Source organism: Talpa occidentalis, unplaced genomic scaffold (assembly GCF_014898055.3).
Source record: "Talpa occidentalis isolate TD23 unplaced genomic scaffold, MPIMG_talOcc4v2.1 talOcc4.10, whole genome shotgun sequence".
In the NCBI taxonomy this organism is placed as follows: Eukaryota; Metazoa; Chordata; class Mammalia; order Eulipotyphla; family Talpidae; genus Talpa; species Talpa occidentalis.
The window spans coordinates 82,418,475-82,562,653 of NW_023600993.1; the positions used below are offsets into that span (position 1 = coordinate 82,418,475).

Here is a 144,179-nt window from a genome sequence, read left to right on the forward strand (position 1 = left end):
TGGGTATTTCCACTTAATATTCTAGTAAGAACAGATACAGTCAAATGTTTTTTGAAAAGGGTTCTGATGTACCTATTTTTTCATGTTTGGTTGAACACACTCAACACTGTAGGGTGATTACTGTGTGCCAAGGGAAGTACTGGGTCCTTACCCATCTGGCTAGAGAAATGTAAAGACACACCTCTGGAGTGCCTTGGCAGACAGTGGCTTTTCTATTTTAGGGTGAGGGAGGACACCCAGAATGGCACAGGCAGCCCCAGTGTTGGTGAGTGGCCTCCATCCCCTTCCTTCCCCACTTAGTTCCTTGTACAATAAATTGTAACAAAGCCCCTGAACTCCAAGTTCCCCCTCATCACATACCCTCTCTGAGCACTTAAGCCCCAAATGTCATCTGGAACTCTGAGCCCCAAATTCTCTTGGGTCTCATTTGCTTTCCTGCTACAGGCGCTAAAGAGGCTAAGCACAAAGTTTCCATTGTTTTCAAAGGAGACTTAACACTAACTGAGCTCTTGAGGCAGTTAAAAAAATATGACTTTGAGCCACAAAAGTTAAGATGGGGGAGCATTTTTTACTGGAGATAAAGCAATACATTTTTAAGAGTGTTGTTTTTCTCTCAAGTCCAATTATTGCACAAACATCTTTATAACAATGTAAAGGAAAGAAAACATTCATTGCTCTGGTACCACCTGTTTCCATTTCTAGTGCCTTCCAGTAAAAACAGTATGTTTAAAACAGCAATTCCATTTCCTTCTTGTGCAGGACAAATTCTCTGCTAGTGTTAAGCACTTCTGTTACAGCACTCATAAGTTCATTTCGCAATCTCTTGCTGGCTATTAAGCCTCTCCATTTAATCCACGTATAGTGCCAAGTCACTGGAGATCTAAGGCAGAGAGGTATTGAACATCCTATTTTCACCAATCACATTTTTTTCTTTAAAGATTTATTTATTTATTTATACAAGCACTGGATACAGTCAGAAGCGCGGGAGGATGAGAGAATTCACCAGAGCCAGAGCGGTGAGCAGAGCAGGCAGACTGATGAAATACACTGCTGAGGGGAGCAGCGGGCGAGACAGGAGAAGTCTGTTGCGCCATGTGGCTGGTGGGTGGGGATTGAACCGGTGCTGCAAAGGCTGTGGGTGGCTTCACAACCCAGCGCTCAACTGCTGCGCCACCGGGGAGGCCCACCAATCACATTTTTAACCGTGCTCTTTTGAAACTCTCTTTCCATCTCTTAGTAATGTCTATAGCAATTGCTACTGGTGCCTTGACCATTTGGCCCTCACCAGTGATTCACAAGTGCTTGATGCAACTGATTGGACTTTCCATCGGATCTCAAGGAGGGGAGGGAATTAACACCTTGGGAGTGGTCTTCAATGATGACTGTTGGAAGTTGGTGGATAAATACCACACTTATCTCACCCTCAGATAGCACAACTCTGCGATGTGCTTCTCATACCCTCTTCAGTGTGCCCATTGAGGCCCAGTTGCCTAGTCTTTTCTGACATACCCATGACTTCCTTCCCTTCCCTGTTGCTTCCCCACTGCCCTACAATGCTTCCTGGGGTCATCTTTGAATCAACAACTTGTGTGCAGAGCCTAGTCTCCTGGTCTGCTCCTGGGACAAGCCTGCAGCAATGCTCGTCTAACCCATTCCCAACATCTGGCTATAATTGCTTGGTCCCCTGAGTGTGTCTGACACATTCCTCTCCCTGCAATGTCATATTGGAATGGAGAGAACGCTGATTGTTGTCCACAGTCTGCAAGGGTCCTCACATGTGCCCTTGGGAGTTCTGTGGCGTCATAGTGTGCCAATGGATTTGCGAGCACAGAAAGCCAGTGTGTAGAGAGAAGAGAGAGGGTGCAAGAGAGGGGAGGAGAGAGGGCAGGAGAAAGGGTGATGAGCAAAATGAGCAAAAGATTGAGGAAAAGAGGTAGCTTCCTTTTGCAAGTTCTCTCCCTTCCTGAAGCCCTCCAGCCTCTGGCTTCTGGTCTGTGAGTTATGCCCAGATGGATACAATATCTACCCCTTCCTCTCAAACTAGCTTAAATAGGGCCTCCCTGGTGGCAGACGGGGTTAAGCACCGCACTATGAAGCAATCCGCAGCCTCTGCAGCATGAGTTCAATCCCCGGGCTGGCCAGGGAGCAACCCACATGGAGCAGCAGACCTCTCCTGTCTCACCCACTGCTCAGCAGTGTATTTCAGTCAATCTACCTATTCTGTTCCCTGCTCTGTCTCTGGTGAATCCTCTCACCCCTCGCATCTCTGGCCTATACATACCCCAGTTCTTGTAGGCATAAATAAATAACTCTTTAAAAAAAAAAAAAACTAGCTTAAATAGCTTGTTGGATACCAGCAAACAATGAGTTAACACAGAATATCATCAAATCATTAGACTTCCTCTCAGAGAGCTGGAAATCTGTTCTTCTCCTCCTCTCCTGCTTCCCTTCCTAGCCTAGTTCTCTGCTATTGGGACTCAGGAAGAGAGGAGACTCTGCCCTCCATCCTCCTCCTGGGAGGACTCCCTTCACTGACTCTGCACCAGGTAACCCCCATGTGATATATAGAGTACATTTTGATACATAAAATCACTTCTTGCTACTGAAAAACCCCCTCAGGCAGGCCAGTCATGTCTCCCCTCAGCCTCTCCCAGCCAGGCCCTCTCTGGGGGACGCATCTTGCTGGACACAACTTGTGCAGCCCCATGGTGCCAGCCTCTACTTGGCTCCCTCATGAAGGAGGCTGGGGACCTTTTAAGGTCCCCTTTCATGCCTTATGGGGTATGCTATGGTATGGTCACTGCTCAGCTCATAAGTACTTCTAAATTCCAAGGGACATATGTCAATTCTTCTGAGAATCACAAATGTCCAAACTCACCCTCTGATGTCCTCCCTCAACTGGCTCCTCTACAGTCTCTTCCCATTTCGAATAACGGCAATTCCATCCTTCCAGTTAGTGGGCCAAAGCCCTTCTTAATGCCTCTCTTTTTCCCCATGTCCCATATCCAATCTGAGAAATCCCATCTGTTATACTTTCTAGATATATTCAGAATTCAACCATTTTGCATCTCCATCACCCCTTGCCTATAGCATATTACTGTAATATCTTCCTAATATACAGGCAACAAAAGCAAAATTAGATAAAGTGAACTATAGCAAATAAAAAAAATTCTGCATTTCAAAGGATACTATGGACAAAGTAGAAAGGCAACCTATGGAATGGGCAGTAATATTTACAAATCATGTATCTAGTAAGGAATATAAAAAGAATCCCTACAGCTCAATGGCAAAAAAAAAAAATCAAACAACTTTAAAGTGGGGCAAAAGAATCGAATAGATTTTTCTCCAAAGAAGATATACAGGGCCGCCCCAGTGGCACAACGGTTGAGCGCTGGGTTGCGAAGCTGCCTGCAGCCTATGCAGCGCCAGTTCGATCCCCGGCTGCTCCCCTGCCGTTGGAGGAGGGTCCCACATGGCGCGCAGACCTCTCCTGCCACCCGCTGCTCCCCTCAGCAGTGTACTTCGGTCCTTCTGCCTGCTCTGCTCCCTGCTCTGGCTCTGGTGAATTCTCTCACCCTCCCGCGCTTCTGACTGTACCCAGTGCTTGTATAAATAAATAAATAAATAAATAAATAAATAAATAAATAAATAAATAAATAAATCTAAAAAAAAAAAGAAGATATACAAATGACTGAGAAGCACATGAAAGATGCTCAACATCAGTAATCATTAGGGAATTGCAAATCAAACCACAGGAGACCGCCTCACACCCATTACGCTGGCTGCCAAAAACAAAAACAAAACAGAAAATAGCAAGTGTTGGCAAGGATGTGGAAAGTTGTGCATTGCTGATAGGAATATAAAATGGTGTAGCTACCATGGAAAAGATTGAAAATCTCTTTAAAAAATAACCATAGATTTACCATGTGACCCAACAATTCCACATACCCAGAAAAATTGAAAGCAGGGTCTCAAAGATATATTTGTACAACTGTGTTCATAGCAGTATTATTCATAATAGCAAAAAGGTAAAAAAAGCAACCCAAAAGTCTATTGACATAGGATTAGATAAACAAAACATAGCAGATACAGCTAAGGGGCTAGCATTCTGCCTTAAAAAGGCATGCTGTGACATGGGTAAACCGTAAGGCAGTGTACTAAGTGAAATAAACCAGTCACAAAAAGTACTTTTCTGATTCCATTTATAGTAGACACCTATTAAGGCAGAAAGTAGAAGGGATGTTGCCCAGAGGCTGTGAGCACAAGGACTATAGAGTGGCTGTTTAGTGGGAACACAATTTCAGTTTTGCAGAAAGATTGCTGGAGACTGTAGCACAACAATGTGAAAGTACTTAACACTGATAAATACACTTAAAAATGGTTAAGGTTGGAAATGTTATGGCTATTTTACCACACTGCAAAAAATCCTTCCTGGGACACCCCAGAGTCCTTCCTTAGCATCCCTATACCATGGACACACTCTTCTCCCCCAACTCTGCTCCAGCCACACCTTCCCCTCCCTGTTCCTGGACTGTGTCAAGAGGCTACATGTAGACTTGACTGCCGCCTACACCTGTACTTCCCCACCCCCACCTGGAATGCACTTGATCTCAAGGCAGCCAATCACCTGTTGTCTCCTCGAAGTCTTCTCCCCACACCAGGAGTCCTGCCTGAGCCTCTTTATCTGAAGTGTCAGCCCTCCCCTACCCACCATAGCCTGCTTTAGTGGTTTCTCCTTGACCTTTGTCTCTAAATTCCATATATTTTACTTATTTGTTGTGTGTGTGTGTGTGTGTACGTGTGGTGTGTTTTCTGTTTTCCCCAGGAAAAAGTAAATTCCATGAGGGTAGGAGTTGCTGTCTGTTTTGTTAACTGCTAAATCTGCAGAGTTTAGAACAGTGTATGATGCATAGTAGGTATGTGTATTGTCAGGTACCCACTGACTCGAGGAAGAAGAGGATCAATGGGATGTATCTCTCTCTCTCTCTCTCTCTCTCTCTCTCTATCACACACACACACACACACACACACACATCCATTCCATCTCCTATAATTCATTACCATTGACTGGATGGCTTGGTGACTTATAAACAACAGAAATTTATTTCTCACAATTCTGGAAGATGGGAAGTCTAAGATCAACGCATGGGCAGAGTCAGTATCTACTAAGAGTGCAACTTCAGGTTCCTGCACAGCTGCATTCTCACTTCTGGTTCCAAGAAGCTCTCTTTTACTTTCAGGCAGTCTCCACGCACTTCACTCTGCTTGCAAGACTTAGCCACTCTATACCGCACATCTCACCCCCTCAGTTTTAGTTTGAGTCTACTAGCTCTTCTCATCCTTGAGTGGGTATAAAGGGCTCATCTCCCAGAAAACCTCAGATTCCCCCATGAGGGGTGGTTATGTGCCTTCTATGTTAACCACTGTCCATGGTGGAAAAAAATACAGTATCTTGAACCCCACACACCCATCACTCCTTCATTTGAGGGTAGAATATCATCAAATAGTCCATCCGTGTTCAAATTCCCTATGTCATCTCATAATTTTTTTTTTATTTTTTAAAGATTTATTTATTTAGGCATACAAGAGCTGGGACACAGGCCAGAGGTGTGGGGGGTGAAAGGATTCACCAGAGACAGAGTGGAACAGAACAGGTAGATTGACTGAAATACACTGCTGAGGGGAGCAGCAGGTGAGTCAGAAGAGGTCTGCTATGCCGTGTGGGTAGCTCCCTCGCCGGGGATTGAACTCGCACTGCAATGGCTGCAGATAGCTTCATGGGTTGCATCTAAAGCCCTTGTACAACCGGGGAGGCCCTCATAAATAATTTTAATAGTTTCTCTGCTAGAATCAAGATCTGGAGTCCCCATTTGCAAAATAGTACTTAAAAATTTTCACTGAATTATCATACATGATATCTATCCATTGTTCACCCCTGACCACATTGGTCAGATCACAAAATGTTGTCTTTCCCCCATCTGCCCCAAGCCACAACCCTGAGATGCAAACTCACAGTCCACACTCAATTTCACAAAAGTGACCCCTAACCACAAGCTACTGCTGACTCTGTCCCTGCCCAGCTAATTTACTCATGCCTATTAACATACTGGACAGCCCCCGGAGGTCACTTTCAGCCCAAATGACCCCACTGAAGGGCTCTTCAAGACCTAGAAAACTGACAATGTGCTTCAAAGGAAAAGAAAGGAAAGGAGATGTGGTTTCCAGTTGGCAGCTCCAAGCTCACCCAGCACAACATTTGAGGCCATTTCAGGAAGTTTAGAACAAGCCCAGTGTAATGTTTGTACAGGGCAACTTAGGTCCCTGTGAGACACACTGTCCCAAAGGCTAGATCTAAGTTTAGGCAAATTCCAAGGTTGTCCCTCTTCTGAGATCTTATAAAAATAGGTTCTCTGTTACTTAGGAGCTCTCTGTTGCCCCTGAGCACAAATATGCTTTTATTTGATTTCAACAGAAAAAGGCACTACTGCCTAAAAGTATCACAGAGCTCTTAGTGAGAGAAGGGATGGGTAAGGAGCTGCCTGAAATGACTTTCCTTGTCTTTTAGAAGGTTGGTAATGTCCCTCCTCCATTTTCTGTGTCCTATGCTGCAAACACAGTGGAGAGGGGCCTTGCCTTTGAAATTTGGAGAGTGTAGGAGGGAGAGACAGGCAGTCTTCCAAATTCTGTATTTGTAATACAGAACATGTCAGAGGGAGAAATTCTGGAAAACAGAGAGACTAGGGGAGGATTTATATTTCCATGTTGGCACTTGATCACATTCAATTTTATTCAGTGAAGCAGCTTCAGTGGTTGTTGCCTTGGGAACCAGACAGGATTAAGCAGTTTATTGGATGCTGTGTCCATGAACAACCTTATAAAGTGGGATCAGGGTTTTGCCTCACCTCAGGTGTTTTAAAGCTGCCGGGGTGTTTTCTTTCAAAAGGTGTTTTTAATTTCACTACTCATGAACATACAAAACAGCTGAGAAAAAATGATTAAAAGCATGAAACTATTATTTGTAGAATTTTGATTATATGGTGAGGAACGAAATAATTTGGCTGTCACTGTAAATTGTATGTGTGTGCATGCTAAATTTTGGATTACAAGGTTAAAGAGAGATTTTTCAAGACCACCAAGGCCATCCCTTATTCTCAGTCTTTTCTCTTGCCTGACTGTGCAGGTTCCAAAACACCTACATCAGGGGACCTCCCTGGTGGCACAGGGGTGAAAGTCTCAGTGCTATCAAGCTATAGCCAGCCACTGCACCATGAGTTCGAGCCCCAGCCAGAGAGCAACCCACATGGCGCAGCAGACCTCTCCTGTCTCGCCCACTGTTCCCCTTAGCAGTGTATTTCAGTAGATCTGTTTGTTCTGCTCTCCCACTCTGTCTTTGGTGAATCCTCTCACTGCCCCTCCTCCCCAACTCTGGCCTACCCCCAGTTCTCTTATGCATAAATTAAAAATAAATCTTTAAGAAAAAAAAACAACCTTCAGCACCGTAGTGACCTTGTCGTAACCTTTCCAAATCCTTCACTTTTCTTATTTGTTCAAAATGAATAGTTTTCTGGTGAGAGCCTGGCCAGACGTCTTATCTCCTTAACCACAGGGTGAGGTATAGCATCACTGGTTTCCTCCTCACATTCAACTCACATGGATGTGCAGATCCTGTATCTGGGATTGTTTCCAGAAATGCTCTACCATGGGCAGCATGTAGAATCAGCACACTCTGGACAGTAAGCAAGGTTGATATATGCTATATATGCTAGATATATAGCATCAAGTTTGAGGCTTGATCTAGAACTGAGATTTTCTTTTTAAAATTTTTGCATAGAAGAACTTGGGTGTAGGCCAGAGGCATGGGGGGTGAGAGGATTCACCAGAGACAGAGTGGGGAGCGAACAGGCAGATTTACTGAAATGTACAGCTAAGGAGAGCAGTGAGTGAGACAGGAGAGGTCTGATGACCTCTGGGTTAGCTTCCTGGCTGGGGATCAAACTCAAGCCTTAGTGGTGATAATGCTGAGACTTAACCCCTAAGCCAACAGGGAGGTTCTAGAACGGAGATTTTTAAACGTTTAAACTATGGTATTTTCAGAAACTGAAATCTCAGGTGGAAATACACACACACATATATATATATATAAATTTTTTTTAAATTATAAGGTACTTGGTATGTGTCCCATGCCAGGGCTTAGTACCTTATTTAGAAGCTATATGTGTGTGTTGTGTTCTGTATGAATTTATTGAAACCTCCCAGCAACTCAGTGAATTAAGCACTATTATTATCCCTGTCGTAGTTCTTGGGAAATCTTTCCAATGCATTCACAAGAGTACAGAGGATCCCGTGTGAAATTTGATGACTAACTCTTTATTTACTCTGAATAATGGAGTCTGTGAATGCAGCTTTGGGTCACAAGACTTTTTTTAAAGCAGGAAATGGAATATATCTAGCACAAACAACCTAAAGTCATAACAGCACACACATACACACAAATATATTCATTTCAGAGTTTAAGTGGGTCTTTGTATAGCCAAGAGCAGTCTTGTTGAGGAATGCAGCAACTCAGTCACAGGCTTCCTTCATTTTCCGAACAGGCCTGAGAAAACAAGTTGAAAGGGATATGAAGGTCAGATAATGGAAAGGAATGAAAACTGCCTTACATACAAATGTGAAATTTTAAGATTCCTGGAAAGAGATAGCTGTGCAAATGATAGGGTATGTGGAGGAAATGTTTGGAATTCTTCCTTGTGGGTTTAGACTGTACTGTCTAAGAATTAATGCCTGGAAGGGCCTCGCCTGGTGGCGCAGGCAGTTGAGTGCTGCACTGTGAAGCTGTCTGCAGCCTCTGCAGCACCAGTTCAATCCCAGCCGGCCAGTGAAGGTCCCACATGGCGTAGCAGACCTCTCCTGTTGTGCTCGCTGCTCCCCTCAGCAGTGTATTTCGTCAGTCTGCCTGTTCTGTTCCCCACTCTGTCTCTGGTGAATCCTCTCATCCTCCCGCGCATCTGGCCTGTACCCTGGATCTTGTATAAATAAATAAACAAACAAACAAATAAATCTTTTTTTAAAAAAAAAAAAGCTTTAATAAAAAAAATTTAAAAAAAAGAATTAATGCCTGGGAGATTACATGCCTGTTTGTATGTGTGTGAGCCTTCAGTTCCCTAATGGGTGACTAGGAAATTTAGAGTTAGATCTGCAACTACACTGGTCAGGAGATTTGGAGTTCAGAGTTCAAAGGGACTGGGAATGCCAAGGTGTTTGAGGGCTCTCTTGACCCCCTTGTTCCCAAAGTGTAGGTCAAGGCCAAATAAATCAGCTTTGGGTCTCTGTATGGCACACGGTAGGGATGATGAATATCTAAGGCCAAGTACTGTGGGAAGGGTCTGGGATCTGAATGGGAAGAAGAGCTACACATAGTAGCAAAAGAGAAGGTTTTACAGAGAGTGAAAGATGAATTAATGAGGGGTAGATTTAAAAAGTGGGGTGTATCAACAAGAAACCCTAATGAAGAATTAAGCCTTGTGGAAAGTTGGTCCTTGAACCAAAAGAAAATTCATACATAGGCTTATTTTATATTGCTTTTTTCTTATGTGTGGTCTTAGTTTTCATCAACAATATAATGAAATCTAATACCTGCCTTATGACATGTAGCAATGTGGGGAAGAAAACATGGATTTGGGGAACAAACTGAAAAAGGGTGTGGTGGTACAAGGCAGGGAAAGAAGGGTATGTCCCTAGAACCTAGGGGCCTGGTAGATCCATGATGTGGATGTCTGGAATCCCTGGAGTGTCCCATTTACAAAAGTCCTAGCTCTTAAAGGGTACAGAAAACTGACACTTGAGTTACAAGTGGGAAAGAATAAACTTTTTTCTTTAGCAAAGATTAATCAAAAGTTCATTACAAACATTTCCCTACAGAATTGAAAATACTTGTTTCAGTTTTCCTGTGGTGGGAATGCTAAAGGATGTTGATTATAGAAGTCATGGGAATTGAGTAATCTTAAAGAGAGAAATTCACTATGAATGGATCTGACATCTGTAGGAGCAGAAAATTTGGTTCTTTGTCTGGTCTAATCATTAAATTGACATAAAAGCCTAAACAGAGAAAAAGAAATTTCTTATGTACAGGAATTCCAAAAACATGAGACTCCAAGACAGGCAGTTGAGACTTACATGCCATCCTAAGTTAACAAGAAGTAGGTGGGTATGTACAGGAAAATGAAAAGAACAAGTGATTGGGCTATATACCAAATGCATACCATGCTGTGCAGCTAAGCATTGCTTACCTAAAAAATTATCTCTGGTCATGACTTTCTTGCTGCTGCAGCCCCGTCTAAATCCTTCCCAGGCAGTTCAGGGCAAGGTAGGAAGCTTTTCCTGGGCCTCCCTGGTGGTGCAAGGGATTAAGACGCAACCTATACAGCTATCCACGCCACTGCAGTACAAGTTCAATCCCTGGCCAGGGAGCTACCCACATGGCGCAGCAGACCTCTCCTGACTCGCCTGCTGCTCCCCTCAGCAGTGTACTTGGGTCAGTCTGCCTGTTCTGTTCCCCACTATGTCTCTGGTGAGTCCTCTCACCCACCACTACGCACCCCCACCCCTCCACGCCTCTGGCCTGTGCCTCAGTTCTTGAATGCATGGATAAATAAATCTTTTAAAAGAAATTCACAAACTCCTGAGCAACTGTCAGAAACCACTATCGCGCATTTATGCTAATGACTTTGCTCAAGAACAGACTTTGATGAAGGAAAAGAGAAGCCTGGGAGGGCCCAGTAAGATGGAGAAAGAATAGGAAGGGAAGGACAGACTTGACAACACACACTTTTGATTAGATGTAATCAGCTAAAAGGGAAAAAAAGAGTTTGCGTAGTGTTGCCATGTAAGGTAAAACAGAAGTAGAACACAAACACTTCTTACCACAGTAAGATTTGAGTTTTACCAAATATTGATTATCAGTAGTTGATAGCAGTGCTGTCAAAAGCCCAGAGAACAAAATCATCATTAGTTTCTTCTGGGATTAGAGTGTGATTGCCAGGTATTCTTCATAGTGGGAAAACTAATTCCTTTCTTTCGGACTTCCCCTCTAAAATGTATGTCTGTGATAATTTTCTAGTTAAGTCATTTGTTGAGAATGTAGAAATTCTATTCTGTTTTATCAACTCCAAAACAAAAGATTGGTCACTGATTGAAATAAAAGACTACAAGCAGAGGTGATCCCTGAGGTGCCTTCTGGCTCTGAAATATTTCAGTCGTGGGTCCTGCCTTAGTCCCTAAGAGTGGAGGTGTTTGGGGACCCAGACCCACAAGACTGTGCTCAGCCAATATGGCTGTCTCATGAAGAACAGAAACATGCCCTTTCTGCATCTGTTGAGCAATAAAAGGAGAGCTGTATCTTGCAGTTCGAGGCATGTCATAATTTCTTCCAGAAGTTCAGCAGGCACTATGAATTCAATATGAAATGTATGTCATTTTCTACATAGAGATTAGGCTAGGCAACTCAATACAGGGCTTGTATAATAAACAATTCCCTTGAGAAATAACCAAGAAAATGATATTAACAGATACTGCATGGTTTCAGTTAATCTTTTAGCCTACTCATCTGATCTTTATAGTCCAAAAAAACAAAAACAAAAATAAAAGGAAAAAGGAGGGAACTCAATGGACTTCAGTGCAAGATTGGGGGGTGCTTTGGTGGTGGACCTGGTGTCATAACATATATTTGAAGAGGTAGGAACCTATACACCCAAATCACATACAATGCTGCAAACCATTGTAACCTCAGCACAAATAATAGAACTAAACAAACAGAAATGTTTCTCTTGATATCATTTAAAATTTTTAATTGGGTCTAGACAGGGACTGGACTAAAGTGGCAGGAGAAATATTAAAGGCATTATAATAAGTTCTCAAGGACATTTTTTTTTTCCTAATAGAAACAAATATGAACAACTGGGCACATTTCCTCCTCGGTTTTCTCAGGGACACGTGAGCCTTGGATATTTGACCCCTGCAGTATCTGGTGACTTGCTCTCATATGCAAAAGTCATTTTAGTTGCATGAAGATCTGCCAATGCAAACTAGATTTCTTCCCAGAGAATTTTATTAGTCCCCCTGCTGTTTGATGATTTAGCTTGAAGAATTTGAAATATCATTGGTTCCTTGGGGGATGATATGAATTCACTTAACAACTCCTTTATGAGCTAGAATTTCAGAATCTGTTACTTCTTAATAACAGTGGGTTAAATTCCTCTGAAAAGTTGCTGATGATTTGTAGCCAACACTTAGTGATTTATTAACAAAGAAAAAAAATAAAATTTTCCCCCCAAAGATTTTATTTATTTATGCATACAAGAGCTTGGGTACAGGCCAAAGGTGTGGGGGGTGAGAGGATTCACCAGAGACAGAGTGGGGAACAGAACAGGCAAACTGACCAAAGTACACTGCTGAGGGGGAGCAGCAAGCAAGACAGGAGAGGTCTGCTGCATCATGTGGGTTAGCTCCCTGGCCAGGAATCGGAATTCATCCTGCAGTGACTGGTGACAGTTTGATAGCACTGTGTCTTTAACCCCTGCAGCACCAGGGAGGCCAGAGAAGTTGTACTTTAAAGGATATATTTTCCTAACTCTGATATTTTCCAAGAAGGTAAGAATTTTAAATCTGCAGTTTCGTTCATGCACTGAGACAGAAGAATTTGAGTTCAAACTTTCTTCTCTGACTCCATCAAGACAATGTCCATCTCGTGGGATCGTTGTCTTAGAGAAGGAAAAGAGAAAACAATAAACTGCACTGAGAAACAGGAAATGAGATGTGTCATGAGAAAATTCTTCCAGGCTCTGCATGTTAAGTCAAATGCAGCTCTGTCATTGAGGTCCATGACCGCAGCAAAACAGGAACAGTGAACAAAACACTCCACCAAAGAGGTCTCAAGACTGTCCTTACTTTTGGTTTCAGGTAGGGATTCACCTTATCAAGCTTTCAATCTGAATGCTAGTGGGGATGATTGGTCATATCCAGCAGGATCCCCAGTTAAGAGAAAAATAGTTTATTGTTTATGGTGCCTTTTATTTGTCGAATGTAATAAGTTCCTTAAAGGTCTCCCTGTGTCTTCGTTTGTGGAAAAATTGGGCTGGCATTCTCATCATAGAACAAGTATAAAGACAAAAGAAAAAAGGAGCAAATAAGGGGAACAAAGAGGCTAACATCAGGTAGGATGGTCTGGAAAAGACTCCCTGAATGGGTATAATTAAGATAAGATTCAAAGGAAGAGAAATAGTCAGTATAAAAAGAATATGTGAAGGGGCCTCCCTGGTGGTGCAAGGGGTTGCACGTACCCTAGGGGACTGTCTGCAGCCACTGCAGCACTGGTTTGATCCCCAGCCAGGGAGATGCCCACATGGTGCAGCAGACCCCTCCTGACTCGCCCACTGTTCCCCTCAGCAGTGTATTTCAGTCGGTCTGCCTGTTCTGTTCCCTATTCTCTCTCTGGTGGGTCCTCTCAACCCCCGCACCTCTGGCCTGTGTTCCAGGTCTTGTATGCATAAATAAACAAATCTTAAAAAATAAAAAGAATGTGTGAAGAGCTTCTAGGACTGAAAAAATGCAAAGTGTTCTCAAGACTGTCCTTGCTATTGGTTTCAGATGGGAATTCAGAAGGGGAGCATATGCAAAGGCCCTGAGGCTGGACAGGGCCAGGATTGTGAACCAATGACACAGTGGTATGTAATGAGCTTGAGAAGGTGAATAGGTCCTGTAGTGGCTCATAGGGCACTGCAAGTTTATTTATTTTTTTAAGGATTTATTTATTTATGCATACAATAACTGGGGTACAGGCCAGAGGTGCGGGAGTGAGAGGATTCACCAGAGACAGTGAGGAGCAGAACAGGCAGATCTACTGCAATACACTGCTGAGGGGAGCAGGGAATGAGACAGGAAGGTCTGCTGCACCATGTGGGTTAGCTCCCTAGCCAGCAGGGGATCGAAATCCTGCGGCAGAGGCTGGGGATAGCTTCATAGTGCTGTGTGTAACCCCTTGCGCCACCAGGGAGGCCCCGCAAGTTTGTATTTAATTCTAGATATATTAGAAATCCATTGAAGAATGTGGCATGATCTTTTTTAATTTTAATATCAACCTATTATTTGTGTTGAAAATGGGTTGGATAATGAATGAGACAAGGAGATTGTGTGAACATGTATGAAAAGGATTTTGGAGATAGAATCAGCAGCACTTCTGATGAAATTGATACAGCAGGTGAGGGAAAGGATGAATCAAGATGTACTGAAGTTTCTTGGCAAGAACATTAAATGAGCGGTGATACTTTTCACAAGATAGGGCTTAGGGTGAGGTAACAGGTTTGGAAAGGTAGGGAACCAAGAACATTAGGAGACACCCTGTGATGTCAGTGAAATCCCCTAGTGGGAGTATCAAGGAAGCAGCTGGATAGAGTTCCATGAAGTGATGTCCACACTGTTAGCACCTAGATGGTATCAAAGTTGAGATTGGATAAGATCATGAAGAAAGAACACAGAAAGACAAGATACAAGATGATCTGGATCCCCAACATTTAGACACTGGAGAGTGGGAAAAGAACTTACAGAGTTGACAAATAAGGAGAAAATGGCATCCCAGAAAGCAAGAGGAGAGTATTTCCAGAAACAGTAGGGTGGTCAACTGCATCAGAGTTACTTAGAGATCAGTAAATACAAACATAGAAAAATACAGGCAATAAGGAGGTCATTGATAACCACGAAAAAAACATTCCATGAAATGGTAGGGGTAAAAATCAAGCCAGAAGGGGTGGGGGAGGTGAATTAGAGGCTGTGCGTAGAGGGCATTCTTCTAAGAAATTTGATTCTGATGAAAGTAATTAAAAAAAAAAAACCCTTGCTTCCCTACCTGTTGTGAAAAGAACAAAGCCCTAAGGTTCTTATTATATTACAGTCTTGTTTCCCTTCCTGTTTTTGATTACAAAATTTTCTTTGCTTCAGTTTTCAATTAGCACTAACTGAAAAATCACCTCTTTCATCCCAGCATGAACCTTGGACATTATTGTCCTATAAAATAACCACATTGGCAAAAGTAAATTTCCCGAAAGACTATGTTCTTGCTGAATCATTCAAGCAACACTGATTTCTTGTTAGAAGCTGAAAATATCTTTCCATCTTCATAGAACCAATAAATTATTTAGGAGAAATGCTCCCCTTATTGTTCAGTCAAGAAATTGAAAATGACTTTTTAAGGTTGGGCAGCTGGTCTCCTGTTGTTAGTGCAGACATAATTTTGAAATAGGAGAAATTGGTTTGTCATTCTTCTCACTTCTGTTTCACCTCTTATTTTTGGCAAGATGTGTCAGGGACTACCAGTACTCAGTATTCTCTACTCCATCCCCAGTTCCAGGACCCAAACTAGTGCTTGAGCTTTCTGTAATATACTCCTGGCTCCAATATTATATGCCACATTTGTCCCTTCTTTTATACTCTCAACAATATTTTTCCCTCCGCTTACTTTAACTCAGTTTCCAAATGGCCTCCAGTGAACTCCCATCTCCTAGTATTCATGACCTTGTGTAGTCCCCTCACTGAATGGGGTTGAGCTCTGTGATCAACAGGATATTACAGAACTGACAGGGGATGACTTTGAGACTAGGCCACAAAAAACATTGTGCTCCCAACTTGCTCTCTTGGTTTGCTTATTCTGGGAGATGACAGTCACTGTACCATGAGTAAAACAGTTCATGGAGAGGTCTTCAGGGCGCAGTTGGAAAGTTTCTGCCTGGAACTGGAACTATGTGAGTCCACCATCTTGGAATGGATCTTCCAGCTCCAGCCTAGCCTTCAAGTGACTACAGTCCCAGCCATCACCTTGCTAAGTCTCCTGAACCACTCAGGAGCCAGGACCATTCATCTAAGTGACTTCTAAATTTCCAACCCGCAGAAACGATGACAGTAAGTATTGCTTCATGACACTAAATTCTGGGGCTATATAGCAATAAATAACCAATGTGTCACCAAAATTAAACTGCTAGGAGCAGTTCCATAACCTCCCAGAAGAGCTTACCTGTTTTAAAGATGATTGCTTTAAATTCAAATCTGTAATTGATAAATGTCAGAAAACAGAAAAAGTGGAGTGAAGGAACCCAGGAAGTTGGTAAGAAGGGAGATGATGTTTCCATGCACCTGTGTGTTTGGGGAAGAAGGAGGGCACAGAAGAAAACAACAGATTGTTAAGTAGGTCTTGAGAGCCTGATTCAGATCAAACCCCTCCAAGAAGCCTGTATTTCTTGTCAGAGCTTCTTTCTGCCCTTCCCCCCACCAAAAAAATTTCATTGAAGTATATTATTGTAGTAGATTAAAAATCTCCACTCTGAGGGGAACCAGTACCATGTAAGATGTCTAGTCTTAGATAACAATGCTGAGAGGAAGGTCAGGCTAGTCATACTTGGAACAGCATGCGACCAGCTGGATCTCTCTCTCTCTTTCTAAGTATGAGTCTATGATTAGAGAGGGGGGGATGCCCCATGCTGTTCCAGCCATCCTGCTGAGGTAGCACACTTACAAATACAGAAGCCGTCTCGAACATCTGGTCTAGTCAACTCTCAGTCAACTCCAGACCCAGCTGCCACATGCCTGCAACTGCATTGGAAATCCTGAGCAAAAACCTCCCAACTGAGCCCAGTCAGCCAGGAGAACTGAGAGAGATGATAAAATGGTTGTTTCAAGTCACTAAGTTTTGGAATGGATTGTTCTGTGGCAAAAATAATTGAAACAATGAAGGAAAAAATAATCAGAGAACATTAGGAATCCTTGTTAAGCCTGGTGATTATAACTTGTCATGGAGTTATTTGTCCAGTTATGTGACTTTCTCCCACCCAGCCTCTCAGAAGCAGAGGGAATGAATAATAGGGCATACACAAGAATATTATTTTTCCATAAATCATGAAAGGACATCAAACACCCAAGGGGTATAATGGCATTATGGTTTGGATTATGCCAATGGATGGATGGGTAGATAGGCATTTTTTTGAGAATATGTTTGATTAAAAAGGAAAAAAACAATCCAGAAAATGGTGTCCTTCCCAAAGTTTGTTGTCTAGGATCAGTGTTGTCAAAGAAGCTTTTAGCCACCGTTTCATCCACAATGTTGTCTTTTATTATAATTACTTAGGTACTTTAGTTATTCCCAGCCATGAGATAGTGCTATCTAATAGGGCAAGGGCCATCTTAATGTCTTCTTAGAATCCTTATAGCCCCTTCCACTATGCTTCCAACAAGTCTTCAAGAAAAGTTTGTAGTGCTGCTAGCTACTTAGTGTTTAATAAGCTTCAATACCCTCAAATTAACCTTTTTCGTGATAATGAAGCAGAAAAATGTTAGGGCTTTCAATACCACTGGAAATATGCTTCCCTGCCCTATCTTTGGTCACTTTGCTGTGTCTCCTTTGTTCAATCAGCCTCATTCTTCAGAAGGCTCTTGACTTTGGTGAAGTCTTCCAATAGCAAATATTTCAGACTCAGATGCTAAATATACTATATGATAATGAAAATACTTTTTCTTTGGGGAGGTAGGAAAGACAGAATGATTTTGTTCAATATGAACCTTCTGTCTGCATGGTAGGGACAGCTTTTGAGAGATTAGAGAAAGGGCGTTGGAGCTGAATATACCTGGTCTTTTCAAGTGGTTGGTTTCTACTAAAGAGTGAAGAATTGGGAATTTATTTTCAGAAAGTGTAGGGACATGCTACAAAGAGTCAATAAGATACAACTTTACTCTCTCAACTTGTACCACCCACTGTTTTGAGGCTGATCACCATGGGAACAAAGTGTGACAATTATTGTCTGGAGTTTTCTTGAAAGCAATCTCAATGTTTGTCCATAAGCTACAAACGCTAATAAAACCACTCCCAAGTTATTAAAATGGGCCTGAACTAATCTGTCTGACAAGTAGCTGCTATTCTCAAAACAGAAGGGAGAGAAATAAATGCAGACAGAACCCAATATTTCATCCCAACATCATATTGCCTGGGCATAACATATGGAATATGCAAATGTCCACGGAGCTGGCCTTTTAATCTCACCATATAGCTAGAAACTCTCAAAAGAGTTAGAGGAGTGGCAATCAAATGTAAATGCCCACAATCACCAAAGAAACCCCAAAGACTTAGGGATAGAAAATACTAGTTTTCATTTCCTTAAAAAGGTAAAGAATAAAGGTTGTTTTCTACATATCTTGAAAAAAATTAGATGATTTAATGTCTTGAAGGCCAAGGCAACTGTAATTTGCAATCTCATTAATATTATTTACATGTATAGAATAATTTGTAACTATTATTCCACTTGGAAAAACATTCTTTTTTGTCATTTAGAGAACACTTTGAAGAGGCACCAATATCTCTTCCATATATATTTTGCTAATGCCTTTTAATCCTTCTGTTATTTAAAAAAGTGATAGTGTAAAGTTAAAATGGGTAGATTTTTTAAGGGAATAAGCATAGTGCAAAGAAGTATCTTTGGAAGGTAAAATCCTTAATAGTAAAATGAATTATAGACATTGTGAACTAAATATTCAAATATGTTTCCAACTGATTATTTTATTTGACCATTTATCTGATAACATTTTAAAAATATCAGATTATACACATTTAATACCAATAACTATCCCTTTAGCAACTGAGACTGGAAATAGGAGGACATTTTTCCCTTAATCAAGTCTGTAGGATCTTCAAACTTAAAGGAAAGTTTGTGTATGTGAAAGCCACATGATAAAATTTAGTTCAGTCTAACTCCTACTTGACTTGGGTAATTTGTAGATTTTCTCTATGTTTTAGTAACTACTGCATTCAGCTTTGACCAAATTATTTTTTGAAGAGAGTTTACTTAACCCACTTTTTCCACAACATATTTAATGGTTTGTAAATATTTTCTCTGCTTAAGAGCTATAGAACTAGCATACGAGGTTAGATGATTTATGTAAGGTCTCCACAAATGTGACATGGGAAAAGGTAAGTGAAAAGTCTACAGTTTGATGTATGATATTTACCTTCTGTGCAAATATTTTCCCAATTTTTGTTTGCTTTCTGGAGTGATCTTATAAAAGCAATGACACAACTGCAGGATGTGGATTATTCAATGACTTTTGGCAGCAAGGGAGGCATATAACCACAGGACTGCACGAAAGCTAAATAGACATTTCTCCAAAGAAGACATACAGATGACCAACAGGCACATCAAAAAATGTTCAGCATCATTTATCACAAGAGAAATGCAAATCAAAACCCTAACAAGATAACTGCCTCAATCCAGTGAGAATGACTCATTTTAAAAAAAGACATCAGAAGCAACAAATGTTGACAAGAATGCAGAGAAAAAGAAACCTTTGCACCATGTCAGTGGGATGGTAGACTGGTCCAGCCCCTATGGAAAACAGTGTGGAGTTTCCTTAAAATATTAAAACTATCGTATGGCTCAGCAATTCCATCCTTAGGTATCTGTGAGCCAAATAAATTGTAATGATTAAAACATCTACTAAGTTTTGAGGTGATTTGTTATAGACAAACAGACAGTTTGTCTATAACAAATCACCAGGGAATATAAATCACCAGCTTGAAGGGAATATATATACCCTCCTGTGTTCACTATAGCACTATTTACAATAGCCAAGTGATGGAAACAACTTCAATGCCCTATAACAGAACAGTGGATTAAGGAGATCAGGTATATATACACAATGGAATACTACTCAACTATTTAAAAAAAAATGAAATCTTACCATTTTTGACAACATGGTTGGAAATGGAGGGGATTACACTAAGTGAAATAAGTCAGAAAGAGAAAGACAAATAAACAAAGGAACTGACAAAACTAAATCCAAATAATCCCTAGAAATATGATTGCAAAATTAAGGCTGCTAGAGGGGGAAGGAAAGCAGGGGTGTGACTAAAGAGTGGAGGAGGCCCAGTGGTCTAGGGTAAAGGACTATGGATGCTTTGATATGGGGGTGATGTGGTGACATACATCTGAGGAAGTGTGAACCTATTTCCCCAAAATCATACATAGTACTGTAAACCCGTGTTACCTCAATAAACAAAAAACAAAAACAAAAAAAACCTGGGATTGCAGTACGAGGTCACATGTAGTAACTAGTGCTTAAGAAGTGACCTTGTAATTATAGGTTTCCATGTAACTGTCAATGACTTGTATTGGCACCCCCTTGAAGTTTGAATAGTGTGCCACCATCAAGAGCCCCTGAAATATATAATCTAACCCAAGAACATCAGGTGACAGATGCATGACAGATGCTCAAGGTCTAGAAAATGATGTATTCTTGGAGTATTGCTCCACTGAGGCAGGACTGTGGAGAGTCTTGCTACTCAAAGAGGTCCACTAGTTATCGGTATCCCCTGGGAGCTTGTTAAAAATTCAGAATCTCAGGCCTCCCTAGTGGTGCAAGGTGTTAGGCACAGCACTATGAAGCTGTCCACAGCCTCTGCAGCACGAGTTCGATCCCCAGCCAGGGAGGTGACACACATGGCGCAGCAGACCTCTCCTGACTCACCCATTGCTCCCCTCAGCAGTGTATTTCAGTAGATCCACCTGTTCTGCTCCCCACTCTGTCTCTGGTGAATCCTCTCACCCCCTACACCTCTGGCCTATACCCCAGCTCTTTAAAAAAAAAAAAACAATAGATAACTCAACCCATGAGGAACATAAAAAAATGTGTAGAGAAACCGACTGGGTCATGGAAAGGGGGTAGAGAAGTGGGGTTACAGTTCTCTTTGCTGAGTTTGAGTTCTCCTCTTCAGTGCAGCAGACTGAGGTAGGGGTGGCAGGCAGAGGTGGAAAGGTGTGGGTGCACCTCCTCCCCTTGCCTGAGGTGGGTCACAGAGGTGGTATCACTTACTGACGCCACCGAGGAGGGCAAAAGACATCATGACTTTACCCTTTCTTTTATTACCATTTTATTTTGAGATAGTGTTTAACTTGAAGAAAATTGCAAAAATAATGCAAAGAACCCCTGCATATCATTTATTCAAGTTCACCATTTTTAAGTTTGCAATGTTTATACTCTCTCTTATTTTACACACACACATGCACATAGATACACAAATTACTATCTGTACCATTTATGAGTAGTTTGTACCCCTTATGCCTCTTACCCCCTTTTATTTCTGTGGGGTTGGAGAGGATCATACAACATTTTCTCAGATGTGAAACTTGAGTTTACAGTTCTGAAGATTATGCTGACTACTTAATAAGAAAAACATTCATCATTTGCAGTATTAAAGAGTTTGTATTGTCCATGAATTCCACTCTTAAGTAGAGTTATGTTTGTTTTTCCTCTCTACCTGCTTAAGTACTTGAACATTTTTGGAAATAATTGGCCATATTTTAGTTCTCTTTCTAGTGACTTTTATATGTAATTTTTTGTGCTATGATTGTAGGGAGAATTAACAAGAGTTAACTACCTTTGGGTCTGAAGATGCTTTTCCTCCCAGTTTCTTGAGCTGTAACTGACATATAGCATTGTGGAAATTGAAGTCCTATAATATGTTAGTTTGATACATTTATATAATGCAGAATTATTTCACCATAGCTGTTACCTAACACCCTTGTCCCATCACATAATTACCACTTCATCTGGGTAGTAAGAAAATTAAAGATCTGCTGTCTTAGCAACTTATACATATACAATACAGTATTATCTGGAGATCATTTGTGCAATTTCCTGATGTTCATGTCTTCCTGCACCTTCTCTCTTGCCACCTTCTTAAGTGGGGCAAGCCAGCAGGTGTGCAAAGTTCATGCCCCCAGAAGCAGCCTTCAAAGAATAAGAGATGGAGTTGATGGATAAATGCCTCAGCTTCCTCTCCCCTCTGTGACAAGTATTGGCTCCTACACAGCCCCTTGAGGGGGGGGGGTCACCGGGGGACTGAGCCCAGTGGCCCATAGCAGCACTTTCTCTGAGTGGTGTGCAGGAGTCACCACAGACAGGTTCAAAGGAGCCAATTGTTAATTTTTCAGAAATTTTGCAAGTCTAATGCCATTATTAAGATAAATTATATCTAAAACAAAGGTAAGTAGAATGCTTATTTCCTGATTACTTTTGAGGTTATTTTCATTGATTATATCTGCAAATATTACGTAATGGGGTGCAATTGTGCAGCTCACTCCAACTCAGCATTCAGTGATGTGACATCAGTAGCTGAAAAATGGCCACTGTGGGAGTACCTTTATCGCAGAAACTGGCAAACATTGTAAATCGGAATGTTTCTTCCGGAAAAACCAGTTAAAACCTTTACCATCACGTCACCAAACTCCCCCTTTTTTATTGGCTTTTCTCCCTTTCCCTTTCTTATCCCTCTCTATTCCTTCACAGTACTTTCTGAGAGGACCTCATAAATAAACCATGTGCACATAAATTTTCAGCTTAGAGTTTGCTTTTGGAGGAAAGCAGACTAAAGCAATAGGAGAGAAACAAGATTGCTTCATGCTGACACTGCTGCTCACGTCTGAATTAGCAAGAGTCAGCACGCGTGGCACAGGGCTGGGCACCCAGAAGCCACCGCGTGGGCAGAGCAGCTTCCACGTAGTGAAGCTGTGTTGTGAGCCCCATACTGCCAGGGAGGCCTGGAGGAACTCGGCCTGGTGAGAATCCATATAAAGAAGCCGGTGTTGAACTGAGTCTTCTACTCGGCAATGCCTGTGGGTATCACGGGTGTGAAACTCACAGACTTCTGTGCACTTTAGCGGTTTCCAGACTTGCACAAATTTTGATCCAACAGTCAGTTTTTTGCAACTGGTCCAGACATATGACTGCCAGGTTTTAATATGGCCAAGTAGAACACTATAAGTAAAACAAACTCCTGTTCTTTCAGTGATTTTTTTTTTGAATTTTTTGTTTTTATGAAGCAAAAAAATTCCCTCATTTTAAAAATTTAGCTGTCTGCTTTAACAGCCTTTAACAGTTTCAGGATGCTTTGCTGCTCAATAACGAAAGTTGCCTTGATCCTATAATGGATACATTTAGCACATGGAGATGCCACAGGTCCTGCTGACATGGTTTTACATTTTTCATGCCTCATAAGAACTTTGGATCTGACAGCATGAACTCCTTGAACTTGGCCTGGGCACACACCACATGCAGATTCTGGTGCTTTCCCAAGCTTCTTGCTTTAAAGGTAAACAATTCTGTTACCAGGAGCTCAGCACAGCTTGTTTGATAGAGGTTATTTGTAGGATAGTCTACCAATGTATGTAAAACATTGGATGATTCTGAATACCTCCAGACACCACCCCTGAAAGGACCTGTTATTTCAATTGGCATGATATTTTAAACTTTAAAAAATAGAGACACAATGATGCACACTTGAGACTTACACAATGTTGTACTTTAATGTTACGTTAATTAAAAAATAAAAAGAAGTAGAACTAAATACTTTTTGTGGGTTAATGTGACTTTATGGAGATTTTATGACATCCCCTTTGTGTTGCCCATGTGTCTTCTGGTTGGTTCCCATCTTCAGGAATCATCACCTGTTCCACATTGACTTTGGGGAAATCACTCTTGTGGTCAGGGTTCTAACAGTTTTATAATAAGGAGAAATTCTCTCAGGTGAAGAAATAAAAGGAAATGAGTGAATGAATGGAAGGCATGCAGCGAAACCTACTCTCCATCTTCCCGGGACTGTTCTCTCTGCTTCCTTGGGTACAGCTGTTCTGTCATCTGTTCTTCCCATTATGTTCCCCTAGTGATGTGTCTTGGACTTGGCCTAATTATTTATATACTTTAGTCTAGTCATAGAGCATTTACTGAAGACTTCCTTTCTCAGTATCAGTTATAGAATGACAGGTGTCCTGGAAAAGAACAAGTTCAACCCCTTATCTCTGAAGATGACCTTATTTGGAGATAGGGTCTTTGCAGATATAATAAAGTTAAGATAAGATCATTAGGGTGGAAATTAATTCACTATGACTGGTATCCTTAGAAGCAGAAAAGAAACGTGGAGACAGAAATGCACAGAGGAAGACCATGGCAAAGCAGAAATACAGAGAGAATACATACGTAGGTGAGGCCAGAGTCAGAGATTGAAATGATGCATCCATAAGTCACTAACTGCCGGCAATATCAGAAGTTACATGAAAAGCATGGAAAAGGTGCACTCTTTGAGGCTTCAGAGAGAGCCTAGTCCTGTGGATACCTTGATTTTGGACCTATGCACCCCACCCCCCCAACCTGTGACAGAATAAATTCCTGTTGTCTTAAGCTACTAAATTCGTGGTTCTTTGTTACAAAAGTCCTAGGCAACTAGTACAGTAATCTAGCTGAAGTTGCTGAGAGAAGCTGATAAGCTTCCCTGTGATCAGGTGTCTTACCTGGTGCAGTCAGAGGCCAGTCTAGCCTTGCTCCCAATCTGGAGGGCACAAGGAACCCCAAGGGAAATTTTCCCATTTCTTTAGATGTAATAAGCATGTCTTGATATTTTACCATGGAGGGAAGGGAAGCTTTCCTGAGTCAACCACTGAAATAATGTTGATCAATCTTGCCTTATTTTGATAAAATAGTTCTCCATGCCAGGCATTCTTGTGAGATATGGTTCCACGAAAGAAGAAATGACTGGTTAATGAATTAGCTATTCTAAGGCCAACAAAATGGACTATTCATAAAATTGTTAATCTGGGTGCTTATGGTAGCAACAGACAGAACAGAGATCTTAAAAAACAAAAACAAAACAAAAAGCCCACATCAACATACCGAGGGCATGGTATGTTGTGTGGCATATTTTATTTCCTTCATCTTATTGAAACAACTGAAATAGGAAAAAAATTTTCTGGGGTTTTCCTCCCCCCCACCCCAATTCTTGGAATTCCTTCACACTGCAGCTGGGAAAATAGGCCTCATGACATGCTGAGCCAAGTTATGAATCATTCCCCCTAAATAAATAATGAAACTGAACTTGAGCCAGGCCAATAAATCTATTATCTTTCAATCTAGAAGTTGTGGTGTGCTGATAAACATCCAAAAAAACAACTCTCCAGGGAGAGAAACCCTGATTTGCAGTGTGCTGGTTTCTGACTCCTATTAAAGCTAATTTCCAGCTACCAACCCATATACCGTGAACTTGAAGTTGGGAGAAGATATGTACCACCAACGCATGAGCTAGTTCCTGCACAAAATTACTTAGGGGTCTGTGGTAATAGTTGTACTTGACATCTGTAAAGAACTTCAGAAAAGTTGTTTTCTTTATACAAGGTGTTTCACATAAGAACTCTTTCACAGTTAGCATTCTTTTTTCTTTTCTTTTCTTTTTTTTTTTTTGTTGATATCAGGTAAGGGATCAGTTTATTCAGTGGCAGGATGCACAATGATAATGGAGTTGACTGAAAGGATCACACCACCATGCTAGCATTCTTTTTTCATCCTTACACTTGATGAGATAGATACTATCTTAGTTTTACAGGCCATAAAGTTGTGCACCTTACAGAATGAGTGGTTTATATCAAACCAGAGAGGTGAGCTGAACTAGACGTGAGTTAACCTTGAAGGACTGTGTTTCATATTCTGTATTTGTAAAGTGGGTTAATAATGAAAGCTAGCTGGGAGGATTCAGTAAGATAGCGTGTGTAGAATTATTTACACATTGCCTGATAGGTAGTTATTTCAGATATAATAAATATTCATTGTAGTACATTAGAGAGTACCAACATGCAAAATGAAATTTTAATTTTTTTTAATAATTTTTGAATTTATATATTTTAACATCATTGTTCCTTTTTTTTCTGTTCAAGAACTTTACCCATTTTTTATTTTTTTTTAAATAATAAATTTTATTTTTATATTCCCCATACCATTGTTCATTTTTAAAGAATGTTTGCTTCCCCCCTCCCCAGGTGTAGTCCCCATAGAGTTTCCTTCACCAATGCACCTGTGCGCCATCACCTCAGTCCCCTGTGCTCCTCCCTCCCTCCCTCTGATCCCTCTCCCTCCTCCTCCCCTGCAGGATGTCTCTAGTTTTTAATTTTTGTTTTTGTTTTATTTTGTTGCATTTTGTATTGTTATTATTTTTGCCCCTGATGTCTTTATTGATTCTCCTATATTCCTCCTATAAGTGAAACCATCCAATAGTTTCATTTTTCCTTCTAACTTATTTCACTAAACATAATTCCTTCTAGCTCCATCCATGTTGCTGCGAATTGCATGAGTTTATCTTGCAAAAAGAAAATTTTAAATACTTCTAATTGCTAACTATCTTGTTGCATAATTCTAGATTGGATTTAATATGACTTAATGAAGGGCAGTCTGAGTAAATGAAGTACTTTTTCAGTGATGAAGCATTTGAACAATTATTGAATGCAATTCTGTTTGGATTGTGAGAGAAGCTTAGGTTACATACCAATGGATGCAAATTATTTTTAAAAATAAATTACAGCAGGGCTAGCAATGTTATTGTCACTCAGGCCAGGGTATTTAATAACCATGACTGGGACACCCACGGGGACACGTGGCATCTGTAAATTATACCCTCATGAATGCTGCCAGAAAGACAGGAAAGAGAATTGAGTTGACAAATTAACAGTTAGGGAGAGCTAATGTGTTTCCTTCCAGCCCAGGCCAATGGTAAATGCTCCCAGAACAGTGTGATGAAAAGAACAGGCGGGCCTTTCCCCTGGGGGGTACACAGCAGGACTCTGTGTGGATCACAACCCCCATGGACAGAGGAGGGGGGGCAGTGGTTTGCAAGACAAGTATATGCTATTGCAGAGGCCTGATGGCCACAGGGCAGGATCTCTAAGACTGGGCAGACGAGTGATGGGTGAAGGAGCCCTTGGTGGCTTTTGCAAGCTTTATTGGGATTTTACCCGGTACACCGCAGGCAGGGGGTGTGGGGGCGCTGGGAGGCCAGCCAGCCAGCCTCACAGCCCCTACCTCCCACCCCCCAGCCAGCCAGCCTCCCAGCCCCCAGCAAGTCTTCACTCTTTCTGGACTCTTCGACATTCTCTTGTGGTCTTGCTTCTCAGCTGTTCCGTTCTTTTCTCTTTTGCTCTGCTGTTCTGCTGGCATCCCTCCCTGTGACGCCGTCCTTAGAAGCCCCGTCTCTCAGCCCAAGTGAATCCCATCTACATATGTCCACACCCCACCCCTGGTGTCCCCATCAGGCATGCATTCAGGATCACAGGGATCCATCATCAATCCTAATGGGAGGGCAGAAAAGCCTGATACTTTTACTTACCCTACAGCTGTGTTTGGTAGATGGCAGTTCTCTCCCTGATTTGAGTGAGGATTTTCAGTGGAAACAAAAAGTGATACTTTTCTTTCATTCCCAAATTTTCAACTACTCTTGTTTTCCTTTATTTAGAAGTGGGCTTATCGGGCCTCCCCTGGTGGCGCAGGTGGTTGAGCACAGTACTGTGAAGCTGTCTGCAGCCCCTGCAGCACCGGTTTGATCCCGGCCGGCCAGAGAGTGTCCCACATGGCGCAGCAGACCCCTCCGGTCTCAGTGTATTTTGTCAGTCTGCCTGTTCTATTCCCTGCTCTGTCTCTGGTGAATCCTCTCACCCTCCTGTGCATCTGGCCTGTGCCCCAGTTCTCGTATAAATAAATAAATAAATCTTTAAAAAAAAAAAGTGGGTTTATCATTCAACTTGCCTGAATATGAAAAATTTTTTCTATCGTACTCAGGCATGATTACAAATATATTCACATAGAATATTTGAAATTTTGAGAAAAATGCAGAAAAATAAGTTTTGTAACAGGGTGGTACCCAGGAAAGGGGGAGGTTCCAGGTTCCCTGCCCCACCCAAAGAAGGGTGGAGCTGAGCAGGGAGGAGAAGAAGCTGGAGACAGGACTAGAGAAGGAAGCCAAATGGATGGAGAACAGTGAGGAGACCTCAACGGGGCACGTGGAGCTGGGAGACATGTACAGAAGCTGCTCTTGCTTCTTGGTCCTGGACTGGTTGACACAGATGTGGGTGAGAGACCCGTGGGGAGGTTAACAATGGCAGCTTTTATCTTGATTTTGACTTTGCTTTTTTCCTCCCAGACTTGTCTGGCTGTTTCTGCCACTTTTCTATGGGTCCCCGCCGGAAGGTGCTTTAGACTTGTGGCAGGTTTTGGGCCTTGCTCTGGGCCAATCTCATTTGGGTGGATCTTTACCCACAAAGGGATGCGTAACCTTGGGTGCTTGATTTAGAAACTATATTCTTTGTCTTTTCTGTATTGCACACTAATTGTATTAAAGTTCCTTTCCATTAAAGGTCTTATATGTTTTGTCTTGATGCGGCTGATGGCAGAACCTATTTAGAGCAGGCATGTTTGGGGGTTCTGGGGAGCCCTCTTCCTGTCCTATAACAGTTTCACATGTTCTTACTTTCTGAGCATTTTTGAAGCCTTTAAAAAAATGCTATACCAACATATGTAGCTATAAACACACACATATATCAACATGTACTTTTTGGGTTTTTTTTTTTTTTCATTTTTTAAAAAGATTTATTTATGCATACAAGAGCTGGGGTACAGACCAGAGATGCAGAGGGTAAGAGGATTCACCAGAGATAGAGTGGGGAGCAGAACAGGCAGACTGACTGAAATACACTGCTGAGGGGAGCAGCGGGTGAGACAGGAGAGTCTGCTGCGTCATGTGGGTCAGCTCCCTGGCCAACCAGGGATTGAACCTATGCTGCAGAGGCTGCAGAGAGCCTCATAGTGCCATGCCCAACCCCTTGTGCCACCAGGGAGACCCCTCCAAGATTCTTTTTGAAGCTGCCTGAACCGATGATGAACCTATCTGACTTGAGATGGTTGCAAAACACATCCTCAGACCTAAGGCCCAAAGGTACACATAGTGTACACCTGTGGCAGCAGTAGAATGACAGAGAGATCAGACCCTTCCAACTTGTATCAGGGCAATATCCTACATACTTGGTAGGTAGAAGTTGCATCTCTAAGTGCATTTTAGCACTTCACCCCTGTGCCAAAGATAATCACGTAAGACTGAGGAATTGTGATTCTAAAATTCCTTCTAGCTCTACTAAAAATTAGAAAATCCTTAAGATGCCTGCGTCTAAAGAAAGGGTGGGCTTTAGAAGTCACTCCTTTATTTCACCAGGCAACAGAATTTATCAAAATCACTTCATAGGAATCAATTATTCATTGGGACTTCAAAAAAAAGATCGGTACTTCTAGGTGTTCACAATCATCTTGGGAAGGGTGGGGAAGTGGAAAACGAGTACTATCCAGCTGTGGTGGACAATTACCAATGCAAATTTACCCACACAAATTTTTCTCACACCCACAAAGTAAGAACTAAGGAGAAGGGAGTTGAGTATTTGTAAGGAAATGCTCCTAAGATGATTTGCAATTCAATTGATAGCTCCTTGGAGCTAATTTTGCAGTGGTTCAGTTGGGAGGGGTAGGAGAGAAGGGTCTTTTAGAGCAGATTTTCTCAAACTGTAAGTTCCTAAGACTTCCCTAGAGATGTTGTTAAAGGCTAGATTCTGATCCACCAGGTCTGAGTTGAGGCTGGAGATCTGCATTTCTAACAAGCTTGCTGGAAAGGTCATTGGTGCCCGCTCAAGGGCTATACTTTGAACAGTAAAGTGCTAGACTCAGGAGGCCTTAAATCTTTTAGTATGGCTGAGAAGGACACAGGTGCCCTGGGTCAGAGAGAAAGTGTAAGAGATAGGTGGGAGTTAGCTAAACAATAACTATCTAATTATCGAGAGGCACTGGGATGCTAAAACCCGCAGTGATTAATCAGGGGAGGTGGTGGAATCCAATGCAGAGGCAGACTGTGGAGAATAAATCTTCCCACTTCCTCCTCCCTCTTCTCTCCACCTCCTTTCCTTTCTTATCAGCAGCAGCAGTGTTCTGTATCTAGACCATAAAAGTAGAGAATTACTTCAAGCAAGCAAAAGGGAAAGTTTTTGAGGCTATAGATTCATAATTTCTATAAATTCACAGACCATAGATTCATAACTTCTCTCACAAATCCAGTAAAAGAAACATGTCTAAAACCAATTAATTATTTAAATGTATCAATACTCATTTCTATAGATGACTGGGTAATAAAATAGCTTGGAAGAAAATTTCCATTTCTGATGTGCTTTACTTGACTATACATACTGCATGCATAGTCATATATACATTATGTGTATATATACAACATATACTGATAATATTTAAAGAGAGATATTCTTTCATTTTTAAAGATTTATTTATTTATGCATACAAGAGCTGGGGTACAGGCCAGAGATGTGGGGGGGAGAAGATCCACCAGAGACAGAGTGGGGAACAAAACAGGCACACTGACTGAAATACACTGCTGAGGAGAGAAGTGGGCGAGATAGGAGAGGTCTGCTGCGCCATGTGGGTTTCTCCCTGGCCGGCCGGGGATCGAACTCGTGCTGCAGAGGCTGTGGATTGCTTCATAGTGTGGTGCTTAATCCCTTGCGCCACCAGGGAGGCCTAAAGAGAGATATTCTTGAGGGAATCTTGGTTTGACAGAGTTTGGCATACAGTAGAAATAGCATTAACTTGAAGACAAAAAGATTTCAGGCTAGCATAGTCTCTGAATTCCTTAAAATTTCCAAGGTGATTTTTTGATGTCCTACAAAAAGAATTTGGCTGCTTGCCTTACATAATGGGTCCCCCTCTGGTCATAGTTCTATTATTTGAATCACAAATTATTGACTTGACAGTGGCTTCCTCTGTATTTCAATCTGGGCCCTGAGTTTAAGGACAAGTTTTATCAGACAGCGATGTCATTTTCCTATAGGACTTCTCTGCAGTAAGTTCCTTTCCTGGAACTTCTCTCCAAAATCCAGTAAAATAAATATCTCTGAAACCAATTAATTATTTAAATGTGTCAATTCTCATTTCTACAGGTTACTGGGTAATAAAACAGCTTGGGAGAAAATTTCCATTTCTGATGGGCTTTGCTTGACTACCCATATTATAATTTAGTCTTTTAACCATGAGTCATAGATACATACGTTGTGTTAAATAAAGGAAAACCTTTTATTCAGATTTTTTTTAAGATTTATTTATTTGTTTGTTTGTTTATTTATTTATATAAGCACTGGGTACAGTCAGAAGCACGGGAGGGTAAGAAAATTCACCAGAGCCAGAGCGGGGACCAGAACAGGCAGAAGGACCGAGGTACATTGCTGAGGGGAGCAGCGGGCGCCAGGAGAGGTCTGCGCGCCATGTGGGACCCTCGCCCAGGGGCCAGGAATCAAACCAGGGCTGCAGAGGCTGCGGGCAGCTTCGCAACCCAGCGCTCAACCGCTGCGCCAACGGGGAGGCCCCTTATTCAGATTTTTTTAATGTCTAGTAGTTAATTAAATCTGGTATCACTTTTCTAGGTTGCTGGAGTTTTCTTCTTTTCCTCTAGGAAAATAATTGTATTACTTTCATTTTTGATGTCTTAGCATTTTATGTATAGTTACATTAATTTATTACTGATGACTCCTAAGTGGTTTGGGTGATTCCCATCCTTTCCACATACCCCCTGGGTTGGAACTTACATTTGCTCTTTAACTGGAAAATTCAATAAGGAAGTAGTTGAGGTGTCCATCTATTTTCATGAAAGGAAGATAAGTTTCCCTTTAATCCAGCAGGATTAACATCAGGAAGAGTCTGTTCTTTTGTCCTGGAATCCAAACACAAAGGCCTGTCTGGGCCAGGCAGGACATTTGAAATGTGGGTGAGTAAGAGGGCAGTGGGTGAGTTAAGAGGGAGTGGTACAGTCTGTAATGGGTTCAGGTGTGCATTCAAAATTAAATTCCTTAAAAAAAAATCAGGAACTCTCAGGCTCAAGGGGTTAAGACGCAACCTATGAAGCTGTCTTCAGCCTCTGTAGCACGAGTTCGTTCCCGGTTGGCCAGGGAGCAACCCACATGGCTCAGCAGACCTCTCCTGACTCACCAGCTGCTCCCCTCAGCAGTGTACTTCAGTCAATCTGCCTGTTCTGTGGCCCACTCTGTCTCTGGTGAATCCTCTCACAGCCCCCGACCCCGCCCCCACACACACACCACACCTCTGGCCCGTACCCCAGCTCTTGTATGCATAAATAAATAAATCTTTAAAAAAAAAAATCACCGTGTGGGTCATGTGATCATGACTGTGGGTCAGATAGATATCTGCCCATTGTCACTATTTATAACCAGAGAAGTACTCATATAGGACAAGGTGATGTGGGTGCAAGGGAGACAACATCAGTGAAACCCATAGCAGCTGAATCCTGCTTCTCCAGTGGGGGGGCATGTAGCATTATTTATTATTAAATACTGACATCTGAACCTTTCAGTGATTTCTATATGTATGTTTTACCAGTTAGGTGCCACATGCTATGCTGGGATGCAAAGTCCTAGGATGCATAGTCCTTGCCTGATTACAGAAGGGCAAAATAAAGATATAGTAGATAAAAGCAATAAAGTGTTCATTTCCACTCTCATTTTCATTTACAGATATAATAACAAAGATATGATGTAAGACATCAAGTTTCAAGTACAGCAGTGAGCAGAATCATTGCCTCAAGTCCCCCATCTAAATCATTCACATTATCAATGCACACCACTGCCCAGAACCTAACTCCAGCTCCAGCTCTTCTCTGGCTTGCTGCCAGCCTGGAGTGAGCAGCTGGGGCTTTGCCATGGGGTAGCAGGGCTATTAGAGTTCCTTTGTTCAGAGTTAAGACATAACCTGCAAGCAGTGGCATTTTCTGCAGCTAGCAATATTTTCACTTAAATGATAAAAAGATAGCCAATCCATTGCTGAACGCTTTGAGCAGCAATGGGAATCTATTTTAATGCAGAATGTACAAGATGAGAAGTGTTTGGAAAGACCAAATAATAATAATAAAAAAATAATAATAGTAATTGGAACATGCTGAAAACAAAAAAGAAAATCAGCGTTTCACAAAGTCTGTACTCCTAAAGAAACAAAGAACAGATACCTCCCAGAATTAGCATTCTGTTACACATGGTTGTAATTTTTCTTTAGGCATAGCTCGATGGTATCCACTTTCATCAATATACTAGTCATAAAAATATTTTATCACTACTCAGGAGGTATCTAAAGAATGCTACACTATGCAAAAAAAATTTGAACTAACACTTATACGGGCTAATGGACATTGCAAAAGCAACAGGGTTGAACTGTAAATGTTTCATTTCGAGGCTGATAAAAGATTCTCACAGTAGATTTCTGGACCTACTAAACATAGAGCTTCCATATGATCCAGCAATTCCACTCCTAGGTATTTACCCAAAGGACACAGAAACATCAATTCCAAAGAACACCTGCACCCCTATGTTTATAGCAGCACTATTTACAATAGCTAAGCTTTGGAAACAGCCCAAATGCCCAAAAATAGATGACTGGATTAAGAAGATGTGGTACATATATACCATGGAATATTACTCAGCATTCAAAAAAGATAAACACATGCAATTTGCAGTAACATGGATGGCGCTGGAAGGGATCATGCTCAGCGAAATAAGCCAAAAAGAAAAAGAAAAATACCGGATGGTCTCACTCATAGCAGGAATCTAGAAAACTTAAATAAGGGACCAGAAAAATGAATAACTATAAGAAAGCGAAAATCAAAATCAACAAAAAACTATGAACCAGAGACACTTTTTGGGGGGTGAGGGGCGGGAGGGGAGGGATTGGGGTCAGAATGGGGGGGTTGCAATTGTATGGGGAATATAAAAATAAAATTTATTATTTAAAAAAAAAAAGATTCTCACAGTAGATCAATTGTGTAAAGCATCTCAGGAGAATATATTTTCACGAACTGATCAAGAGATAAGTGCAAATGATCAATCTTTTTTATGTTTTTTTAAATATTTTATTTTATGTAATTCTTACATCATTTTTCATTTTTGCACAATGTATGCATTTTCATTTTGGTTATATTCCCCATACAATTGCACCCCCCCTTATTTTGACCCTAGTCCTTCCTCTCCCCGCCCATGCCCCCCCACCCCAGTGTGTCTCTGGTTTATAGTTGCTTGTTGATTTTGTATTAATTAGTCTTTTTCCTGGTCCCTTATTTAGGTTTTCTAAATTCCTGCTTGATCAATCTTTTATACAAGTCATAAAGAATACTTCTGGGGAAAGAATCAGCACATACCAAAAAAAAAAAATTGATAATTGGTAAAACTGCCAAGGTAAACTCTGCTGTTATCTAAACATTGTCAGAAGAATCAACACTTTGTGACAACATATAGCTATGCAAAATTAGAGTTGGTAAAATAATGGCCACAAAAGAAAACACAGGCTGCAACTGGTTAAAAAAAAATTGACATTAACATAAAGCAACATTTTTTGGTGTAGTAAAATGCATATGAAAAAAATCCAGTAAAATAATTTCAGTGACATAAAAATGGATCAAATTAGCATTAACTCTATCTTCAGAAAAAATAAAAAATTAAATCAACTCAACAGCTTTTTCCAGAAATAGTCTCAATATTCATCAAGAACTGTAAAATATTTACCAATGATTGATACTCAAAATGTCACAGACGTTGAGGGGTAGGATTCAGATCTGGTTGTTAAGGCTAGTGCTTTTCCATCGATGCTTTAAAAAAAAAAAAAAATGGATGAAGGTATACAGTAAGATCACAATTTCAGACAAGATAAACTATTTCATTATTTAATCAAACAAGACGTTAAATATTTTGTAAAACTCTATATACATGAAGTCCTTCTGGAAACAATGATGTTGAGATCTATATTAGTCTCATTAATTATGGTTTATGAAAAATTACAATACCCCACAGAAGTAGGAGGAATGTATTGTTTATATTCTAGTTTAATATCTCAATCAGAACAGGATGCATGTGATGTACACTAAAATATGTTGCATTATTAAACAAGGCTGTGTAAAATGTCATCTCCAGGAATTTCTTCATCCTCTATGTGGGAGAACAGCTTTCTCTGTTCTCATTATTTTTCCAATCATCTCATGTTGCTGGTTTGTTTTATATCTTCCAGAAATTCTTCAATTTCTGGCCCACTGATAGTATCTTTGGAATATGTTTAATGCTTCTGTCATTTTAATGGATTAGGGAAGGAGCATGGATTAGGTCCATCAGCTTGAACTATAAACACTAGGCAAGTAACAGTTTGACTAAATGGTGATTACAGGAAAATAAAGATCAATTATAAACATTTAAAGGCACCAAACTCATATGAGAGAAATCCATCACTGACGTATGATTAACAGTAGAGGAATGAAATAAATTCCAAACTTTAAGCAGACTTTAGCAGATAACGGTACATACTTAGGAAGAAATTTTTGTTTTTAAAAAAATTTGGGAGTAAAACCAGTGCCATCAAAAAACCATTGCATCCTATGCCAAGCACAAAGCAGGCACTTAATTATTATTAGCTGAATGGACGACATTGTCAGAAATGCCATGGGATCTAACCCAAGTTCAAATATCAAAAGTGCTCATGAACAAGTGGAATTAAACTAGAAGCTCCCTCTAAAGTTATGTTATAGGACAGGGAGAGGGGTTGGGCTGCCCCTCTCCCTGTCCTATAACAGTTAGAGCTCATCTAATCCAAATGCCTTTTTGGTAGGCACATTCCAACTTGGGCTGTTATTGTAAGGGTCCTTCATTAGTCCCTAAGAAGTAGTTCTTTATCTCAACTGATTTAAAGAAAATCTGATAACATAATTTTATATTAGAGGTTAACCAAAGGTTAACCTTGATTTTAGAAAACTAATGGTTTTAAGCAGGAAGACAGCAAATGCTGATTCATTTTTCTTGGACCATCAAAGGAAAGGGAAAAAAATCCTTATATTTTGGTGGGGCCCACTGTACCCCCCGCACCCCGAAAATAAACAACCACATCTTTTGCAGAGAAGCTCTCCCTTGCTTTTAGAAAAGTTCTCTCAAGCTTTAATTTGATACAAGTGCCCTGGGGATTTTGATCAGACTAGTCTGGGATGATCCCTGAACTGAGAGTGCAACTGACAGCTCCCAGGGCTGCCGCTGGCCAGTACAAAGGTAGAACTTCCAACCCTCGGAGGTCACTAATCTCGTTCTCAATTTGAAGGGTCTGATCCGAGTGTGCTCGTAGTTTTGTACGGAAGGAAAGTTTCCAGAAATAGGCCTCAATTTCCAATGGGGAAAAAAAAAAAAAAACAAATCAAAACGAGCAGCTCCAGGCTCCATATTTGATTGTCCTAAGGCGACTCAGAGGACCAAGGACGCATCTATTAGCGCGTCAAGTCCCGGGCGCCGTCGCCCGCGGAGACTCCGGGTCAGCGGCACAGGCGGACCGCGGGGAACGCAGGGCTGCCCCACGGCGCGCGCCGCCGACGCGGACCCTCTCCAGGAACGTGCGGGCCCGCCTCCCGCGCGCGGCCGCCGATTGGCCGGAAGGGCGCCGGGCGTGACGTCAGACCCCGCCCCGCCGCCTCTCGGTCCCCGCCCCGCGGGGTGGCCTGGCGGTTTGGTCTGGAGCAGCTGAAACCGGTTTGAGCGGTGCGGCTTCCTGCCTCTCGGCTCCGCTGCGGGCCGCCTCGGGGAGCGCTGGCGAGGCGCGGACGACGGGCGCCCGGCATCTCGGCCCGCGGCCCTCGCTCTCGGGCGCACCGGCGGCGGCGCGGACCTGCGGACGCGGCAGGTGAGGCGGACGGACCCGGCGGGCCCGGCGCGCTGTGCGGGGGCCGAGGCGGCCGCTCACGTGGCGGCTGAGCTGTCAGAACAGCCCGGCGGGGATGCGGCGGGGCTGGGGGCGCGGGGTCCGGGCGCAGGGCTGGGCGGGGTCCCCCGAGCCGGGCCGGGCGCTGCCCTCCGGGAAAGCAGCGGCCTGGACGTTCGCTCGCCGGGTGGGTGGGTGGGGGGTCGCGCGTATTTCTGGGACTTCTGTTGTTTCCTGTCAGGTTCTGCTGGGCTGCCTGGGGCTTAGTTTCTCTGCGAAGATCTTGGCAAGTGTTTTCGAGGTACTGGACCGCGGGAGCTTAGGACCACCCCGAGGGGGTGAGGTGCCCAGTGAAGGGGCGAAGAGGCAGAAATGCAGCCCAAGTCCTCAGTGTGCCCCTTCCCCTCGCCCGCCGCTCTTGGTCTGCCCAGAAGTAGTTCAGTGTTTTGACAACTGCTTTTTTTTTTTTTTTCTTTTCCCCCCTGAAATTGCCTAACCCCGTAGTCTAGGACATGCTTGTATAATTCATTTATCCCAAGAATCCGAGGTGTTTTACTACCCTAGAAAAACCTCCCTGGAATAGACATCGATGCCCTCGATGACGATTTTAAAACATCAGCCCTTTTTCTCCAAAGCGCTACTTTTTTAACCACCCTCCCCCCCCACACCCCGAGATTGCCTTGATGGCTTTGGGGGGAAAAGCCTCAATCCCTTTGCTTCATCAGCCCCTCTTACTCCTCTGCCCGGTTGTAAAGGAGATCAGGCATGAATTTAGTCCTGAATTGTAGAGAATTCTTTAACCTTGAGGCAGTTTCTGGAGCCTGATGCAGTAGCCCCGTCGCCGAGGAACCGATCGAACCAAGCAGGCAGGATGTTTGGACCTGGTGATGTTTTTCTTCGTCCTCTTGCGGATTTCTGCCCGCTACTTTACCCTTTCCCTTTTCTCCGCGCTGCTACCTTTGTGACAGTTGTGGCTTAGTTTAAGAAGCGAATACAAGCTAGCAGTTCTTTTTCTGACTCAGTGTTCTGGATGCAAAGAATACAGGTAAAAGTGCTTATGGTCCGTTCCTCTTAATCTAAGAACTAGGGAGACCCAATATGCTAGACAAAATTTAAAGCAGCAAAGTAAGACTTAGGAGAGTTGCATTAGAGAAATAATGACGGCGAAGGAAATTTAGCAGTGGCAGAATGAGTTAAATTTGATATACAAAAAGTAGGTTGGTAAACCAAATCTTTGTGTATAACAACCAGGGAAATTGTAAGAAATATATATATATATATGTGATTATGGATATGACATAGAAAACAGACATTTGAGAAAAATTTACTTCTTATTTAGAAAGTTGCTCAATAAACTTAATGAAATCTCTAGAAATTCCTTATTAAAAATTCTTGCATGTTTGCATACATCTGATGAAAATATTGGCCCAAAGTATACTGGGTTCCTCTACCAGGATGAACAGAAATTAACCCAGGAAAATGTAGACTTTTCTTATTTTCCTTCCTTACAGCTAATTTGAGGAGAATTGGGAACAGCTTTTTTCTTTCTAAAAAGTTGAGGGAAAATAGTGAGAGATGTTCTTTTTGGCCAGAAAAACACATTTTTGCTAAAAAAAAAAAAAGTGACTTCAATTTAGCTCTAAACTAAATGTTCCTTTGGTTTGCTTAAACCTCCCTTTTGTTACCCAAGCTGCAAACGAATTAGGGCTTTTTTGACAAAACTAGAGTAAAATGAATTTTTCCAAGTAGTGTAAATGCTGAAATATTTAAAAAATGTAAATTACACTCATTTTGTTGGTTGCTTTGTTAGTTGCTTTTAAAATGTTAGAATAGCTTTCAGTGCTACTCAAAATCTCAGGTGAGAATGGTTTTTAATGTTTATCTCCCAGAAGCATAAAATGGAAGTTATATTTAAAAACAAAAACCTGTCTCAGGAAGTGTGTGTACATAAGGTTGTCAACTCCTGTATGTAAAATGACTAGCATTTTCCATTTGATTGTTTCATGTGTATCTGGAAGAGCTTTCCCTTCCAAGTTGGGTTTTTTTTTTTTCTTGTTTAGAAGACAAGGAAGTGTTGGTAGCTGTTTACAATTTTTTTCCATAACACAGCAGCATTTTACTTTATCACTACTGGTTTGGTGGTAACTGGATGCCAAAATCATATGCTTCACTCCTGCACCAGAATATTGGCATTTGTCCATGATCAAGTAAACTGCTATAGGAGCGGTTTCCAGGCTTTTAAAATTTGGTATGGGATGGTATTAAATTTAGGAGGTGGGAGTGGAAGTTAGACCATCTTATATGACTTTTGGCAATCCAATTGGAAGATGATGCTTTGTTGCCATCTGGTGAGGTGGGGGGAGGGCTGTGTTTGTTTATATAGCTTTGTATAATATATTTACTGCAACTATTTACAGCCAAGTTATGATAACCACTCTACAAGCAACTAAGAGTAAAAGGCATAATAAACTTATGTAGTTTTTCTTATTTAACGCACTAAAAATTTAGAGGTAATTTTGTACCTGCTGTTGGTTTTAATACCCAGGAATAATTACACTTCATTTCCCTAAAATTGTTTAAAATTTTTTTTAAATTGATGAACAGTTGCGTACCAGCTATGTAATTAGGTCGGTGAGATTGTCTTTAGTTGACAACTGTGACTGTAAACACTGGTAAAAGTAAAAGTTGCAGGTTGAGATTGATGTTGGTTGTTCAGCAGTTTTGCTTAATGTGGCTTTTTCGTTGTGTCTCAAAATTAATTTAATAACTAATTTTTTTGCTAGCCTTAAAGTTTCTTTTTGATATAATTTCAGATAAATGTAAGATTGCAGTACTTCAATTATTCATTTTACATATCAAAAAATGAAATATTCAGGTTCATATAAAATGTCATGTTGGAAGAGAATAAGAAGATATTTGGTTAATGATAGGTTAATAAGGAGTGACAATCTAGAGCTAATTTTAGATTTAGAACATTCTTTGTCAGTGCTAGAACTGGATGTATGTGCTTTAAATAGATCATGTTTACTCTTAGAGACAGAAAATAGATTAAGGTAGCTTAGAAATTACTTTGATCAAGGACAAGTTTTTCTCTAATGTGGGCTTTTGGGTTTTCTAACTGAAATGGTAAGTGCTCCCAAATAGGGAATTCTTTATCCAGGTGACATGAAACCACATTGACTGGTGGTCTTACAAAAGTTACTTTTTATAATTGATGTGAATGGGATGATACACTGAGCTTATAGTTCAGAGTGAGCCTGGAATTTTTCCTTATAGCAGCTCTCTGTGGATAGATAGAGATTAGGTTTTTCAACCTCAAGCCCTATTGATATTTGGAGCTGGACAGTTATTTGTAGACAATTGTTCGCTGCATATAATGGTATTTAGCAATATTCCTTGCCACTAGATGCCCCCAATTGTGACAACCAATAATACCTCCTGAGATTACCAAATATCCCATAGAGGGCAAAATTGCCTCCAATGAGAGCTGCTTCTAAGAGCTATCTGTCTACCCTGACTTGGGAGTGTGGTAAACTGGGGTAGCTGTGCTCATTAACTGACCATTGCAGTTGCATGTGTTTTCATGGAAAGGAACAGGATAAAAGAGAAAATAGAAAAATGAATACATATGAAAGGTATTTTAGGATTTAAAAAAAAATTTTAAAGATTTATTTATTCATGCATACAAGAGCTGGAGTACAGGCCAGAAGTGTGGGGGGCGAGAGGATTCATCAAAGACAGAGTGGGGAACAGAAGAGGCAGACTGAGTGAAATATACTGCAGCCGGAGAGTCAGGAGAGGTCTGCTGTGCCATGTGGGTTGCTCCCTGGCTGGGGACTGAATTTGTGCTGCAGTGGTTGCAGATAGCTTCATAGGTTGCGTCTTAACCCCTTGCGCCACCAGGGAGGCCCTAGGATTTGTTTTTAATGATGCAATATGTAAATGCAAGTAAACAAAATTTAAACTGGCAAACTAATGGAAATGATACAGAATAAAGACGTGATTAGAATTATTTTAGAATTATTTTAGAAACATTGGTAGATTGGGTATTGAATAAGTTACATAGATGATCTTCCCTTGTGTGGAGTATGTGTTCTTTCTATATTTACATATTTCAACCTTCTTGAGAATTAACATTTTATTTTATTTTTTTAAAGATTTATTTATTTATGCATACAAGAGCTGGGGTATAGGCCAGAGATGCGGGAGTAAGAAGATTCCCCAGAAAGAAACAGAGTGGGGAACAGAACAGGCAGACTGATTGAAACACACTGCTGAGGGGGAGCATTGGGTGAGACAGGAGAGGTCTGCTGCGCCATGTGGTTTCTGGCCGGTTGGTTGGGGATTGAACTCGTGCTGCAGAGGCTGTATTTTGTTTCATAAGTGCAGTGCTTAACCCCTTGCGCCACCAGGGAGGCCCCACATTATTTATTTAAAAAAACCTATTTATCTCCCTTCAGATACGTAATGAGGGAATGATAAGCAGATTGGTTTGGCTGGGAAAAGCAGCATAGAAATGAAAAATCAACTAAAAATAAAATGTGGGCAAGCAGAGAAGGATCTCAAAGACCTAGTGGTTTAGATTTCTGTAAGTAATTGAAATTATCCCGAGCCAGGAACGTGAGGAAGAATATTTACGTAAAATATGTTACTGGGAAGATATATAAAAGCCAATGTATAAGTAGAAGACTTAAGAGTTTTGAATAAAGTTCAACTTTAGAAAGTTCAAAATGTAAATTCAATTAAGATTGACAGACCTTGGTATATTACAGAGTCCAGATTCTCAATTTAGCCTACAGAACTCTAGTAAAGATCTTATGGTTAATATAGAGAAAAATCTGGAAAGTGTTTTGTGGAAGAAGGGTTGGTTTGTTTTCAGTCATGAGTTGTGTTACTTAGAAGCATAGAAGTTTCAAACTGGTTGCAGAATATGACTACTTTGTTTCAGTGCGTGATACTTAAGATCCTTGGTGTTTCCCTTGTTATTAAAGTTGAAACCTTGTTAAAGTAGAAATCTCTCTTGAGCCAAGCTTTCTTCTATCCATAGTTATTTGTTTGTTTTATTCTCCACCATAACAGGAGTCTGGCCAGGAAAGATAGGTCAAGTGCTGAACAGCTGCTTATCAGAAGAGAAAGTGCTAGGCAGGAAAATCTTGAATCTTTAAAAGTAAGGACACTTCTTGTTTGAAGTATTTCTGGTCCATGCTTTCTTACGGAATAGATTGTAACATAAAAGCCTGAAATTTCCTAAATAATTCAGTTTCTTTAAATATAGTGATTCTGAAATCTTTTGCTTACAATTGAGGTTTATTTATATATTTTTTGCTTTTTAACTTGTGTCTTGATGGCAGCTATCTAAAGCTAATACTTTAATACTATAAATGACAACTTCTCTTTTTCTTCCTAGCACGACATCCTATAATAAATCCATCAGAATGACTCCTTCTCAGGTTACCTTTGAAATCAAAGGATCTCTTTTACCAGGTATTGTAAACTTTTACTTTAAAGCAATCTTTTAATTAAGTGAGCGTTTTCTTATTTCTTATCTTAAATATGGAGTTAACCACTCAGCCTGATTTTTAAATGAAAATATCTTTAGGCCTTGCCTCCTACCAGAAATGTGCTCAAAGCATAGTAAGCTCAAGGAATTAAAAAATAAACCTCCCCAAGTAGTAAGTGTTTTATTCTCATATTTTTTAAAAATAGCTATGAACTTACATAATTTTGCACAGGACGAAGGTAGTTGACCATGATTTTTAGGTAGCATGGAAACAAGATTTTGCTAGTGCAAGAATTTGATGAAATAGTTAATTAAGGTAACTTTGCTCCCTACTTGTAAATATTTTCTTAGCTTCTTTGTATTTTTTTTTTCTTTTGCTACTTAAAGCAACATGAACTAGGTTTAATAGAAAATACACGTTAAAACAGCACCACACCTGGGTTATATACCTTCCTATTTATACTCTGGCTATATTGTTTGTATTTCTTCCCAACTTTCTCTGTCCTTTGGAACTTTTTCAGATTGTTTCTTTTGCATAGATCTGTGCACTCCTTACCACAATCTTCCACATCCCAGTAGTTCAGGGTCCCGACGAAATTCAGGGTCCTGAGACTAGTTTATAGTGCCTCTTAAAAGATTTTATGGAATTATTTGAATAATTTTGTTTGAAATAGCTTGTAAGCTCTATGAAAACATGTTTTTATCTTATTTACTCTACATTCCTACACTTGGCACCGTGCCTGGTTCAGAGCAGGGGTGAATTGGTGTTCAAAGAATGAGTGGATGTTTTACTGTCTCCGGCATCTTTGTTTTAGCAGCCATTATAGCTGTTAACAGTGTGTTTGTCCAAGTTGATATTCTTAGCCAACATGATCGGATATAGCCCTACCTCTGGGCAAGAGTCTGCGTATTGAAGATTGATGGTCAGCTTGATGGATTGGCTTCCTTAAGTCAAGCACTCACCTCCAGCCCAGTGTGTAGTCGCCTCTGTGGAGAGAAGACTGTAGAATTATAGTGTATTCCTTTAGGGACTTGTAAACAGTTTAAGCCAGAAGTTGCTGGCCATATCTGGCAAATGGACTCAGAATTTGCCATGGAAAAGTCAGCTTGACGGGAGGAATTAATATTCTTAAGACTAAACGGAAGATAATGGTGGATGTGAGTGTAGCTGAATCTATAGTTAGGGAATGCACAGAGGGAAGTTAGAGGGAACAAGTGGAAAGAATGGGGGGGTGGTGATATTTGCACATTCATTTAGTTAGCATCAAGTCTTTATTATCATTTATAAATGGGAGCCAATTAAAGAAAGTGGGCTGTTTGTTCTGGCATTTCCCCCTATTAGAAGTCATATTCTAAGAAACTCAGAAAGACACAAGTAATACTGCAGTAGGGGCTTGGTAAAATGTAGGAGCACTTAAACAGCAGAAAAGTAAACCACCAATTGTCCCAAGTTGCACTTTTTCCATTTGGGATCCATGTTCTCTCTGGAGAAAAACGTAGCTGCTGTTTGTGTGAATATAAGAAATAACAGATTAAATGAAAAACAAATTATGAGATTCTCCTTTATGAAGGAAGCATAATGGGTCCAAATCAGTAACTTTCTGATAATCTATACTAGGAGCCATAGTGTATGCTATACATGTGCATGGCAGCAAATACAGTCTTGGCAATAAATATTTGTGCTTTGTATTTAACAGCATTGTTTGTCCTTAGGTAGTGATACCTAAGTTAATTGTAAAAAAAAAAAAAAAATCTAGTTAAAGGATTGGTAAATATTTTGACATGAAATCTTTATATGTAACCATCCTATATTTTAGAACCCTGGAATTTCCCAAATGACTGTCACACTTAGGATTTTAGTTGTTTTAAACCATTGAAGAGTACAGAATTCTCTTGCAGACGGCTAAAGCTGACTACTTTCTAGAATAGTGCCTAAAAACTCAGAAGCCAAGCTACTCTCAGAATGTGGAGGAGTTTGGCTTGAACTTTGTCATGTAAATTCAGTTCATTATCTTTTTCTTTATGAATTTTAAATTAATTCAGAATGTATTGATATATGTCAAAGACTTCTGCATACTTGTATCCAAGAAGGTGTAGCTTGTTAATTATCTAAGATCTAGCAAAAATAGGTAATAACTATATGTTGGTTTGTTTATTGATGAGATGTATTCAAATGAAATGATAATTACTATTTTAGTAAAGAGTACAGATTTTCTACCACTGAAGTCTTTGTTTTGAGGAATATTTTTGGCTACATTACTCCTGTTCCATTGATAATTTTCTTCATCTTTAACTTGTTATTAGCTACTCTTGAGTTCTTGGGAAATATTGACTACTATTTCTACAGGACATTTATATGCATTTAGTGTTTGCCCTTTAACTTGGGAACCGCCATGAGGTCAGGTGCTGCAGTTTGATCACTTTGTCATTTCGGTGCTTGTTACTAACTCAATAGATAGTTGAACAAATGAGAAAAGTTTATCTTCATACTTTCCTTTGCCCACCCTTCTCTGACTTTGGCTTTGTTGAGGTAGTTCTAGTTATAAATGCAGCTGGTGATGTGGTACCTGGCTCTAAAACCATGTCTCCAGAAAGACTTCTCTGCTTTATAAGAACTCTGTATCTGTTTAAAACTAGCACAGGGCCTCCCTGGTGGTGCAGGCAGTTGAGCATCGCGCTGTGAAGCTGTCCGCAGCCTCTGCAGCACGGGTTCCATTCCGGCCGGCCGGTGAGAATCCCACATGGCAAAGCAGACCTCTCCTGTCTCCCCCACTGCTCCCCTCAGCAGCGTATTTCAGTCCTTCTGCCTGTCTGTTCCCCGCTCTGTCTCTGGTGAATCCTCTCACCCTCCCGTGCCTCTGGCCTGTACCCTGGTTCTTGTATAAATAAATACATCTTTTTAAAAAAAATATTAAAAAAAAAACAGCTGACTGCTCTCTTTCCTAAAACAGATTGAAGCTTTCCAACTTACCCTGTTATAATTAATTTTTTTGTTTGTTTGTTTGTTGTTTTAAGGAGAAGTTTTTGCAATCTGTGGAAGCTGTGATGTTTTGGGAAACTGGAATCCTCAAAATGCTGTGGCTCTTTGTCCAGAAAATGAGACTGGTGAAAGGTGAGCATGGAATGTCAGTTGACACAAGAACAGAAGAATTATGACATTCAGATTATAAACTTGGAAATGCTAAAAGACATTGGTATTTTCTTCTTTTAGTTTTAATTTTTATCAAAATTTCACATATACATAGTTTTAAAAAGTTAAAATAGTTTCACAATGTGTGTTGTGGGAAAAAAACGAATTTCTTTGTTCTTCAGTTTCTGTCAATCTATCTGTAGGGTCAGGACTGGACACGGTGCAGGTTTTCTATGATCCACCAGACTGGGTAAAGGATGAATTGGAGTCCTCAGTGGCTTTTTGCAGGCTTTTATTGGGGTTTACCAGGTACAAGGCAGGCAGGGGTACTGGGGGGCCGGGGGGCTGGCAGGCTTGGCAGGCCTCCCAGCCCCTAGCAGGTCTTCACTCTGGGCTCTCCGGCCATCTCTCAGCTTCTCTCTTGGCTTCTGCTGCTTCCTTCTTGGCTTCTCTTTCGGCTTCTGCTTGCATCCCCGTGACGCCACCCTTAAAAGCCCAATCTTAGCCCAGGTGCATCTCATCTACCTATGCCCATACCCTACTTCAGGTGTCCACCATCAGCCATGCATTCAGGACCGCAAGGATCCATCATCTATCCTGATGGCGGGAGAGCAGAAAAGCCTGACATTTTTCCTTACCCTACAGTCCACCCCCTCAGGGTTTTCTGCCATACGATCTACATATATACAATTTTCTTAGCAAACATAAACAATGCAGCCATGGCCCACAAAAGCAAATACATCACAATATAACAAAATACAACAGAATATAAATAAGTCCAACCTAGTAGCAAAAGGCAATTATTGGTACCAGCAGATGAGCCACCAAATCTGCTGCCAAAGGCACTGCTCATATGAGGAAGGGGAATCACTCACGGCATCTACTGTAACACACCGGGAGCTTTTAGGCTTCCTGGCCTTCTCTGACTGTAGTTTCAGCTATAAGCCACACACAACATCCACCCCCAGGATGCACTCACTCTGGGATTGGCGATTCTATACTGTTGGGGGTAATCGCCAACCCTCAGGGTTTCTGTCTGCAGTCGCTCCAACACTCGGCTTTCATAGCCACCCATGCAACTCGCAGACCCCTGCACTCAGGCCAACCCACTGCACAAGCACATGGGTCGGGGATCCAAACTCTACATTCGGCTTGGGCTCCACCCCAAGCCACGTTCCCCACCCGTCCCCCAAGGATGGGTTCCTCAGCTCCTCACCCTCACTCGACAACGAGCAGGGCAGCACCCATAGGTGATTTTACGAGACTCACTGGCCTTCCTCAGCTTACTTAGTGCTTAGCAGCCACTCAGGGCTTCCCAAACTTAGCATCAGCACCTTTTGCCTTCTCAGTTGGCTTTTCTCCTCTGCCTGTCTGCTGGACATACACTGGCTGCTTTTGGCCATCAAGGCCCACTGGCCACCCCCAGATTCTCAAAAAAACATAACCTGCCAAGGTCCTCCGCCTTCTGGCAGTATTGTCAGTCCAAGTCCATCAGTCAAAGTCTGTGGGCCTCTCCTTGCATCAGCACTGGTGAGCTCCAAATCGTGATCCTCCCTTTGCCGATGATTCTGCTGCCCCAGGAGTCGTTGGCTGGTCCTCTCGGGTGTCTCTTCCATGTGAGGTCTCGTCCCGCAGCTCCCGGACCTTGTCCCTCTCCTGTGCTACCATGACACCTCCAGCGTCGTCACAGGCAAACAGTCTGTTACTCCTTAGTCCCTCCAGGTCTTTGGAGGCCTCAAATACCCATCTGCATGGATCATCCTGCCGACTACGCCAATTGTAGGGTCAGGACTGGACACGGTGCAGGTTTTCTATGATCCAGCAGACTGGGTAAAGGAGAAATTGGAGTCCTCAGTGGCTTTTTGCAGGCTTTTATTGGGGTTTACCAAGTACATGGCAGGCAGGGGTACTGGGGGGCCGGGGGGCTGGCAGGATGACAGGCCTCCCAGCCCCCAGCAGGTCTTCACTCTGGGCTCTCTGGCCTTCTCTCAGCTTCTGCTGCTTCTGTCTCGGGTCTCTTTTGGCTTCTGCTGGCGTCCCCATGACGCCACCCTTAAAAGCCCAGTCTTAGCCCAGGTGCATCTCATCTACCTATGCCCATACCCTACTCCAGGTGCCCGCCATCAGCTATGCATTCAGGACTGCAAGGATCCATCATCTCTCCTGATGGCGGGAGGGCAGAAAAGCCTGACATTTTTCCTTACCCTACACTATCGATTTTCAGCTTTCCACTGGTTCTTTGATACTTACCACCATATATCTAAATAACAAGATTATGTTGTTATTTCTTATATAAAAACCTTTTTTAGGCATTCTCTTGCATTTTAGCACATATTTTTGATAACTGATCCAAATTTTGCCTTAGCTATAAAATCGTTTTCTTCAGGCATATGTAACTATCAAAAATAGCCAATAGTAGAACACATAGTTGATTTCTTAGCTATATAATGAAATGTATACAACATTAAACTTAGCATGAATGTTTTGGTGCACTGCATTGGGAAAAGAGGATCTGGGTGCCAGTTTCAGTTCTGCTTACCTGGTCTTGGGCAAATCTGATATCTCTAGGCTTCAGTTAAATTATCTCCTGGTGAAGGGTTTAGGATAGAATCAGTGAATGTCAGGTAAACAGTGTTTCACAGAGAGAAAGGAAGTAGATTATTCATGTAAATGATACAAATAGCAAACAAATCTGTTTGAGCGATATTCTTGGGTATTAGAATTGTATTTCTTTGGGTTTCCAGTGTGCTCTGCAGCTGAGTGCTCTGCGTCTTTTTATGAAGTCACAGGCATCTCCCAAACCTACAGACTTGTGGCCGTGAGAGTTCTGTTGGAAGATTTTTTCTACTTAAAAATAATTTGAAGATTGTGGTATTGTCTTCTAATAATGCAGAAAATATGGGTCACTTGTTTTATTTGCTCTTGTATATTTAGTGGTATTTGGGAGGACGATATGAGTACAAAGCAAGAAGATGCACTTTCTCCGCCCCCTTTTTTTTCCCACTGCCCCTCTTTCCTGGTTTTTCTTTCTTTCTTTTTTTTTTTTTTAAGATTTATTTATGCATGCAAGAACTGGGGTGTAGGCAGAGGTGCAGGGATGAGAAGATTCACCAGAGCAGGGTGGGGAACAGAACAGGCAGATGTACTGAAATACACTGCTGAGGGGAGTAGTGGGTGAGACAGGAGAGGTCTGCTGTGCCAAGTTGGCTAAGCTCCCTGGCCAAGGATTGAACTCATGCTGCAGTGGCTGTCCCATAGCTTGATAGCTAGTTTGATAGCACTGAGACTTAACCCTTGCACCACCAGGGAGGCCCTTTCCTGGTTTTTCTTAAATTTCAAGAGGTGAAGTTCATTCTTGAAATCAGTTCTGTTTCATTTTAAATTTGGCTACATTTACTTAGAGAAGTAAAAAGACTCATTGCTTTGCTTTCTCCAACTTTTCATTTAGTGGCTCTTAGCAACAGGTATGTATTAGAATCACTTGTGAGGGCTTTAAAAAATACACATGCCAAGATTCTATTTCTGGAAATTGAGAAATAGTGCATGAGAGAGAGGCCTAAGCACATTTTTCAAGGCTTCCTCCTGATTCTGCTCTGCTCATCTGGGACTACTTTCAGATACTCTGGCTTGCTGGGTTTTTTGCGCCTTTTTTGTAGCAAAGGTGGGAACTAGATCTCGTGGAGTCAGCCTAAAATCCTGTGTTGAAAAGGATTCTGAGGTTGATCAGGGGAAAATAGTAGGCTTTGTAGTTGCCAAGTATTTACTGTCCTTGTGCTGAAGCAGCAGTTTTTAACCAGCTGTATACATCCAGATGCCCTGTGAAGTTTTATCAAATCCCATGTGACCAGAATGCCCCCCCCCCCCAGCCTTGTGAAATCAATCTCCCATGGTGGAGCCAGGGCATAGGTATTTTGTTACTACCAGATTAATCCAATTGTTGAAGCTAGACTATGGGCGAGAGCTGGTTGTGGATATTTTGTAAGGTGCCAGGATTGAGTCAGAGTGACGTTAATGCCCTTTCTTGGTGGAGCCAAGTGGAGAGCCGTGCTAACCATCTGGTATTATGAAAGAACATTTGGAGCTGCTGTTTATTCACTGAACTATTCATGCTGAATTAATGTTGGGAGTAATGGTCTATGACAATGGCTCTCAAACTTAAGTGTTCATCATCAGAGACACCTGGAGACTTATTAAATTACACTTACTGGGCCCCACCATACCAAGAGTTTCTAATTCAGTAGGTCTGGGTGTCACCTGAGAATTTACATTCCTGACAAGCTCTCAGGTGATACTGATGGTCCTGGGGCCATGCTGTGGCTACTAATGGTTTATGCTTTGAGGCTCCAAATCAGTTCTAATCATGAATTGTAGTGAATTTTTTTCACCATTGAGTCAGAGTTTTAGAATTAGCATTATAACATGTTAGGATTGCAGAGTTCAGAGGAAGGCATTGAGTTGAAACAAGTAAGACATAGAAACATAGAAACTGATTGCTTTGGCAAGGGGATAGCCAGAGGCTAGGCAAGATACTTAGAAATAGAAACAGTTTGGAACATGAATGTAAATTGTCCACCTTAACCTAAAAGCATCGTGGCAGCCATGTAACATCTCTAGCTAAGTGGCAAGTGAAAGAGGGTTCTGACTCAGCCTACATGTACTTTTTCCATTTAGAGTACTTCTGACTCTGGGTAACTGGTTCCTTCTCACCATTTGGGTCTGACAGCTCTTTCCCACTGAGATCCCCCCTCCAAGAGCCTCCTCCAAAATGTCCTGCCATGCCTGAAAGGTCAAATAGCTTTTACTGTGTATGTTGTTTTAGTGATTGTCTACTCACACAAGAATGCAAGATGGGCTCTTTTTTCTGCCTTATCCATATTTCTAGAGCTTCGTAGAGATTAAGCCTGAAGTAAAATTTTGTCTAGGAATAAATATTGATCACAGACCTTAACTTGAGGGGTTTTAGGAATTATGAAGTCTGTGCATTTTGCTTTGATATTGATGATGCCCTTTAAATTTTTGCCCCTTACAGCATGTTATGGAAAGCCACCATAACACTCAATAGAGGAGTATCAGTTGAGTATCGCTACTTCAAAGGGTGCTTCTTAGAACCAAAGGTATGTATGTTTGTTTTTTATCTAGTTTGCAGTTTTATAAGCAAACTTACTTCTTTGAAAAATAACTAATTTGTTTGAAACATTAAAAGTAATATGTGTTTGTTTTGATCAAATAAGGAAAATAGAACTCTAGATTAAAAACATTTTAGTACCAAAAAGCAGAGTAACACTTCCAAAACAAAAAGCAAAAAGCACTTCAGAGGCAGACAGTGTCTGCAGTGGAATTGTTAAAGACTAATAGTAAGTATGTTCTGCAATGTTCTTATCATGAAATTAAGTTTTAATGATAAATAAATGTTCTTGAGAGTTGTGCATTATCTGTAACTTTGGTGAATTAATAAGCAGTTGCAAGGATTTTTCTTTTTGTTTCTTTTTAAAAATTCCTAAGTGGTATACATATATTTAGAAGCATATATAGCCAGCTTTAAGGGAATAATTGTTTTTAAAAATTATTTCACAGCAGCCATCACTTCGTGGCTGCTTAATTCCTGTCAAAACTGAAGTTGTTCCTCTTAGATTTTTTTCATCGATGACATTGTTAGAGCAGGATATTTTCTAAAATCCTTTTAGAGTGTATTTTAATTCTGAATCTGCTTGCTCACAATGATTTTTCTTATTTTGGGATCATTTTCATATTTAGAAAAGAAAAAAGTTGGTTTTCAATGCTTACTAGCTGAAAGGATTGTTTTCCTTCAAATTGTTTACCTTTGAGCACAATGTGCTGCATGTGAATGAAGGTTTAGGTAGGAGTTTAGGAAGCAAACATGAATTAGATCTTTAAAAAAAAATTAATTCCCATTGGGAGGTCGTTGAGCACTGTTACATGTAAAAATTGCAAGCAGCCACTATTATCTCATTCTCTTAGCCACCATTTTAAAAAAAGAAAAAACTGACAAACCCACTTCAGCTGTCTTTTGCACCTATTACGTTTCTTATTCCAAGAATATGTTGTAAATACTCAGTAATTAAACTTAAGCTACAATATGGTTGATCATTATGTTGGCTTATCTTGACAATAGTGTCACTTTAATGGCTTATGGAAAGATCATCTATTTGGCAGAGGGGCTATCCCTTCTGTAAAATTTTTCAATATAAATTAAGCAATTGTTTATAGACACATAGGTCATAGCACTCATAATACTGAAAGTTTATTTGAGGATCCTGACATGTGGAATTTAGCTTTGTAACAAGAAATCAACCAAATTTTACTCAAAGGTCTGTTTGGAAAAGAAAAATCATGATTCCTTTGGGCATAGTTTGCTAAAGTAAGACTATTGTCAATACAGGTCAAATTAAGCCAACCTGGAGTATTTTTCCTTTTCATTAAAAATGTAACCAAAAGCAGAAAATCAGCCAAAATGCCATTTTGAAAAAATTGGCAAGTCTGCTTACAGTAAAAAACAAGTTTTTCCCCTTGTAATACTTGCAAAAGTTTACAGTATGTGTTGGTGAGTGTGTTTCTTTAAGTAGGTGCTCTGTATCGTGTACACATGTACCGTGTGATGCAGGGGCTGCCATGGTAAGTATGTTTTTCATGGACTAGAGTAAATAGCTACATAAAATCCCATGCATATAGCTAGAATTTTTTTTTCACACCTGCCAGCTTAAAGTGACACTTCTATTCTCTTAAAATATGGTGGCTTTTTTTAAGTGAAACATTTTTAATAGAAATAATTATGAAACTTTGTTTCAGTTGTTCATTGTGAAAGATAGAACAAATGTGCAAGGAATTTTAAATCATGAAATATGTAAATTATTGGAATATATTATGATTATAAAGAATGATAGGAAAGCAAAGTAATTATAAAGCATTGAAAAGCTGAAATGGATAATAAGATTAATTTTACTGGATCAAAAGTTTAAGGAGGTAGTCCACCCCAAGCAGTTGTAGAGCCTAACCTAAAAAATCTTGTAATCTTGAACAAGTCACTTCATCGTTGGATTTCAGCTTCCTCATCTCTCAAGTGAGGGATTTGAATTGTGAATTTCTTAGGTTTCTTCATTGTTAAAATTTTATTGTAAATAAAATTTTGCCATTCATATTTTCTCTTCCATATTTTGCATATTTTTTTCAGTTTAGAAGTTGAGTCTTCAAGTCCTTCTCTTAATTTTTCACAGCTACATTTTCCTTATACTTTGTAGAATTAGAATGAAGTATGAATATGTTCAATTTTAAAATAACTATGTATAATAAATTGAAAAATTATCTTATTTAAACATAGCAGAAGGAGGTGGTATAGTAGGTATTCCTGGAATGAAAACATTGGCATGAAAAAAAAAAAAAGAAAACATTGGCATGATTTTGTAGATAGCCCATTAATTTCACATCTTCCCCAAAGGTAATTTTTGAATTAACATGTTACTTAAACATTTTTTAAAAATCTATGTTCACCCCTCTTGCAACTGAATTAGGGATATACTTAATTCTGTGATGTTAGCCCGTTTCTCATTTTATTGTTTTTAAAGTTTTTCCTTCATTTCAGTGGAAATAGCTCTTTATTTTTCAGTAACATATCTCCCTAATTTTTATAGGTGTTAATACTCATAGATTCGTTACAAACATGTTCTTTTATTTTGTTCTTAATCTCCCTTGATTTTCATTTAAATCCTTTAACAAAAACATCGGTCATGTGTGGTAGGCACATCATTGTTTGCTTTTAGAATAGCCCAGGTTATCATTTTGTACAGTCATCTTAATAATACAATTCTCTGGATGCTAAATACTATATCAGAGATGTCTATCAGCCTAACTTTCTTTGCTTTATTCATTCCTAGGTAGCTAATTTTATTGGTCTTATTAAAAATAGTAATTTTTAAATAACATAGGTCTGGCCTCTGACATTATAGGTAAAATTTCTTCAGTGCTCCTTTACATGTGCATTTTTTTCAAAATTGTAAAAGAAAACAATTTTTTTAAAAGTTCACATTTTTAGTTTTCATGTTTGGTAGCAGTGGTATTACATGATTAGTTTGTAATTTTGCTTGGTGGTTTGTTAAAAAAAAAAACCCATCCCTTTCTACATGTTGGATAATCTGTTTATTTCTCTTAGTGCTTCATGTAGTTGAGTGATATCACTACTTAAGAAAGGGATGGGTAGTAGATACAATTTTAAGTTATCTGTTGAACTGGCTCCTTTGCGCTTCAGATACTCCATTCTATATTTAATATATTTAAGGGTTTCATAAAAGGCAGCCTTTTATGGAATGGAATTGTTCTATTTTTTAAAATCTAGAAGCATGAGTTATTACATTTAGCATAGTAAAAGAATTGTGTATTTTGAAATTATTGATGAGGTTTTTAATTTCCCAATGCTTCAGTTATAAAATTTTTTTAAAAGCTTCAGTAAACAGAAATTTAAGAGTACCTTCTAAGGTTTATTAAAGTAGTCCTAACAATTTTGGAAATTCATTGTATTTTAAACCTTGGTTCATTTTTTTAATATTATGACTCTATGTACCAACCAACAAGGACTTGTATTGTAAATAGTAGATACAATTTTAAGTTATCTGTTGAATTGGCTCCTTTGACTGCTCCTCAAATACTCCATTCTGTTCCAGCCATGGTGGTTTTATACTGTGAGATTATAGGGAGTTTGTTACTAAAACAGATGATGGTTGAGTTATTGAAATAAATTACTTTTAAAGTATGTTCCCTATCAGATATTTAATCCACAGGACTGTTACTACATGAATAAATATAGATACTGCCATCAATACTTTGTAAAGTTCCTCTGACACCTGAATTAATACAAAAATAAGCTGTCTCCTTTCCTCTATCCAGTTTGTATCACCACTGACTTTTTATATATCCAGCACCCTTTCAACTCACCTATGATAGTAACTTTTATAAGATTAATGATCCATACTACCTTACCATCTTTGTAGCAAAGAGGATTTGGGGGGAGAGTGTGGGGACATGAGAGAAGTGAAAAAAGGAAAAAGGTTAGTTCTTTCTGGCTGCTTGTTACTGCAAATAAACATCCTTCCTATTTTTAAGTTATGCATTTGCCAACGTGACAGGAAAAAGTCGTAGAAAAAAATAAATAGCATTTTAGGATTACATGTATCTCATTTTCTTAGTATAATGGAAGTGAAAATCACCATATTTTAAGTGCAGTTTCACATATACCTTTTAAAAAATGTCTACTCAGTCTCTTGATTCATAAGTGAACCCTTACAACAAGGAGATAGATATTCGAGAAAATGAGCATTTCCCGTATTATCCCAGAATTAATGATTTGAGTGAATGATGCTGTTTCAGTTTTCAAGCTTCTAAAATTTACTAGTTTTCAAGAAGATTTTAACCTCTGGTTATTTTAAGTGACAGAATTATCTGTGTAATTTGTTTAATGTGCCTAATTTGTTACACACTTACTTGTTATTTGGCGCATTTATTCTTAAATGTCATAGAAGAGTATTTAAGGCCATTTAAAGGTATACCATGTATAAAGATAAGTTTGTATGTTCCTGACTTTTTAAGAGTATAATATATACCTAGAAAAGGGTATATATGAAAATGTTGGTAGGGGTTATTCCTAAGGGTATAATAATGATTTTTGGTTTTTTTCTTTTTGCTTCTCTATATTTTACTAAAATTCTTCAGAAAACCTGTTAAAGAAGAAAAAATTAAAATGCCTTCTAAGGTTACAGTTTGAACTTTTGCTTTTAGAATGTATATTTGAGGGTTTCATTTTGGTATGCAAGTTCAATTAGTCAATTATTAAATGAAGGAAAATTAGAAATCATTTTAATACTTTAGTCCTTTAGATGTATATGGAGAGATTTTGTTCATAGTTTATTGTTTTTAAATTGCTGTAGATACTATCAGCAACATATAAGATTTTATTTTGTTAATAAGAACTTGATAGCAGAAGACAGTATTAGGAATTGTCACACCCTATGATTTTATAAACTCTGTAAGAATAAACTGGGTGTTAGTTCCCCTTTTATCAAATTTGTTCAGATTTACCCATATATGTCTCCTTTCTTTTAGGGTTTTCTGTGCCCTTTAGAAACACTGATTACTATGAAATGAGAAATCTGATGTTCTTCCTATTATCTTCTTAACTCTTAAGTATATATAATGAAGAACTTTATCATGCCCTCTAGTTCCTTGAGTAGATTGTGATAATTGATTTTACTGTTCCTACTACCATAGAGTTTAGGGTTTCCACTAACACTTCAAGAACTGCTTAAGATGGATAATTTTTCCAGTAATACCAGTAACACCAAACAGAAAGTATATTTGGTGCTAATTTTGATATGTTGCAGAATTAGTGTCAGTTAAAAGTTAAATTTTATTTGAAAAAATTGAGGATTGTAGGCAGCTACAACACTGGGTTTAAGACAGTTTTGTGTGCCAGTTCATCTCATTTTTCTTTGTTCACTGCCTCACCCTCATTTTCTTCCAGCACTCATCATGTTTTGTGACCTGGTACATTCCTGATATTTGGCATATAATATCGATATTAACAAGATTAATCTCTTGGTTTCATATTTAGAGTAAGACTTAGACCACAAACATCTTATGGAGTCATGGGTAGAAAATAAGATATAAGAAATTATTGCAGACGTTTAACTTTTAAATTGCAGACTATCGGTGGTCCATGTCAAGTCATAGTTCACAAGTGGGAGACTCATCTACAACCACGATCAATAACCCCTTTAGGTATGGGCATTAACTGCATCTGTTTGAGGCATATGCATAAAGTTACTAATATGCTACACAATGGCTTAGTGGGGTCTAGTAAAATTTTATTCTAAAATTTAAGGTCAATGTATTGTCAGTACTACAAATTTCACTTAGTATTTTATGGATCTTTCAAAACTAAACAATGCTTAATTGCCTTTCTTTATAAACTTTATTAGAAATGCTTGCCTAGTTATTTAACTTTCTCGGGTTATATTGATTTATTATGGAGCATTTATTTTCATTTGCAGTAGTAACAGTTTATGTAAGATGTTGTTATTCTTGACTAAGCATCCATGACTTTGATTACTTGCTCAGAAGACTTAGAGAACACTTGAGCAAAGAATCCAAAACAAGATTCTTTTTTTTTTTTTTTTTTGCATACTGAGAGTACTGGAATAAGTTTTTCTATTCTTTTTTTAACTAGTAAATACTCAAATGAGCTTTTATGAACAAATTCAAATTTCTTGGTTGTAGCAGATATATTTTCCTCCTAATGTACTTAAATACTATGCTGGCTGTGTTAAAATTCATACTCAAGATAGCTTTTTAAAAAACAGTCTTCAGTTATCTTCTGCCAAAAAAATGGCATTTCTCTCTATATAATTTTTAAAAAATTTCTTTCCCATATTGCGATTAAACTTTGAAGTTTACTTTATGTAGTTTAAATTACTCACTTGGATTCATCCATAAATTGACTGAGTTTTAAGAATTGTATCTTTTTAGTTTCTAGAGAAAATTAGAATTTAAATATACTAAGTGGCTTGCTAACTACTAGCTTAGATTAGAAAGTAATGAAAGATTCTGCTTAATCTTGTAGCGAGGACACATATCAAGCAAGGACAGATATTTGATTCCATCCTCTTTATTGGATTTCCTTTCTGTATATTTTAATATATTTTTAATAGTGTATATTGAATTTTTATGATAGTATAGAATTACAGTAGTCCCATATTGAGGGTGGAAATTATTAGATATTAAGCATTTAAAAAATAATTTGCATTTGAAGCATCTTGCAGCTAAATATATATTTTTATTGTGAGAATTGGGGCTGTTTTGTTTCTGGCTTTTTAAAAAGAAATTTCATGCTTTTGGAAAGGATAACTTCTAAACTTAATTACATGAATCTACCAGGGACTCTTTATTTGAAACTTTCACACTTAGTTTGACAAATATTTCAAACTTATATTTAAAGTAAATTGGGAAAGAAAATAGTAGGGAAGATAATTTATATTATACTGAGTGAGTGGGGCTTTACAGCTTTTCTCATTTATTTAAAATTTCTGTTAGAAGGAAATGTGCTAGCATTTTTCTTTTAGTAGTTCCTCACAGCTCTGAAACACAGGTAAGTTTATGCTGTTTATAAAGCTTAACTGGCTATAGAAAATAGTTGGGCTTCATGGAGAATTACATTTTAGTTATGTTCAGAATAGGACTACATAAGAATAAGCATTTTAATTGTGCCAAGAACTTTGGTTTGAAAAAATCAACCAAGAGATAACACTGTCCAGCAACCTGTCAGTCTCATGTATTGGTGGGTGTAGAAGTTTGTTCCAGTGCCTCTAGAGTCACCTCTGAGGAGTTTTCTTTCTCTTCCTTATAAATCTTGTGTAATCACTAAAAGTATGTAAGAACTATGACTGTCTGATAGATTCCTTAAGTGGAAATTCATTATTGAGGGCTACAATAAATATGCTTATTCACCTTGGGCTGCTTTTAAATTTTATATTCAGTATATTTTTTAAATCCGTAAGATGGCTAATTTCTCAGTTGCTCATTCTGTATACATCATGAATTTTAACTAGGTTTTCTATTTTCCTTCAATTCTAGAAAGTGAAATTATTATTGACGATGGACAATTTGGGATCCACAGTAAGTGAGACTGAGTTTTGAAAAAATTTACTGATACGTTTGAAATGTTACTTTGTATTTCATTAGAAACAGGGATGTATGACAGAACATGATATTGAAAATAAAGACTATATCCATAAATGAATACATTCCATTAAATAATTTATGCTTATATAGTTTATCTTTTTGTTTTTTATTTGGTGATTTCAAGTATGTGAATTCATAGAAAAGTAGTATGCTTAGCTATTAACTAATATCATCACTTAAAAACTTTTATGTTTGAAAGTGATATTAATGGTTCTAAACATTTACTGTGAAAAATTACTTTTAAGCTAAGTTATGCATTTTGTGTGTTTTGTATATTCATATCCAGTAAAATCCAGGTAAAACTGAATGTTTTAATCTAATTGAGTCTTTAACAATTGATTTACAGCAGAGTAGGAAATCCTTCACTTTTGAGTATTTTGAAAACGTTATGTATTCTTATACTTTTCTGCTTCAGTAAATATTTTATCCTGAGGATTCCAGTTTTCTTCAATGACTAGAATTTGCCATGTATCCTGCTTATCATGCTAAACTGCATTTTTATTTGAGATTCTCCATTGTAGTGGTCAAAAGGTGTAAGGAGGATGGACAGAATGTGTGCTTGCACTGACTCTAACCAGAGATAAATTACTGATCACTAGTTTGCTTTCCTGTTGAGTGCAGGAAGGCCTGAATGTTTTGGGTGTGGTTTTACTTCATACGTATATTCCTGCACACTTTAGAAATGTACATGCTCTGTCGGTATTTGGATAGAAATTTAACTTCTTTTCCTTAATTTTATTTGGGATTATTTATATTACATCATAAGATAGTCTTAAATATTCCAGTTGTTTAGTGTTTTAGACTTTTGTCCTCTTTTATATACCAAAGATTATATTTATGCTACATGTTTTAGAGAGCAGTAGTTGTCTCATATTTTTAGCTGTAATACAGCATTTTAAAGTTATACCTAAGAAGTTTCTTGACTTTTTTAAAGTGCAGATGATGAAAAACTTAGGTTCAAAATAGGTGACAGCTCTTTGGTATTTATGAAAATTTTATTATCTATGTTAGCATGTAAGTAAGTTTAAGTTAAACAGTGATAGTACAGTGTTGTCACAATCATGCAGTTTATTAATGGTAGAATATATAAATGTGAAAATACAGATTTGACTCACAATTTTGTTTTTGCCTTCTTGTATCTCAGCCCCCAGCACTAGTGGCATAACTAGTTTTGGCTGAGTATATCAATTGACGCTTTGGAAGTATAATAACGATCCTCAACGGAACAGCTGCTAGGTTAGATGACAATTTGAAATATGTGTTCTTTCTGAAAAAGTTTTGTATTACTTTAATTATGGATTCAATTGGGTATTTTAATTTACTTGAGTTATTGAAATATGACTATTAATATTCATTTAACTTTTTTCTCCCTACTTCATATAAACGTTTTTCAGTGAAAACTTTAAGACTTACTTTAGAAATACCACTGATATGTAACTTCAGTACATTAAAATGTGAATTGGAATTGCCAGTGTGTATTGTACTTATTGGATTGTTTCAAAAATATATATAGTAATTATTGTTGATCATATTTACTCTGCCAGATGGTGTTGAGACTCTGGATTCTGGATGGCTGACATGTCAGACGGAAATAAGATTACGTTTGCATTATTCTGAAAAACCTCCTGTCTCAATTACAAAGAAACAATTAAAAAAATCTAGATTTAGGTATGACCATGTGTATTTATTACTTAGGCCATTTATTTTCACTAATGTATATTTTTGATACATTTGGTTTTAGCCTTTAAGTGTATAAGTTGAGAAAATAACACATTTATAAAATAATGTCACATTTTCTAATAATATCAGGGTCTTGTGATACTGGGTTGCTTCCCCACCTCAGAGTAATGGTTACATATTCTTATGTTAGTCTTAGTAAAGCTGGAAATTTTTGCTTTTATATAAATAAATTATTTTCAAGTTTATGTTTCCTTGTAGTTTCTAAAATTTGTTACTATAATAGTAAATAATTTGTTTTTTAATTAATATAGTAGAATAGTTTTTGTGCTTAGGGGAGGATGACAGAGAGAAAAATGATTGTTGAAAATATGTCAGTGTCCTAAACTTTCCAGTGTTGTGAAAATGTAAAACTACTTCATAAAGAAAGGTAGCAGTTATTATAGCAATTCCAGATTAGATTCTTTTTAAATCTATATTAATTTAAGAAGTAGATATCAAGTTTTGTGTAAATAGCTAGAGAATAAGAAACTTTATTTTTCTTCCATGTCATCATACACACCTTGGAATGAACTGGCTTCTTAGTGACCCAGGCAGCCCTATCTTTTGAATTTTTGTAATTTTGTAACTGAGAGTTCTAAGTCTTGATATATTATGCATCCTTTTCTGAAAAATTGTCAGGGCTGGGTTGAAAGACCATTTTTTAGTAAGTGATATAATTAATAATACAGTACTTAGTACCTTTACAATAACATTCATAATGGTTTTGCAGTTTGTAAATCTATAGCTGTTTTATAGTAACTGCTTAAATATTATAGTCCTCAATCATAAAATGCTTAAGGAGAAGGATAGATAGTATTGACTAGTCCTTTGCATTGGTTGTTCTGAGTATATAAAAGAGGTTTAGGCCTGTCTTCTTTCTGTGCATTACCTTTTCTAGGTCTCTGCTTCTGAGAAACGGGGGTAATTGGGCCACATGGCTAATCTGCAAGATCACTTTGACCTCCCAAGATTCTCTGAGCAGTTAGATATCCATAATTGAGTAATTTATATATCTACATGTTAAAAAAGCAATTTTTTTTCCCCAAAGATTTATTTATTTATTTATATAAGCACTGGGTACAGTCAGAAGCACAGGAGGGTGAGGGGATTCACCAGAGCCAGAGCGGGGAACAGAACAGGCAGACTGAGAAATACACTGCTGAGGAGAGCAGTGGGTGTGACATAAGAGGTCTGCACACCATGTGGGCCCCTCGCCAGCAGCCGGGGATCAAAGCGGCGCTGCAGAGGCTGCGGGCAGCATCACAGCCCAGCACTCAACCGCTGCGCCACCAGGGGAGGCCCCCCCCAAAAAAGCAAATTTTTAATAACTGTAAAATGTCTTTTTTGTATAAGACCTTGAAAATAAAGATAGAATATAAAGCCCTGGTTAGTTGGGATTATTAGGGATTTTTTCCCTTGAAGAAATGAGTAGATAATTAATGGTTGGAGTTGTGATTGACTTGCAGATACATACGTGAGTCCTGTATAGTTCTTGTTTGTGTATAAATCACTTAGAGTGCTTGTATATATTACTGTGTGCTTAAGCTTAAATTGGATCTTTTTTTATACTGTACTTACTTGGGCTATACAAATAAATAATTCCTATTGAATTACATATATGTGTGTATATTACATCTTCGTGTGTATATATACATATGCATGTATATTATGTATACAAGCATCCCTTTTAATAGATTCCACCAATAAGTGGAAAACAATGTCTCTTTATGATAGACAGTAACATTTATATAGCTCTTTGAAGAAAATCTTTATTATAAATAAACTCTTTCATAGAATTTTAAAGATAATTTAAATGTAAATTTTGAGGTTTTTGTAGATACACTTTGTTGACATAGTAACTGTTTTCTTTCATTTCTTGCTTGCCTATTACTGCTAGCCATTTGTAATCTATCTTCATATCCTAGGAGAGAATATTTGTTCCTTGAGGCTCACCCACAGAATCATTTGTCCAGAACTTTTACTAGGAGTTTGGTTTCTAAGACGAGATGATGAATTTTATTTGGATTATTAGTGCTACTGTTGATACTACACAACAATATCACTAATCAAGTAATCTATGTAGATGTCCTGTCTAGGAGAATTCAGAATTATGTGCCTCTAAGACAAGCCTCAGCAGTGGTTAGAAGCAGGAATTCATGTGGAGAACAAGCCAGACCCACTCATACAATTCCCTTACTTGTATTATAAATCAATCCCATTTACATCCATAATGATAAGTGTTCATAGCTTAACTGTTAGTCTTTATAATAACATTACTCTCAATTGTAATGGTATTAAAATTGTTTATATACATTTCAGTTGGTGTAGGAAATAGTCTTGAATTAAACTGACTTTATGGCATGCCACATAATTGCTCTTCATTAGAAATAGATTTATCTTTGTGACCTTATGACTTTGGGAATTAGCCCTTCTTTTTAGCACTCTGATACTTTTATAAAAGTTTTAGACTTTTGGGCCTCCCCTGGTGGCTCAGCGTTGAGCGCTGCCCGCAGCCTCTGCAGCGCCAGTTCGTTCCCTGGCCAACAGCAAAAGTCCCCCCCCCGCCCCCAAAAAAAAGTTTTAGACTTTTGGCGTATTCACTTTTTCATTTAAAAAGGATATATACATAAAATATGCATACATATAAATACATATATTTTAAAATAATGCTTTTCTTTAATAGTGGGCTTTTCAAAAAGTACCTGGACTTATTTTGGTAAAATAGAAGAAAGGGGAATTTTTTTTTTATTTATAGCCTACATCTCTTAATAGTCTTTAATGCACAATACCAGAATATAAGTCAATTTTGTACTTATTTTATATACACACTTAAAAACATTGAAACTTCTCAAAAGAAATGACATAGCCAGTTATAAATGAGGTAATAGTAAATATCTCTTTAGATTAATTTTTTAAAGAAACTGAATTCATGAAAACTACCTTAGGTATAATGAGCACTTGTCTTGTTTAAATACATTGTAGTAATATTGTAGATAAAAAATAGCATTATATAAAACATACCTAATTGTTAGCCTATAATACGTGCAGACTTGGCATAATATTTATTTTTTTATTTGAAGATTTAGATATTCAGGAAACTGTTAAATTTAAGATTTAGTTAACATTTGTGTACGTTTTCTTTCTGTCACTTTTTGTATTACATTTTTCTTTTCCTTTTCTGCAGAGTAAAGCTGACGCTCGAGGGTCTGGAGGAAGATGACGATGATAGGGTGTCGCCCACTGTTCTTCACAAAATGTCCAATAGCCTGGAGATATCCTTAATAAGTGACAATGAGTTCAAATGTAGGCACTCTCAGCCAGAGTGTGGGTATGGCTTACAGCCTGATCGTTGGACAGAGTATAGCATACAGACAATGGAGCCAGATAACCTGGAACTCATATTTGATTTTTTTGAGGTAAGCAATTTTATCACTGTAGGGAATTAACAAAGAATGCATTCATGAACTTATTTTCACATGTTTTGATTTTTATTTTTGTCTAATTTATATAAAGCCGTGAACATGACAACTTTTGGGGTGTTTATTCCATTTTACTTTTTTTTTATACTTCTAAACCTCTATACTGTTTTTCCATTTTGGTGACACCAACAGTGGAGAAAGGTTCTTTTTTTCTCCACCTCCTTGGCAGCACTTATTCTTGATTTTTTGATAGTAAACATTCTAGCCATTGTGAGGTGAAATCTCATTATGGTTTTGATTTGCATTTCCCTAGTGATAACTGTGTAGAGAATCTTTTCATTTGTGTTAGCTAGCTATGTATCTTCTTAGGTGAAGATTCTCTTCCCATTTTTAACTTTTATTTTGTTGTCTTGTGTGAGTTGTTTATATATTTTAGATATTAAATCCTTACCTGATAGATAGATCGCAAATACCTTGTCCCATATATAAGCTGCCTTTTTGTTTTAATTATGGTGTCTTTTCTCTGCAGAACCCTTTTAGCTGATACAGTCCACTTGTTTTTATTTTTGTTTCTCTTGCTATTGGAAATGATTCCACAAAGACATTACTAAAATTAATGTCAAAAAACTCTTTACCTATGTTATTCTTGGTGTCAAGTCTTATATTCATATCTTTAATCTATTTTAAGTTGATTTTAGTATATATAGTGTAAGATAGTGACTTAGTTTCATTCTTTCACATGTGCTGTCCAGTGTGAAGACTTTTCCTTTCTCCATTGTGTGCTCATGGCTCTTTTGTCATAAATTAGTTGCCCATACACGTGTGGTTTTATTTCTGGGCTCCCAACTCAGTTCCATTGATCTGTGTGCCTGTTTTTATTCCAGTACTGTACTGTTTTGATTATGTAGCTTTGCTGGCAGGGACCATGATAGCTTTATTTTTGTTCTTTTTTTCCTCAGACTATTTGAGGTCTTTTGTGATTCTATACAAATTTTAAGATTTTTTTTTTGTTGTGTTTCTGTGAAGAATGCCTTTGAATCTGTTTGTTTTAGGTTGGCTGGCCATTTTGATGATACTGATTCTTTCCATCCGTAGGCATGGAATGTCTTTCCATTTCTTTGAGTTTTCAATTTTTTTCAATAGTGTCTTATTGTTTTCAGTACAAAGGTCCATTACTTCTGTAGTTAAATTTATTCCTAGGTGTTTTATACTTTTTTTTTTTTTATAGAGGCATGTTTTATTTGTTTGTTTGTTTGTTTATACATTCATTGGGTACAGTCAGAAGCATGGGAGGGTGAGAGAATTCACCAGAGCCAGAGCGGGGAGCAGAGCAGGCAGAAGGACCGAAGTACACTGCTGAGGGGAGCAGCGGGCGGCAGGAGAGGTCTGCGCGCCATGAGGGACCCTCCTCCGGTGGCCGGGGAGCAGCCGGGGATTGAACCGGCACTGCAGAGGCTGCGGGCAGCCTCGCAACCCAGCGCTCAACCGCTGCGCAACCGGGGAGGCCCTATTTTATACTTTTTGATGTGATTGTAAGTAGTATTTTTTCCATCATTTCTATTTCTGCTAGTTCACTACAGAAATACAGCAGATTTTTGAGTATTGATTTGTGGCCTGCAATTTTTCTGCAAGTCAGCAGAATTATGATTTTAAAAAGTTATATATAAAACAAAGAAACAATCAAAATTACCTGAATATAAATTTGACTTTTTTTTAACAGTCTTCCTCCTTAGACTATTGACTTTAATGGAGTTTTTTCATCTTTACATGGAAAAGATTAAAGTATAAGAATTCAGGTTATTCTAAACCTCTTTTTTTTTTTTTTTTTTTTAAGGAAGATCTCAGTGAACATGTAGTTCAGGGGGATGCCCTTCCTGGACATGTGGGTACAGCATGCCTCTTATCATCTACCATTGCTGAGAGTGGGAAGAGTGCTGGAATCCTTATTCTTCCCATCATGAGCAGAAATTCCAGAAAAACAATAGGGAAAGTACGAGGTAAGCCTGGAGAAACAGGGTGGCCCTTTATAAATAAATAGAGATCAGTTAGAATTTTAATTAGTTTCAAAATGAACTTTTGAGAATAGTAAAAATTAAATAAGAATTACTTTTAGAATATTAACTAAAACAAAAACAGTGGGGGGACATTATTAAATTTTCTGGAAGCTTTAAACCAATTTCCTTTTGCTTTTTTTCTATTTGGTAGCAATTGATAAAGCTAGGTTGAGTGGAATTTAAATGTAATTGATCTTATGGCCTTTTTAATCATCTTCATTTTTTCCTTTCCTCCCCTCTTTTTTCCTACAAAAGTTGACTATATAATTATTAAGCCATTACCAGGATACAATTGTGACATGAAATCTTCATTTTCCAAGTATTGGAAGCCAAGAATACCATTGGATGTTGGACATCGAGGTGCAGGAAATTCTACAACAACTGCTCAGTAGGTTTAATATTTGAGTAGTTTTAATATTTGACTGCTCATACTTGATGAGGTTACATTGATTATCTCACTAATGGTCAAGTGGTCCTTTTATTGTTAACCCTGGGATTTATATGTAACTTGGTAATTGGGGTTCCCAGTTCAAATTAAGTAGAGACCAGCTTTCTCCTAAGATTCTGGTTAATCTTTTTAATACTCTGTTGAGTTGCTAGTGAAACAGACATTAAAAAGTCAGGAGAGAGAGTGTGATGAGAAAGTCAGCCTCATGGGGCCTCCCTGATGGCACAAGGGATTAAGTCTTGGCACTATAAAGCAACCCACAGCCACTGCAGCACGAGTTCAATCCCTGGCCAGGGAGCTACCCGCATGGCTCAGCAGACCTTCCTGTCTCTCCTGCTTGTCCCCTCAGCAGTGTGTTTCAGTCACTCTGCCTATTCTGCTCCCCATTGTCTCTGGTGAATTCTCCCACCCTCCCCACATCTCTGACCTACACCCCAGTTCTTGTATGCATAAATAATCTTTAAAAAAAGAAAAAAAGAAAAAGTCAGCCTAGTGGCATCAGTGTGTGTGTGTGTGTGTATGTGTGTGTTGTGGTCCTGACATGTTGCTCTCTCTAGGTCTCAGTTTCCTCATCTATTTCAAGATACTGTTTCCGTACTTTGATCTGTTGGTGTGTCAGACTTTTCCCATTCCCTGAATCTACCTAAAAGTATTATGTCATCTGAAGCATCATCACAAAAAACAAGTTTCTATGTCTCTACTTCATACCATTGCAAAGGCTGGTTTTCCTTAATCAGTCATCTCACTTGGGGAGATATGTGTGGTGTAGGATGTGTCTATATTCAATTTGTAAATCTCAATAATCATTTATGGAATAAATGTACACACCAACCAGGTAATAGTCTCAATCTTTTCAGGGGGAGGGTAGCAAAATTAGCCTCAAAATAGAGAGTAAAAACTATATCTGTTGTTGAAAATATAGTTGGCTTCTTTATTATATTTGTTTGTTTATCAGATTGATTATACTTCTGTATGTTTCTTCTCTTTCAGGCTTGCTAAAGTTCAAGAAAATACTATTGCTTCTTTAAGAAATGCTGCTAGTCACGTAAGTGTACCTTTCTTTTTAAAAAGAACTCAGGGGCCTCCCCGGTGGCGCAGTGGGTTGAGCGCAACGCTGTGAAGCTGTCCGCAGCCTCTGCGGCGTGGGTTCGATTCCCGGCCAGCCAGGGAGAATCCCACATGGTGAGGCAGACCTCTCCTGTCACACCTGCTGCTCCCCTCCACAGTTATTTCAGTCCGTCTGCCTGTTCTGCTCCCTGCTGTGTCTCTGGTAAATCCTTTCACCGTCCCATGCCTCTGGCCTGTACCCCAGTTCTTGTATAAAAATAAAATATAAATAAATAAATAAATAAAAAGAACTCAGTCTAAAAGTAGAGCAGATGTAGAAAAACATGGTTCTGAGGAGTCTACTTCAGTCTGTAATGATAGGTTAAATGAGGTAGTATTTATGTTTCTTCTGGATATGTTTCTAAGTGAAGATGAAATTTTTTTAGGGATTTGCATTTAGATTCATGGTGAAGATGGAGATGGATGGCAATGGAATCATAAACAGCTTTTTTTGAGATAAAAAATTTTGAGTGGGGCAAGAAAAATACTCCCACTAAACATTGGTTTCATCAGCTGAATAATGTGCTCTACTCAGATACCCATTTTAGGAATAATACTTATAGAAGGATTTGATAGCGATCTTTTATAACACTTAAAAAGTCTATTAGTTTATATTCTGCATATGCATACCAACTCGATTAGTTTAAACTTCTTAACTCTTCATCCAATTCATTATAAAGAGTTAATGTCTGTTTTCTTAAACTTTCTGTCTTTTTAGCAACTCGACATTAAAATCAACATTCCTGTAACTTTGCCTATCCAACACTTCACCCTTACCCCACCTCTTCCTCTGTACCTGACTATAAAATCTCGTGCCAAAAGTTATACTGGGGGAAAATAGAGGAACATCTCATTCTTTATTTCTGTTTTCCACAATATATTCTACATATCTTTTTTTTTTTTTAAAGATTTATTTATTTACACATACAAGAGCTGGGGTACAGGCCAGAGATGTGTGGGGGGGGAGCGGGAAGAGAGGGGGTTCGAGGATTCAGCAGAGACAGAGCAGGGAACAGAACAGGCAGATTTACTGAGGTATACTGCAGAGGGGAGCCCCAGGCCAGACAGGAGAGGTCTGCTGCACCATATGGGTTGCTCCCAGGCTGGCCGAGGGTTGAACTCGTGCTGCAGAGGCTGCGGATTTCTTCATAGTGCGGTGCTTAACCTCTTGGGCCACCAGGGAGGCCCATATTCTACATATCTTAACTTAGTCTTTTTAGAAATAGTTTAGCAAGTAAACTTGATTAGTCATGTGTTTAATTTTATCATTTATTTGAGCAAACATCTGTTCTAAACCATTTTCATTTTTAACAACTTTTGAAGATGGAATATATATTTTACAGTGTTTTTAGTTTTAAGTTATGGTTTGCTTGGCGGATTTTTCCCCTTAGTGGTAAATAAGATAATGATACATTTTATAATACATAACATCTTAGATTGATTTATAGTAGTTTGTTATTTTATTGTTTTAAAGTATTAATACTGTATAGTTTTATTTTTATGTTGAAAGGATGGCATTAAATGTATTAATATGTTGGCCTATAGATCATTATTTGAAACCAGTTTTAGTTTATTTACTAATATGTCCCTGTTAATGAATTTTCAGGGACTTTGTACTTTTTGAGAATGGATTTCATGAAGCCTTTTACTTCTGTAGTCTAATGAAATTATGGCTCATCACATTTTGAATTGTCTTATTTTAGTTATTTAATGGCTGGTTTATTTTAATGTTAGAAATATCTCTGAAGAAGTTTTGGTGTATTGGCTTACTTCTTAACACTCACATGAATCTTGGGATCAAGTTTTGAAGTTTTATCTCAGTAAAATTACTTTCTGAAAGAGTGATATTATGTAAAATTATACATTTAGACTAATAGAAAACTAATTCAAGGGTGGTAGGGTTTGTTCTACCTAGTAGAAATGATTTTTGTTATTGATAGAATAATAATTGATATTATTAATAATAGCAATAATAGAAGGAGCTGTTACCAATTTAGAAAAGCTTGAAGGATAGCATTAAATAATTCATGAGGAATATTTTTGTTTTTGTGGACAGATCTGTAATTTTACACTGACAAAAGGTTTCTTATATCCTTGTGGTTTTAGATGTATTGGGGCTATATAATTTTTTCAAATATTGTTTCCCTTATTTCTGTTAGGGTGCAGCCTTTGTGGAATTTGATGTACATCTTTCAAAAGATTTTGTGCCTGTGGTGTATCATGATCTCACCTGTTGCTTGACTATGAAAAAGGTATGTTTAAATTCCTTCATTTTAAACTGTCGTAGTTAAATAAAAGATTTAAAAACTCTTTCTTCATATGAAAAAATGTTCAACATCACTTTTAATCAGGAAAATGCAAACCAAAACTACATGAGATACCATCTTACACCAGTGAGAATGGCATATATTAAAAAAACTAGCAACAACAAATGTTGGCAAGGATATGGAGAAAAAGGAACTCTCCTGCACTGCTGGTGGGAGTGCAAACTGGTCCAACTGCTGTGCAGAGCTGTGTGGAGGTTCCTTAATCTGCTAAAGATGGAACTTCCATATGATCCAGCAGTTCCACTCCTAGGTATTTACGCAAAGGAGACAGAAACATTAATTCAAAAGAGCACCTGCACCCCTGTGTTTATCACAGCACTGTTTACAATAGCTAAGCTATGGAAACAACCCAAATGCCCAAAAATAGATGATTGGATCAAGAAGATATTGTACATATACACAATGGAATATTATTCAGCAATCAAAAAAGATATACAATTTGCAGCAACATGGATGGAGCTGGAAGGGATCATGCTCAGTGAAATAAGCCAGAAAGAAAAAGAAAAATACCAGATGGTCTCACTCATAGCAGGAATTTAGAAAACCTAAATAAGGGATCGGGAAAAAGACTAAATATAATAAAGTAAAAATCAAAATCAACAAGCAATTATAAACCAGAGACACACTACAGATGGAGGAGAAGGGAGTAGGATCCAAACAAGGGTGGTGGGAATTGTATGGGGACTGTGACCAACATGAAAATGCATACATTGTGCAAAAATGAAAAATGGTGTAAAAAAATACATAAAATAGAAAAAATAAAATAATAAAAGATCTTAAAACTAAGATGCTTGTTATACGTTTAATAAGTAGAGATGATCAATTAATTTTCTTGGTGAATTGTTGCGAGTTCTTTCCTCAAGCTCCTTCAACATTGAGAGCATGAGAAAAAGGAGTATTAAAATTACCTAGAGTAGGGTCTTTATTGCTTTATTACATTATTCAACAAAAGGACATTCCAGGTTGTTCCTGTATTAGTCTGCTGTTGTTTATGTATTGAGGCAGGGAAGGAAACTATCAGTGTTTGTTTTCTAAACACTCTTCTATTTCATCTTCAGTTTTTTTCTCAATGGGATATTATGATTTCTTTCACTCAAGGGGGAAAGAGTCACATAAAAAATAAAATTGAAAAAATGCTTTGTTGTCAGATAGTGGAGGGCCTCAATAAACGGGGTTTAGCCCTGAGAGCTATGGAAATTGAAACAATTTTGTGTCAAAAAGGGAAACATTCAAATTAAACTTAAAGCTTAATAATTTGGAACCTGATATAATAGGAATTTAAGCAATTAGAGGCTGGATGCAAAGGGAGCAGTAATGCTGTAAACCTGAACTAGAGTGGAGATAGTGAGAATGGAGAGGAATACAAGATAGAGAGGTCCAGAAGGAGATTCAAAAATGAATTATTTTACCGTATGTTTATTTATTATACATACTTTAAACATAACAATACATGCTACAAAAAAAAATTGTTGGGCCTCCCTAGTGGCGCAGCGGGTTGAGCGCCACGCTGTGAAGCTGTCCTCAGCCTCTCCAGTGCGGGTTCAATTCCAGGCCACCTGGGGAGAAGCCCACATGGCGCCGCAGACCTCCCTCGTCTGCCTCTCAGCAGTATCTTCAGTTCGTCTGCCTGTTCTGCTCCCCGCTCTATCTCTGGTGCATTCTGTCACCCTCCCGCGCCTCTGACTATATCCCAGTTCTTGTATAAATAAATAAATCTTTTTTTAAAAAAAAAAAAAGACTTGTTAAAATATTTAACTGTCAAGAAAGTGTAATGTTATAATACATGTTCATAGAATATGCATTTAATTTCTTAAAAATTGTATTTGCTGTTCTTGTACAAACATAGTTGTGATGATTATATAGTTCCTAAACTTCAGTGTACGTTTAACCAAGTGACTTCTCAAAGTGGGAGAACTCATTTGACATTTCCTTTAAAATTTTTTGTTGAAGTGATTTTAAAATGAAGGCTAGTATGTTGACATCTGTTAACACTGCACCACAGGCATTGCATGTTGCATTATAAATATATGACAAGAACACCTGGTTCTGCCTCCTAGTGAATTCTAATCAATCATATGGAGTTTGGATTATTATGATACATAGAGAAAAGGAAGGACCCTATGATTCTATGAAATGGTATTAGGAGATGGAAGGAAGGAGATACACTATTTTGATGACAGTAGAATAAGTTAATAGAATGGAACAGTTTTTTTTTTTTTATTGTAGGGGAATATTAATATAAAGCTAAATGAAAAGGGATAGAGAATGGTAAAGGATCTGACTCATTTAAGATTGGGGTTAATGAATCTGGTTGTAATTTGCTTCTAAAAGTGAAGAGTATTACTGATCCCCTGTTATCAGACTTTGTCTTGCTCTTAAATTGAACCTTGATGAATTAATTGGGGAATGAAAGTAATGAATTATATATATTTAGGTTAAGTTTTAAATTGGTATTTTTCTTATAAAACCAATTCATTTTCATTATGAAAGTATAGGTGGTTCAGAAAATTATGAAATTAAAAATTAAATCTTCCTTTTCTCCTTCTCCACTTCCTCTTATTAAGTTTATATCCTTCCAGAAAAACTTTATACATAAAGCCTTTATACAGGCTCCTACTATATGTATGAATGGATATAAATGTAGTGGATTTTAGTATATTTGCTGGATCAGTGATTTATTGGTGGTAGATAAACTCATTTCCTCAAGATAGTGTGATAATTGGCATGGTATTAAAATCTAATATATAATTTGTCCATAGAAAAAAGGTTTATAATAGAGTTCTCACCCTATTATACTCATAATATAGTGTCTTATTATACCCATTATATTCTATTATACTCAAATAATAGAGCATATTATATATATTATATATGAGTATAGTAGAGTATCATTGCTCTCAGCTAATCACATAGGTTTTTATGACACTTGATTTCTGTGTTTTTTTTTTTTTTTTTAACAAATTTTTTTTTAAAGATTATTTATTTATTTATACAAGCACTGGGTACAGTCAGAAGCGCGGGAGGGTGAGAGAATTCACCAGAGCCAGAGCAGGGAGCAGAGCAGGCAGAAGGACTGAAGTACACTGCTGAGGGGAGCAGCGGGCGGCAGGAGAGGTCTGCGCGCCATGTGGGACCCTCCTCCGGTGGCCGGGGAGCAGCCGGGGAGCAGCCGGGGAGCGAACCGGCGCCTCAGAGGCTGAGGGCAGCCTCGCAACCCAGCGCTCAACCGCTGCGCCACTGGGGAGGCCCTTGATTTCTGTGTTTTAAATAACTTTTAAGTAACTAAACTTAAAAGGTTTAGAAAGGTTTAGAAACTTACTGATAGAAATTAATCCTTATATAGCACTTGTTTGTTGGCTTACTAATCACATAGTATGGATATGTCAGGTAAAATGTACACAGCATGACAGGAAATAGGGGAAATGACTGGCAAATGTCTTTGTTCTCAGCTGTGTCTTCAGTGCCATAGTTTCCTCCCAGCTGTTTTTTTTTTTTTTCCTTCCTCTTTTTTTCCCTTCTTATTGTTCTCACCTACATTAAAAACAAAAGTCAGGGGGCCTCCCCTGGTGGCGCAGCGGTTGAGCGCTGGGCTGCAAGGCTGCCCACAGCCTCTGCAGCACTGGTTCATTCCCTGGCCGCTGGCGAGGGTCCCACAAAAAAAAAGTCAAAATTTAAGAACTGGGAGGATAAGAAGAATTTCCCCTGTGTGGACAACTACAGCCACCAAATGGTTATTTTCACATGTGTGTAAATTGTGATGCTAGGTCTGTGTAGTGTAAATATTCAGTAGTAATATGGGATGTTTTGTCTTTATTTTCCTTTTTAGAAATTTGATGCTGATCCTGTTGAATTATTTGAAATTCCAGTAAAGGAATTAACATTTGACCAACTGCAGTTGTTAAAGGTAGTAATAGTAACATAAAATATAAGTTATCCTTTAACTTAAGGGCTATTTGTACTTGCCTGTATATGGTAATACTCTCTTTGCGCATGGAGTTTACTGTGTATTCAAAATGGGTAGAATAACATGCTTTGGTTTTCTGTTCTATTGGGGAAAATGGGTTTGAGCTAATCCATCTGTCTTCTTTAACAATTTCCATGGATCCTTTTAGTTTTATTCCTGAAGGGGCTAGGCCTTAGGTCTTTATAGGCCAAAGGGGCTAACCTCCTCATCCAGAATCTTAGATTGCCTCTGGTCTGTATAGCCTTTTATTTGGCACGTTTGTACAGTTGCCCTTTTATATTATAGTTGGTTTTAACATATGTAGAAATAAAAGATCTCTGTAGTTTTATTATACCATATAACTTTGTACGATCATCGTCCTTTCCCATCAAGATACCTAGATAAATGTGGTCAGTTGAGTATAAATTGTTTCCTGACAAATATTTATATTCTGTCTTACTTTGGATTATGATCTTCTGTGTAATTGTACTTCTCACCATATCTTCAAAAACAGGCTTTTTTCTCATTGCCTTTTGTATGTGTGTGTATGTTTTTTCCTAGCTCACTCATGTGACTGCACTAAAATCTAAAGATCTGAAAGGTATGTACTCATGGAAACAGTTTTCACTTTGTAGTTAGCATATTTAGGATATTTTCATGTCCATTTTAACATACTCTTGGCCATTTTAATGACTATATTGGGCTATTAAATGTAATTCTTGTTGGTGAAGACTTACTGATTTTCAAGTGCGTATATGCTCTGTGTAATAGTAACCATGATTGTAAACTTTGAGTTTCCTCAGATTGATGACCAAAGTTCTTTCTAATTTTGTACCTATGTGTCTTTCTAACCATATTAACCACTGCAAAGTAGAAATATATCAAATTTAGAATCTGGCTCTAGCATTTACTGTGACGTTGGGAAGATTACTTGACTTAGCCACTCTGTGTCTCAGTTTCCTCAATGCTTGTCCTGCCTATAAAATCTCTTTGTAATTCCACTTTAATTTCAGTTCACAAAGAACTTAGTAGTCTGTACCATTCATTTCAGTCTTAATGTTATCATTTTTTAATCCTTTAATTTTACATCTCTCCTCTCTCCCCAGCTAGAATGTTAACATTTCAAGAAAATGTTTTTATAGTCCCAGAGACATTTATAGTACTCTACATATAGTAGGTATTCCATAGATGTTTATCTGTAGTTACAATAAGAAAATAGTTTGAATGCCTTTATGAAGAAATTAGAAAGTGCTAAATGACCACAAATTATCCATGGAGAATAAGTATGACTTTATAGACTTGTAGATATTTTATCACTATTTACAGTAAAATTTTTACCTTTAACTGAATCACCTTGAAAAATTTTACATGATTTTAGTCTTTGAATTTGTGTTAAGACAGGTTTTTTTTTTTTAAAGTTTTTTTTCTCTCTTGAAAAAATTCTTGGGTTTCAAGATACAATGTTTTGAATTAAATGGTAATAGAAACAAAGGGACAATAGTAACTATATATTCTCGTAATTTCTAACTGCTGAACTGATTTTATATTTCAAATAGACATCTTAGCAATATGATACAGCAGTTAATTCTAAGAAATAACAAATAATTTCTTATGACTACAATTTTTATAAGAAAATATTACTTCTGGGACCACAGTCTATGATGCTTAAGTGTTGCAAACTAATTTTCATAAAGGATTTTTATTTAGAAAGTGTTTTTTTTTTTTAAGATTTATTTATTTATGCATACAAGAGAGGGGTACAGGCCAGAGATGCGGGGGCGGGGTGGGGGTGAGAGGATTCACCAGAGACAGAGTGGGGAACAGAACAGTCAGACTGACTGAAATACACTGCTGAGGGGAGCAGCAGGCGAGACAGGAGAGGTCTGCCTTGCCATGTGGGTTGCTCTCTGGCCTGTCGGGGATTGAACTCAAGCTGCAGAAGTTGCGGATTGGTTCATAGTGTGGTGCTTAACCCCTTGCGCCACCAGGGAGGCCCTAGAAAGTGGAGTTTTAATGGTTAAAAATAAAAAATACAAGAACCTTCAAAAATACTTTAAGGGTTTTATAATTTCTTCAGAATCTTTTGTTTTTGCCTTAAGAATTTAGAAAAAGATCTTACAAATAAAAATGGCATTTTTATCTACTGAATTTTAAAATTTCAGAATCTGTGGTAGAGGAAGAAAATTCCTTCTCTGAAAATCAGCCATTTCCTTCTCTTAAAATGGTAAGTTCGTTGGGAAAACTAGAAGATTAATTCTATTATATCTGAATAATTTGTTTTGGTCTCTTAAATGGCACTAAAAAGACTGTCAAACAGAACATTAGCATAGACTCAGAATCATTGATGGGTTTTAGAGAAGATACATTATTATATGGTGTAATACGTAACAAGTACATTAAATAAGTAAGGCTAAAGATAATGAGAGAAGAGAGTCCGAAGACCCCATATGAAATTGAGTACAGTCTCTTTCAGTACTCTACTTTTCATGTACCTGGTTAGTAGACTTGGGACTAGATTCCAGGCTTGTTCTTACTGCTCTGTTAGTGTGCCTTTATTTACTGTTATGAATACTATGTACGTTAAATGACTTCTCAACTTTTGTAGTAAATTGAAGTTAAAAACACAGTGTTTTAGGTTCATTTTGCCCTATTTGTCTGGTCTTCATGAGACTAAGTCAGTCAGTTTTTGTAGGTTAATAACCAAACTTCATATTTTCAATTTGATTTTCTAGGTAGGACTTTCAAAATGATTGCAGACTTGTCTAGATAATTTAATTTAGATAAATTGACATGTTATTTGTTCATGTATGTGGATATAGCCTATATTATGTCTATATATATATCTATATATATATCTATATATATAGACATAATCTTTTATTTGGGAGTGACATCTTTTTAGGAGGTTATAAGCATAGTAGTTATGTATCATCACTTTTAAAACAAGTGAAAATAATGGTTTTTCATATAACTGTATTGTAGTAGATTGTCCTAAATGCAAGTCAGAAAAGATGGCACATGTCTTAAATTAATGAAGCTGTATACGTTGTTGCTTACTTGTTAAGGATCCATGTTTGTGGTGGTGATATCAGTTACCACAGATGTTGTCTAAGACTACTTGCTTTTGCTATTTGATTTCTTTTGACTTTCTTATGTAACTTAGTCATCAACTAAGTTGTCAGTTTGAGTGTGAGAAAAGGTAGTGGTTCATGTTCAAAGCACAAAACATTTTATCTTTATTAGTGATGTTTTCTTATAGATTGCTTTTTATAATACTTGTTTCCTTTTTTCTTTTATTCTATTATTCATATCACCAAAAACAAAACAAAATTCATCACTAACAAATGAAACTCTAGGTTTTAGAGTCTTTACCAGAAGATGTAGGATTTAACATAGAAATAAAATGGATCTGCCAACAAAGGGTAAGTAATTTTTCTTTGTAACACATATTTCTTTCCTCTCTCTCCACTGTCTTTAAATGCATTTATTCCTTTCTCTCTTTCAATAAAAAAAAAAAAACTGAAATCCTAGTGTGACTTCTTTCAGGAAGCACAATACTTGTTGAACCTTTTTATAAAGCATACCTAATGCTTGTATTAATATGGGACTTCTTAAAATTAGTGATGAATGTATTGTAATAAAATTTCAAATTACATGTGTCTCATGTGCATGTTGATACAGATGTTTTCTGGACATATTTACAAAATAAGCAGTGAGAACTCTCTGGGCAGCCAGAACTTTAGAATTTTGATTAGTTTTTATTTTTGTACCCCATCTTAGCATCTGTTTTAAATTTCCTAAGCAGTTTTTTGTTAAGTGGCAGTAACTAGTAATAGTTAACCAGGAAAATAAATTTCTGCGTATGTGTTTCATTACTGCAAGACTTAGTCATTCTTTTGTTCAACAATTATTACTGAAAAACTGCTATGGGCCAGACATTTCCTGGGTGCTGGGATCAAATGAAGTTTTGCCTTCCTAGAACTTAAAATCTAGTTGGAGGATTATAACTCTTTAACATATTATATGGGGATATGTGTAAATGGTTGGAAAGCATTGTTAGAGGGTTGTTTGGGTGAGGGCCACTGGAGTTAATTTTAGGTATCATGACTAGGCATTCAAAATTTGTTTTGATTAGAATAATCTATTAATTGTCCTCAAATTGAGCCTTCTGAATTTTTTTTTTTTTAAAGATTTATTTATTGATGTATACAAGAACTGGGGCACAGGCCAGAGGTGTAGAGGGTGAGAGGATTCACAGAGACAGAGTGGGGAACAGAATAGGCAGATCTACTAAAATACACTGTTTAGGGGAGCAGTGGGCGAGACAGGAGAGGTCTGCTGTGCCATGTGGGTTGCTCCCTGGCCAGGGATCGAACTCGTGCTGCAGTGGCTGTGGACAGCCTCATAGGTTGCGTCTTAGCCCTTGCACCACCAAGGAGCCCTGTGAATGGTTTTCCTAGGAAGCTATTTTTAGTTTTCTGAGCTTCTAGAATTATTTTAATGACTAATATTTAAACATTTACTATTTCACTATCACCAGGGCTTTTGGTTTCTTGGTGCTATTTAGAGAATTATTTTTGTTTTTTGTTGCCTGAAACCTAAAGAATGAGACTTTTAACTGGTAACTGATAATTAACAGGGTTGGGTTTTTTGTCCTATGTATAACAAATGACTGCTTTTTCGGGGCGGGGGGTAATGAGTTTGTGAAGATAATGTAAAAATACTTAAAAGTCATGGTAGATTGCAAATTTCTAGGATTTTAGGTTTTACTTTGTTAACCTTATTAAGGTAAAAGCCTGTTGATGATGAAATTATGTTGTATATAGAAGGGTTTGTACCTGTTATGACAGCTGCACCATCACTAAATAAGTGTGGTCTTGGGCAGGTCACTTAGTCTTTTCAGATCTTCCACTTTCCTCATCTGTAAAATTAGAGATGAACTAGATGTTTTTGATACTGCTTTTTCTAGCACTGTGATTCGAGGGTATGTAATGACTTTTGTTTTTCTGTTTCTTCCACAAAGGATGGAATTTGGGATGGTAACTTATCGACATATTTTGACATGAATCTGTTTTTAGATATAATTTTAAAAACTGTCTTAGAAAATTCTGGGAAGAGGAGAATAGTGTTTTCTTCATTTGATGCAGATATTTGCACAATGTGAGTAATAATCATTTTTTTACTCCTCTTACATCGTAACTAGTTAACTTAGGGTACAGAGACTGTGACTGGAGGCAGGAAATTGAGCAGACTTCACCCTTGATTTGTCCTCTCAGTCACCTTACATGTTTTCATGTCCCTTCAGGACTACTTGCTGGATGCCCTCCACCCCTGTGAGCACCATACCCACTGGGTCCTAGCACTATACATCCTGTGTTTCATTTTACAGGGTTAAAACATTCTCCATACCAGATTGTAAGCCCTTGAGGGCTTTCTTGTTGCCCATTTCTGAGAATATTTTCACTCTTATATAGACAGATTTAGCATTTTTCTTTTTAACTGAAAGGCTGTACTGGTGATTCTATCTTAGTAATGGAATTATGCCTTTAGGGGTTTGTTTTCATTATATTTTTAGTACTTTCTAAAATTTCAAAAGAAACTATGACCCTGATGAAATTGTCTATTTTTTTTAGGGTTCGGCAAAAGCAGAACAAATATCCTATATTATTTTTGACTCAAGGAAAATCTGATATATACCCTGAACTCATGGACCTCAGATCACGGACAACCCCTATTGCAATGAGCTTTGCACAGTTCGAAAATCTTCTGGTAAGTTATGTTTGAATTTAATTTTTAATGCTTTAGAGCAATAGTCAGTAAGGCTTAATGCTATTTTACACATCTAATGGGCTAGTTTTTTGTCCTATGTATAACAAGCAAATGACTGCTTAAAAATGAGGATACTATTAGATTCCAGAATGAAAAGTGGTTAAAAGAACAAAATATTTTTTCTTGCAGACCTAGGTTAAATAAGTTTTGTAGTTTTCAGAGTATATTTTATGAATCATATAATATGAATAGACTGTTAACTTGTTTGATAAAATTAACAGTAACATATTCTTTCCCTGCCTACTTTACTTTGAAGAACACTGATCATTTAGATAAGTGGAGAGTATGGACATTAGTATTCACCATTAGTAAGTTATTTTTTCATGAGTAACTTAATTTTCTTCTTTCAGGGGATAAATGCACATTCTGAAGACCTGCTCAGAAACCCATCCTATATTCAAGAGGCTAAAGCTAAGGGACTAGTCATATTCTGCTGGGGTGATGATACAAATGATCCTGAGAACAGAAGGAAGTTGAAGGAATTTGGAGTTAATGGTCTAATTTATGATAGGTATTTATTTTTCATGAAAAATTTTAATGAAATGTTAGAAAAAAAGTAGTTTTCATTTTACAAAGTTTTACATAATAATAAACTTAGCTAAGTTAAAATTCTCTAGGTCATCATGAGATCTATCTTTAAATTGGTTAGTGGATTTTTTTCAAACTGAGTATAACACAGTCACTTGGGAAGCTTGTTAAGGATTCATTTAACTGGTACCAGATGTATGGAATCGTCTTGGGTGTCTGCCCTCTGATCCCTCTCTATCTATACCAACTTTTTTGTGATCTTAAACAATTTTGTGGCTTTTCATACCTTTATTCCCAAATTTTTATATCTTCAATTCACACTTGTCCCCTGACCTCTAAACTTTTATATCTAGCTGTCAACACCTGTTCTCTGTTTGATGCAGATATTTGCACAATGTGAGTAATAATCATTTTTTTACTCCTCTTACGTCGTAACTAGTTAATTTAGGGTACAGAGACTGTGGCTAGAGGCAGGAAATTGAGCAGACTTCACCCTTGATTTGTCCTCTCAGTCACCTTACATGTTTTCATGTCCCTTCAGGACTACTTGCTGGATGCCCTCCACCCCTGTGAGCGCCATACCCACTGGGTCCTAGCACTATACATCCTGTGTTTCATTTTACAGGGTTAAAACATTCTCCATACCAGATTGTATGTATACTGAAGGTTTTAGTGCAGATTACAACTTTTTTTTTTGAAACTGCTTTATTTTTTAAAATTCTATTTTTTTTTTTAATCGACGCAGCATTGGTTTACAACACTGTATATGATTTGTGGGTATAGCTTTGCATCTTGTTGGATGTTTGTTACTACACCATGCTCACCACCAAAGGACAACTATCAGTGTCTCAGGTCAAATCCTTAGAATCTTCTATTACTGTGTGTTCTTTATCTCACATCCCAACTCCAGTTAGGCAGAAGAATCTTGTTGATTCTACCTCAGAATATATCCTGAATCTCTCTACTCACCAAATTTACTGTTTTCCCTCGCCAATAAATCACCCCAGTTCTCACTCAGGTGGCTTCTTGAAGGAGCCGGCTCGCTGATGACTGCCTCACCCTTGCTCCGCTATTTTTTATCAGCACAGCAGCCAGTGGACGTCTGTTAAATTACATCAGATTATTTTACTGCTGAAACTCTCCTAGGGTTTTCTGTGTCACCGAGAGTGAATCCCAGGTCCTTACAAGGCCTTGTATGAGCTCGTTCCCAAACTCACTGACCTCATCTCCAGCAGCCATTCCCCAAGCCACCCCTCACTGGCCTCCTGCTGTTTCTACTTTTCAGAAAAAAACCTTAAGAAAAAACTGAAATGTCACCTCATGAGACCATTCCTGAATATGCTAATTCAAATAACAACCTCTGCTCATACTGCACTTCCTGACTTTTCTCCATAGCATTCACCACTACTGGACATACCCATATAATATATGTATAACATTCATATATTATAATTTAAATATTATATATTTACTTGTTTATTTCCTCCCTGGCCCTCTATCCTAAACCCAACTTACTCCCCTCTAACACACAGACACAAACATAAGCTCCATGAGGACAAGAAGTTTTACCTGCCTTCGTGCTCTATCTCCAGAGTTTAAAACAACATGTGACACATAGTAGGTGCTCAAATATTTGTTAAATGTCTTTTCCCTATTTTTTTTTAAACTCTCAGGGTGTTTAAGGTATATGATTAAGAGCCACTCATCTGAGAGATGAAAAGGTTGCTGATAGAAAGAAATTTTAGGGTAGAAGGGATATCGTTTACTGAGGGATTGTCAGACTTGCTAATCTTGGCAGCATCATGTGAAGATTAAGTGATAAAATCCTTACCAGCCCTAGTTTGGAAAAAAAAAAAACTTTCCCTAGATTTAGTTCTTGTTTGTCCTGTATACTTACATCACTTTTTAAATAAAGCTTTTCTCCCCCACTATTTTGTCTGAATTCATCTGGTTTTAAAAGTGCAACCCAGATAACGCCTTCCTGCGTTTTTAACAATTTGGTCAATTTTGCATTGAGCAACATAATTCATAGTTTTTTAATAGACATTTTCAGCTCATTAAAGGGAAACAAAATTTAAATTAGCAGTTTGAAGGAACTGTTAGCTTTAGCAAAATTTTCCTTTCTTTGTGGAGACAAGAAAAGTGTATTGTGAGATTATATCACATAGTGTTTTGTAAGGTGTGAATATTTTTGTCAAGTCCATCATTTTAAGGGCCTTACTTGGTTAGAGCCAAATATTGATGTGTAATGGAGATCATACCATGTGATATGTAAGGCACAAAAAAAAGTGAATTCTTCCTGGCCTGGGGTCAATACAATAATTTTAAAGAGGAGGCTTTGAAAATGGATTTTGAGGAGTGGTTAAATTTACTTTAACAGGATATGCATTTTAAGCAGAGATGAGAACATAAATCAGGAGAGGACTGTGTTGAGGCTCTGACTCTAGCTGGGGTCAGAGAAGTGAGGTGGATTGTATCCAAGTTGGTTTTTACCTTTGAAAGTTTGTTTGTTCATATGTGTGTGGTTTAAAATTCAAGTATTTCTTTTTAAAAAATGATTTTTTTTAAGATTTATTTATTTATGCATACAAGAATTGGGGTATAGGCCAGAGGTGCAGGAGGTGAGAGGATTCACCAGAGAGAGTGGGGAGCAGAACAGGTGGATTTACTGAAATACACTGCTGAGGGGAGCAGCGGGTGAGACAGGAGAGGTCTGCTGCATCATGTGGGTTAACTCCCTGGCCAGAAATTGCACTCATGCTCCAGTGGCTGATGATGGTTTGATAGGGCTGATATTTAACCCCTGCGCCACCAGGGAGGCTCAATTCAGTTATTTCTAAGAGACTTATAAAAAACCAGCAGTCCCCTGTACCTGTACTTATCTTTTTTATTATTTCTAGCCTAGTGGCTGAGCCCATTTTTTTCACCCGTCTCTTCTGTTGCTTACCTTTGTGTTTTTAAATAATGTGCTTATGCTCTTGTTTTTCTGTTATCAAATTTAGACATTTTATGGAATGTTTTGATGATTAGTGATTTGAAACCTTTGATGCAATTTATATTGGGAGAAGTGTGATGAGAGCGTGTTTGTCTTACCAAAAACTACTGTCATCTTATTTACAACAGCATTAACACAGTAGATTTTATATCTGATCATTTTTTGGTAAAATTATAACTACCTTTGATTTGCTGATATTTCGAATTTTGCATTTATGATGAGTAAGGTGGCCTTTAACTTACCTTTAGACTGATGTTCATTTTTTTGGTATGGGAATAAAACTGGCCTCATAGAGTAAATTGGGCAGTATTCTCTCTTTTTATAAAAAATAATCATCACTGTGTCTGCTCAGTGATTTAAAAATATATAGTAACAGGCATCCATGTTTAAAGAACATTATCATTAGATACACCATTTAGTTTTGCATGGTTTAAACCATTATTTGTACTTTCCCTAGTTTGTCGTATCTTCATGTTCTTAAAGTTAATCCACTTGTTGCATACAACAATAATTTATAATATGGTTCATTCTCTGTAGATACACAATTTTTAATAACTTAGGTTCTAAATACCCTTGCCTAGTATCCCCCCCTTCCAATGCACCTATTATATTATTTTTAATTGTGAATTTCATTAAATTCACTTTTAAATGTGAATTTCAATTTTTGTATAAGGGTCATCACTTGAACAATTAAAATTGACTCATATATAAACCTTACCCCTTTTCTTTTTCTTGCTTTTTAAAAAAAATGTTTATTGATGTAAAGTTGGTTTACATCATTATATCTCTGGATATTATAGATTAAACCCTGCCAGTATGTATTTTCACACGATGCCCACTACTAGGACCACAGTAGTCCTCCACTATGCTCCATTGGGTCCCTCCTGCTCTCACTTCCATCCCACCACCCTCCCCTCTGGTTGCCTCAGTTTTGCAGAGATGTTAAGAGTTTATTATTGATTTGATTTTGACTGATCCTTTGTTTTATTTCTCTATATTCCGTATATAAGTGAAACTATCTGGTCATTCTCCTTCTGACTTATTTCACTTAGTATCCTCTCCAGTTCCATCCACATTATTACAAATGGCAAAGAGTTCGTCCTTTTCAGAGCTGAGCAGCTCTCATCTAAGCCTCTGTCCTTTGGCTGTTTCCATAACTTGGCTATTGTAAATAGGGCTGCAGTGAACATGGGAGGCCTATGTACCTTCGAATTAGTGTTTTTGTATTCCGTGGGGAGATACTTGGGAGGGAATTGCTGGGTCATGTTAGGTCTAATTTTAATATTTTGAGGAACCTCCACTCTTCTCATTGGGGCTGGGCCAGTCTACATCCCCACCAGCCAGGTACAAAGGTTCAAGTTTCCTTTTTCCCCCACATCCTCTCCAACACTTGTTTCTCGTTTGTTTTTTGTGTTTGTTTTTTTAATGTGGGCCATTCTCATGTGTGAGATGGTATCTCATTATGGTTTTGATTTGCATTTCCTTGATTGTAAGTAATGATTAACATGTTTTCATGTGCCTATTGGCCATCTTGTGTGTCTTCTTTGGAGAAGTATCTATTTAGCTCTTCTGCCCATTTTTTGACGAGTTAATTGTTTCCTCTTTGTTGAGTTGCATGAGTTCTTTATATATTTTGGATCAATCCTTTGTCAGATGTGTTATGTGCAAATTTTTTTTTAGTTTGTTTTTAGATGAAGTACTTTTTTTTTTCTTCTTACGTTCTTAATTTTTGGACAGTATTTGATTTTGTCATGTGCATATATTTTCTCTCATTCAGTAGAGTGTCTTTTTATTTTACTGATAGTTTCTTTGATTTAATCTCATTTGTTTGTATTTGCTTTTGCTTCTCTTGCCATTGGAGACAATTCCCAAAGACATTTCTGAAGCCAGTGTTGTGGAATTTCTTACCTTTTTTTCTTCAACATATTTTACAGTTTTCAGTCATGTATCCTTTAATTCATTTTGAGTTAATTTTTGTGTAAGTTGTGAAATGGTGATCTAGTTCCATCTTTTGCATGTGGTTGTCCAGTTTTCCCAACACCATTCATTGAAAAGACTTTCATTTCTCCATTATCTACTCTTGGTTCCTTTGTTATAGATTAATTTTCCATAGATGCACAGGTTTATTTCTGGGCTCTCAGTTTTATTCCATTGGTCTGTGTGTCTGTTTTGTTCTGCTACCATGCTGTTTTTGATTACTACAGCTTTGTAGCATAAAGTCTGAGAATGTGATATTACTGTTCTTCCTCTCCTTTTTTGTCAGGATTGTTTTAGTTATTTGGGGCCTTTGGTGCTTCCATATGAATTTCAGTATTGTTCTGTTTCTTTTGTAAGCTTGATAGGGATTGCACTGAATCTGTATCAATGACTTACAGTTTCATTTTGTGGATCCTTCACCTTTGTTAAATTTACTCCAGTTATTCTTTTTGTTATGGTTGTGAATGGGATTATTTTTCTAGATTTCTGTTTTCATTTTTTACATACAGAAACTCAACTGATGATGCAGATTGATTTTGTACTCTGCCACTTTACTGAAGTGATTTATTATTTCAATTAGTTTTTAGTGGATTTTTTAGGGTTTTCCATGTGTATTGTCATATCATCTGCAAATAATCAAGTTTTACTGCTTCTTTCCTAATTCCTTTTCTGTCATTTGCTTGCCTGATTGCTCAAGCTAAGACTTCCAATACTTTGTTGAATAGTAGTGGTACAAGTAGACATCCTTTTCTTGTACCAAATCTTAGAGGAAAAGCTTTCAGTTTTTCACCATGGAGTATAATGTTGGCTGTAGATTTGTCATATATGGACTTTATTGAGGAATGTCCCGTCAATATTTCACTCTATATCTCTACCACAAGTCATTCTGCTACTTGACAATATTTAGGTGACTCTGAGTTTTAGAGGAATTTGGTACTGCTTTTAACTACTCTTTTTGCTTTTTCTACTACTGGCTTTCATCTTGGTCTTTTCCATTATGCTAACTGAAACACCGTTATTATTTATCCAGATGTTTTCCAGCTCCCAAAATATTGTTGCCTGTCTCTAGTTTTTCTCAAAGATTTTTTTTTAATCCATTTATTTTATTTTTAATGAACTATAGGGAAAAAGTGATCTTTAGTGCTCTGAAGTCAGAACTGGGCACGAATTTTAGCTCATAGTAACTTCTCATCCGTAACACAAGGCATTCTTGATTGACTTAGAGAAAAGATACTTAAAAAATCACTAGTAAGGGATAGGTTTCATTTTCTCATTCAATGCTTTGTAATCAGCTCTTACATCAAGGGTACAAAAGGAAATGCTGCTATTCTATATCACTGGAAAAACTGGGGAGAAAAAGATTTTTAAATAGATTTTGTACTTGCATCTTTAAAAAAAGGAAAAAAGACTCTGATGTGGATGTTCCTGGCATTGTATAAGTAAAGTCTCCTGGAAAGGTTAAGTCAGACAGGTCTTAAGTAAAAATAAAATTACACTATTTTATGTGTTTTGTGTTTGTTTCATCATAGGATATATGATTGGATGCCTGAACAGCCAAATATATTTCAAGTGGAGCAGTTGGAACGCCTGAAGCAAGAATTACCAGAGCTTAAGAGCTGTCTGTGTCCCACTGTTAGCCGCTTTGTTCCCTCATCTTTGTGTGGGGAGCCTGACATCCATGTGGATGCCAACGGCATCGATAATGTGGACAGTACTTAGTTTTTGTTGAGCAGAGGCCATTTGGGGGCTTGCACCACTGTTCTGGGTGTTCACTTTTCATCCTTGAACTTTGTTTTCTCTGCCTTTTAGGGTTCTCAGTCCAATGAAGCAATAATGAAGTATTTTACTATTTCACTACAGTTCTTGCTAGAATTTCAAGTATGCTACTTAAATCACTTGGCCAGGTATAATTACCAGTCAGTCTCTTTACAATGAGAAAATTTATTGATTGGTAAATATTTTAAACTAAACATGTAAATGTATAATATTAAACAAATATTCATTAAAAGCATAGCATTTTGAAGTTACCTATATAACTATCTTATATTTACATTTCTTACAGCTTTTCATTTGATCAGGTCTGAAATAATTAGCACTTGGGAAACATGACTATGCATAATTATACCTGACCATGGAAAAAATAAGTACCTCAAATGCATGCATTTGCACTGGTGATTCCAACTGCACAATCTTTGTGCCATCTGTGTATATATGTATTTTTTTACATGGATTGACATCCACATATACCATTTTCATTCAGTATGAACCTTGAGGCTGCTGCCATTTTCCCACTTAACCAAACCAATGCCTGTGTAAACAGCCTGGAGGTATCCTTGAAAGCTTATTTCCTAAGTCTTTCAAAAGTTGTTTTGCATTAATGTTAAAATTTCAGAACACTGCAGGGTAATTTAATGTATAAAATATTAGAAGAAGTATGTATTGCATACTTAGAAAAGTAGATCATAATGTATAAATTTTATTCAATGCATGCTTTAGGTTTTAAGCATGAGATTATACATGTTTACTGTAAGTCCTTGCATCAGTGGTGCTAGGTGAGTGTGAGAAGGTGTCAAGGACTCAAAATGTTTTGTTGCCTAAAAAAAAAAAAAGGCCTGTTTGTAGGCACTTTAAATATGCTTATTTTAAGTGTCTCTCACTACCTATTACACACCGTTGCTTTGTGGGTTTGTTTTGTGTGTTGTATAGTAGTTTAAATCGCCATGCAAAAAAATAAATGTCCTGAATTCTCATTGGTTTTTTTATTGGTTAACATATATCATGCATGTAATTTATTTAGAATTGGAGAAGATCCTACTAAATGCATATGCATGTTTTTAGGATTACACTAAGATTTCTTTCATATGAGACAGTTTGCCTTGGCTTAACTGTAACTTAAGAATGCATGTTAAAGAAAATACGCAGATTTATTTTCTTCCTTATAAAATGAAATTTCAAGAAGGTGTTACTTTTGTAGAATTGGCTCTATAATATGAGAAATTGGAATTTAGTGTCTAAAGGGGTGACTTATTTGCATCTACGTTATCCCTTGTTCTTTGCTAAAGTTTATTCATATGTTAACATATTTTGGCAGTAGCTCAGAACCTGAGATTTGGAATTACATATTTTCTCTCTTTATTTTTTAAGCCAAACAATGCAATTTGATCAGCCTGAAATCATGTGGAGAAATACTTTGAAATCCTGTGATATTATTATGTTTGTAATACAGATATTTAATGGAAAATAGCTTAGGAAATGGAGTCTTCCGCAAAACTTCTGTATACTTTTCCCATGTTGAATGAGATTTTTCCAACACTGGTGTGAATTAGCCACTTTTAGAAAATTCCTGAAAAGAATGTTTTTCTTCGTCTGCAGACTTTTGTACAATACAGTTACCATTACTTTATGGTAACCTGATTAGCCATATGTATACATTTCTAGTCCTGTTCATTTGCTCCTCACCTGTACTTTTTCAGTTCCAGTTCTCCTTTGAAGACTTCAAGGTAAAGGGGAAGCAGATCATAAAGGGATGAAGACAGGATGAGGAAAGGCAGGCCTGTGGCCTGAGCAGTGTTAATTTGCTTACATGGACTTACAGTGACTGCTTGTGAGGGACAGACCCTCACTGCTCACTTTCTCTCCTGTTTCTTCCTGACCTCAGAAACCAGTGTTAGTAGGAGCATTAGCTCCTGGTTTTGATAGAGCTAAGTCTAGGTGTGCAGATCACCAGCTGTTGCCCTGTACACTCTGGTCTGGCTGCACCATGCTCCTATACTGTCTGTGGCCGTGCACCCTCTACCTGGAAGCCTTCTCCTCCCTACAGACACTGTCTCCCTGCCAAACACATTTCTCCTTAGCCGTTGTCCCCTCTTCTCTAACCCTTTGCCAAGACATCAGAATGGATGATCCGCCCTTTTTACTCCATAGCCTTATATGGTCACACCTTGATCACACGTGCATAACAGTGAATTCCAGGTAGTTCCAGTTGATATTTGTCTTACCTACCAGGCTGTGGGCGCTTCAAGGACAGGGACCTTGTCTTGTTTCTATTTCCACAGAGCATGGAACATAATAGAAAATAAATGTTGGAATCATTGGGATAATTTGTATCAAATGTCCTTTTGAAATAAGAGATTATGTTTACTAAGAATGTAAACTAAGATTAAATTGGTTTACATTTTGACAATTGGAACAGTTGATGTCAATTTTAAATGTAGAGGTAGAGGTATAATGTTAAATTATTTTATATACTCTGGAAATTGAGTGAAATGTTTGATAAAATGCCGCCATTGTTCTCTCTGGTATTTTCTACTCTCTGGAATTATGTACTGTAACTGACTAGATGTAAACGTGAGGGGTTGGTAGTGCCTGAGGGCTACCATAACCACGCATTTACCCATTCCCATTGTTCCTTTTGACACTATTTTTCTCTCCAACACCCCCATGTTTCTGCCTACCTCAGTCTCTTTCCTGCTCTGAAATGCCTTCTCTGTCTCCCTTCAGTTTCCAGCTCAGGTGCCACCTCCTCCACGAAACCCTTTCCTCCACTTTTAATCAGAATCATGATGATGCAAACAAATGTAGACAGCCTCAAAATCTCACTACTTTGTTGTGCAGCTGGGTTAGCAAGCACAACTGGTTCAGACTAGAACTGGGCTTTGTGACTTCTAATCATGTGTTCTTAAACTGTGCTGCTTTTTGAATTCTTGTGGCTGTTGTTAGCATCTGCTTTCTTATAGTCCAGCCTTTTATGTGCCTGTTTTACTTCCCTAATAAGATTGTAAGCCCCTTAAGGGCAGGACTTCTTTGCATTCCTAGTGCTACTCTTGTGTCCTATACTTAGTTATGAACTAGATAATAAATGGTGGTGGCAATAATCCTAGTTTCCTAACTCAGATTGTTTCACAGTATACATACAACTTTGTATGGCATGCTTGACCATATTGTCTGGACCGTGTGTGTGCTCGTGTGCATGTATATATATGTGTGTTTGCATGTTTACACAAAGAGTTCCCACTCTGCTGTTTGCTTGAGACCACATATTTGAAGGATTACCAAAAACCAGTTTTTCTGCTGCATGCTATATGAGGGTAATTATGGGAATAAGTAGAAGACAAGGTATAGTTTTTCTCCCAGGCCTGGCTGCCCCTTCCAGGGCCAGTGCACCTACAACCTGTAGCTGGTGGCCTGGCAGTGAAGAAGGTGCTGCCTTGGCTAGGACTCAGGTGGGCCTGTGGGATCATTGTCTCATTAGTCCTAATGTCTGATCACTGCCCCTCGCTGTTGGCCTTTTTCTTCACAGGCTGACTGTATTTTGTCTTTCACAGTGTTTGCTACTCTAGGTTGACAATAGAGTCTTGTTTGTTTATATTTAAATACATCTCATTTGCTTCCTTACATTTTATACATGGATCACATACTTTTTGGTTGGAGAGCAATGTATATTAGAAATACTGCATTGTTTTGGTGTTCGTGATTAGAAATTCATACAAATATAATCACTGGGCTTGTGTAGTTTGAAAAATAGATTTGAAATGTTTCAAATGCAAGTCATAGGACTAAGAGCGTTTGAGTAAGTCCTGATTGATAATAAAAGATCATAGACAGGAACAAATATTTTGTGAAGCTCTCAATCCCAACAAAAGTAGGTTAAGAGAAGTGGATAGTTTTGAAGCCATTGTGGAGCACAGCCTTTGTAATCTCAGAGGCCAGGGTAGTGCTCGTGGGTTGTACAGGGAGAATGAAAGCATCATCCCAACCATGGAGAGGAATTTTTTTAATGTCAGAGGCTTTGCATCCTTGTAGGAGATAAAAATTTATGAATGATTTTAGAGTGGAGAAAGCACAATAAAATGAAATATATGTTAAAATAATGATGATCTAAACATACTTTTACCTGTTTTCCTCTGATAGGAAACAAAATGCAATTGTGATTGGTGACCTTCTGAAACTTGCAAACCCAAACGACGTAACTTCACAGGAAGAAAACTAAACACTTAGTGAAAGTCATCATATCTCATGGTTTCAAATAATCTTTGCAGCCCTATTCCCTAAGTTCCAGATTCAGACATCTGTCACCTGATTTTATTTCATTCCTTTCCATTTATATTAAATAATTTATAGGGTTTTTTAAAGGGAAATGTAATTTCTATTTATCTTTTTATACATCCTCAACCTATTTTATAATTATCATTTTTAGGCTGTTTTAGAATTATTTCCTATTTTGATTTTGTTGATTTTAGTGACTTTTTGTTAGCATTAAGTTTCCTCATGTGTTTTGGGGTTTTATATACAAGATCTTGTTATTTCTTTCCCTCTTTGCTGGTCTTATGATCACCTCCCTAAGGAACTCCAGGTCCTCAATCTCAACACAGATATATGATCAAACCCAGGAATTAATGCCTAGAAGGGCACTGGGGACATTGCTCCCAACTCTAAGGAGATTTTTATATTTTATTATTCCTTTTCTCTCCTTTTGCTGTTTGCCCATTTTTCCTGTGTATTTGAAGCTATATATATATAGCTGGTTTTGGTTTTGGTTTGGTTTGGTTTGGTTTGGGGATAAACTTGCCAAATCATCAGATGTTAAAAATTCTCACCATTCCAGAGAATAGTGATGTAGGTTCTTCCTCCCCAGGAGAGACCAGAATTAAGGTGGTATGTGTAGTGGAGGTGCTAGGTTCTCCATCTGCCCGGTACTGATGCCTCTTTTGGATACTGGCATTTTCCTTTGGGGGATGTCTCTGCCCTTTTGGGTACGGTTTTTGGGAGTCTATGAAATATAGTGTCCTTTCGCCAAGCCAAGACTGGGTACATGAAGAAATCAAGACAACTGCACTGTGTAGGCTCTCTTCTGTATGACTGCATCTTAATCAGTGGCCCATAAAGGTGACGACTCTTTAGACTGTTTCCATTGCAGGGCAACCTAAGTGGTTGACATGAAGCCCATAGGACCTTCTGTTTCTTCTTTCTGACCTGACTTTGTAGAAAATTTCTTTCTTCTAATAATAGAGCCAGAATCTGTTTCTTACACTTGTAAAATATGTGCTCTTATGGATATGTGTGTGTGCAGGCATGTAATACTCCAGTATCATTTTATATGCTATTCTTTCAGCTCAGCAGCTTGCATTTTCTTCTCATATCTGATACTTCATGTACTTTGCATCAAAGAAGAAACATTTCATAAGAAATCAAGGAGGCTCTACTGCAACTTGGAATGGGGATAAATGAACAACTGTAGATTTTATCTCAGTTAACAAATGAGTATCTCTGAGCGTCAGGAGCCCAGCCTGAGCTTTGCTACCTTGTGAACTGGTGGCAAGAGTGGCTCTGTCCATCTTCATGAATGTTCTGTTTCCCCAGGCTCATCTCTCACCTTCCTCAACCTGAACCCTCCATTCCTGTCATACTCTACTACTCACTATTTCAGAAGGCACTCGTGATGTGGCTTTGTTTTCATCATTAAAAAGATAATTTTAGCTCTCCTTCCTGCAAGACCAACTCAATGCCTGGAGCCTTGACGGTGTGCCCCAGCCTAGAGTTCTGTGTCCTTTTCCCCCTGGATTCCCAGAGTAGCTGACTGCTGTTCGCTTGATAGTACTTTTGTATCTGAAGCCAGGATACAAAGAACATGAATTTGGCCAGTAGGAGGCATGACTAAAATGAAGGAAAAATGTATTTCGATTGAGTGAAAGTCATTTAAACCAAAGTTCAGAGACCTAAAAACATGCAATAGTAAATATGCACGCATAGATGAATTTGACAAGATCCTCCCGGCACTAACCTGTGACACATAGATAGCATCTTAAATTTTTAAGATGAAAGAGACTTTTTCACTTTATAGTTTGGCCTGTTTTAGTATAATAATTTTGTTGGCTGCTTGAAGATTTGGGAACATTTCTAGAGAATGATTTGGGTACCGGTGTGGTGTCAAGAAAATCTCCCAGCGCTCTCCGCTCCAGTTCCCGCTTGTTATTCTTACACCCGTCTCCCCTGGCTCAGCGGACACACAGCACCTTTCCAGAAGGGACGTTTGGGTTGAGAGAGCCGGTGAGGTCTCCAGAGGAGGGCGTGCAAAGGAGGACAGGACCATCTCATGCAAGCTCTGAGGAGGGAGTGGGGTGGGTTTGGGGCAGGATGTGACTGGTTCCATAGCAGGTAGTGTGTGAAGAAAAAAAAAAAAAAACAACAGCGGGCAGATTAAAATCACCTTCTTCCCCCACTTGCTGTTTCTCTGAGCCAGTGCCACGCTACTCATGGAATCCCTTTCCCAAAAATGATGAATGAGTGGGAAAGGACAAAAACAGGACTGCCTCTTCGGCTGGAATGCATCCCCTTTCTGACGTCAGTTACCAAACCATCAGTAATTCTAAAGCATGAAGGAAAATGCCTGCCTCTGTCCCCCTCCTATAGCTCAGTGCTTTATCCCTTCCTTAGTCACTGACTTAATGTCACATTTCATGACATCTGGCCTGCTGTCGCTGAGTCAAACCTGCTCCTCTTGCAGGAGAGACCTGATCTCTGAGTCCAAGTGGACTCTCCACCACTGCACACCACCTACAGGGGCATCTGCCCTCCACAGAACCAGCTGGTGGCACCTCATGTCTGCCTGGATGCAGACGCCAGGGGAGGTGGAGGTACCATTGTCTTTGTAGGGAAGAACTTACTCCCCCCCCCCCCACATGGGTGTGCGTGTGCACACACACACATACACGAGCCAGGGCTGATCCTGTGCCACTCTGGGGACTCAGAGTGGACGTGAGGGAGCCCCCGCTCAGCCCCCTCCAGATCACTTGTGACCCGTGGATTCCCTTGTCCAGCACCTTAAGCAGCAGTGTGTGGACTGCTATGAGCTCAGGAAACTGGCATGGAATGAAATAAGTAGGCTTAAGACACAGAATTTTCTTTTTTTTCTTTTATTGTTTTTAATTTTTTTTTAATTTTTTTTACATCATTGTTCATTTTTAAACAATATTTGCTTCCCCCCCTCAGGTGTAGTCCCCATAGAATTTCCTTCACCAGTGCACCCGTGCACCATCACCTCAGTCCCCTGTGCTCCCTCCCTCCCTCCCTCTGATCCCTCTCCCTCCTCCTCCCCTGCAGGATGTCTCTGGTTTATAATTGTCCATTTTTGCTTTGTTGTGTTTTGTACTGTTATTACTTTTTTACACTGATGTCTTATTTGGTTCCCCTATATTCCTGCTATAAGTGAAACCATCTGTTATTTTTCTTATTTCTTCTGGCTTATATCACTGAGCATAATTCCTTCTAGCTCCATCCACGTTGCTGCAAATGGCATGAGTTTATCTTTTTTGATTGCTGAGTAATATTCCATGGTGTATATGTACCACATCTTCTTGATCCAGTCATCTATTTTTGGGCATTTGGGTTGTTTCCAGGTTTTACCTATTATAAATAGTGCTGCAATAAATATAGGGGTACAGGTGGTCTTTTGAATCAATGTTTTTGTGCCCTTTGGGTTGATTCCCTAGGAGAGAATTGCCAGGTTGTATGGTAACTCCATTTTTAGTAGACTGAGGACCCTCCAGACAGCTTTCCATAGTCGTTGGACCAGTTTGCACTCCCACCAGCAGTGTAGGAGAGTTCCTTTTTCACCACATCATCGCCAATATTGGTTGTTGCTTGGTTTTTTGATATTTGTCATTTTTAGTGTTGTTAGGTGGTCTCTCAATGTGGTTTTGATTTGCATTTCCCTGATTATAAGGGATGTTGAACATTTTTTCATATACCTGTTGGCCATTTGCATTTCCTCTTTGAAGAAAGAGACAGAATTTTCTACAGGAGACCACATTGCAGTAAATTCTGAAGCTTGTGCTTTAATTTTCTTTTTTCCTGATTATTTTTTGAAAAAAGCAAATGCAAGAGAAAATTCACAAGTTTGTAATGGACCACATTTTGGAATTCTAAAACTGGGTACTTTACTTTTCTTCACAAATCGTCTTAACCTGGCAGCCCCTCTGTCACTGAGACGTGGGGAATCAGGGTGGGGGCGGGGTTGTGAAGAACAGGACCTCCTTCAGGGGAGGAGAAGCAGGGGAAGTTCCTTGCAGATAAGAAAGGGAAGTAAGAAAAGGCTTCCCCAAAGTGCGGTGGGGGGATGTGGAGAGGAAGCTGGTGAGAGTTCAACCCACTTCTGCCGTGAGGCAAAACAGAAGGTGGCTGAACAAGTCCCCAGAAAAGTAAGGGGAATTGCAGAACAAGGGTATCTTGTCCCTTCATAGAAAAGTGGTTGGGTCAGGTTGCATATCTCAGGGGACTTGGTAAAAAGTAGGGGCTTCAAAAGAGAGCAGAGCTGCTAATGATAACAATAATTCCCCCACACTTCCTCCTCCCAACACCATCACCACCACCACCAGAGGCCTGGCCTTGTAAAGAACAAGACCAATAATGGCCTGACCTGGTCCATACACCACAGCCCGGATGCCAGTCCCTCCCTAAGGTGTGGGCAGCATCTGTGACCTGTGCCTGGGAGAAATGCCCAGAAATGGAATACTTAGTCAAAATCCACATGGACTCTGTGACTCTTTAAAAAGTTCTTTCTTGCCTGTTAGAAATCTAATGGAATTACAGGTAAAAATAATGTTATGTTATAGAATTTTATTATGTCATAGATTTGCTTTAAATTAATCCAGAGGGCCACCCCTGATGGTGATACAGTTAACAAGTTTGTCTTTCCCCCATTTTTTGCAATTCCCCTTATCTAGCATTAACAGGATTGATGACTTGTCTTTCCCATTTGTTGCAGCTTCCCCTCCCCTTGGGAAGAAAAAAAAAAAAAGCTGGCGCCACCGGTTTCCCTGCAGACCCTTCCCCCTCTCCCTAAGGAAAACAAGTTGGCGATCACCCGTCTCTGTGCCTTGACACCTTCCCCTTCCCTTAAGATGAATGAGCTGACACCCATCCATCTCCCTGTTGAGCTGGCACCCACTTGTCTCTGTGTGGACCCCTTCCCCCTCTCCTTCGCGGATGCCTACCCATCTCCCCCTGTATAAATACCCCTGCCCGCTGCCAAAGAGCAGGACGGTGGTTTTTCGGACATGAGTCTGCCGCCCTCCTCATTTGTCGACAAATAAAACCGCTTTCCTTTTCCTCAAACTTAGTTTCCTTTTATTGGCTGAGGGAAACTGAGGCCGGCGTTCGGTAACAATGGCGCAAGCGGTTGAGCGCCGCTGTGAAGCTGTCCACAGCCTCTGCAGCGCCGGTTCAGTCCCAGCCAGCCAGCAAGAGTTCACAGGGCACACAGACCTTTCCTGCCACGCCCGCTGCTACCGTCAGCAGTGTATTTTGTCAGTCTGCCTGTTCTGCTCCCCACTCTGTCTCTGGTGAATCCTCTCACCCTCCTGTGCATCTGGACTGTACCCCGGTTCTTGTATAAATAAATCAATAAATCTTTTTAAAAAATAATTAATGCAGATAAAACTTAAGCAGTGACTGCTGGGGAAAGGGTGTGATGTGAAATAAGGATGGCAGAACGTTAACAGCTGTTGGAACAGATTGTGGGTTTTTATGTCTGTACAAGTGAGAACTAGTTTAGTAGAGCCATCATAAAATACCATGGACCTAGTGGTGCAAACACCAGACTGAATTCCAAGATCAAGGTTGGGCTTAAATTCTATTCTAGATTTCCAGGGGAATTCTATTTCTGTAGTATGTACATTTCCTATCTCATAACATGTATTTATGATAGTAGAAAAACTCTCAAGAAAGCAATAAAAATATACAAAAGGCTGAGCTAAAACTGGAAGAAACATCTGAAATGGAATGTCAGAATTCTAGCATGAAAATCCATCCAACAGGCAATTAAACACAAATCTGATTTTGACTTTGTATACCACTAACCTAATCTCTACATTTTGGATTGTAGTCTTTATCTACTCAGGTTGTAGTCTTTGGAAATTGAATTTTTATATAGCTCTTAAATTGTTGGTGATCAGCTAGATATTTCAGAAAATAAAATATATGCCTCCTATAAAAAAAATAAAATTGAGGCCATGGCTGCTCTGAAGCATCTGTTATTCCAGAAAATTAGACACTATATTCAAAGGCCATGTGGAGGGGCAAAAAGAGTGTCTCGACCCTACAAATGGCCGGGACTGCCAGGAGGATAGTGTGTGTGTGTGAAAGGGCGATCTAGGGGGAAAAAATGACTACCAGCACGTCACTATTAGTCTGTCTCAGGACTCTGCGCAGGGTGAATGGGGAGAAAATGTCTCCCCTAAGATGACAACTCCTCGATCTGTCTTCATACTGGTTCACAATCAATTTGAAATTCACCACATGAAAAATCCTAGAAGGAGAAATGACTTTGAAATGCCCCCTGGTGGGTTGTGGGGCCCCACTGGAGCAAATGTAAATTCCACTCCCCCTAAACCCCTAAGAAATCTTTCTTCAAGCTAAGGTCAATCAAATATTAGAACACAATAAAAAGTCACCCCCACGAGTGAGTCTGCAGACTGTGGAATAGGAAATGTGAACCCCAAGGACTCCAGAGAGATTTACTCTCCGGTTGGACCTGGAGCTGGTCCCCCTGAGGAGGCAGAAACTGGCTGGGGGTGACAGGCCCGTGTCTGCCCAATTGCTTCTTGGGAGGAGGCCCATGTCCTGTTCTTTTTGCGCAAGACTAGTAGATGGAGGTCTAAAAGGCTAAGACCCAGTGGGTCTCCATCTGTCCTCCTCGAGCTCTTTCCCAGTTTCTTTAATGGAATTGGCCACTAGCTCTCTCTTTTGTCTCTCCCTTCCACGGTTCCCCACAGGCATATACCTCAGCACCCCTGAGGCATGATCTCAATTACTGTTCTCGGTCCCTGCTGCTCCACTGTAAGTCCTCTGAGTGCACAGAAAAGAGCAACTTTGTGACATTAGCACCAAGTACTGACCTGGAAATAATGCCCACATAATAAAATTTTTTAAGATTTATTTTATTAATTCATGCATATATGAGCTGGAGTGTAGGCCAGAGGTATGGGGTGGGGTGAGAGGATTCACCAGAGACAGAATGGGGCAGATTGACTGAAATACACTGCTGAGGGGGGCAGCGGGTAACAGGAGAGGTCTGCCACACCATGTGGGTATCTCCCTGGCTGGGGATGGAACGCGTGCTGCAGTGGCTGGTGATAACTTGATAGTGCTGAAACTTAACCCCTTGCACCACCAGGGAGGCCCCTCTTCCTGCTTTTTAGAACATGCCCAACAGGTGAGGGGTAACCATGTTTCTAGGAACCAACTTAAAATTGAGCTTTAGCAGCGCAGTCTCTGCCAACAGGTGTCATTCAAGAGGTAATTGAGAGCCTGTCTCCTCTGACTCAACAAGGAGTCTTTGCTGTAAGAGTGAAGGGCCCAGCTTTGGGGATGAGTGTGATGCAGGCAATCCAGATCGGTTGGGGGAGGAACTCTCATGGACTGCAGCCCCACACCCTCTGCCTAACCCCAAGCTCTACACGTCGTCCAGGCCCAGCCTGCCCACAGGCCCTCTACCAGCAGGTAAGCAGCTCCCTCAGTTTCACCGACATGGGTCATGATGGTCCGATGCCGTTTGGAGATGTGGATATTTTGAGATTCAAATGACAAAAGCATATAATGGGAGACCCGAGACATCTCAGAATGAAACGGTTTCACAATCACTTCCTCATACTAAATAAACAAAGCATTGGACTTTCAACTTAATAAGTGGACAGCAGATAATCTGGCCCTCCTGGGAGTCTCACCTGCCCCGCTGGGCTTTCCCTTCTCTTCCCCTCCTTCCTGATCCCACACTCCTGAGCCTCGCCCAACAGCGAGCTGGCTCTTGCCCTGGGCTTCACCTCCAGCTCCCCAGCCCCAACTCCACCTTATCTCTCACCCATAGAGATGAAAAGCCTGCTTTGAGAGGGAACCGGTTATTGGAATCTGGATGTCACAATGTCCATTCCAGAACCCGCCTCAGCCGGGCCATCTCCCTGGTCAAGGGCACCTGTGTTTGGAACGGAGGAGGGAAGAGGGAGCTGAATGGAAACTGGACTCTTCCACAGGACAACCTGCACCTTCAGAAAGTCTGCTTTCTCCCTTTCCCCCTTTTCTGCTTATCTGATTATGAAGCAACCATGTTAAGAAGGGGGGGAAAAAAAGCAAGAGATCTGGAAATGCCAAGGATTTCAAAGGCCTGGAAGGAAAGGAACTCCATAAACTCAGGGTGAAACTTTGAAGCCAGCTTGTGGGGAAGTGACCGAGACCAGATTCTCCTGACTGCAGCTGTGAGAGGGACGAGAGACCCTGCGCCCTGAGAAACAGGCGGCAGCAGGAGAGGCTTTGGGATGCCACACAAGTCTCCGGTCCAGAGCAGGATGCAGAGATGGAGGTGGACATCTTACTATGCCCAAAGCAAGGCCAGTGCCAAAGACCGATGCAATGAGGTCAATAAGCACACACGTCCATCTGATGGGACTTGCACTCTGCTAATTGAATAATTTTTGTGCCAAAATGGATAATGCTGCCACGCACTGAAAATATATCATAATGAAATTGTAACAGGGTGGTCCCCAGGAAAGGGGGAAGTTCTCCTGGCTCCATCCTGCTTCCTTCCTCAGTCTCTTCTGCAGCTTCTTCTCTCTCTGCTCAGCTCCACCCTCCCTTGGGTGGGGCAGGGAACCTGGAACTTCCCCTTTTCTGGGGACCACCTATAACAAAATGTTTAATGAAATAATGTTTCAAAATGAAACAATGAAAACCCTATGCATTCCTTCCTCTCAAAGTTGCCAGGGCACAACCTCCTTCTCTAACGAGAGACAAAGAGAATCAAGCATTTATCCTACTTTGACTGAACTAGTTGTCTTTCAGGAAAACTAAGTCCTTGATAAGGGAGAGTGTTCCTTGATAGAAGAATTGGAACGATCAGAAGCAAGAGGGATGCTAGAATTAGGAAAATAACCATCTTGTAGCATTCCTGAAATAATGCCAGTAGGAGACATTCATCAGGAGAGGCTGGAACCACTGGGAAAGTTGACGGGAGGCTTCATGAAGGAGGGTCCGCCGGCGCCGCCTGAATCTGCTGAGTAGTCCTCTAATGCTAAAGCAGCAAGGAGCTGTTTGAGCCCTGACAGGCCAGAGCATGTCCTCTCAACTCTCCTTAAGTAAAAAGCTGAATCTGAATTTGTGGAAGCTTCTAAACAAGATTTATGGGGCAATAGAAAATACAGAACACAGCAATAATGACACTGTAAGAAGCCAAAAACCAAACCCAGAACACAGAATATTCCAGAAGACAATTGTCTCAGCCTCTCCAAGAAATGAATGGCACTAAAGCAAAAAGAGAAAAGATTGCTATAGGCTAATCAGAACTTAAGAAATTCAATGACTTGACCTTTTTTGATTCAAACAGCCCAGCTTCAAACATGCCTTTGAGATAACCAGACAGGTATTAGATGAGAGAATTGTCATTAACATTACTGATTGTTAATAGCATGGGTTTTTCTTTTTAAAAATATTCTTATCAGATAAAGAGCATGTTAATGCAGTGACAAGAAAAATGACAAAGGATCTTGGATTTGCTTTACAATAATCCAGTACAAATATAAGGGGGTGGGAGAAAACCGGCAGAAGATTGTTGACTGTGATAACTGGTAGCTGAGTGATGAGTACCTATGGGTTTCTCACTCTGTTTTCATAGATGTTGGAAATTTTCTGTAACAAAAAGTTTAAAGAGAAGGCAGATCAGGGGCCCTAGCTTGCTTCTGATTCTGTCATAATTGGTTCTAAATGTAAACAAGTCAATTCACTGCTTGGGCTTCTGTTTCCCTATCAGTTAGGTCCGTTCATTGAAATGAGCTCCCAGTTCTAACTTCTGTGGTTCTTTAGCTTATCTTCGATTTTGGAGCCATTTTTAAATGCCTTCTAGTTGTCTTGGGGGGCTGGGGGAACAGCATCTGCACCATAGGTGATGTGGGGTGTGGGGGATCCCAGGGGGAAGTGGAACGCAGACCCAACCCAGGGTGAAGGGGTGATAAACAAGACTGTGTTTTGCTTTACTCAACCAAGGAACTACAAAAGTGAAGACAGATTCATCTGTTGCAATTCCCCCCACTCTTTTTTTTTTTTTTTTTGCGGTGTATGCTGTTGGTTCATTTCTTCAGAAAGTTCTGTACAGAGGTTCTAGAAAGGAGAATTGCTCTTTATCATTTGGGGTATTGCAGAAGGAAGGGCTTTCTTCAGCCAGGATGACGCGGCTGACTCAGCTCGAAAGATTGATTTTACACTGAGAGCATAACTCAATTTGAATTAGATTAAATGGTTAAAGGGAAATGTAAGTTCGACCCAAATAACAAAGCTGTGTTTAATAGAACAATGTTTTATACCATTTTAGTTTGTAACTTAATTGTAATTAAATTCAATGAAAAAGTCAGTTCCTCACCCACACCAACCACATTTCAAGTGCTCAGTTGCCTGATGACTGGCAGCTACCATGTTGCATTGTGCAGGTCAGAGAAACCTCCCTGCTTCTCTCAGGGGTGTGGGTGTTTCTTTTCTGCATTTTTGTGTACCTGTGGGCCTGAATGTGGAGTGGTCTTCTTCCTCATAGCTCCTTTCTAGAAGGGTCTCCTCCTTCCTTCCCACCACAAATTGTTTCTCCTTAGCACTTGGGAGTTACAGTCATCTACCAACACCAAGGTGAATGGTTTTATTCTGTGACGATCCCACTTTCTGGCTCCTTGTCATTTTCTCTAACAGTCTCTGTCACACGCTTGAGAACAGCAATATCTTGGTTATTAATATTCCCAACACACTGGCCTGTCAGTTTGCCAGTGAGCTGTCTCCTCAGTCATCCATTTCTCATGTTCCAGGCCCATCCTAGCCCATATCAATAGCCTCTTATAACAGAATTTCATGCACCCCACTCTCCTCTCCCCACTCTCCCACTCTGACACCTTCCTTTCCACAAGACCACCAAGGCATTGATCCAGCCCCTGAAACTACAGCTCACCCCTCCTCTTCACCCAGTTTTAATAAGAAGATCCATTGCTGGAAGTTCTCCCTTACCAGTGCCCTGTGGGACCTCAGCTACAAGCTTGCTGGTTCATGATGGCTGCAGATAAGAAGCAGGTCATGAAGGTCATACGTGGAGAGCAGGAAGAAGCCCTTATATTGAGGTGGCAGGAGGTAGCAATAGCAGTGGTGCCCAGCAGTGGCAGCCCCTGGGGCTTCAGCCATAGCAGTGGCCTCATAAGTGGCCAGAGAGGCTGTGATAGTCCCCCCTGTTATGGAGGAGCCCTATTAGCTTGTATATGATTTATAGACAAAGCCTGCACAGGGCCAGGTTTAGGCCTATTGTAAGGTAAGTGATGGTCATGCTTTTATGTCATTGGCCTCTGTGGTTGTCACCTGCAGCTTTGAATGCAGAAGGCGCTTAGGACTGGGGTGGACACCTAGAGTGTCTGACCCATTCAGACTTCCTTTCTCCCACATGGTGTTCTACCATGCTTTTATAGGCACAGAAAACTTCCACTTAGCCAAATTCATTTTATTTTCATGATATATCACCTAGGAAAGTTATATGATACTTCATTTTCCTGATTTGAAAAAGATACATAATGCCCAACTTTCAGGGTTGATTTAAAGGTTTTATTTCCTTTACAAAACTTGTGTAAATCACATATATCAAACGTGTGTGTGTCAAAAGTCAGATGTATTTTAGCAAAACCTCACATATCCAATGTTTTGCTATGATTTGGATTTCCTTTCTTTTTAAATTGAGATATAATGGACTTGTAAAACTGAATTGAAAGGGTAAACATGTTGATTTGATAATTATATATGATAGCCACTATAGTATTAACACCATTATGTCACATAACAATTATTTCTTTTTTCTTGTTATGAGAACCTTTATATTTTAAAGATTTTATTTACTTATGCATACAAGAGCTGGGGTGTAGGCCAGAAGTGTGTGGGAGGGGTGGTGAGAAGATTCACCAGAGACAGAATGGGGAGCAGAACAGGCAGATCTACTGAAATACACTGCTGAGGGGAGCAGTGGGGGAGACAGGTCTGTGGTGCCATGTGGGTTAGCGCCCCGGCCAGGGATCCAACTCCAGCTGCAGTGGCTGCATTGCTTCATAGTGCTGAGACTTGCACCACCACGGAGGCCCTATTATGAGAACACTTAAGATTTCATCACTTAGCAACTTTTAAGTATATAATGCACGATTTTAAATTATAATCACAGTTTTCTACGTTAGATAGATTTGGCATTTCCAATTTTTAAAAAAGGCAGGGGCTCCTGATTTCCTATCCACCTTATCCTAAACTCCGTCTACTCTCCCTACCCCCAGTAACTTGGTGCCTGACTCACTTGGGTGAGTATGAGCTGCCACGCCTGGAGTGGCTGCCAGAGGCAGGGTCCCCATAGGTGTTCTTTATGTAGATGAGGTACATGTGCTTCAACTTGACTTTACCTGTCTCCCTCCTACCTACCTGCCTAACTATCTTTTCAGTCATTCATCATTCTACTACTAAAGTACTGTGTAATTATGGTATGTCTTGCTCTCCCCCTCTACCACGTTCATAAAAAGGAATTGGGAAAAAGCCAACTTTCCAAAAATTAAAAATTCTATAACCATCTGCCTAGAGCTATCTCACCTGCCCCACACCAAATTAGCCATGTGACCAGATGTGTACCCTGCAAAATCCACCATTGGCACCATTTTCCAACCAATGGCATTTTGAGTATCCATGCAATAAAATGTAATTTATACATTTTTTGAAGTTAAAACAACACACCGTAAAATGCCCACATAAGAATCTTATGAACATTTTATTGACAAGTCTCTAGTTACTAAATATTCTTGGTACTGGAAACTGCAGTAATGAGAATAATAGCTTAGACGTGAGCGCCACCTTCTGGCGCTCTCGTGTACTTAGGGAAGTGTTGAGAGGCTGCTGCTGAGTGCACTGTCTGTACCAGCTGGGTTCTATTATCAAAGTTCCAAGAACTCTTTTTTTTTTAAATAGAGGCATGTTTTATTTATTTATTTGTTTGTTTTGCTTATACATGCACTGGGTACAGTCAGAAGCATGGGAGGGTGAGAGAATTCACCAGAGCCAGAGCAGGGAGCAGAACAGGCAGAAGGACCAAAGCACACTGCTGAGGGGAGCAGCGGGCGGCAGGAGAGGTCTGCGCGCCATGTGGGACCCTCCTCCAGTGGCCGGGGAGCAGCCGGGGATCGAACCGGCGCTGCAGAGGCTGCGGGCAGCTTCGCAACCCAGCGCTCAACTGCTGCGCCACCGGGGAGGCCCTTCCAAGAACTCTTATCTTTACTTTTCCCACCTGCAAAAAAGAGGATGACAATCTCTATTCCAGGCAATTACAATCGAGCTAAATGCATAAGGCATTCTGAGACATTGTCAATACGCGCAGCTTGGGGCTAAATTCTCAACACGTGAACAGCAGTAATCATGAGATGCAGGGACAGTGTTCTGAGCAGCCAGCCTCAAGCCATAAACCCAAGCAAGAAACCTGTACTGAACAAACACTTTCATTTTGTGTCCCTGATCTCTGACTTCAGGTGCAGGAAGCATACTCTTTATTCAAAAAGTGAAGATTCTAAATATGTGATCTTGTTAACTTTTTGATCTACCTCAAGCAATTCTTCACCTGTTTGCAACACATTATCGTAAAAACACGCTCACTTTTAATGTAGGGTTTTTCCACAGGGCTTATTACAGGAAGACAGTTTAATTGCAAACATTCTCCTTACCTGAAGGAGCTTCAGTGCTGTGTGTTTATGCTGTCACCTTGTGGTACTTTGGAGAACATGTCTCTGATGTATTCTGGAGCATTTCGCTCATTTGGTGGGTTCTAGCCTTTCTGATCACCACTACATATTTTGTGTTACATGCTGTAGGGTTGTAGGGTAAGGAAAAATGTCAGGCTTTTCTGCCCTCCTGCCATCAGGATAGATGATGGATCCTTGCGATCCTGAGTGCATGCCTGATGGCGGGCACCTGGAGTAGGGTGTGGGCATAGGTAGATGGGATTCACCTGGGCTGAGACTGTGCTTTTAAGGGTGGCGTCACAGGGACGCCAGCAGAAGTCAAAAGAGAAGCCGAGAAAGAAGGAGCAGAAGCCGAGAGAGAAGCAGAGAACGCTGGAGAGCCCAGATAGAGTGAAGACTTGCTGGGGGCTGGGAGGCCTGCCAGCCTCCTGGCCCCCCAGCACCCTTGCCTGCTGTGTACTGGGTAAATCCCAATAAAAGACCTGCAAAAACCACTGAGGACTCTGACTCCTCCTTTACCCGGTCTGCTGGATCCTAGAAAACCTGCTCAGTGGCCATTCCTGCCACTACAAGGATAAATGAAGATGATTGTTGCATCGGGCAACACCACATTGATAAAGAAATGGGAGTCATGGAGCAAGCTACATAATGCAAGATGCTGCTGAAGAGCCAGATCCTGGCCTTTTTATTGATATACAGCATCGGTTGTAAGGGGGAGGAGCAATAGGAAAGGGGAAGGAGATTAAGGAGGAAAGAGATTAAAGTAAGGGGAAGGATGTACAAGATCAGGGATTGTGAGTCTGCCCTCAGGGCACTTCTTATCTGCTTGATGACTTGATATTGTCATTGAGATCATGCCCTAGTTCCCCAGCCATGGTTTCAATCTTGTCAACAAGGCTTCCACTGATCAGCTTCTGGGGTTCTTTGTTATGCATCAGTCCACAGCACCTCCCCCCACGCCCCCAGCCTTCCCAGCTTTGTGCTTCTGTTTGATTTGAAGGTCCCCTTGCAGGGTTGGGCTCCTGTACCTAATTGACCTTATTTAGGATTTAACAAAATGGCAGCCAAACAGGCCACTTAGGAGTAGCAGACCCACAGTTGATCAGGCTTTTTATGCCATTGACCTCTGCGGTTATCACCTGCAGCCTTGATCTTATTAATGTAGAAGGCGTGTGGGTGTGGGGCACGCTTGCCTGACCATGGGCACCTGAGCATGAATATGTGAGCGTGCAAGTGTGCACATCTGTGCCTAGGAGGGCGGGGATAAAAGGGCGGCGTCACCCTGGGGAAGGGATTAAGTTGCTGTCTCCCTGCTGGCTTGTTTCCCCTGCTTGTCATTAAGACCCATGAAAAGGATGCCAAGGGCTCCAAAATTCTCTTTCAAATTGCTAGAACTGACATGAACCTCCTGGGCCTGGGATGGTTGCAAAACACACATCTACATACTACATAGATACCCATAACCCAAAACAAAAATTTGTGTTCCATATAGTGGGTCTCTTCTCCCAAGAAATTATCCCCTGTTCTGCAGAGAATGATGACAATGCACATCCTGGCCAAACAAGGGAACATCACTGCCCATCCACAGGCCAGAGGCTGCCCCAGGGAGGCTGTGCTTCTAAGGGCATTGGACTGAGGCAGATCTGGGAAAGGTAAGCCACAGAGACACAGTTCAATATTTACTGACTCTAAATGGAAATATTTAGTTCTGTTATCATGTCCCTGATGGAGTTTTGCAGAGTGCGGGGTCTTTGGCTTCAATCTGGGAAAGGTTTCACCAGAGCTCCCAGTTTGGAGACACATGGAGAGTTCCCCAGGTGAGTTTCTCCATGAGACAGAGTCGTTAGTGACATTTAAAGGGCAGGTTTATTAGGGAAAGAGAAAGAGACAGGTTTGCTGGGAGAGGCCTGCATGGTTGCAGGCAGGTGGCCTTGAGGAGAGCGGCCTCTGCTGAGGGAGGTCAGTGAAGAGAAGTCCCGGCAGGTCACGGGCAGGCAGGAGGTTGCTGCCCTGCAGAGGGAGAGAGTTGGTGAAGAGGCACCACCTGCATAGTCACAGGTGGGCAGTGGGAGTGCTGCCCCCAGCCTGTGCAGAGACTGTGCCGAGGCCCTTCTGTTTGGGAGGGGTCACTCCTCCAAGGAGTGGCCCATTTGTTGCTAATTTGGTTAAGTTGGCAAAACCAGGAAGGCACCAGATATTTCAGGGTGGGCCCAACCTCCATATCTTTATCCTCAGGCCTTTGCTCCATTCCCTACAGCATCTGATCCTGCTTGGGTCTCAAGCCTTGTGATAAGGCACTGGTGCCTGAGGGTCACGACCTCTACAGCTGGGTTAATGGTCATGTTATTTTCCTCCACCCCCACCCCCACCATTGTTCTCACCCAGCTCCTCCAAGCCCACCTTAACTCTGCTCATCCCATGCCCAGTCTCTGGAGGAAATGTGAAGTGACAATAATAGTATGGACAGTCCGAGTTGCTGCAGCCTCCACCCTCAGGCTGCTGTAAACAGCCACCCTTTGAAGGGCATCTTGGCTGTGCTCAGGTTTGCGCTGTTACGAATGAAGCGAATGAAGTAGCTATGAACACCCTCCAAGCCATTCGTGGGGCAGGTGACCAGGCTGATGAGCACTGACCAATCAGCATCCATCAGCATTTGATTCTTTGGAGACAGAATCAGTTGAAGTGACAAAGCCTCCATTGTTCAAGATGACCCAATGTCTCGGTGAGTCTCATCCAGGTTCAGTCGTTCAGAAGGGCAGTTGCTGGAAGGTTCTTGGGCTGGGAGCTGACAGTAGGTAAGGCCACTGTAGGGCAGGAATGGCCACAGAGCAGGTTTTCTAGGATCCCATGAAGAACAGGTAAAGGAGGAGTCAGAGTCCTCAGTGGTTTAGCAGTTTTTTATTGGGTTGGCATATGACAGGCGCTCGCGCTCTCTCTCTCTCTCTTTCTCTCTCTCTCTCTCTCGTCCCTGTCATGCCACCCTTAAAAGCCCAGTCTCAGCCCAGGTGAATCCCATCTTCCTATGCCCACACCCTATTCCAGGTGCCAGCCATCAGGCATGCATTCAGGACCGCAAGGATCCATCATCTATCCTGATGGCAGGAGGGCAGAAAAGTGTGACATTTTTCCTTACCTTACAGCCACACAAGACCAAAAGGTGTGCCTGCCCTGGGCCTGGAGAAGTCAGACCCCTACCGACTTGGGAGAACACAGGAGCTTGTGAGGATGTAGGAAGGTCATCCGCTTAGTACGAGGTGACAGCTCCCGGCCAGGGCGGGCTGACCACAACCCGGCCAGGATCGGACTACCTCCTGGAAGCTGAGGTAGGTCTCCTTGGAGCAGTGTGGGGACAGGCAGGTGACTTGGACAGAGGTAGGAAGAGGAGACTGGGCGTAAGGCAGGATCCTGGATCTCAGCTATTGGGGTCAAGAGGTGGCTGCTTGTCCCCTGGGGAATGAGGATGGAGATGACTGTCTGAGCCTGATTTTGCTTTGACTGAATTCCTTCTGGTAGGCCCAGGTGAAGCTGCTATGGGAGGGGTGGCCTGGATGGGAGAGACCCCCGGTGCTGAACTTATGGTGCTCAAGTTCAAATTTTGGATTTTTTTTAAAGATTTATTTACTTATGCATACAAGAGCTGGGGTACAGGCCAGAGATGCGGGAGGTGAGAGGATTCACCAGAGACAGAGTGGGCCACAGAACAGGCAGACTGACTGAAATACACTGCTGAGGGGAGTAGCAGGCGAGACAGGAGAGGTCTGCTTTGCCATGTGGGTTGCTCTCTGGCTGGCCGGGGATTGAACTCGTGCTGCAGAGGCTGTGAATTTCTTCATAGTGCAGTGCCTAACCCCTTGTGCCACCAGGGAGGCCCCAAATTTCGGATTTTTTTAAAGATTGATTTATTTATGCATACAAAACCTGGGGTGTAAGCCAGAGGTGTGGGGGTGTGAGAGGATTCACCAGAGACAGAGTGGGGAGCAGAACAGGCATATCTACTGAAATACACTGCTGAGGGGAACTGTGGGTGAGACAGGAGAGGTCTGCTGCGCCATGTTGGTCAACTCCCTGACCAGGGATTGAACTCATGCCTCAGTGGCTGGAGATAGCTTGATAGCGCTGAGACTTTAACCCCTATACCTCCAGGGAGACCTTCCAGTTTAAATTTACAACCCACCCTGCAGAAAGACCCAGAGAGCAAACCCAGAGTCATCAGTGGTCACAAAACCCCTAGACATTCACACTCCTTTTGCCAATCACAGGCATCGAACCAGTTTGGTGGCTGACAACTGAAGGAGATAGCTGGCCTCATAGCTACCACCTCCCATGGGGTCAGGACAGGACTTGGCTGGTCTCAGGGGAGAATCTGCACCTTCCCTGGGAAACTTCTGCCCAGCAGGTACCCCTCAGCTACCAACCTAGTCATAGCCCTCAGGTCCACAAGAAAAAAAAAACTGGACTCAGAAAAACCTGAAGTGAGGACCAGCCCCTGCGGTAGGGAGGGGTCCATTTCCATAGTCCTCAGGGCCTCAGATCTCTTTCCTCCTGAGCAGTGAGGCCCAGAGGGAATCTAAGAGTAGGCAGAAAGCCTTGGGGCAAGAAAGAAAAGCACCCAGGATTTACCATATAATGTGGGAGGGCTGCTGAGTCCAAAGGTCAACTGCATCACCTGCTGGCTCTGTTCTTGGGCAAGTTTAACAAACCTCTTTGTGACTTTGAACCTCCTCTAGATGGTGACAATAAGAGTATTAGGGGGAAAGGATGTCCTGCGCTAATTCCATGCAGGCTTTGTGGACTCCACCCCCACTCCAGACCAAAGCCATCAAGACACTGGGAACTCCAAATCCCATCATCACCAAAGGGAAGGTGGCTGAGACCTGAGGGTGGAGTTAAGCAGCCAGGTTGGGTATAAAAACCAAACACGTGGGCCTTGGGGTGGCTGCTATCGCTTGCTTCCTGGTTTCTCGGCTCCTGGCTGGTGGCCAGCTCTCAGAGCACCATTTGGGATTCCTGATCGTCGGATCGGGTAGGACTCATTTAAAACTTTGTCTCCCACTTTTCTCCCTGAGTTGTACATTTCCTCGTTTGCCCTTCCCTTGTAAATAAACCTTTTATTAACCTTTCGCGTGTGCCTGCAGTAGAGCATTGATAAGTCCTTTTAAGCACGCGGGTGAGGACCCACAGTCAGGCACCCCGTTTTGTATCGGGGTTGCTCTACAACACAAGGACCTTGCCTTTGGTCTTTGAAATGCTCTTGGAAGGCCATGATTTTCATCGGGTGCTGATACCAGAATTGTAGGTTTTCAGGCCTAGTCTCCCAGCCAGGAACAGATCCCAGGCTGCAGGGCAGCGCTGAGTCCCAGCCACTAGTCCACCACGGGTTGGTGTCTACGAAGCCGCGGCAGGAACTTCACAGACACTCAGGCAAGCAAGCGAGAAGAGGCAGGTTTGTTTAGAGAAAGAAAAAGTTTATTGAGGAGAAAAAGAACAGAAATAAAGTGGGACTCCCAGGCCTTGGAAGCAGGCCAGGGAGGGGCAAGGAAACCCAAGTGGACTCGTGCCTCAGGGAATATGCACCTCCTTTCCCTCATTATTCTAAAGCTCCACCAGGCTCTTCGTGATTGGTTAGTTCTCGTGGGTCTCACTCACTGCCTAAATGTCTCTGTGCCCAGAACTAAGCCTCTGTGTCCCAGCCCTTATCTTTTTTCTTCATTGCTTTCTATTTGGAATGTCCTGTTGACCCTAAAGTAAGTCCCAATTGTCCTGAGTCTTGGGGTGTTTGATTAGTCCCCTTTGGAATTTGTTGTCCTTTTCTCTGGAGCCTTCCTTAACTCTCCTAAGTCCCTGCACTGTTCTTGAGGCTGCCTAATTATCCCTAACTTGCCTTAGGATTCAGTGCTACAGAGTAAGTCCCTTCCCGAGACTTCCTCCCTCCCCCAGGGCAAACGCTGGCCTCCTCCATCCTTTCTTTTCTGCAGTCTGCTTCTTTACATGAGACTTTTCAGAATATTCCTTGCTGCTCTTGTGATTTTTTTTTTATAATCCAGTAAGTGCTTGAACCCCCTTTTGTGCTTTTGTGGCTCTGGTTTTTGAACTTCGACTAAAAGTATGGTTAAGTCTGGATAGTGTCCACTTTGGGAGTGTGTCAAAAGAAAGACATGGTGATTGTTAAGGCTCCCCTGAATCTGCAGGCCAGTGCTTGGGTGGGGGAGCCAACATGAATGCAATGATATCCTCTCCAGCTACGGCTGGAAGATGTGATAGTCCTCTGTGGCTTGGCTTTGGTGTGTCTCAGCTCCAGTCATATCTGCTCAGATTCCTCCATGAGTAATGGGCTTCCTTTCGTTGATGTTTCAAGTCCTTTCTTCTCAGCGTCTTGTTGACTAGGAGTGTCACTAAGTAGTTGTCATCCAAGGGCCAGGGAGTGGCCCCTGGAACCCCAAACCTGCTCTGAAGAGGGTGTGTACCTGACTTTGAGATGTGCCCCTGCTTCCCCCACCCCCTCAACATCTCAAATTCTTGAAGCTCCAAGCTGCCATTAATGCCCTGACCTCCCAGTGCCTGGTGCCTCAGGGCCTTGGAAAGAAAGGCATCAGAACAAGCAGGGGCTGGGGGGCTATCAGTACCCAGATTTCTTCCTGCTGTGCCCTGGCAGCCAAGACTCCTCTCCTCTCCTGGTGCCTGCCTGCCTCACAGTCAGCTCCTGCTAGGCTGGCGCCTCTGTGCCCAGCCCTCCCTTGTGACAGACCTCTCCTGAATCTGCTGCTCTCTGAGTCCAGGCCATAGAGGGAACCGTCTGACACTGTCCCTTCTTCACACTTGCTCTGTCCCTCCCTCCATCCCACTTGCTGAAGGATGAGAAAGTGTCTCACATTTTAAAGATAAAAAAAATTTCAGAGGGGTGGTCTTCTTACCATCCAAGGATCACAGTGTGGGTAGCCCTCAAAACCATGGTTCAGTAACATGGGGCTGCCTCCCACGGAGTCCTAATAAGCACAAGTCCCCATGAGCTGGTGTAAACGTGGGGCCCAAGAGGGCTGTTTGACCCTTCCTCCTGTCAGAACCCTGCCAGTTGAAGCTTCCAGGGTGATGGTAAATAAACTCACCTGATGCCACTGCCAGGCCCGCCACGCTCCCTCTCATCCTGTTCCCTGCTAACTGTCTGGATGTGTCTGACAGAATTAAGGGGGAATAGAGCCCTTAGGAAGGGGTCAGAACAAGGGCGGGGGGTGGGTTGGGGGGGGGTGCTGACGCTGCAACTTGATCTCAGGACTTCTGATCTTGGAAGCAGAGCCAGGGTGCCCAGGGGCGCAGAGTGGGGGCCACACTTCCACTGGGATTCAAACATCAGCACAGTCTGCAGAATCCTGATGTCTACGCGGCCCCACATGCTCAGAGTGGCTGGGAGGTAGATTGTCCTGGAACAAGAGGGACCTGGCTCAGCTGGGGTGTCCCAGGCATCGAGGTCCAGACAGTCACAGGGTGAGCGCCAGGGGCTCAAACATGGGGAGGTGAGGGAAAGTGCTTTATTGTTCATGATCCAAGTGCAAAGTGAATGTGCTTTCAAGAGGCAAAGACTATGTGGCTCACCAAGAAATTTCTTTTCCTCTCCCCTCTCTACCCCTGTCCTCAGACTAAATTATTGTTTGCAATTTGAACTTTTCCTGTTTTTTCAAGTGTTCTTCAGCTCTCTTTTCATCCTTTACCCCTGCTATTTCACCCTTAGCCTCTTGTTTGCCTCTTAGAGGTGATGGCTTAATTATCTGTGATTTGATTGAAAACGTTTGGTTACTTTTCGTTTGTCTTATGGCAACATTTAAAAAATAATGATTTTCCTGCCTTTTGTCTGGTCTCATCTTTAAGTTCTGACCTCATGCTATTTGGATGACTCATCTTTGAGTGATTTAGATTTACTTGCATTAAATTTTTGTACCAGTTTCATATGGGCCATGTTCCAGTCTCTCAAACATTTTATTGTGATTCAAGATTTACATGTTATTTTTGTGCATGAAGGAAAATGAGGTATACGGTACATAGGAGAGGATTCTAAGATGTAAACCATCGTGAGCACTAAAAAAGAACTGGGTGCCCACATCTTAGCTTAACTTCTCTGTGTGTCCCCCCCATACCTCCAAACTTCTCTGTGTGTCTCCCCCCATACCTCCAAACTATTCCTCCCTCATGTGTCCAGGGTAAACACTACCTGAATTTTATGCTTATCAGTCATTGAATTTTCTTTATAGTTTTATGCATTTTTTGTATATTCACAGAACGATTTTATGGTTACCAGAAAGGGGGAAAAGAGTGGGTAAATCAAGTCAAAGGGGTCGATAATAGGGTGGGGACAGAAACTAGACTTTTCATGATGAGCACACTGGGGCACACATAAAATATGGAGCTACACAGCTGTACACCTGAAACCTATAAAGTGTTATAAACCAATGCTTGATGAAAAATAGATGTTGCTTGCTTTGACAGCACATATACTAAAACTGGAACAATACAGAGAAGATGAGCTTGGCCCTGCCCAAGGACAACGTGCAAATTCGTGAGATGTACCATCCTTTTAGAAATAAGGTGAGGTATGGGGTACCCAGCCTGGTGGGAGCTTCCTTGGACCAAATGAAACTCCACCAGCAAAGCATATTTGTAAGAAAACAGTGTGATGAAGAAAAATGGAATGCTTTTGAGAACATGCCGATAGCTGATTAGGGGTTAAGTGAAGGCACAAAAAAATAAAAGTTATAATGCTGCAGGGATTTATAGTAATGGGGACTCTTTTATGCAGCCACTTTGGAATGCTTGATCTTGTCAAGCAAACTTTAATGTGAATTTACCTCATGAACCACCAGTTCCACTCTAATTGTTACACAGCGGCATTCTCAAATTGTTAAAAACCCTTCAGGGATCCAGCTGTTTGGCAGGAAGGAGGGCAAGAGGGGTGGGCAGCTGGGAGGCACCACAGAAAACAGGGAAAGGGGCAGTGAGGAGCAGTCTGATGGAAGATTCCAGGGCCCAGCGACCCTCCCTCGTCTGGAAAGTGCACATAGTCATCGTTTGGAGAACTATTGGGACAGTGGTGAGGAAGGGGGAGGGAAATAAGGCAAGTCCCAGGAGAAGGGGAGACAGGTTGGGAGGATGTGGTTCCCACAGGTGCCCCCGTGTTCTCCACCTCAGAATCCTCTTTCCTTGAGAGTTCAGACACCGGCTTCCCCAGAAAGGCCTCCAGGGTCTCTGTGACACACCTCCTTTCTCTATTCCGCCCAGGCCTTTGCTCACTTTTGTCCAGTCTTTGCCACCCTGGCACTGAGTCTGGTCAGCTGCTTATGAGCCTGTCTCACTCAATAAACTTTAAATTCCTTAGGGACACAAACAATGCTTTCTTCTTCGGGTTTCCCACAGCTCCAGTCACAATGTGACTGACAAAAACAACACTGGTTGGGAGCCAGTTATCCCAGCGATGCACCGAATGTGTCCTGTCCAAAGAGGCCACCAGAATGCATTAATGAGGGAGGAGCCAGTGGCAGCAGGGAGCAGCGACTAGAAGAGGCTTCCACCCCTGGGGCTGCTCAGTCGGGGACTTGAGTGTCTTTTGTCCAGTCAACCACCAGAGGGCGCCAGACAAAAAGAACATTCTGAGCTTTTGATAATAATTTTCCACCAAACTCTGGAAACAGTTTGCTGTCTCCCAGTCATGGGGCATGTAAGTCCCCTGTAGTCTGCCAGGATCCCAGGCATAGACAGTTACAGTTTCCTGGCCTCTCCCCAGGGGGTACAGATGCAGAAAGCACTCAAATCCATGGCCTGTTTTTGCTGGTGGGATGTCTTAGGAGGTCATCCACTCTGAATGGCCAGTTGAATCCACAAGAAAACTTAGTCCCCCATCTTCCTACCTCCATTGGAACCACAGTTGTGGAACTGCTAATGTCAATACCCGCCATGCCACATTCCCCCTGAGTTGACCCCCACACATGCAGAAAAGCTGGACTCTGAGAGAGGCAGAGCAGTCTAGTGCTTGTCCCAAGTCAGCCTACAATGAGAATATGCAGAAGGAAACTATTCACACCGATTATTCCAAAACAAAGCTGACTGCTGCGGGTGTGCGCTAGAGACACATGCAGCAGAAGGGTGTGCAATTCAGGATGGGCGCAGCCCTGGAGGGAGACAAGGACGAGGAAGGTGAGAATTAGCTGTTTCTGTTTCACTGCATTTCATGTCAGAGGGATGGATCTCAAGCATCTATAGCAAAATGTCAACTTGGAGAAATCTGATTGGTTCTTAAATTGTTCTCTCCAGCCCTCTCTCTTTAATCCATATTTTGATTGAAGTATTTTTTTTTTAAATAATAGAGTGACTACCAACCCCACAAAGCACATATTGAGCAAGGGGAGCTGGTATGATATGGTATGGTTTGAGATGGTATGGTATTGTATGGTATGGTATGGTATGGTTTGGGATGGTATAGGATGGCATGGCATGGTATGGCATGGCATGACATGGCATGGGATGGGATGGGATGGGATGGTTTGGGATGGTATAGGACAGCATGGCATGGCATGGCATGGTATGGCATGGCATGGTATGGCATGGTTTGGTATGGTATGGTTTGGGATGGTATGGTTAGAGATGGTATGGTATGGTATGGTTTGGTATAGGGTGTGGACTTTCCATAGATGAAGACATGAGTTTATAATGTGTCTTTGGATCCCCAGGGATAATTCTAAAGGGAAGGCACAGAGTATGGGAGGGACACCCCACTCTGGACCTAAGCTGCCTTACAGTGACCCCAACCTGTGCGGTGTTGTCTTCCTCATAGGTAAAGTGGGGAATTAAGCTTGTCTTACCTACTCTCCCGCCTATATGACTTAATGAGCTATTCGTGAAAACAGCTTGAAGGTAACAATACAGGCAGGTAAATAACTATTACTTGTCAAGCTGTGAGTCCCCAGGCCTCATTTGGTGGTGACATTAGTGTCAGCAACAACAAAGGGAGAAATGAAGAGAGGATGTATAAAGGCACGTGGAGGAAAGAAAACACTAAGCAGAACATCTTACTAATGAGAGTGAAGACATCCAAGGAAATAGCCGCCCACCCTCCCTGGATCCTGACTGGAGGTCTGTCTTTTAAAATGGAAATTAGGCCCTGTGGGGAAAAAAAAAACAACAAGCCCAGTGGTCACTGACATTAAAATTTAGAACATTTATATATTCCATCACCATGAGTCAACATTTATTTCCTATGAAATCCACAGGGTTTCAATGTTCAGAGTTTAAATAATGAGCAGAGAGACACCACCAAAGACACACTTATTAAATATCAATATAAAATAAACTGGAAAAAAAAGAAAAAGAGAAAAACAAGCTCTTCAGTGTAGTGTTTCCGACAGACACTCCACTCTGGAGGTGGGGGTGGGAGGGGCTGCCCTGTGCTGCACGACTCCTCCAGGTGCAGGTTAGACCCAGTAGGTTGTGGACTTTCTGGGACAAGAGATGGTCACTTTCTAGGAAGACCTGGCACTCTGAATGGAGATCCAAACACATCAAAGAAGCTTCCCAGGAGGGTCATAAAAGGAGAAGAATGTCCAGAGGCTCATTCCCAGAGGCCATGATGGCTGATGCCAGGGACAACCAAGAGCCAAGTTCAAGGGCCCTCCCAACTCTCATGACCTGTTCTCTGCTCAGTGCCCACATTTCTCCCACCTTCTATGCCTCTCCCCCTACATTATTTGTTTTTTTTAATCTCTTTTTAAAAGATTTATTTTTGCGTACAAGAGCTGGGATACAGATCAGAGGTGCAGGACCGGGGAAGAGGATTCACCAGAGACAGAGTGGGGAGCAGAACATGCAGATCTACTGAAATACACTGCTGAGGGGAGCAGTGGGGAGACAGGAGAGGTCTGCTGCACCATGTGGGTAGCTCCCTGGCTGGAGATGGAAATCATGCTGCAGTGATTGCTGATAGCTTCATAGTGCTGAGACTTAACCTCTTGTGCCACCAGGGAGGCCCTGCATTATCTTTTTTTTTTTTTTTTTTTAATAAAGATTTATTTATTTATTTATACAAGCACTGGGTACAGTCAGAAGCGCGGGAGGGCGAGAGAATTCACTAGAGCCAGAGCGGGGAGCAGAGCAGGCAGAAGGACAGAAGTACACTGCTGAGGGGAGCAGCGGGCGGCAGGAGAGGTCTGCGCGCCATGTGGGACCCTTGCAGGCGGCCGGGGATCCAACCGGTGTTGCAGAGGCTGCAGGCAGCTTCGCAGCCCAGCCCTCAACCGCTGCGCCACCAGGGGAGGCCCTGCATTATCTTTTTTATTAATTTTTTTCCTCTCATCGTTGTAGTCACCATCATATCACGTGTGACCCATCCCCCTATATTCTTAACATGATCCATTTATTGATACCATGCTGTGTAGGCTTAAGAGGATACCCCTTTCAGAAGAACCCCAACATTTGAAGAGCCTGCTTGGGGAGGGCAGTTAAGTGAGGTCCATCAGACAGACCTAGATTTGAGTCCTGGTTTCTCCATCACATCAGCCCAGATTGGTCCCTGCTTTCTGACACACACAAACCCTGGCATAGCGAACTGGGTGGCCTATAGAATCTGGTGGAAGGTGAGGTCACAAAAGGCTTGTCAGCTCATTATGGCATGCTGTGTGGGGTGGCACCATCTAGAATCTCTTAATTCTCTGTGCCTTTGTTGAGTTTTGCGCACTAAAGAACACTGATGACTAGGAGTTTCCTACTAGCCCTTTATAAAGTAATTTTGATTAGTGATTCCCCAGTGGAGTCGGGGATGTGATCAGCATCCTCCCAGCCCCACGAGGAGATAAGCAATCTGTCTCTGGAGATATTCCAGGCCATTCTCAGCCACCCTCTACCTGTCTTGCAAGGCAAGAAGCTAGCCCAGAGATCTTCCGTGTTAGTCATTATAAATAAAACCTTCCCATTTCTCTTTGTTTCTGGGCTGCCTAATCTGCTCCACTTACAGTGATTTTCATCCCTGCCCTCTTTGCCCCTCCATGGCAACTTCTGGCAGGACCTGCAAAGACCCAGCTTTTAATCCCGACTCGACTACCCACTAGCGGTGAACACCTGTACCCTTCCAACCGTCCCCTACCGCCCGGCTGGTTCAGCCTCATTCCTCAAACATTGCTGAGGTGAAGAACTCGGTGCTGTGGATACCCAGTGGCTCAGACAGACGAGATTCAGCTTTTCCAGAAAGTTCCATTGCAGCAAATGAGATAAAAACACAAATGGCTGCATTCCTTGAGCAGAGTTGTAATGTTTAGCTTTCCCTGACCTTTTAATATGATTGCTACTCATTTAACCTAAGTCAAACTAATTGACCTAGAAGGGCAAAAAGGCCTTCAGGATGGAAGCACGTCCATTAAGGAATATTTTATTTTAAGTGGGGGCTTTGAGAGCTTAGAGAGAAATAGAAGCAATGGTAAAATAATAGCGAGCAGACTGCTGCAATTAAATGTGATTTACCACGACTTAAGTATCACTTTCAGATAGTGTCAAATTAAAGCATTTAAGGAGATTTCTAGAAAAAGGAGACTTCTGATCTAAGTGAAAAGCTGGCACGGGCGCCTCCGAAGGGAAACTGCCAGATGCTGTTTTATGTGTTTGGCATGTTTGTGCCTAACATCTCCTTAGTGTTTTTGAATTTTACATTGTCTGCAAAATTGCCACTTCATTAAAACTGCCTCAGAAATCCCCTTTTAAATGGTGGAGGTAGCATGCCTGTCCTGCTTGGTGGGCATTTTAGAAATGCAGAAGTTGTCATCAAGAATACCTTTATTTAACCTTGAGCTTCGTGTATTTTTAGGAACATGCTGGTTATTCGAGGAAACCAGAGAGGCATTAAAAATTGGTGCATTTAATGTATCTCTTTGTCTAAACTGTTAGGAGTTAAAAATCCCTGAAGTTTGATCTTCTCATGGCCATGACATGTGCCTTAAATCCCCAGCATAGTTTTGTTTTAGTTCAGATCATAATGTCTTTCCATTTGGGGATCAGTAGGGGCTGCATTAAACATGTGTATTCATGTGTATAGCTATAGGCAGAGTACGTGTAGCTAAAGATAAGGTATGGACATATTTAGTCATATACAGACTATCTGGACATACCATGGATGGCAGAGTTGGGGAAATTTAGTTTAATCTGTAGACTTTACAGAGACATTCTACAAGGCAAGGGGAGGCAGAGGGATCTAAACAGGGGAGGGAAGGGCACAAGGGACTATGGTGATGGTGCAGGGGTGAATTGGTGGTGGGATTTTACGGGGACTGCACCTGAGAGGAGAAAGCACACATTGTACAAAAATGGACAATGATGTAAATATATATATATATATTTATACACACATAATTGTATATATGTGTGTATATTTATGAAGGAAAAAATTTAGATTTTAAAAACAGTACACATGGAGGGGGAGCAAATATTGTTTAAAAATGAACAATGCTGTAAAAATTAAAAAATTAAAATAAAAAAACAGTATACATGCATAAACAGACAGGATTCAGTCTGGGATTCAACAATTTCTGTAGTTTGTTTCAGACTGGGGCCAAGGTTTGGTGAGATTCAAAAGCCTAAAGTTTATTTCTCAGGAGAAAATAATGTGATGATTAAAAGGCAGTCTAGAAAGGAGAAAATGTTCCTAAATTACAGGAGTCAAGCAAATTACAGCTGATAGACTGCATGAACAGTATTGGTCACACTTGATAAAAATGGTCAAAAAGTAAGTGGGATATGGAGAAATGATTGGTGACAACTTATAGTAGACTATTAATATAAAATTTTAATCTTTTTCTATAATGTGCTTTTTTTCTAAGCAAGGGAAATGTGTGTATATATGTGTAATCCATATATATATTTAATTATATAAATTTCCTTTATTATTGCTGTAGTAGCCAGTTCCTTGCTTATTGGTTAATGGAGCTACCATATGACCCAGCAATTTCACTCCTTGGGATCTACCCAAAGGACACAAAAACATTTATTCAAAAGAACACCTGTACCCCTATGTTTATTGCAGCACTATATACAATAGGTAAAACCTGGAAACAACCCAAATGCCCAAAAATAGATGACTGGATCGAGAAGATGTGGTACATATCCACAACGGAATACTATTCAGCTAACAACAAAGATAAACTCATGCCATTTGCAGCAACATGGATGGAGCTAGAAGGAATTATGCTCAGTGAAATAAGTCAGAAGGGAAAAGAAAAATATCAGATGGTTTCATTTACAGGAGGAATATAGGGGAACCAAATAAGACATCAGGGGGAAAAAATAAGAACAATACAAAACACAACAATAAAAAAACAAAAACAAACAGACAATTATAAACCAGAGACATCCTGCAGTGGAGTAGGAGGGAGGGAGGGGGCGAGGAGCATAGGGGACTGAGGTGATGGTACACGGGTGCATTGGTGGAGGAAATTCTATGGGGACCACACCTGGGGGTGGGGGGAAAGCAAACGTTGCTTAAAAATGAACAATGATGGGCCTCCCTGGTGGCACAGGCAGTTAAGCACCGCACTGTGAAGCTGTCCACAGCCTCTGCAGGGCTGGTTCAATCCCAGCCGGCCGGCGAGAATCCCATATGGCACGGCAGACCTCTCCTGTCTCGCCCACTGCTCCCCTCACCAGTGTACTTCATCAGTCTGTCTGGTCTGTTCCCCACTGTCTCTGGTGAATCCTCCCACACATCTGGCCCGTACCCCGGTTCTTGTATAAATCTTTTAAAAAAATGAACAATGATATAAAAGATATATAAATGAATAAATTAAAAAAATAATAATAATGTCCAAACTCACTGAAGGGGGTGGGGAGAGAGATGCTGACCTAAGTAACTTTGGAAATGAGTGGAGTCTGTGACACTCAGGGTGAGAGGAGCCCCCCATTAGCACTGTACTTCGCTCATCAAATGGTTTCTCGTGGGAGTAGACTAACAATTCTGCTACTCATAGACATGTATATTGGAATTGAGCAATTAAGCAAATGGGTGGTGAATGGTGGAGCCACATTTCTGTCACCAATCAGCTGTCACAGCCAAGAGGGTGGTTGAATCCCAGACCAAATCCTCTGTTTGTGCATGTGTATTGTTTTTAAAATCTACAAATTAAACCTGGTGCCTGGTGCCTACCTTAATTTGGTGTCCTGGTGGGATCCTAGACAGAAAAAGGACATTAGACAAAAACTAAGGAAATCTGAATACAGCATGGACTTTATTTAGTGAAAATGTACCAATATTGGTTCATTTATTGAAACAAACATACCATGGTGATGGAAGAGGGTAGCCACAGGGGAAAACTGAATATAGATTAGGAAACTCTCTTCTCAATTTTTCTGTAAGCCTAAAACCTTTCCCCAAAAAATAAAGCCTGTGTTTCAAAAAGTCAAACCAGGGTGCTGTGACTATAGGCTGGCTGCAGACCCAAGGCTATGTATGGACGGACACAGGAAGAAAATCACTAACATTGATTTACCTTATTGATTGCAAAAATATTTAATTTTCCAAAAAGTTTTTCAACTAAAAATCTTTTCTTTCTCTATGCATAATTTACTCAGCTTGAAAAACATAAAAATAATTGAAAATATTTCAGCATTGCAATGAACATCTTCTGTCTACAAACTTGTTTGAATTGTTAAATTTGTTATTCTCACTGAAACTTTGTAAGAAACATGCCTATTAATATTCCCATTTTAAAGATGAGGAAATTATGGTCTAGTGAGATGTAGTGACTTGCCCATGTTTGGACAGGCAGTGGATAGTGAACAAAGATTTGAACTTGGAAAGTGTGAATCCTGCACCCAAAGTCTTAACCCTCAGATGTACACACCAACATTAGCTGTTCAGAATGGCTTCTATTTTAGACAACTTGGGTTGTAGACTATTTTTCTAGAAGAAATTTGAAATCAGAGACTGTTGGCTATTAGATATCCTGTGAGTTTGTAATTTTTAATAAAAGCTCATAAAACTTGCCCCAAAATTTACCATACTGGTAAAAATTGTCTCCATATTGAAATTTGACATAGTGTTGAAACAAGTTATTAACTAGAACATCAGGTTCTTTCCTGAAAAATTATTTCTACTTATTAAGAAATGTTCTTCGATGGAAGTGGACATGATGTCCAAGCCACTGAGTTCTCATGAAAAAGAATTTGAAGGAAATTTTTTTTTCCTTGAGGACATGAACTTCTCATCATTAGTCACTGTTACTACACTGCATAAAGTTCAGATTAAGACACCATCACACTTCAAAGGAGCTGGCTACCTAATATATAATTTCCCAAGATATAATCTTTGACACAGGAAGACTTAGTCTAGCGAGTGTTTTTTTCCATAATGTGAATGTGACTTTCAGACCAAGATGGTATTTCAAGTTTTTTCCTCAAAGAATTTAAGAATTAAATTTAAACAAATAATGGAAAGGTATCCTTTTAAGGTAAAGCCATCAGAAGTTTCTAAACAGTGCCTCCCCCCTGGAGACAAGGCGTTAAGCACAGCACTATGAAGCTATCCACAGCCTCTACAGCAAAAGTTCGATCCCCACATGGCGCAGCAGACCTCTCCTGTCTTGCCGGCTGCTCCCCTCAGCAGTGTATTTCAGTCAGTCTGCCTGTTCTGTTCCCCACCCTGTCTCTGGTGAATCCTCTCACCCCCTGCACCTCTGGCCTATACCCCAGTTCTTGTACGAATAAATAAATAAATCTTAAAAAAAGGAAATTTCTAAACAGCTCAGTAAAATCTGGGAAGCACCCCCAAAATTGCACCTTAGATTCTGCAATGGTAGAAGATCCCAGAGTCCCACTCTTAGGGCTGTGCTCATATGGTGTGGGAGGAATGCCAAGGCTCCAGCTCTGGGCTCTGTGTTTGTAATGTTGGGTCCAGGAGGGGCCATACTCTCCTGATGGAAGATCTGATTATCTTCCATCCTCTCCCCTTGGAGTCTCTGTTGGCTGTTGTTCCTCTTCCCCTTTGTTCAGAGGGCAAATGATGGAAAATATAGGATGTAAAGTCCATTCTGCTTTTATTTTTATTTTATTTGGCGGACAGCTGGCAGCTGTGATGAAGATGAGAAGACAATGGCGTGGAGCATGGTCAGCAGTGGGTCACTAAGCCGCAGCTCCAGTTCTCTGCAACCCTCACGCAGAGACATGCACATTCATGGCAAATGTGGCCACCGTAATGTCTTCCCATGCCGGTAGTGCCAAGGGCTTTCCTCACATTCTCAGGATAGTTCCATAATGGGTGAGCCAGCTGGGTGAGAGGCCTGACATGAGCAGCATTGTGAAGGGTTACCTGGCAATGTCCAGAGATGATTGTGTGAGACCTCTAGTCACAGCATTTTATTGCTTAACGTGACAATCCAGGTGGAAGCTTTCTCTTAGTACTTTGTTTTTTCTGACCATATCATTCCCATATTTCAGAGGGTTGACTGCCAAGTGAGAGGAGCAGAAATCCCAAGGAAGTTCATTCTAAGCCCTGGCTCTGTTGCCTTCAGCGAGGTCTGTCACCACTGGGCTCTGCCTTGCTCAAGAGACTGTGGAAAGAATCATAGGCCACGCGCAGTCGGCTGACCTGTTCTCCTCAGCTGTAGGAACTCTTTCTCAAGTTCCCCCAGCTGCTGTACCTTTATCTGATGTTTTAAAATACAGTAGTGGGAAGACAGTGGATAGCAAGTGTCAGGAGGTTGTGGACTCTGTAAAGGCATCTTGGACCAGCAGGGAAAGAGGCACACTCCCAATTTCCATTCTGTATTTCCTGGCCTCCAGCAAATCTTCCCTCATTTTAGAGAAGCCCACTGTAGATAAATGTGGGCTGCCAACGGGAGGACCAGACTTGGGCACACCGCCCAACAGATGGTTCAACTCTATAAGTATCAGCCAAGGGCCAACGTGGCAGACGGTAGCTTCTGTTTGCGTCTTGAGGTGGAGTCATGGATAGATTGATAATTGTGGGATGAAAGGAATTCTACCTAAGGCAAGTGGGAGACATGCTTGGGTTTAATTGCGGAACCTTCTGCTGCCCCCTCAGGACCTTGGTTGCCCAATCTCAGTGGTGAGAGGAGTCAAGCAAGGACTCTGGGCAGCAGGGCAGGCACATTCTTTCTAAAAATTTTTTAATAATTAATTAATTTTCTCACATTGTATTTTCATTTTTGTACAGTGCTTGATTTCTCCCATCAGGTGTAGTTCCCGTAGCTCTCCCACCACCACCACAGCACCCGTGATCCATCACCACAATTCCTTGTGCTCTTCCCACCCCTGTTTTCACTCCTCTCCCTCTCCTTCCCCTGCTGGATGCCTCAGATCTGTGCCTCAGGTCAGCTTGCACATTTTGTCTATTTCCTTACCTTTTCTTCAGTTTCTCTGTATTGCACCTACATATGTATGAAACGATCTGATATTTATCTTTTCCCTTTTGATTATTTTGCTTAGCATAATCCCTTCCAGCTCCATCCATGTTGCCATGTTTATATTTTTTGATCACTGAGTTAGTATTCCATTGTGTATGTATACCATATCTTCTTTTTTTTTTTTTTAAAGATTTATTTATTTATACAAGCACTGGGTACAGTCAGAAGCGCAGGAGGGTGGGAGAATTCACCAGAGCCAGAGCGGGGAGCAGAGCAGGCAGAAGGACCGAAGTACACTGCTGAGGGGAGCAGCGGGCGGCAGGAGAGGTCTGCGCGCTATGTGGGACCCTCCTCCAACGGCAGGGGAGCAGCCGGGGATCGAACTGGCGCTGCAGAGGCTTTAGGCAGCTTCGCAACCCAGCGCTCAACCGCTGCACCACCGGGGAGGCCCTATACCATATCTTCTTGATCCACTCATCTGTTTGGGGACATTTAGGTTGTCTCCTTATCTTAACTATTATAAATAGTGCTAGGACAGACTCATTCTATCATGGATCAGAGGATGGGGACATGGAACGTCTATGTTAACCAAGAGCTTGCTCCTCTGGCCTATGGGCAGTGCCAGAGGCCAGCCAGGGTGCAGGGCAATGGCTTTACACAGGGGTCTCTTGTTACCCTTGGATCCCTGAAGTGAGATGAGGAAGAAGCATCATGGGAGGTGGTCTTGGGAAAGCAGACCAGGATCCAACTCCAGGCTCTGTGGGTTTACTGGTTACTTAATATCCCTGAGCCTTCAATTCTTCACTTTAAAATGGGCTTCCTGGAAAGAAGGGTGCACTCTGAGGGTGTCTGGAGCCTAAATTCTTTGTCACTTCACACTTAGGTCTTAATCTATGTGGGCTGCTATGACAAAACACAGGGCAAGGAGTTTGCAAACAACCAAAATTTATTATTTCCCAGAGATCAGGGTCCCAGCATGGTCTGTCCCTGAGGAAGACCCTCCCTGGGTTGCAGATGGCAGCTTCTCTTGAAGGAGGGTGAGCTGGCTTTCTGGCCTCTTCTAATCACACCAATCACACTCGTGAGGCTTCTACCCACATCACCCCAAAGGCCCTACCTCCAAATACCACATTGTGAGGGAGATTTCAACTTATGGGGAGGGGGAACACAAACTTCAGTCCATAACACCCCCTTTCCAGTGACTGGAGCCATCGGGCTGACAGGATGACAATCTCAGTGTCTGAAGCCAAGGGCTCCCTCACAGGCCCCGATTGCCAGGAGCTCTGAGGCATCACCATCTCCAGCACCGGGATGCATCCTCCAGCCCCTCAGTCCCTCTTCCTCTCCTCACTGTGCTGGGCGAGACCTTGGGGCAGACCAGTGCTGAGACCCAGCCCTACCACAGCAATCCAGCGTTCCTGCTATTAAAGCTCCAGCCACGGTCTTCAAGGCCTGAAATAATCTGTCAAAAATATGACTGACTATAAAGAAGTCAGCACCAGAGAAGAATGAGATGCCAGCTGGGCACAGCCTCCTGTTGCTGCATTGAGGCATAAAACCGCTGAGGGGACAGGCTCTGCCAGTGATTGGTGTGATATGGGTTGTCCTGAAGACCGAGGCCTCCAATCCTGCATCCATTACCTGTGGATGATAATATTAGCCCTCAGGAAGCCTTGCTTGTGTATTAATAAAATAGCCTATACGAAAGTGTTCCATGAATAATGGAATGGTTGAATAACCGAGAGCACACACATCTCTCTGGAAAACAGAAAGGCTGGAAGTAATGAGGGGCCAACTCTTCACTGGGATGGGAAATAGAATATTGGGGTGAGACTGCTGAGGCCTGGGACAGAGGAATCCAGGTTATTTCTCTAAGAAAATGTGCTTGCACAGTGGGTCCTGCATGTGCTCACTCAGGGCCTGAGTGTCATTCTACAGGCCATTGGGCTTGGGGAGAAAAAGGGTTCCCTGTTTTCTTCCCTGTCACTGGAGATCTCTGTAAGAGCAGCCCGGGGTCTTTGGGAGCCAGTGGCCAGGTAGGGACAGGCGATGGCACAGGCAGCAGCAACCCTACTGCGCTGCAGGCTTGGGCCAGGGGTCTTCATTGGGGGGTACCCAGAGGCTGGTGAAGCTGTCCCAGGGTGGAGGTGAGGGCTTCTGCCTGACCAAGGCCCAGTGTTCTAGTTAAGGAGGCGCCCCCTGCAATGGAGAATCTACTGGTGTCCTTGCGGTGTTGCTGTCCAGGATGTGGGAAGTGGGACAGTTACCACTATAAAGTTATCCTCTCAGATTTTGTAAAACCAACAGACCCACAAGCCAACTAGAAATTGCTTTACTTTAGTGTTTAACTCAAATTTCTTTGTAGAAGTTGAAGGTAGAGCATCCTTAATTTTTACAAGATAGTCAGTTCCAGGACAGCAAAGAGAAATACTTGGGAAAAAAACCCGAGGTGTTACTGACTTTGTGTATGCCTTAGCAATAGACAGAATTGAGACTTCCTAATATGGTTTTGTTCCAGTAAAGCACCTCCAGATTTTCACCAGCAAAACACTGCGTTGGAGCAGCAGCTGTTGTGCAGAACTGGTCTCCTTTAAACCATCTTCTCACTTCATTGCTAATTTTTATAACACCTTTTACACCACCTTTCTTTGAACAACTCTCTCGCATTTTCTCTCTCTCTCTCTTTCAGTAGCATTGATTTATAAAAAAGTTTCAGGACTACAGCTTCACACCTCAACAAATGTATATACCACGCTACCCCAACCCCTTTAGTTACCATCCACCAACACCTAATTGATGGCCCCGCCTGTCCACCCACTTCAGCCCCTCCCCCTATAGCCACCATGCTGTTGTCAGAATCTAGAGGTAGGCTTTGTCTGTTTTGTCTGCTTTGTTTCCTTATATCCCATAAGAGTAAAATCATATAGGGTTGTCTTTCTCTTTCTGACTTGTCTTGCAGAGAATAATCCCCTCCACCCATGTTGTCACAAACAGGGAGATTTCATCTTCTTATATGGGTAATATTCCATTGTGTACATGTGCCACATCTTCTTAATCCACTTATTCCTTGATAAGCACTTAGGTTGCTGAAGCCTGTGTGGGAGTCAGGTGTGAGTATAGAAATCAGTGGGAAGCTGTTGAGTTAACAGGGAGCTGACTCTCAGAGGCTCCTGGCAGCTTCCTGCCAAGGAAACCACACCTTTTTGTCAATAAATAAAGGATCTCTACTCAGATCAAGGATCAGGGTATGAGTGACGCTTTTCTCTCCTTTGTAAAGAAAAAGGGAATCCAAAAAGTCAGAAGGGGTTTTTTGAAACCTCTGAGAATCTCTGGAAGCAACACAATACTTTCTGAGTGTGTTAGACACAGGCATAAGCAGGGAGATCTTTAAAATAGAGATTCACACCCAGCGCTAACCATGCGCCAGGGGACCTCTTGAGGGAGTCTGTAGCCCCAAAGTATTTGTATTGGTTATATGTCTGTGAAAGACTTTTCTTTATGAGATTAAGCATTTAAGATACGTTTGAATGTCCTGTTCCTCTGGGAACTCATGGAAAACTAGATTGATTAAAAGGTAATTAAGAACAGGTAGCTGTTGCAGATAAAACTAGCTAATTATACTTCAGCATTCATATTTCCCTAAATTTTGCTCTAATAGTTTGTTATTTTTACAAGTACATGATGTGAGCATGTAGATAGAATAATTTATGATTAAGCCTCACACTGTGATTAATGAACCTGCTGCTTGGCTCTTTTCAGTCTTGTCGTTCTATTTTTAAAGTGCAATAAAGTGAGCCATTTTCCTTGGGCTCTATGCACCTTCCTTAATGTAAATTCTGCCATTTTTCCCATAAGCCCCTGCGGGTCACACAAGGGTAGTTTATCTGAATTTCAAGTACATTACCTGAGAGAGAATAATCAACTTTTGTGGTTCCCAGTCCAGTTGTTCGGCCTTTATTTTATCTACACAGCTGAATCACATTATTACTTATTTTTTAAAAAAGATTTATTTTACTTATTTATGCATACAAGAGCTGGGGTGTAGGCCAGAGGTGCAGGGGGTGGGAGGATTCACTAGAGTCAGAGTGGGGAGCAGAACAGGCAGATCTGCTGAAATACACTGCTGAGGGGAGCAGCGGGCGAGACAGCAGAGGTCTGCTACGCCATATGGGTCAGCGCCCTGGCCAGCTGGGGCTTGAACTCATGCAGGTGGCTGAGGATCGCTTCATAGTGCTGAGATTTAACCCCTTGCACCACCAGGGAGGCCCCCACTTCATTATTTCTAATGAAAACATTGGTTGCTCAGCGACTGTTCGGTTGATGACAGCCTATAGCATACACCCTAGGGGTGCAGTGAGCTTCACCCAGTGGGCTAGATCACCCAGGTTTGTTTAATACCCCTATGCTTTCACAACAATGAAAGCACATCAAGATACATTTCTCAGACCATATCCCATCCTGCCGCAATGCATGATTGTAGGCAGTTGAAGAGAGCCAGACCTGGACCTGTAAGAAAAACAGAACCACTTTGTGACCAAGTATGGCCAGGACAGCAGAGTAGTTCCAAATTGTAGGGTAAATGAAGTTATCAGGCTTTTTCCACCCTCCTGCCATTGGCATCTGTGATCGACTCCTGTGGCCTTGTAGGCGTGCCTGATGGCAGCACCTGGAGTATGGTGTGGGTGTGCGTGAGTGGGTACACCTGGGCCTGGGGGCCGAGGCTCTAAGGGCAGTGTCATACGGCGGCGTGGCTACGCTGCGGCGAATGGCTACAAGGGGGCGAGTGATTACAGAGAGGCAGGACCACGAGAGAACGCCAGAGAGCCCAAAGAGAAAGTGAAGATTCTCCGGGGGCTGGGAGGCCTGGCAACCTCCTGGCCCCCAGGTCTCCCTGCCAGTCCTACGCCTGGTTGCCTCACTGAGGATGGTGTAGAAAGATGATTTCAAAAGCCTGAAAATGCCAGAGGTCTCTGGGACACTCCTTTACTTGCCTCCCGAATAGTTAGAGAAACTGCCCCGGGCCTTGCTGGCACTACACAAAGGCCTCAACCTTTCATTGTAATGACAGACATGCGGTTAAGCAGTCTTTGTTCAAGAGGAGCATGAGAATTGAACAGTGTCCTGAGATGCCAAGTTCAGGAACCAGCACTGACACTGAGCTAGGATTGCTCTCAGAGAGGAGTCATGGGGTGCAGATGGAAGAGCCTGGAAGGGGAAGCAGGGCGTGGAGGGGAGGGGAACAAGCTCAAGACGCTGCTCTCCCATGTGACCCCGGGCAGCTGGCAAGAAGTGCTGCTTTCCTCATTTCTAAAAAGCTGATGATTCTGCCACCTCCTCCCCTTACGCAGCTGCTGCGGGGACCAGGTGAGTCCAGGTATGTGACTAGTAGGGGACTGAGTATGTAAGGCAGGGCCCACGTTCCCTGTGACTTTTGCATTCTGCCATCACAACTTTTGTGGACCAGTACTTGGTTCTTTGATAACACAAAATGAAATAAATGTACACACAATGTAGAGAAACAGGCTATTGAATGTAAGACTCCCTTTCCAGCTTCTATTCATAGGAAGAAGTTCAGTTATCATCTCCCTCTTCAAAACTTGACTTTATAGGGTTGCTTGGACTCGGCGGGTGCTGCAGATGGCTCTTACCAGCTGGGGAGAGCCCATTTGTGCATTTCTCCCAAACTCCTACTCCTGAATTGTCAAGTACACAGCTTGAAATGGGTCATGCTAGAAGTATTTACACTATGGAAATTGGCAACTGCTGTGATATTGCAATATAATAAGAAATACACATTTTGTTTTTGTCTCTGCTTCCTGACACAGAGCTCCTAAACCCTTAGAGTTGCCTAGTAATAAGAGAGGAGCATCTTTTACTTTTCATAAGAAGCCCCTTTCGATCATACTTGTTTTATGCTAGTGAGGTGACTCTTGGTAGACCCCTAGCCTGTTTCAGGATGTGGACTAGTTGCCAGAGGATTGGATCTTTCAGTCCACACCCCAATCTCCAAGGAGGGGAGAGGGGCTGGAGCTCCAGTTAATCACCAGTGGTCAATGATTTAATCGGCTGTTCTATAAAAACTGAACCTCTAAAAGCTCCACATGACGGGATTTGGTGAGCTTCAGGGTTGGTGAATACATCCTTATGTCAGGAGTGCGTGGTGTGCCCCACATCCCACAGGGATGCAAATTCTTGTGCTTGGAATCTTCCGGCCCTCTTCATCTGGCTATTCACTTATATCTCTTATAATAAACCCATAGCATGAAGCTTCTCCTGAGTTCTGTGAGCCATGGCAACAAATTGTCAAACCTGAGGAGGACCTTATGGGCAACCACCCATTTGCAGCCAAGTTGAACGGAAGTGTGGGTAACCTGGAGACCAACTGCTTGTGACTGGCATCTGAGTTGGGATGCAGTCATGTGGAAGTGAACTCTTAACCTGTGAGATCTGTGGTAATTATGGGTATTTAATATCGATTGAATTTAATTGTAGGTCATGTAGATGGTGTCTGAAGAGAACTAGAGAATTGAAAATCCACACGTTTGGTGTCATAAGTATTCTGGGGGGTAGAAACTGACCAGAGCAGGAGCTGAGTGCCAGGGCTTTCCCCACCCCTACCCCAAGAGCCAGTTGTTAAATACTGGCATGCCACTGCCTAGATTCTTCCTATGCTTGTGAATAAATTTGGTTTGGTTTAGGCTGGGGGAACCATAAGCTTTATGATGTCAGGGACTCTGAAGTGAGGCTGAAAGCCAAAATTAAAGCTCCCCTAGTTTACTTATTACAAATTCACCTTCTCCACATTCTACAGGCAATGCTGAGGCAGCCACGAGCTTAGGTCCAGCTTCTGTGGCTCATTCAGCAGGGACATGGGGCTGCACTGCATGTCCTAACTCAGATGAAGCCCTCCTAAAATCATGACTCTGAATGATAGATTGAGAATCAGGGAGGTCTGGGTTTAAATTCTTTCTCAGCTGTTAATGGCTGTGTGACCTTTGGCAAATGAGCTGATTCCTCTGTCAGATCACTCATTTGTAAAATAAGCATAGAGACCTAATGACCGACTTTTTAGGATTAAGCAATATTACCTCATTACTAAGATGAGGACGTAATTTAATGCAAGAAGCAAATGAGTCTGCTTAACAGAATTCCAGCTTTGGACAGACTTGATCCCTGTCCCAGGTAGAGACATGGGAGCTCAACCCTGGAGGAGAGGCAGAGAAATGTGTTCCTAGATGCAATCAGCTTTCAAATGGAAAGGGGAAAGCCCAGCAGAGCACCCTGGATCAATTTTCCAGTATTTAATGGTCATCAAAGTGATTCATTTCCTTTGCATGTATTGATGGATGGATGGATGGATGGATGGATGGATGGATGGATGGATGGATGGATGGATATGTTGTGTGTGAATGGATGTATGTGTGTATGTATTGTGTATGGTGTGTAAGTTTGGATAGCTGAGTGGACAGATGGCATTATCTTTAAATACGATACTTCCTGTCTTCTTGTCGCCTAGTTACTTTAAAATGAAGCCAAGAATTAATTATACAAGGGGTGTATGCTTTTTGCACAAGTGTAAATTCACACTTTCGAGGAAATAAAAAAGTTTTAAGGACTTCAATTCTCTTTTTATTCGTGCATTTTAAAAAGCACTCAATGAGAAATGCCAGTGTTTACACCAGGGACTCAATCTCTCTGCTCAAGGTGTTCACAGTTGGGTTAATCTGTCTGTTATTTGCAGACTTTTTTGGAATATATATATTTTTTTATAATAGGTATGACATGTAAATATATTGTTTTCAGCAAAGCCTTTATTGCACTAAGAAAACATTTCCTAAGGTATCTTCAGTAAAGTGGTTGCGATCAACATATATAAACTTGATTTTTTTTCCTAACTAATTATGTCTACATGAAAGTCGTTCACGTGCTGGTGGAAGCATAATATATATGATTCTGTCTGCCTTTAAAATTGAACTTAATTGCTTATTTGTGCTGCGTTTGTATTGCAGGGGAAATTAAGACTTGGATATTTCTCTACATATGATTTTAGTCTGAGTATTACAGCAAATGCCTTTTTTTCTTTCTTTGTTTCCTTCCCCTCTTTTTGCACATGAATTGAAATTGTACTATGGAAGCTCTAAACGATCTGTCCAATTTCCAGTCATCACTTTTCCCCAACTCTGTACTAAGAATAGACCTACTTATTATTTTTTTAGGTCTGGCTTTAAATAAAAATATCCCAAAAGATTTATAATTTAATAAACACAGTCTCCTAGCCCCAGATACTTCTGAATACTTTGCTCTTTTACTCTTTTCTTCTGATTACTTCCTGCATTTCTCTGAATATGCTTAAACCATAATTTCCTAATTTATCAGTTTTAAATACTATCAACATTCTGTTAAGCTAAATGAGAAGTTAGCTTTCATAATCCTCTAATCCTTTCTTTGCAAGTTGACTATATTAATATTTTATTTGACTGGTTGCCATTTACATTATCATGACTTGTTAAATATTGTTTGTGGCAGTTTTTATTGTACCGTGAAAGCATTTCTTTCTTGTGTAGCTTCTGTAAGGTGGTTACAACCTTTCCTTTGACTGGGATGTCAGGACCCCACCCAGCTGGTGCAGACACCTTTTCCAGAGAGAAAACCTCTCTACTCTGAAGGATACTCACAGGCTCAGGGCTACCACACAAGGGCTGACTGTCCACTCCTCTCAGTGAGGTCGCCTCAAGTGCCTGGCATTCTGCCAAGCATTTTACATGCTTAATTTCACTTAACCCTCCTCAAATCCTGATCTCACAGATGGAAAACTCAGTGTTTAAATAGCTGACGCTCACACAGCGAGGACGTGCAGAGTCAGTGGGCTTAACCACCGTGTATGCTGCCTGCCTTTAGGCTTAACATGATAAAAAGCAAACTCACCACCTGGACAACCTGACCCATCCTAGAAGATGAAAGCATCTACACTGCAGAAAAGGAGGGATTTGGAATTCCAGCATATACCTTAGCAGAGAATCCACTCAAAATTTTAAAAATGGGCAGAGGAGTTAAATAGACCCCCTCTTTAAAGAGGACATATCAATGGCCTATAGGCACTTGGAAAAAAAAACCCAAAAAACTTCAACCTTACTTATCAGGGAAATCAAAACCACATGAGCTACTTACTACCTCACACCTGTGAGAATGGCACAGTTCAAAAAAAAGAAAACAAACCAAAAAGACCAAACCAGACACAACAGCTGTTGATGAGAGTGTGGAGAAAAAGGAACCCTCTGATGGTGCACAGGTGCATTGGTGAAGGAAATTCTATGGGGACTACATCTGAGGGGATGGGGGGAAGCAAATATTGTTTAAAAATGAAAAATGATGTAAACAACTAAAAAAAGAAAGAAAAAGGAACCCTCATACACTGTTGGTGGGAATGTAGACTGGTCCGGTCCCAATGGAAAACAGCATGGAGGTCCCCCAAAATACTAAAGATAAATATACCATATGATCCATCAGTCCTACTCCTTGGCACTTAACAAAAGAGTGCAAAAACATTGATCCAAAGGGATCTAGGCCTCCTATGATCATTGCAGCCCTATTGACAATAGCCAACTTATGGAAACAACCTAAGTGTCCAATGACAAATGACTGGATAAGAAGTCATGATACATATGCATGATGGAGTATCGCTCACCTATGAAAAAAAAAAAAACTCCCTCCTTTTTGCAACAACATGGTTGGAATTGGAGGGGATTATGCTAAGTGACTAAGCCCAAGGGAGAAAGACAAATACAGAATAATTTATTCATATGAGGAATGGAAAGAAAGGGACAAAGCTAAGCCAAAACAAAGTCTAGAAATACAGTTGAGGCTACTCGAAGAGAGAGTGGGTGAGAACAAAGTTGGGGTGCCCAGTGGTATCTGGATATGGATGCTCTGGGGTGGCTAGGGTGAGGACCTAGTCTTTGGAATCATATACAGGAGAGAGCGAGAGGAGAGGGAGGAAGGAAGGAGAGGGAAGGGGGCTAAGGGATGAGCAGGAGGAAGAACAGGAAAAGGAGGGGCAAAGAAGACAGTAGGAGGAACTGTCCTGCCCTGACTCCTTCACAGAGACCAGCGACCAATGGTGCAATGGGCCAGGCCTAGGCCATGGAGCCATTCCCCATAGAAATCAGAGCTGGGGTATGGGGGAGGGGCAGGCAAAACAAGGGATGCCTACGATTCTCATTCCTTTATAGGTTGAAATGATAGAACTAATTCATTTGTACAGAGTTTTATCTGAAAAAGTTTACTAGGGATAAGTTAAAAAAAAAATGGGACTGAAAATCTCTACCGGTGAAAGCAACCTTAGTGAAGAAGGGCGTCTATTTGGTGAGGTGAATTTCTAAGTTTAGTTATGACATTACCTGCTTCCGGAACTGGTTCTGTGTTTTGTATCCTTATGGGAAATGAAACATCAGAGTGGAAAGCAGTTCTTGCTAAAAGTACTATTTCCCATTACAACAGGTAACTACATGACCAGATTTGAAAATGTTCTAGAAGAAAATCATCAAAAATGAACAAAATGGGGTTGGTAATGGAAGCATGCTTTCTTGAAATTGCTAGATAGTGAGTGCATTTTCCTTTTCACTGAAATGGACTCCCATGGAGGTGAGAATTGCATATTTAAACTGTGAATATATGGGAACTTTGGAGCGTCTGTCTCTCTCTCCAAGGTGAGGACAAGAGAAGAAAGACAAGACATAAGTATTGGACACTCACTGTCACCTTCACCAAAATTGTGTTACAAATTCTGCCTCAGGACTTCCCTAGGCCAGGGGGAAATTTTTTCTAAAACTATTAGTCTAATTTCTCTATTTCATTTATTTTTATATCAACTCCTCCCTTTTGTTTAACCTTCTGCTTAAATCCTTAATTCAAAAATCATCTTCAAGTGGAGGCAGCTATAAGCTAAAACTCTATTGCAAGTAAAAAGTGCCAAGTTAGGGAAAGGTGCAGTTTGCTAAGCAAACACTTCAGCAGGTAGAGAGGGACATACTTTTAAGAGCATCCTATCACTGTTTATTGACTTTTTTGCTTTGATTGCAAAAATTTTGCAAAATTGCTCTATTTTGGCCAACACTAAGTCCATCTGGGCAGAATGGGATGTTTAAGGAAATCAATTGAAACTATTTACTAATAGCCAGAAAGTGGGAATTTTGTGGTGTCTTCTGCTACTGGGCCAAGAACTCCCATAAATCTTCTTTCTACATCATTTAAGATGGCACCATGGAAGGGAGTTTTTTAAAGGGTTTCTTGCAAAATACAGCCTTACTAGGAATGTGGAGGGCTTAGTAAAAATGAAAGATAGTTACAAAAAGAGCGGCTACTTGGTAAGAAAAACATGATCATTAGCTGGAGCAAACATTTGGGGAAAATGTTAAAAACTGCATTTAATATACAAACAGCTAGCTTTAGAAAGGAGAAATCATCACCAGTGAGAGATAAAACGAAGCTGTTGGCACAGTTCTGGTGCCCAGGCTCCTCAAAGCTGCTGGCATCCTGGATGGGCATTAGCCATACTAAATCTCTGCTTCCTTCAGGAAGGTAGATGACCTGTTCTGGGCCTCTCTACATCACTCCATGAAACTCTGCAAGATGCTAGAACCTGAAAAGCCCTCTCCAACCACTGGGTAGTGGCGAGTGACTCTTGTACTTCCACTCGAGACCCTGTGAGCATGGAGTGAAAGCCACACCTCTGTGTCCTGCATCTCGGGATGGGTGTGGAGCCCCGGCGTGACCTAAGAGGCGGGAACATGGGATGGTCCTGTGACAGGGCTCCACACCTGTGGATAAAAATAAATTGGCTGGAAACTCAGAGTTTGTTGGAGGAGCTGGGCTTTGGCTGAGCCTGACTGGATTCAGCTGGGCTTAGCTTCAGGCGTTAGGCTAAATTCAAATGTGCTATACAGTCTCCTCATTCTGGGGCCAGCAGCTGCCTGAGACATGCTCTTGTCAGGACAGAGGACAGGACCGAAAGGGACAGGCGAGACCACGTGAGTGCCCTAAAGCCCCTGCTTGCGTCACATCTGTGCCATTAGCCAAAATAAGTCACCAGGCCTAACCCCACAACAGCTGATGGGGCGTGCACTCCACCTCCTCGTCAGGTGAGGTGCTGGAGAAGGAGTGTTTGTTGAACCATAATGCAATCTACCAAGAGAGGGAGGTGAGGGGAAGGTGTGGAGCATGAAGACTAGGCATCTTATAAAGCCACTCACAAAAAGCCAGCCCAGAGCTGGTGTGTGCTTACCACACAGACACAGGCACTGGCCTGTGCCAGGCCCTGTACTGGGTACTGGGGATACAATATGTGAACAATTAAGGCACAGTCACCGGTAGCTAAAATGTCACCAGATGACTTGGTCCTTAAAAATAAAAAGGTGATTAAACAGGAGCAAGGCAGGGATGATTCCAGCTCCTTCACTCTTGGGTGGCAGCCACCAACCCTTTTGGTTACCCCCCTCCCTCCAGGTGTCAGCTGCTCCCCAGTGCCAGGGAGTCAAGCCTAGGGATGCCAAGAAAGTGCTCCCCACAAGATGCATGTGGCAATTAAGCCATCAGCCACTGCAGAAGCCTGCACTCTGGTTGTGCTTCATCCTAACAGAAAATGAATCAAATTACAGGGAAGCCTCCTGCCATCTCCCCTCCCCCTTGCACTGCTATCCATGCCACAGAAAGGCAGCCGTGAGCTCTCTAAAGAGCTAATTGCCAATTTAAATAGTAAATTTGAAAATCCATGTATGACAGCAAAGGATCTGTGGGATGCTCAGGAGAGTCGATTTCACAGCCCAGAGTCCCTGGAGATGTCTCCCTTTATAATGACCCATCCTGAAGACAGACACTTCCTTTCTCTTCTGCCTTCCTGGGAAAACTGAACCCCCAGAGACTTGAGTAGGGGGCCGCCGTCCTGGGCAGCACCCAAGGGCTGCTGCTAGAATACAATGGAAGGAACTTGGACTTCAGGCTGGAATGTTCAGGCACCTGGGAAGCGAGGTCCTCTTGGTGTGGAATGAAGCTGAGGGTGGAAGAGAGAGGGGGCAGGCGTGGATCACAGGTCGACTCATCTCGGCACCAACATGTCCAGGTCAGAAATCCAAGGAAATAAGAATGCTGACATTGAACCTGCCCTTCCTAGAGATTATAGAGATATATGAGTCGCAGCAGAGGCTAGAACATTTTATTTAGTTTGTTAACTTGATTTATGCTTTAAATATTTAGACAGATGACTCAAGGGCCTCTATTTGTATTCTTTACCCAAGTTCCACAAAAGTCTGAGTTGGCCCATGGTCTAGGGACACAGAAGGGGCAGGTCAGTACCCATTAGGTTGTCCCCTCAGATGTCTGGGATGAGAAATCACAAGGAGTGGGCATTTCAGTCCTGGCTTGTTCCCTCGGGTCCCATCCCAGCCAGCTGTCAGCTCGCGATTCATCTTTCATGTCCTTTCCAACCCAAATCATATTAACTCATTCATTTTTCAATCAGCATGTTTTTCCAAGCCCAGAATGTCATCTGAACCACATTGTGTACCTCATTCATTTATTTCAAATTTCCTGTACATTCAAAATGACACACAATCACCCGCATGGATCGCCTTTATTAATAGTGGGAGAGAGGCAAATTTGAAGCAAGTATGTATCCGTTTATAAGAAACCTTATTATCAAAGAGCGAGATTTCTAGGGACAAAGGAGCTGGGGGAGGGTACATTGCAGGAGGAGTCTGAGAATTTCCGCAGAGCCCTTTACAAAGGTTTTTTCTATTTTGTCTTATAAGGCTATGTTAAAATGAACATTGACAAAATACTGAATAGATATGAATATGATCAATTATAAAACTACTGAGAGTAAAAATACTGATGACCCAAGATTAGGTGTTTCTGGACAGGAATCCAAAGAAAGTGTTGTCTAGGGCGGAGACACACTTTCACAAAATGCAGACAAGACATAGCTAACTGCTCCAGGACCAGCCACCTATGAGCTCTTGCTATTCAAGGTGTGAGCCTCAGACCTGCAACATCAGCATCACCTGCAAGCTCGTTAGAAAAGCAGTCTCAAAATCTGCTCTTTAACAAGATCCACAGTGATTCCCACACATATTAAAGTACGAGCAGGGCGGCTGTCTGTCCTCTGCACTGGTTTTTCAGCTCTAGTCTCTTTGGGCAGACTAGAAATGTGAGAGAGAAATTGACTGGAAACTATTCCTTCCATTTTCCCTCACTGCCTGCCCCAGCCCCATAGAGATCTCCACTCCTCCAACCTACAGCCTGAGATTCTCAGTCCATGGGGCACCTGGGTGGAGGTGTGCTACCTATCCACCTGGGTTGGTGGGGCAGGGAGCTGCCCTGGAGACTTTGTGATTCTCAGGCTGATCCCGACTGCCCCTCAAGAGCTATCACCTCCATCATTACCTCTTTTTTTTTAAAAAAAAAAAAAAAAAATATTTATTTATTTATACAAGCACTGGGTACAGTCAGAAGTGCAGGAGGGTGAGAGAATTCACCAGAGCCAGAGCGGGGAACAGAACAGGCAGACTGATGAAATACACTGCTGAGGGGAGCAGCAGGTGCGGCAGGAGAGGTCTGTGTGCCATGTGGGACCCTCACCGGTGGCCGGGGTTCGAACCGGCGCTGCAGAGGCAGCGGGCAGCTTTGCAGCCCAGCACTCAACCACTGTGCCACCAGCGGAGGCCCTCCATCATTACCTCTTTTCTCACCCTCACTGTCATGATGGATCAGCCCACAACTTCTAATAAAAATCAGAAGACATGATCAAAGCATGAAGTTTTAAGAAAAATGCTCTTGATTCAGAACTCAGTTCAAAAGCCCTTGGAACAGAGAAGAATGTCTATATTTGTTCCAGGGCAATTTTCTCAATGGTATATCAAAATTTCATCAAACTCATCTTTGTGGACACCCTAGCCAACACAGCCCTTGCAGAAAAGTCTTCCCAAATTAGCAGGGATGGTGTTAGTTTTATATTATTTGTTTTTTCCTATTAAGGAAATCTTTGTGCTATGTGTGTGTATGAGTGTGTTTACTGTAGTTTGTTTCATTTTCATTAACAATTTTTATATTTTTGTGAAATAAATGAATTTCCAGAAACAAAACTCCAATTTATGACTTTGCACTGCTAGGAAATAAGGTGTGATTAATGTTGATTTGTAGCTGTGGTTCAGGAATTTAATTAACTCAGGTGAATTGTGCTTCATCTTTTAGCTCAGAGGCCAGTTCCCCTGCAGGTGTGGGGGTGCTGAATATGAATAGGGCTTCCCAGGAACTCTGTCTGGGAAGCAGTGGGTGCTGCTTGGGGAAGCACCAAGGCCTGGAGCAGGATTGCTAGGTCTGGTGTCTGAGGCCACAGTTGCTAGCTGTGTCTTCCCCTCTAATTCATTATTTCTCAAGTAGCGATATCAGCCAGTGCAGCTACAGATGAATTAGGTTATGGATGTGAAGTGTTCATCACAGTGTCTGGCACTTAAGTGTTCAGTAAATATGAGCTTTTAGGCATCCCTCCCGCCCCCACCCAGGGAGTCAAAAACCACAGGTAAGGGAATAATCTGGCATTCCCCCAACCAGGCACAACTCTGGATGAATTCTCATTCCTGGGACTGAAATCATATAGGATAGGGTCTTGCCACAGTAGGACTCCTGAGGAGCCTAAGGCTTCTCCTCCAAATTGACCAGCAGCAGATGGCCTCCCAGTGTCCCCCAGGCAAGCCAAACATGCAGGCTGCCACATATCTTGGTAGGTCATGCAGGTGCCTTCCAGGATTACAGGACATTTGGATAAGTTGAAGAGAGGAGGGGTGACTTCCTTGGATGAGTCCCCAGGAGAGGGGCTTTTTTTTTTTAAAGATTTATTTATTTATGCATATGGGATCTGGGGTACAGGCCAGAGATGCAGGGGGTGAGAGATCCACCAGAGACAGAAAGGGGAACAGAACAGGCAGACTGCCTGAGATACGCTGCTGAGGGGAGCAGCAGGCGAGATGGGAGAGGTCTGCTGCGCCATGTGGTTTTCTTCCTGGCCGTCCAGGGATCGAACTCGTGCTGCAAAGACTGTGGATTGCTTCATAGTGCGGTGCTTAATCCCTTGTGCCACCAGGGAGGCTCAGGAGAGGGGCTTTGTAAAGCTCCAGAGTTTCTGGCCTGAAGTGAATCAGAACTTTCTCCCATGGTACCACACTATCAAGCACCCCTGGGGCAGCTGAGTGATCTGCTCATTATTTTTTTTTTTTTTTGACCACTGAGTAGTATTCTATTGTGCCATATACCACATTTTGATCCACTCATCTGTTCTGGGGCATTTAGGTTGTTTCCCTATCTTGGCTATTGTAAAAATGCTGCAATAAACATAGGGATGCAGGATTCCTTTCGAAATGGTGCCTTTGGGAGAGCTGCAACATTATTTTTTTTTCTTACATTTTAAAAGGACAGGTTTATAAGAAAAAGAGAAAGAAAAAGAGAGGCACCTACACAGTCACAGGCAGGCAGGAGCTGGAATGTTCTACATCTCAATCTGTACAGCAGTCACAGAAATGAATCCATATGCAAGACTTCCATGGAGCTCTGTACCTTACGACGCATGCGCTCCATCCACTAGACTATGTGTGTTATACTAGAATTAAAAAAAAAATTAAAAGCAAAACAAAGCCTAGAGAAGCTGTGGAAATCAATAGACAGCTCACAAACACCTAAAACAATTAGGGCAGACTCTAAGAGAGGGCGAATGACCTGCTTCTGAGAAGAAATGAGAAAACTTGAGCACTAATCATAGGGTCTCTGGAAGCTTTGCCTTCAGGTTTATTTCTGATTTTCATGGATTTGCCTCTTGACCTTAGTTGAAAGCAGTGGCAAAGAAAGCTAAAGGCAAAGAGAGGTGAGCTCATTGCTTCTCTGACATCCTGTTCTGAATAGACCCTCCAGTGTCTAGTCTTCTCCACACTTGAGTAATCCCCATGAAATTTCCTTAAGAAGGGCCGTGGAATCACAGCCTTACAGGAGTTCTGATCGGAAATCATTCGGTGCCTTAACAACTACTTAAGCATTTGCTGTTAGAAATTCTTTGCCCCAGACACAAATGGTAGGTTATCAATTATTTATGGACCCAATTAGGACATAATTGGAGTGATCTGGCTGGTTGCCATAATACTAATGCATTTCAAGTTTTCATCATTCAGTTAAACTTTTTTCTGCTTTCTGTTACATTTTTGATATCCTCACCTGCTCTGCAGATGTCTGTGAAAACTGTTCTTTTTTTTTTTTTTTAAAGATTTATTTATTTATTTATACAAGCACTGGGTACAGTCAGAAGCGCGGGAGGGTGAGAGAATTCACCAGAGCCAGAGCGGGGAGCAGAGCAGGCAGAAGGACCGAGGTACACTGCTGAGGGGAGCAGCGGGCGGCAGGAGAGGTCTGCGCGCCATGTGGGACCCTCCTCCGGTGGCCGGGGAGCAGCCGGGGATCGAACCGGCGCTGCAGAGGCTGCGGGCAGCTTCGCAACCCAGCGCTCAACCGCTGCGCCACCAGGGAGGCCCTGAAAACTGTTCTTGATTCTTTCATAAATGTGTATAAAATTTAGGTTTAGTGAGTCATTTGTCAGTGAATTAACCCTGCTTTGCTCCATTGTGTACTCAAAAGTATTAACAAAAAGCATGGAGCTTAAGTCCCTTAAAAAGAAATAGCTTTGGTGTTTTAATGGGGCCTCCTTCCACACCAGTGCCATTTCAGGGCATTTTATATCCCTCTCTGTCCTCCTGGGCTTTTTTGCTGCTGGGCTTTGTGGGGTGTCCCTGTCCCTTGTGATGACATCTCTTGATTTGGATTAGCTAAAGCTAGGTTTTAGTTTCTTACACCAAATTGTCCCTAAGACACAGAGTGAGTTTAGTTAATCCCTCCGACATAAATGTACCTAACCTTCCTCGTTTGATCCCACCCCATTAAAAACTCAAGCGCCTTCATCTTTCCAATGTTCAGAAGTTCCATAGTGACGCTCGATGGTTCCCAGACTGACCTCAACCATTGAGACACCTGCCAGCTCGGGGGCACCCCAACCTATGTGGATTTGTATGGCCACTGCTTGGCTCTGTATCTGACCTGACTCCCTCTTTTCTATGAATTCACTGTAATTCCTGTTACCTGCCAGGTTGAGGCCACTGATACTCTGCAGGGTCCAGAGTGGCCAAGCATCACCAAGTCTATGGTAAAGGCCTGGGGGAAGCCTACTGACCTCTCAGAAATCTCCTCACAAAGGAGTTAGTTCCCTTGGCAGAGCCTGTAGGCTGCCAGCTCAGAAATTTAATCATCTCGGTGCCCCAGAGGTGATGGCATGTAAGAATGGGACTCATGCCTGCTGAGTCAAGGCCAGAGGGGCTGATCCTAGGGCAGACTGCCACTGCAGTCATTTGGTCTCTGTAGCCTGGCTATGCGGGCTGCCCAGAGACCCCTTGATGAGCTTGGAGTAAGGAGTTTAACCTGGACCAGGGTAGGGCTGCCTGGCAATCTGCAGGCATCCCTGGAGGAGGGTCCTGGTGATGCGTGGCACGGGTTTTCTGTGGGTTTTGCCAACTCTTGTCTCTGGAGCTCTGCCTGTTTCTTGATCCCCATCTTTATCTGAGTCCATTTTCCAGACTGGTTAACACACTCATTCTTTAGAAGCGCTAATAATATGGTGGTGGGTGCTGAGACCTGCTGCCCAGATGCAACTTCAGAACAGAAGCACTCGATGCTCAGCCGCTTAAGCCCTTAAGTGTTATCTGCTGAAGCATCATAGTTGATACGCTCCCTGGAAGGGGAGCCCAATGTCATATTTCTCCCTAGAATATCTGACATCTAATGACTGATGCATGCAGAGGTATCCTTATTCCAAATCACACTGAAGGATCCTGCCAGCGGCGGGGCTGCTCAAGAAGTTGGCTGAGGCCTTTATTCTAGCTGCGCCACTACTCTACCTGTCCATCTGTTCTCTGCAGTGCTTCACAGGTGTCGGTCCTCTAGCACAATTTCTTAGAATGTTTCCTGGAAAATATGACCTAAGACAACTGTCACTTCGATGTCAAGCCTGATGAACTCTAAGTTGTCTTTTTGATGTCCACTCTTGGCAGCACATGTACATTTCATAGTTCCACTACCAGTTTCCACTAGAAACTGCCATATCCACCTTTCCATGCCCTGGAGCGGGTGCCCCTCAATGTTGGCTTGTGTGTATATCTAGAAGCCTCACCTATATTTCAACTTCCATGATTCCTACCTGTGCAAGGTACTTGTGACATTGGGTCGGTTACCAAACTTCTCTGTGCTTCAGATTTCTCATCTGTAACATGGAGTGCAGAAGAATTTCCTCATACTGATACTGAGTTGAATGAGATAGCACCTAGGAACACATGCTACTAGCCACATGATAGGCAGTGACTATGTTTGTCAAATAAGTAAAATAATTAATAAATAAGTGAATGAATGAATGTATGGTACTTACAATTTTAACTTGATAAGATAGAAATTAATTCTCCTTGTGGGACAGGGACAAAAATTCTTGAAGTTCAGCTAACACTTCAGCATAAGTTGGTTCACTCACTCATCTACTTGTTCATCCATTCATTCATTCAGTCACTCATTCATTCAATAAATATCATTTGAGCACCATACTTGAATCATATAAGGAACACAAATTCTCAAATATTCTTATTCTCAATTATAATTGGGAGATAGTAAACCTTATATTCTTAAAATATTTTAAAGATTACCAAATGTCTATGTCTATTATCTCACTGATCTTTACAACACCTTGATAAGGTCAGGATTGTTATTCACATTTTCAGGTGCAGTTAAATGATTTGCTGAAGATCTTGCAGGAATTAAGTTGTAACTGGAATCCATTGTTTCGAATGTAAGCCCAGGGGCTTTCCATGACCACATTCCAGGATCTACACAGACAGATGTGAAAATTAACGAGTGTGTAATTAAGTGTCCAAGTGATTGAGCCAAGACAACATTGCAGGCAGAAAATAAGTGGCAAGGGATTTATGTGAGGGATGGATTCCAGCATTTCTCAGGCTTCCTCGCCATGGCTCCTAGGAATCAACCCCTAGTAATGTCTCTCACCCTGTGCTGCCCACGCTCCCCTTTCCAACCAACCACTACAATGAACTCTGAAATCTAATCATTTAAAAAATGTTAGATCCTCATCTTTCTTAGCCTGCCCCACAAATTAACCTGGTGTGTTCTAGTTCCAAAGCCTATTTACTTAATAACAATGCAGTGCCCTGGGAAATAATAAAAGGTGAAGGCCAAATGTTGAAAGGTTTCACTCAGGTCAAAAAAAATAGTTTAACGGTGAAGTCTGATAGGAGGAGGTGGTTAGAGAATGGCATGTCTGAAATCATAATGTAGGATATGTCCCTAGGAATGGATGTACAAGTTGAAATGGAAAAGTCTTTGGAGATGATTTAACCAAGGAAATTAGGAACCAGGGTAGTTGTCAGATGTCAGACCTTGTTATTTACACAGATTTCCTTTTATATCACTTCCTCTCACCTATGAAAGTACAAAGTGAATTGTCTGAGTCACTCTGTGTCCCCAGGACTGCTTAGAGTTCCTCTACAAAGGTGCTTAATAAATAGCTGATAAGTAGATTATTTCTTTAAAAGATG

General features: G+C 40.9%; 1 protein-coding gene and 1 non-coding gene across 3 annotated transcripts; both read left to right on the plus strand.

Moving 5' to 3' along the window:
• Positions 1-36,591: 36,591 nt before the first annotated feature.
• GPCPD1 (glycerophosphocholine phosphodiesterase 1) lies at positions 36,592-91,493 on the plus strand. 2 transcript variants are annotated; one of them, XM_037495010.2, is made up of 20 exons: positions 36,592-36,636; positions 42,062-42,138; positions 45,170-45,266; positions 50,314-50,398; positions 55,991-56,066; positions 57,918-57,959; positions 59,570-59,693; positions 62,929-63,160; positions 64,998-65,160; positions 65,473-65,605; positions 66,656-66,710; positions 68,932-69,024; positions 72,926-73,003; positions 73,604-73,643; positions 75,205-75,266; positions 76,399-76,464; positions 78,066-78,202; positions 78,676-78,811; positions 79,222-79,382; positions 85,901-91,493. In XM_037495010.2, exons 2-20 carry the CDS (start codon positions 42,090-42,092, stop codon positions 86,088-86,090), a joined length of 2,019 nt encoding a protein of 672 aa, XP_037350907.1. In that variant the 5' UTR covers positions 36,592-36,636; positions 42,062-42,089; the 3' UTR covers positions 86,091-91,493. The 2 variants fall into 2 exon arrangements, with proteins under 2 accessions (XP_037350907.1, XP_054552481.1); XM_054696506.1 differs by lacking the exon at positions 36,592-36,636 and adding an exon at positions 39,418-41,821.
• Positions 91,494-112,594: 21,101 nt separating this feature from the next.
• LOC119237816 (U6 spliceosomal RNA) lies at positions 112,595-112,696 on the plus strand. Its single transcript, XR_005123447.1, has one exon. It is a non-coding gene; the product is annotated as a U6 spliceosomal RNA (small nuclear RNA).
• Positions 112,697-144,179: the final 31,483 nt, after the last annotated feature.

Excerpts from the sequence above, each read along its gene's own strand:
- GPCPD1 (XM_037495010.2), top strand. The coding sequence starts at position 42,090 with ATGACTCCTTCTCAGGTTACCTTTGAAATCAAAGGATCTCTTTTACCA. Across the intron at positions 69,025-72,925 it reads GTTGCTTGACTATGAAAAAG|AAATTTGATGCTGATCCTGT; the intron begins GTATGTTTAAAT and ends TTTCCTTTTTAG. Across the intron at positions 75,267-76,398 it reads CATTTCCTTCTCTTAAAATG|GTTTTAGAGTCTTTACCAGA; the intron begins GTAAGTTCGTTG and ends ATGAAACTCTAG.